The sequence below is a fragment of the Hyaena hyaena genome, unplaced genomic scaffold (genome assembly GCF_003009895.1).
Source record: "Hyaena hyaena isolate Hyena2069 unplaced genomic scaffold, ASM300989v1 scaffold_350, whole genome shotgun sequence".
In the NCBI taxonomy this organism is placed as follows: domain Eukaryota; kingdom Metazoa; phylum Chordata; class Mammalia; order Carnivora; family Hyaenidae; genus Hyaena; species Hyaena hyaena.
In genome coordinates this window covers 1,199,997-1,340,035 of record NW_024080980.1, presented here as the reverse complement: position 1 = coordinate 1,340,035, position 140,039 = coordinate 1,199,997, and the positions used below count along the sequence as shown (strand labels likewise).

The window sequence follows — 140,039 nt, the reverse complement described above, 5'->3', positions numbered from 1 at the left end:
AAAAAAAAAAAAAAAGACTGGCAGGGCTGGAGTCCAGCTCCCCTACAAATTAGCTGTATTATTTTATGTCAGTTACAAAATCTCTCTGGGCTCCAGTTTCCCTATTGATAAAACCAAGTTAGTGATAATACTTAATCCACAGGATTATAATGAGGATTAAATAAAATGATGCTTTAAAACAGAACCGTGCCTGGAATGTGGTCAATAATAAATGTTCTTCACTTCTCGTAATCCTGTATTCCCAATGAGCAGTGAGTAAATCACATTTTGGTGTATTTTATTTTATTTTTTAAAAATATTTTTATTTATTTCTAGGAGAGAGAGAGAGAGAGAGAGAGAGAGACAGCGTGGGCAGGAGAGGGTCAGAGAGAGAGGGAGACACAGACTCTGAAATAGGCTCCAGGCTCTGAGCTGGCAGTCAGCACAGAGCCTGACGCGGGGCTCGAACCCACGAACCGCGAGATCATGACCTAAGCAAAAATCAGACGCTTAACCGACTAAGCCACCCAGGCACCCCAGCATTTTGGTGTATTTTAATTACACCAGAGAGGCCATTTAGTAAGACAAGTTTTTGGCATACGAGTAAATGACTTCTTAGTCGATCTGTTTAATTTTTAAAAACAGTCCTTTTCCACAAAGGCCTTCTTGGGAACTATGACAGTCACCGTCACTAGGTGGCACCTGAGTGGCTCCAGGACAGTGGAACAAGGAGTCTTAAAGAGCATCTGACCCAGCAGCGGCTCACTAGAGAGGTTCATTTGTCCTGTAAGGAATTCACAGAATGTTTCAAAATGTATTTGCTGATATTCAAAAATCAGGAGATTTCCTATAAAAAACTGATTCCTAGCATCTGAATAAGTTGGAAGATCTGGAAAGTCCGGGCCTGCAGTGGTGCCTCCTTCAGGCTGGGCTGGTATCTGCCAGTTGAGCACAGACCCCACCTCCCCAGCCTACCTGCTTCTCTCCTGTCTTCCCCTGGCTACTCCAGACATGTGAGTTTGTCTGGACTAGTCCAGTCCTTCCCTTCTCAGATGTGGAGGCTGAAGTCCTACGGAGAAGCTGAGGGCTGGTACTGGAATCCCTACCCCCAGGCCAGGGCTCTTTTTCTTATTCCTCTTGTTTCTTTTACATTTGGCTGTTTTCAGAGAAGGACTGGAGCTAAAAACGTTCAAGCCCTACTGGGAGAACTGAAAATTGGGGCTGTGGGGCCATCGCTGAGATGATTAAAATGAGATGTGAGAACACATATAGGTCATTGGGTTCTTTTTCTTTTCTTTGTGAGAAATATCTTTATTGTATTTGGGGGAAATAATATATGTTCAAACAATGCAGACAAATACACAGAAGAGGAAAAAGATTCCCCCCAATTCCACTTTCATTTATAACTTCCATTTGTGTTTTGGTAGATATCCTTCCAGCCCTCTCCTTGTGTATTTATAGATATACTTAACACAGGCACTGGATGGGCCCAGGAAGGCCTGGGAGGGTATGGCTTTAGCATTCACATATAATCCTTCATCAGCTTCCCTCCAGCCAGTTCTACCATGTGGCCAGTTGTGAATTTCTTCAACTGTATTACAGTGCCATGCAAATTCGGCTTTCCACCTATTTGTTCACACAAACTCCCTTCCAATCAGATTGTTATTGAACTCACATATGTAGAAATTCTTTTTTTTTTTAATATTTTTTTATTTATTTCTGAGAGAGAGACAGCATGAACAGGGGAGGGTCAAAGAGAGAGGGAGATACAGACTCTGAAACAGGCTCCGGGCTCTGAGCTGGCAGTCAGCACAGAGCCCGACGCGGGGCTCGAACCCACGAACCGCGAGATCATGACCTAAGCGAAAGTCGGACGCTTAACCGACTAAGCCACCCAGGCGCCCCATCACATATGTAGAAATTCTATATGAAAATTCTAGAGCTGCCACAGTTTGAAATTTGTTTCCAATTTTCCTAAATGAGAATGTCCAAGTTGTTCTGTAAACTGTTTTTTCCACTAATAGTATTCCAGGAATATCTGTCCCTAGTTTATAAATGCAGATTTTAAAATATACATATCTCACCTTCCAGGACATCCTTAGCAACTTCATCATAAACTAATTGGTCTTTCTCTCTCTCTCTCTCTCTCTCTTTTTTAATATTTTTATTTATTTCTAGGAGAGAGAGAGAGACAGCATGAGCAGGGGAGGGTCAGAGAGAGAGGGAGACACAGACTCTGAAACAGGCTCCAGGCTCCGAGTTGGCAGTCAGCACAGAGCCCGACGCGGGGCTCGAACCCACGAACCGTGAGATCATGACCTAAGCGAAAGTCGGACGCTCAACCGAGTAAGCCACCCAGGCGCCCCATCTCTCTCTCTTTTTTAAGTAGTCTTTACCCCCAGCAAGGAGCCCAACACCACTGCATTTATGCACTTATAAATGCATTTATAAACTGCATTTATAAGCCTCAAGAGTAGGGGCGCCTGGGTGGCTCAGTCAGTCGAGCATCTGACTTTGGCTCAGGTCATGATGTCATGGTCAGTGAGTTTGAGCCCCATATCAGGGGTCATGACCCTGAGATCAGGACCTGATCAGAGATCAAGAGTTGGACACTTAAATTAACTGAGCCACCCAGGTGACCCTTAGCTAGTTGGTCTCTTAAACAGACTTTGCTCCATCTGATTGGTGACTGGAAAGATGGAGCCTACCTAACTGGAATGATAAAGTCTGTAGGATTGCTCATGGTACGCCTGAGTAGGAACAGTTAGTTTCTCAATGATTTTATTGGTCAGGTTTTGATGCAATAATGTTATACAACAAACAACCTCCAAACATCAGTGATTTATAATGACAGATATTTATTTTTCTCTCACTGGCCTGTGTGCTGCATGTGGGTTGGCCAGGCTTGCCTTGGCCTTAGATTCTAGTCTGCTCTACTTGATTCCCTTTCAGGAGCCAGGCTGACAGGGCAATGGCTACCTGCTAGAAATGCACAAGGTTAAGCCAAATTTCATAAATTCACATACAGCCTGTGGTGAGACATGACATATGTTACACCCACACACATTCTGTAGACCAAGTCCAAAGTGAGTGACATAGAGAACTGTACTTTATCTATAGTACAGTATAGTACCATGGCAAAGGTGGAAAAGGAAAAAAGAACTGTGAACAAAAAAATACCGCCTATCACAGGGACCAACCATGATGGAATACAATTTAGACTAAGACATACTCTTGTTTTCTTTATTTTTTAATGTTTTTTATTTATTTCTGAGAGAGAGAGAGACAGAGAGAGAGAGAGACAGCGTTAGCAGGGGAGGGTCAGAGAGAGAAGGAGACACAGAATCTGAAGCAGGCTCCAGGCTGAGCTAGCTGTCAGCATAGAGCCCAACGCGGGGCTCAAACCGATGAACGGTGAGATTATGACCTGAGCTGAAGTTGATGCTCAACCAACTGAGCCACCCAGGCACCCCTAGACTGAGACATACTCTTGAACCTTACTTTTTAAATGTTTGTTTATTTTTGAGAGAGAGAGTACAAGTGGAGTAGGTGCATAGAAGAGGGGGATAGAGGATCCGAAGCACGCTGACACACAGAGAGCTGGATATAAGGCTTGAACTTGCTGACCATGAGATTATGACCTGAGCTCAAGTTGGATGCTCAACTGATTGAGCCACCCAGGTGCCCCTACTCCTGAGTCTTATAAATGTAGTTTGAACCCACACTGCTTGAGAATCACAGCAGTTTTGTCTAGTATGTCCGTTAATCAAAGACCTTTTGTCATCGGAGATCCATAATGAGGGTCTTCTCTGATCATACTCACTCTGCCTTTATGTCTTATGTGCTCTATGCTAGAGGCCCCTGGGTGGCTCAGTCAGTTGGGCATCTGACTTCAGCTTAGGTCATGATCTCACGGTCGGTGAGTTTGAGCCCGTGTCGGGCTCTGTGCTGACAGCTAGAGCCTGAAGCCTGCTTTGGATTCTGTGTCTCCCTCTCTCTCTGACCCTCCTCTGCTTGCTCTCTCTCTCTCTCTCTCTCTCTCAAAAAGAAAAAAAATAAACATTAAAAAAATGTATATGCTCCATGCTCTTCTATCTACACTTCTTATGCTCGTTAGAGTTATGCTCTTGGGTTTTTAACAAAGAAAAAGATTAAACTGCCCTATCAGTTTCTGAATGTAGAGAGAAGTATCTTCTCCTTTGTCTTTCCCTGTCAAAGTTGTACTAATCAGAAAAAAATAAATTTTCCTATGAATAAAAACAAAGAGTACTGTTGCCAGGCAACTAATAAGAGCATTATTTTTATATTTGTTTTGGAAGGTATAGCATCTTGCTCCACTGTTTCCATGGAGAATCCCAATTGTCAAGATTAATTAAATGCTAGGATATTGAAATGTATGCAAAGAGGCTAGCTTAGTAAGCAATTACCTATGCTAAGGGATGACTAGGAAAAGTATTTAGATAAAACCTCTTCCCACAAATGAAGCATTATCCCCTGGCATCAAGTGACTCCAGTTAATTTTTTCATGTGTATCAACTGCTTTTCTAAAGGTATTGCAAACATATTTCATTAAAATCACAAATTAACGTGTATACCATTTCAGTATAAATCACCACTGAATGTTTAGAATGCATATGAACTGCCTCAGAATACTACAGGAAATAGATAACAAATGGTTGTAAACAAATGGTTGTGTCTCTATTTTGTTAGCATGTCGGCCATGTGCCAATTTTGAAGGGTCTTCCCAATAAATTGATTAGAGAGGATCTCCAAGATCATTCAGAAGTAAAGGAAATGGAGGGAGGGCGGAGTTGAGAGAGTGGTCCTATTAAAATATGCAAAATAGAAAAATGTGTGGTTCTGATGAAAGAACAGGCAGCCAAATGGAATGGAATAGGTAGTGATTTAAAAAAAACCCATACAATTGGGGTGCCTGGGTGGCTTAGTTGGTTAAGCATCCTGACTTTGGCTCAGGTCATGATCTCATCTTCAATGAGTTCAAGCCTCACATCAGGCTCTCTGCTATCAGCATGGAGCCTGCTTTGGGTCTTCTGTCACCCTCTTTCTCTGTCCCTCCTCTCTCCCTTCTCAAAAATAAATAAGCATTTACAAAAAAGACATACAATTGATTGTGTAATAGAAGATATACAAATAACCAATAAGTACATGCAAAGATGCTCACCATCACTGGCCATCAGGAAAATCAAAACCACAATGAGATACCAGTTCACACCCACTCGGAAGTCTATAATAAAATAAAAAAGCATGAGTATTGGCAAGGATGTGGAGAAATCATAACACTGTTGGTGGGAATGCAAATGGTGCAGCCTGTTTAGAAAACAGTTTGGTAGTTCTTCCAAAGATAAAATATAACTGCTTGACTGAGCAATTCCACTCCTGAAAGAACTGAAAGCCTATGTCCATACAAAAACTTGTACACAAATGTTCATAAAAGCATTATTCATAATAACACAAAAGTAAAAATAACCCAAATATCTATCAACTAATGAATTGATAAATAAAATGTACCATATCTATACATTGGAGTATTCTTTGGTTATAAAAAGGAATAAAGTAAATAAAGTCCTAATGCATGCTACCACATGGATGAAACTTGAAAACATTGTGCCAGTTAAAGAAGCCAGTTACCAAAAGCCACTTATTGTGTGACTCTTATAGGAAATGTCCAGAATTCAAACGTTTATAGATATAGAAAGTAGATTAGTGGTTGCCTAAGGCTGGGGTGGTTAAGAAATTAAGAGAAGTAGCTGCTAAAGGATACAGGGTTTGCTTTGTGGGTAGTGAAAATGTTCTAAAATTGTGTTGATGGCTGCACAAGTCTGTGAATATACTAAAAACCAATCAGTTGTAAACTTGAAGTATGTGATTTGTATGGCAAGTGAATTATATGTCCGTAAAGGTAGTACCAAATAGTAATTGGGAAAAGGAAGGATTTTGCTTTGGAAAATGGATTAGCAACTTGGAGATAAAATTAGCTCAGACTTTAATCAATATTAAACTTAAAATCACTTCCAAACAAGCCAGAGTTAAAGAAAAATGTTGGGGGGCCTGGTGGCTCAGCTGATTGAGTGTCTGACTCGATTTCAGCTTAGGTCATGATCCCAGGGTTGTGGGATAAAGCCCCATATTGGGCTCCATGCTGAGGAGTCTGCTTGAGATTCTCTCTATCTCTCTCTCACATCCTCTCTCTCTCTCTCTCTCTCTCTGCCCCCTCCCTTGCTCATTCTCTCCCTCTGTCTAAAAAATTAATTAATTAATCAATTAATTAAAAAGTTAAAATTAAGGGGTGCCTGGGTGGCTCAGTCGGTTGAGTGTCTGACTTCAGCTTCAGGTCATGATCTTGCAGGTCGTAATTTCAAGCCCCATGTCGGGCTCTGTGCTAACAGCTCAGAGACTGCAGCCTGCTTTGGATCCTGTGTCTCCCTCTCTCTCTCTGCCCCTCCCTGACTTGTGCTCTGTCTCTCTCACCTTCAAAAATAAACAAATATTTTAAAAAACAAAAATAAATAAATATTTTTTTAAAATTTTAAATAAAATTTAAAAAATTTTAAAACAAAAAGGTAGAAGAGGAAAACTGGATATCCACAAGCAAAAGAATGAAGTTTGGTCCTTACCTTAAGTCAAAATGGATGAAAGATCTCAGTGTAAGAGCTAAAACTATGAAACTCTTAGAAGAAAATATAGTGGAAAGGCTTCATGACAACTGGATATAACACCAGAAGCACAAGCAACAAAAGGAAAAGATAGATAAATTGGACTTCATCAAATTTAAATATTCATGCATCAAAGGACACTGTCAGCAGAGTGAAAAGGCAACCCATTGAATGAGAGAAAATATTTGTAAATCATATCTGATAGAGGATTAATATCCAGAATATATAATGATCCCTTAAAACTGAACAAAATGAAATCCTGATTTAAAAATGGGCAAAGGGGGACACCTGCGTGGTTTAGTTGGCTAAGCATGTGACTCTTGATATCAGCTCAGATCATGATTTCACACTTCCTGAGTTTGAGCCCCATATCAGGCTCTGCACTGATAGCATGGAGCCTGCTTAGATTCTCTCTTTCCCTTTCTCTGCCTCTCTCCTAACCATGCACACATGGTTAGCCCTCTCTCTCTCAAAATAAATAAATAAGCTTAAAAAAATGGGCAAAGGATTCAAATAGACATTTCTCTAAAGAAGATATATGACCAATAAGCACATGAAAAAAAGCTCAATAGCATTAATCACTGGGAAAATGCAAATGGAAACTACAATGTCATTCATACCACTTCATACCCATTAGGATGGCTATTATCTAAATGTTAAAAAAAAAAAAAACAAGTGGTGAGGATGTAGAGAAACTGGAACCCTTGTGCATTGCTGGCGCTAATGTAAAATGGCACAGCTGCTGTGGAAAACAGTATGGTGGTTCCTCAAAAAATTAATCACAGAATTATCATATGACTCAACAATTTCACTCTGCATATATCCAAGAGAACTGAAAACAGGGACTTGAACAAATATTTGTATACCCATGTTTGTAGCAGCATTATTCACAATAGCCAAAAAGTTAAAACAACCCAAATGTTCATTGACTAATGAATGGCCAAACAAAATATAGTACGTACATACCATGGAATATTATGCAGCCTGAAGAAGGAAGGAAATTCTGACACCTACTACAGCAGGGATGTAGGACACTGTGTTAATAAAAGAGCCAAACACAAAAGAACCTGAATATAATTTTTGAAATCCTAAATCCTGCTGCTGTGCTATTGCAATATTTATTACAATCATGGGTTGTTGTTTTTTTCTTCTGCAGTCAAATTCTCCTCCTGGCAAGCCGCAGACTTTTCTCTTTTATAGGACTTAAATAATGTTTAGGAGGTGAGGTCAGATAATTACCTGTTTCAAAATTGGAGTTATGTTGAATGAGACACAAGATCCCATATGCTTACTAGAAATATATGTGAACTGAAAAAACAAAGAGGAGCCCAAGAAGCTGTGTGTGAGGGTTCCTGTCCCCGAGAAATGAAAAGGAGTAGTGGCCGCATACCAGCCCTGGCAGCTGGCTGTGAATGACCAGTGCTTTTGGAAGGAAGTTGCATGAATAGAACCTCCAGCAGTCAGTTCTTCTCACTGCTAGAGCCACAAGAAAAGGGAGTCTTCTCTGGATCCTTCTTATGGGCGTCAGTAAGAGCCCGTCACCGACAGCAGCAACACAAAACATGTTGATCATTCAGGAAGAATGACTCTATGGATGACAAGTGGCACAATAGCCCAAAGCATGAATATTCATAGGGATCTGCTGACAAAGAAAAAGGAAAGGCTCAGCACCTAACAAGGTGGGACCAGAAAGAACCAGCCAACGATCTCCTCTAAAATATTCCCTGCCATATGTGACGGGTCAGATCCTGCTCTAAAGAAAAAGAAAAACTGGAGACAGGGTTCTCAGAGCCTGGAGACTGCTTCAGATTCTGTGTCTCCCTCTCTCTCTGACCCTCCCCTGCTCACACTGTGTCTCTCTCTCTCTCTCTCAGAAATTAAAAAAAAAAAAAAAAAAAGAACAAATAAGTCCACTTTGTGGGCTAACAAATACTCGGGACTAAGTGTTTTGGTGGTGGTAGTGATTTAGTTGTTGACATCACTTTCTGAGGATCAGTTTTACCATCTATTTTCCTAAAAATGAGCCGGGGTTCAGTGAGGGCAAGGGAGTTTTGAAGGGCACGGGAAAGAAGGCAGGCCAAGAGGAGGTCAGGATATGAGAGCGAGGATACAAAGATGTTCAGAGGGACATTTGGGAATAGGACCAGGAAAGAAGTCAGGAAGAAAAGGCAAGATGAGCTATGGAAAGGGTGGGGAAAAAAGTGTACCCGCAAGATTTTTGTTCAAATGGACCTGCCTTATGACCCTCACACAGCAAGAATATTATTCAAACCTTGACTTGTGTCTATTACGTTAGAATTTCCATAATGTCTAAAGTTGTATCAAATCTATAGAAAATGAATTTCTGTGTCTTTTAGCTAGACAAATATTTCAGCCCATAAATGTATTTTTTCCACTTATATAATACAAAAAAACCACAAAAAACAAAAACAAAAATCTTGTTTGACCTCATTTTTTTCCCCCTCATAAAATAAATGTGATTTTCCAAAGGTCCAGGCATCCACGATGGTCTAGAAACTGTCGCAAACCTGGATGAAAGCATAAATTGGCTTTGGATGAAAAGGATACATCTATACCAAATAGCTTAAACAATCCTGAGAAAGAGGTACAAAGTTGGAGGATTCAAACTTCCTGATTTAAAAACATAGTACAATGCTACAGTAATCAAAACAGTGTGATATTGGCATAAGGATAGACAACAGACTAAATATTTATGGCCAAGTGATTTTCAACAAAGGTGTCAAGACCATTCAGTGGGGGAAAGAATAGCCTCTGCAGACTGGGTATCCACATGCAAAAGAATGAATGTAGATTTCTATCTCACACCATATACAAAAATTAACTCCAGGGATGCCTGGGTGGCTCAGCCAGTTAAGCGTCTGACTTTGGCTCAGGTCATGATCTCGCAGTTTGTGAGTTCAGTCCCCATGTTGGGCTCTATGCTGACAGCTCAGAGCCTGGAGCCTGTGTGTGTCTCTCTCTCTTGCTGCCCTTCCCCCACTTTCTCTCAAAAATAAACATTAAAAATTTGTTTTTAAATCCTTAAAAAAGTTAACTCCAAATGGATCTATGACCTAAATGTAAGAGCTAAAACCATAAAACCCTCACAAGAAAAGAAAGGGGTAAATCTCTGTGACCTGAGATTTGACAACAGATTCTTAAATATGACACCAAAGGCACCGGCACCAGCAACAAATTAGGTAATTTGGACTTCACCAAAATAAAAAACTTCTGTGCCTCAAAGGACATTATCAAGATAATGAAAAGAAAACCTAGAGAATGGGAGGAAATATTGTGTGATAAGGGGCTAGTATTTAGAATATATGAAGAACTCTTATGATTCAAAATTAGAAAGACAAACAACCCAATTTTAAAATGGGCAAAGGACTTAGACATTTCTCCAAGAAAGATGTACAAAAAACCAAGAAACACACAAAATGATGTTCAACATCATTAGATACACATCAAAAACCATAACAAAGCACCACTTCCTATCCACGAGGATAACTATAACAAAACAACAACAAACAGAAAATAACAAGTGTCAGCAAGGATATAGAGAAATTGGAACTTTGTACTTGAACTTTGTGGTAGGAATGCAAAATAGCTCAGTCCTTGTGGAAAACGGTCCCATTCCTCAAAAACATTAAATATAGAAATTTTACTCCTAGGTATAGACCCCAAAGAATTGAAAACAGGCACTGAAACAGGTACATGAAACATGTACCCACTTATAGCAGCACTATTCGTGATAGCCAGAAAGTGGAAACAGCCCAAATGCCCATCAGCAGATGAACAGAGAAACACGTTTTAGTGCATACCCACAATGAAATATCACTCAGCCATAAAAAGAAATGGAGGCTGATACATGTTACAACATGGATGGATGACCACAACCCACTATGCTAAGTGAACGAAGCCAGATACAAATGGTCACATATTATATGATTCTATTTTTTGTAAATATCAAGAATAGATAAATTCACAGAAACAGAATGCAGATTGGTGGTTTCCAGGAACTGGGGATAGAGCATGGGGGAGAGGAGACCAGGTAGTGCACTTGGTGGACAAAAGGTTTTACTTTAGAGTGATGGAAATTTAGAGTGGTTGTGCAATATCATGAATGTACTAAATGCCACTGAATTTTTCACTTTAAAATAGTTAATTTTATATAGTGGAAATTTTACCTCAATATATATATATATATTTTAAATGTTTTATTTATTTCTAGGAGAGAGAGAGAGACAGCATGAGCAGGGGAGGGTCAGAGAGAGAGGGAGTAACAGACTCTGAAACAGGCTCCAGGCTCTGAGCTGGCAGTCAGCACAGAGCCCGACGCGGGGCTCGAACCCACGAACCGTTAGATCATGACCTGAGCGAAAGTCGGATGCTTAACCGACTAAGCCACCCGGGTGCCCCATTACCTCAATATATATTTTTAAAAAGGGAAATATCTATTACAAATCATATATTGTATATTTTATCCTGAAACGTCAGAGCCAGTGTCTGACTAAAACCTACTGACCTCAAGTATCAAAAACTCTTTTATTTCATAAACTTGATTGTCTTTTCTCCCTATGCTACTTTCAGTTCTTCCTAGGTCTCTGTGAAAGATTAAAATCGCTATGGACATAATCCAGGGAAACTGGGAGGGGAAAGAACTCTTGGTAGGGGGATTATTGACTGCTGGCCACATTATCAGTAAAATCTCTGTGATTCTATAAGTCTAATGACAAACTGAACCCCTGAATGAAGCTTTATAAGTACAACTTCATAAATAGGACATCTTTTATAGATGTAAAATTTTATATGTATAATGGTGTTCTACACTTCCTAAGACATTCTGTCAGGATGTCTATAAATTACTTTAAAATGCTGTGACCTAAGGTGTGATGTATTAGGTTGAACTGTGAAAAACTGCAGATGTTCACATTTTTGCCCTACAAATTTGACCATTTCATATGGTTAGACCTAATAACTATATGCATTAGCTTTGATCTACAACACGTGGAATGATTTAATCAGAAAGTCCACACTTAGTGAGTTTAGTTTTAGTTTTATCTATTAGATGAGCTTTTTCAGAGAAAGCTTTCATATGACCCTTTTGAAAAGGGGGGTAAAACCCCAATTTTCTCTAGATACACAAATCACCAATCTGTCAAGGTAATAAACTTAGTGACTCCTATTTTCTTTGAAATGTTCTTATGCTTTTAATTTCCAATAAAACTAATTGACTAAGCTATCAAATGGTCCATGTGATAAATTATGTTACTCTCAGAAGGGCACCCAAGTGTTAATAGTGGCTGTGGCACAGATTCATATGAGCCCCTTACAATCTTTCTTTTCTTCTTCCTTGGTAAAAGGTATTCTGATGTTTAACTTGGCACATTGGTGTCCAAATTACTAATTCAACCCCAATAGAACTATATTGTTAGAGTTCTCTTCAGATTTCCCATTTCTTCTATAGCTAATTTCAACAGTGTCTTTCTAGGAATTTTTCAATTTCATCTAGGTTACCTAATTTGTTGGATACAATTGTCCATAGAATCTCCAATACTTTTATGTCAGGTCTGTAGTAATGCCCTCTCTTTTATTCCTGATTTTAGTAATCTGAGTCTTCTCTTCTTTTCTTAGTCTAAAGAATTGTTGATTTTGTTTGTCTTTTCAAAAACCAACTTTTTTTTTTTGGAGATTTTACGTGTTATTTTTCTATTCTGTATTACACTTATTTCTGCTTTGAGTCTTATTATTTCCCTCCTTCTACATGCTTTGGGTATAATTTGCACTTCTTTTTCTAGTTTCATAAGATAGAAGGATACAAAATAGATTTGATATCTTTCCTTTTTAAAAATGTAGACACTTAGAGCTGTAAGTTTCTCTATGAGCACTGCTTTATCTGAATCATATAAGTTTTAGGATATTGTGCTTTCATTTTCATTCATCTCAAAGTATTTTCTAATTTCACTAGCAACTTCTTCTTTGACCCTTTATTTATGTTGTTTAATTTCCACATATTTGTGAATTCCACAAAAGTTCTTCTGTTGAATTTAATTTCATTACATTGTAGTTGGAGAAGACACATTGTATGACGTCAATCCTTTAAAATTTTTGAGACATGTTTTATGGCTTACCATATGTTTTATCCTGGGGAATGGTCCATGTGCACTTGAGAAGAATTTGCATACTGTTGTTGTTGGATGGGGTGTTCTATAGTTGTCTATTAGGCCTAGTTGGTTTATAGTGTTAACTCTTTTACTTTTATTTTTGACCTTAAGTCTTCTATTTTCTTGTTGATCTTCTGTCTAGTTGTTTTATGCATTATTGAAAGTCTCCAACTATTATTGTTGACTATTATTGTCTTTCTTTCCCCTTCAATTCTGTCAAGTTTTTGGTTCATTTACTTTTTGGCTATGTTGTAAGGTGACTATATCACTAGGTCTCCTTGAGGGATTGATCATTAGAAAGTGCCTTTCCTCATTTCCGGTAACAATTTTTATCTTAAAGTCCATTTTGTCTGATATGAGTATAGCCTTTGCAGCTTTCTTTTGGTTACTCATAGCATGGTATATCTTTTCCCACTCTTTTGCTTTCAACCCATTTGAGTCTTTGAATCTAAAGTGCCTCTTTCAGATACAACATAGTTGGATCCTTTTTTAAAAAAATCCATTCTGCCAATATCTGCCTTTGATTGGAGTATTTAAACCATTTATGTTTAATGAAATTACTAGTAAGATAGAATTTATATCTGCCATTTTGCTGTTTGTTTCCTATTTGTCATGTATTTTTTGTTTATTCCTCCATTATTGCCTGATCTTGCATTAAATTATTTTTTATTGGACCATTTTTATTCCCTTGTAGCTTTGTTTTAGTGTATATATATATTTTTAGTCATTTTATTAGTGGTTGCCTTGGAGACTAAAAGTAACATCTAAACTTCAAATAATCTAGTTTGTACTAGTGCAACTTAATTTCAGTAGTATAAAGAAACTTTCCTTTTGCATAAGTCCATTCCCTCCCTCCTGTCCTGTGCTATTATTGACATAGAAAGTACCTTGTTTTACATTACATGCCCAATGACCCATATTTATAAGTATTGCTTTATGCAGTTGTCTTTTAAATTAGATGGCAGGAGAAAAGGGCTTCAAACAAAAGTTACATTTGTACAGCCTTTTATATATACCTATGTGTTACCTTTATCAGTGATCTTAGTTTCTTCAAGTGGGAAGAGGGAGATGTAAGTAGGGTAAAATAAAATGCCCCAAAGTTCATTTTTCTTACCTTGATTTAGCAACTTTTCTTGGATAAATGCTTCTTGGATTAGTGCACGTCTTTGATTTATATCCAGCATTCTGAAAAATATGTTGACAATTTTTGCCTGTGTTCTCATTACTTTCATGTAGAAATGGATTTTTAGAGATATTTATTTTGCCAATCTCATTGATGTCATTGTAGTGCCTAGCTAAACATTCTGTATTTCATGTCTTTCCTGGTAACTGTTGTGACTGTGACTAAGTTTTGGCCAAAGAGTTATAAAAAGTAATGTGTGCTTCTGAGGAAACCAACTTAAAAGACAGCTGTCATGTGCCCTTTGCTCCCTTCTTATACCCTTTCTTCAATCTGCTACCTGGAATATGAAATAAGGCTAGAACCCTGGTAGCTATCTTGGACCTTGAGAATGAGGGCCACACCCTAAGAATGGTGAAGTAGAAAGCTATAAATAGTTGTGTCATGATGATTTTAGAGCCACCAGATACAGGCCACCAGGCTGTTTCTGGATATATTAGATAAATATATAACTTAGATAACTTTGTTTCAGTTGCTATTATTTTTAATATTCTTCCCCCTGATAACTGCAGCTGAAATTAATTCTGACTCCTATAGTACTTACCATTGGATGTAGGAATATTAGCTGCTTTTACTTTTTTAGAATATTCTTTGTATTATCTGGCTTTTCCTTATTAGCATTTATTATTTTATGTGAGAAAAAAGCTATTTAGATGTAAATAAATATACAGTGATATTAATGTATATGCTAAAACATATGTATATGAATTTAATACATAAATATCAGTATAAAAATATACATGTCACATTTGTCACAATCTATGTATATATATACATGGACATACACACATTTCCAACTTTTTATGTTTCGGAGTGTTGAAAATCGTCTTCTTTTATGTGGTTATATATCAGATTGATGCATTTCCAAAACGACTGGAATGCAATCACAACTAGTCAATCAAGTAAATCAACAATTCAATCCCAAGACTGTTTCAGTTGCTATGGTGGGGAGAGGTGAGGAAGAGTTAGAGCTGAGGGAGGAGATTACAGTGTGTGGGAGGGTGGATAGAGACTTGGGGAAGTCTTCCTAGTAAAATAAGGAAAACTGACACACATCAGCAAAGCAAGATCTGAAACACCCCCCCCTCCTGTTTTTTGGAGGGGGAGAACTTTAGGATCTAAAGACTAATGTTATTTCAGTGTTCATATAATCTTTACCTAGTGTTTTCCCCTGTCTTCTCGGACCACTACGTAATTAAAGCCAGGTAAGTCAGTTCTCCACCCAGAACCTTACAGAGGAGGCAGCCTGGAGTTACCCTGAAACAGAAATAGATATATGATTTAAGCTAGTGACTGCCACACTTACCTGCTGGGTAAAATATAAGAGAAAATGGTTTAAATAGGATTAGAAACAAAAGATCAGAATAAGCACTTCTTTAATTTCTTTTGAAAATAAGAATTTAAACCTCTCTCTGGAACTTTCTATCTAGTAATAGATTGACTGAGTCTTTAACGTTCTCTTGCCTAGTATTAATTTTAATCATCCAAATATACATAAATTTTAAAAATATTAAAAAGTTCAAAATTACCCCTCCTTGCCCTCCAATCCTACTCTCTAGAGCCAACTGCGGTCAATACTTTTGTTTATTCTTCTATTGGTTGCCTATTTCTAAACAATATGTTTATTACATTAATATTTGATTTATCATATTTAAAATTTTTAATATGTATTCATTTTGAGAGAAAGAGAGCATGCATGAGCCAGGGAGGGGCAGAGAAAGAGGGAGACACAGAATCCAAAGCAGGTTGCAGGCTCTGAGATGTCAGTACAGAGCCCACATGGGGCTCGAACTCACAAACCGTGGGATCATGACCTGAGCCAAAGTCGGCCACTTAGCTGACTGAGGCACCCAGGCACCTCATGATTTATTTTATTTAGATACTGTTTATCACTTTCTGAATAAGGCAGTTTCAAGTTAGAAAAATAAAACCTTTATCAGATTATTTAGTATAGAAAATGTGATGTGGCTATAAAGGGGTTGGAATTTTCATCCTCAACTGAGGGGGGTGATTTTGCCCCCACCCCACCCTGGGAACATTTGGCGATGTTCTGACAATGTCTGGAGACATGCTGTTGTCACAAGTAGGTAGAAGCTACTGGTATCTAATGGATAGAGTCTATGGATGCTGCTAATCATGGATGTAGCAGGACAGCCCCCCCCCAACAAAGAATCATCCAGCCCAAAATGTCAATAGTGTTAAGGTTGAGAAGAAACCTTAGATTAGAAGACCTGGAAAGAACCAGGGGGAGGGGGACAAAACTAAGATTAGCAACCGCAGGAAGCCACTATCACTTCCAGAGCCAGTGGGTTAGGGGAAGAAGACAGTGCTAACTAAAGCCATCCCAGGAAGCAACAAAACAGGTAGGATGGCCTTGCAGTATTGGGGAATGTTCAGAGGAAACTAAGGACATAGAGGAGAAGCAGCTACAACCCAGAGATGTTGCCCAAAGCAGAGAGAATGGGAAAGAGAAATATCCTGGCTTCTCCTTGGGAACCCTCCAATCTTTTGGCACGTCATTGGTTGAACTTAGCGGGAAGCCAGTCATTAAGGTCTGGGAAACATAGCTCACAGGAATAGTCTTTGCAGTAGGAGCCCAAGAAGGTATGAATTAGAGAGCAAATAGGCATATTCCCAGCACACATTTCCATCATGAAAGATGGCGATCAAGCTCTGATGGCCACTTCCCTCACTACCCTCCTCCTCCTCCTCTCTCTCTCTCTCACTCTCTCTCTCTCTATATATATACACACACATATATATACATAATTTATATACTCTATCACTTCCCTCAATGCCCTCCTCCTCTAAATATATATAGAGACAGAGAGGAAGAAAGAGAGAGAAAGCACACGAGGGAGAGGGAGAGAGGGAGGGAAGGACAGTTTGTTGTCACAAACTGGGTGGAGATACATCTGTATCTCTAACAATTTTTATTTAAGTTTATATTATATTTAGATCATTAAAATGTAGAAATATTGTTTACTGATTATTGTTAATCACAATGCAGTGAATAATGTTTATTCATATTATAAATCTTATTAATCAGTTATGTCTTCATTTTGTTTGGTACATTTCTTCAAATGCATTAGAAAGTCCATCCATTTCTCTTTTTCTTTTCAGTGATCTCCTTCTTGTGATCCTCTTTCCCTTAGATGTATCCTTTGAATATATCCGTCAGCTTCCATATCTTGTCCTTTTAAAGAAACTTTACCTATTCTTACTCTCTTGGTATCTGTTAATGACGTGACTGTCCCTAATAAGACAGCCACACAATAAATCATCAAATGCTTTCATCTGACCTGTCCCAGAATTAGTGGTAGTCCTGGGGTGTTTGTGCCAGTCTACAGATGGGAAACCCTGGACTTAGTAAATCAAATCCAAGTGTCTTGCCCATATTACTGTGGTAGCAGTAGACACCGTTGGTGCCCTGCCCTGATCCCCTATATTGTGCTGGTGCCCCAACGTCAGCTACTGTAAGTGTTGCTGCTAATGGCTCAAACATATGCCCTTCCCTGGAGAAGAGAACTGTTCTCAGCCAATGGGAGACTCCCAGGAGGCTATATCTTCCCTCCTGGCATAATGCAGCCAGTGACTAACTGACATGGGGATACAAAAGCCGTACCCCCTTGCCTCAAAGAGGACAACTCTGGTATCATTCACACTCCAAAACTCCCCACGGGGGATCAGGCTTAAGTTAGACTTCAACTGAAACCTCATCTTTGTTTAGCCACTTCTCCTGCTCTGTTTGCTTCCCTTACCTTCTTCCAAGTTTCTCCTGAAAGCACAACTTCAATGGGTGTCTTAAAAAAGAACCCTGCCTCAGTCTCTTCTTCTGAAAACCCAATCCAAGACAATGGTGAGCATCAGACATTTTTGGGCTTCCTAGCATGCATTCTCCCTTCCTGATAGCACCAGAGTTTCCTTCTCCCCACCCCCCACCCCCACTGTGTGCAGTCTTGATGGGAATGAGCCTAGGGACACGGTCTGCCATCATGGAAACTGCAGTGGAAGTTCCTTCCATTAGACCCTCCCTCTCATTGCTTTGATACAGCAGGCCAGGCATGAGATCTAAATTCAGCCAGTTTGACACTCTCTCCTGGGATTATGAATCTTAAGTGAGTAATACAAAGATAGAACGTCTCTTTGCGGTTCATTTATTCCATTACAGACTTCTGCTAGCCTATTTCTCCTTCTCAACCTTTCTGTGCCTTTTAGCTTCCAAAATCTTCATTCCTGCCCATTTTCAGGCTACTTGGTTAGCCTTTTGTGAGTACTCCAAATCATTCCAGTAATTTCCCTTTTGTATAAAGACTGTCATCCAGGTTCTCTTGCTTATCACCAAAAGAATCATAAATAATGTGATTATCTAACGTCTTTCGCTGAAGTGCAAGGTGAAAAAGATCTGGGAAAGGACAACTAATTCAGAAGAGGGTAGACACAGGGATTTTGAGCTTGGTGAGTAACAGCCTACCTGGACAACTCTCCTGGCTTCAGTGAAGAGGTTGGAACAAACAAAGCATTTCTCAACTAGGTAAATTATACTTTGATCCCTTGTGAGATGCTGACTTACTCTCTTTGAGAAAGTTAGTGTCTGGCTTTCAGCATCCAAATATACATACACTTCAATCTGAAACCTCCCCTCCGTTGACATTTTTCATTTTCTCATATGTTGATGCATTTTTTTTAAACATTTCTTTTTTGAGAGAGAGAGAGAGAGAGAGAGAGAGCACACACAAGCCAGTGGGGGAGGGGCAGAGAGAGGAGGGAGCAGAGGATCTGAAGTGGGCTTCATGCTGGCAGCAGTGAGCCTAATGCAGGGCCTGAACTCACAAACAGTCAGATCATGAGCTGAGCTGAAGTTGGAAGCTCAACTGACTGAGCCACCCAGGCGCCCCTCCATTTCTTCTTTTTTTTTAAATGTTTTTATTTACTTTTGAGAGAGAGAGAAAGAGAGAGAGAGCAGATGAGGGGCAGAGAGAGGAAGATACAGAATCCAAAGCAGGCTCCAGGCTCTGAGCTGATAGCACAAAGCCCGACACGGGGCTCCAACTCACCAACTGTGAGCTCATGACCCGAGCCGAAGTCAGACACTTAACTGACTGAGCCACCCAGGCGGCCTGTCCTCTTTTTCTTTTCTTCTATGTTCACACAATGATCCTCAAAATAGAACAATTCAATGGCATGAAGACAGCTGTACTCCTCAATAAAAATATCTTTTGGAGGAAAAGAGTTTTTCTTATGAGTGGAATTTTCCCCCTAAATTGTTCAGTTTTTGGATTATAGGGAAGGAAATGAGCTCAACAGAAAAACCAAAATAGACACACATAATTCCAGAAGAATATAAAGATAACCCTCTGGTCTGAGTTACCAGGCAACTGTCTCTCGGAGGATGCTGTCATTTTGATTTCATAGAATAATTGGTACTTGAATTTCTAATTCAAGAATCTTGGGGTAATAAATTTATTTTTCATGATTTAAAAAAGTATAAGCAGAAACCTCTCTCTTTCTTGGCACACATGTGTCACTATTTGGCTTCTTTCTTTCTTTCTTTCTTTCTTTCTTTCTTTCTTTCTTTCTTTCTTTCTTTCTTCTTTTACAGTTTCTTTGTTGTGTGTCTTCAAAGCAAACAGATTTTTATCTGTTTGAGATGTTTTTGTTGGGTCCTGGTGAGGGCAGGGATTAATGGAAGACCACTCAAGATACTGATTTCTAGCTGCTTCAGATTCTGATCTTATGGTCAGTAACATGTTTTATCCACAGGAAGCAAAAGAAAAAAATTGCACATAAATATCACCTAAAAGAATAGTCATGGGAAACTCAGCTTTATGCCTAGAAACAGGGTAAATAAACGATTACTGGATAAAGAGCTAGACAAAGAAGCAGGCAAATGGAGGAGTGTTTTCATTAATAGTTGGGGGGGGGGGTGGAAATCAGTCCAGTAACACAGCTGTCTGTTCAGGTACTTGTATATAAAATCTCAGAATGAGTTTTAGAAAAAAATGCATACTGATTTTCCATTTTTCTTTTGTCTGTACTGTAATATGTTACTTTTTACTCATTTTTATCATTATTAAAATCCTAATTTCTGATAGACATGAGTCTACTGCAGTGGAAGAGTCCATAGTCCCAGACTTCAAGGTGTTTACCTTCTAGAGATGGAGAGAAACAGGTCAACAACTCTTGACCTCAATGATAGAGGAGTGAAAATAGTAGGACGTGCTGTTTGTGCTATTACAGTGGCCTGCTACCTAAGGCCTTTCAAAGTTATGAAATATATTATTTGTAGTGTAAGCCTGTTGTATTTTCTCAGGGTTCTTGGCTACAGACAGTAGAAACTAACTTCACATTTTAGGAACGTAGGGGAAGGTTATCAGGGGAATCAAGTCGGTGTGGCCAGGCATGGGAAAGGTGTGGCCTCAGGGACTCCAGGGCGCTGGGCAGCAGGGATTCAGGAAGAGATCACATCCAGGAGAGTGTACTCAGTCGGTCGCTGAGGCTTACTGCAAGGAATGACCGCCAAACCATCTCCACCTCCAGGTGGCACTCACTCCAAATTCTAAACTCCAGAAGAGAGTGCCTGGGTGATCCAGAATGTTCAGGCCCTCTGCCTGTGTTGGGGCTGACCAGCGGGGCCTGCCTGGGCCCTTTGGGAAGCTGCCACTATTTTCATGAAGACCACACATGTGGGGGATTCTCTCAAAGAGTGGTCAGTGAATAGGAAAGTAAGATTCAATTCCAGAAACAAAGAAAGAAAGCCAAGTGTCCACTGCATGTATTATTTACCTCTGATCTCAAAATCTAGAAATAGTCTAGATGCAATGAAGATAATTCTTAGTTATTAGGAGAGAAGGTATCTAGGGAAGAGTGGAGGTAAAATCATCTACCTCAAACCTTTTATTTTATAGTTAAGGAAAAGTATGCCTTAGGTGACTGTCACTTTCTATTGTCATCCAGCTAGTTCTCCTGGGTCTCACTCAGGTCTTCAGATTGGACTGGAACTACACCACTGGCTTTTCTGGGCCTCCAGTGTGCAGACAGTACATCACAGTACATTTCAGCCTCTAAAATCATGGGAACCAATTCCTTATAATAAATTTATAACTTCAGATATATATATGTGTATATACATATATATATGTACACATATACACACATATCTCCTATTGATTCTGTGCCTCTGGAGGACCCTGACTAGTACAGCAGCCTTGCTTGACTTCCTTTCCTTCCCTGTCCTCCTTCATTCACTTACTAAATGTCTTTTCCTAGAAACATTTCTTTAAAAAAATCACTTCCACATCAATACACATCTCAGAGTCTACTCTAGGGCACCTAACTTTCTAGGATAATTCTCCAAATCTCCAGCTCTTCAAGGCTACTCTGGCCCCTCCCATAGGATGCCCCACATCTCCCCATGATCCAGTAACTACAGGGTTAATGCTTGATCCAGCAGGGGTCATCCTGGACCCTGCTCCTGGGCTGTGACCAGCATCTGCTCTGCATAGTCATTGCCTGGGCCATGGCAGTTGTCAAATATTTTGAATACCAACCCTGAGCCTATTTCAGTGTAAAGGTTATATGATAGAAGAACTAACTAGAGGGTCTGCTCCATTCATAAAATCTCCCAGTTTTCAGGGAGGCTTAATATACAGGAGGTCCTCCTGGCCATGTTTGAGCCACATGAGCCTTCCAGTCTGGCCATGATTGACTGGACCAGGGATTGACACCTCACCCAAACTGGGCCAATCAGGTTCTCTCCCCAGAAACTTGAAACTTGAACTGAGGGACAGAGAGCTGGTATTTTTTGGGACTGAGTCACCTTAATGACATCATAGCCCTAAGGGGAAAGTACATGAACACCTGGCTTGCCCTGTCCAGGGCTTGAATGTTTAACTCTCCCAGTAGTAGCTTTCCAATAAATTACCATTTTTGCTTACATATGCTAGAATCGCTTTCTGGTTTCTGTAACCAGAAATCTCTTAGCTAATGTCCTATAATAACATCTGGAATGAGCACTACTTGCCTGTCTTCTTTGCAGCCTTTGGCACTTAGCACGCTGCCAGCACAGGCTAGGCAGTATCCTAATAAACATTTGCTGCCTCAGTAAACAGCTCTTTGTTTATGTATTTATTTTATTATTATTTCTGTAGGAAGGAGAAGAGCTCCTTATACATATGTAAATATGTATAAATATCCAGGGTTGAAATGTAAATATCCAGGGTTGAAAATGGGAAAATTTCATCAACATGGCTTGAGTATGTGTGATCTATGGTGGAAAAACAAATATAAATGCCTCCTGCTTATCTTCACACTTTTTCTTCATCAAAGTTTCCTCCAACTAATTAGCCTATCTCATGGCTTATCTTTGTTTCCTAAATGTGACATAGTTAATATACTAATTAGAGTTAAAAAGCTTTAAGGTTAAAAATCTTTTTTTAAAGATTTAAAAAAAAATGTTTCTTTATTTTTGAGGGTAGGGACAGAGAGAGGGGCAGAGGGAATCCCAAGCAGGCTCCGTGCTGTCAGCGCAAAGCCCAACATGAGGCTCGAACCCACAAACCACAAGATTATGTTAGCTGAAGTTGGACGCTGGACCAACCAAGCCACTGAGGTGCCCCTAAGGTTAAAAATCTTAACTTGAATGTAGGAGGTCTCTGAAGTCATCATCAGGTTGATGAACATGTACCCACTGCTGCTGAAATAAACCATTTTGGCATCATCTCTGACTTCCCCAAGTCACCATTCAACCCAACTCCATTTATTTTCTTTCTTTGTTAACTTTATACATGTCCCACTACTCACTTTTGATCTCTTAAGTTAGAAATTATAGCAACTGCAGGTTAATAATTTTGCCTAAATGAAGAGAAAATGACTGTGTTTAAGACACCATCTTTTATGAACGAGAAAAGTTTAAAATGAACTAGTCCTATCCCCCTCTCTCTCTGCCCCTCCCCTGCTCACACTGTCTCTCTCTCTCTCCCAAAAATAAACAAACATTAAAATAAGTCCATAAATAAATAAATAATAAAATGAATGAGGGCTTTAAGGAAGGAGAAGTAAATTTGGGGATATAAGTTAACAGTTTAGCCATACATGGTGTTGCTACTACCCTTCCAGGGCATCTTGAGAGAGAAAACCAGAAATTTCATCTCCACAAATCAGGCTGATGTCGTCATCACTGCCAGAGAATCAGGCCAGCAAGAGGGTGTTCTCTGGCGCAAGACAACAGGTTTTGTTTGTAGTGGCTTCTGCTGAATCATCAGTAACAGTCAGACAACACACAGGTGTCAAGAGTAACAGTCAAAACAGGCAGAAACACACAGAGGGAAAAGCTGAGTTCTATCTCCTGCTTGTCAGCAGACCCAGTCTGTAGTTATTTTGAAGTCATTTAAAAAGTTCAAGCAAACAGAATAAGCCTTTAAAGGATTTGCAAGTATTGCTACTTAATCAGGAAGTCTGGGCAAGCCAGAGTTAGGAATGGAGCACATGGACCCAAAGAAAATGCTTTCATGTGTATAAGGACAAGAAAATGGACTTGAACCCATAGGAATTATGAAATGTTTTTACTTTCTGCCATGTGAGAAAGGCCTGTGACAAAGGTGTCACATTAACTTAATAATAGAAAAGTTTATGAAAGACACCTTAACATCAGAGGGTGTGACAGCTAATAAGAAAGAGGCCTTCGCATTATGATTCCACAGCATTACCTCATTCTGCCCTAGGGTGATTCAAGCATACCCATCAAAGCAGAGACACCGTCTTAACATGCGGCACACACCCACTAACAGGCCTGTTTATTAACTCTGGGCACATGAAAGCAAAGCCAAGTCCTCACCCTGAATATGGAAGAGCTGAAGACAGCAGGCTCTTGCTCACATCTCTCAGTTCCATCCTTGCAAGAGTGAGACCTGGCACCATCACTGGACAGCCTAAACATGCCGGGCATTCTGCCAGGCCATCACACACGCTGCATCACAAAATCTCCAGGACCACTCAGGAAGGCAGGTATTGCCTCCACTGTCTGTTCTACAAATGAGGAAACTGAGTTTTAGGTGAACTGACTTGCCCACGACCACCCAATAGTCCCCAAAGCCCAGGCTCTTTGCTACAAGGAAATGCCTGGAAAAACCAGGAATTGTTCTCTGCTCCTCCTGGACTGCAGGAAGATTTCCGGAGCCAGCCCCTCCCTTCCTCGCTACTTAGTAGCATTTCCTTGCTAAGTGTGGTCCCCAGATCAGCATATCAGCTTCAGTATCCTCTGGAAGCATCCTAGATCTTTCTTTCTTTCTTTCTTTTTTTAAAATGTTTTATTTATTTCTGAGAGAGAGAGAGAGACAGCGTGAGTGGGGAGGGTCAGGGGGAGAGGGAAACACAGAATCTGAAGCAGGCTCCAGGCTCTGACCTAGCCGTCAGCACAGAACCCAGTGTGGGGCTCTATCCCATGAACCGTGAGATCATGATCTGAGCCAAAGTCGGATGCTTAGCCGACTGAGCCACCCAGGCACCCCATCCTAGATCTGCAGAAACTCAGGTCTCACTCCAGACCTACTAAGCCAGGATCCACCCTCTATAAAGTTAGAGGAGAACCGATCATCATCCTCGCTGGCACTTTAATAACAGACTAATTATACGGTGGCAGAGAGCAGCTCTGAGAAACAGTGTCTGTGTCCTTCATCAGACCTTTGACTTTTAAAGTGTGTTCCTTCTACCGAAAAACAGGTGTCACTTCTACTGACCCCTTGCTGGAACAGAAACAAGTAGGTTAAAGAAGCAAGAGAAGCCTTTCAGCAGGTTTTGCTGAAGGGGCTGTGGGCAGCTGCATTCCCTGGCACCTGGGTAATACAAGGTAAGGCTAAATATTAACACCTAAGAGGATTATGGACGTTGCAGGAGGAGAGTCTCACTGGGTTAAAGGTCATTCGCTCACAAATCTCCTCAGTTCAAGGGAACCCCAGGCAGTCCTCGCAGGGGGGCCCTCACAGTTAAAGCGACCTCCGTGGGGTCTGAGTTCTGCACAGTGGTAACTAGTTATGGACACCAGGCTTAAAGGGACTTCTGTTGCATAGGGGAGAGTGGATAACTATGCCCTTTGGAGAGAACAAGGGGTTACTCGGCAGAGGATATTAGTAAGAGAGACAGAGTAAATTTTAAATAGACTCAAGAGGCTGGTGAATAAAAGTAACTCAAAATGGAAGAAGAGAGAGAAGAAACTCTTCACTCTTCGAACCATACAATAATATCTATTTTTTCACTGAGATCTTATTTATTTATTTATTTAGAGATTTAAATAACATTGGCTCCAACTTCTGGATTCTTGGAAAACTAAAGCCCTCCCAAAGGTGCCAGGTTACCAGGAGCTCATTTTCTCATGGGTCCATCATGCACAGCCTTTTTCTTAAAAATAATGAGTGTGTTTTTATTTCCCTCCTAATTTTTAGTTTATTTTTTTATGTTTATGTTTTTAAAATGTGAACATTCTATAATTCAGTCATAGCCTTTACTTCCAGGTGTCTTCTTCACTGGGACTCAATTCCCTCTTAAACAACAAATTCTTGTTCCAGAAGGCAATTAGCTTTTCTTCATTCTTTCTGTCTAGATAACATCCGAGGACAAATCCTATAGGCACAATATATGTACCCAGTGGTGACAAACAATCTGTGTGACAGTCATCACAAGAACTGCTGCCTTGGTGCCAAAAACTACCCCATGACCGGTCTGCACATCTCTCCACTGCTCAAGTCCCTTCCATGAAGCGCCATGCAGTGACTGCATCAGGCACGACACTTACTGATCTTATTCAGTGCACACAGTGATACTGCTGGTGTGGAATTATATGCTAATTCTTTTGTAGATGAGCAAAGATATGGTGGCTCCGAGAGGTTAAGAAATTAGGCCAAGGACCGGGGCGCCTGGGTGGCTTAGTCGGTTAAGCGTCCGACTTTCGCTTAGGTCATGATCTCACGGTTCGTGTGTTCGAGCCCTGCGTCGGGCTCTGTGTTGACTGCCAGCTCAGAGCCTGGAGCCTGTTTCAGTCTGTGACTCCCTCTCTCTCTGACCCTCCCCTGTTCACGCTGTCTCTCTCAGAAATAAATAAAAAAATATTAAAAAAAAAAAAGAAAAAAGAAATTAGGCCAAGGACCATAGCAATATTTTTCTAGATATGTCTCCTCAGGCAAGGGATACAAAACCAAAATAAACTGCCATTAACAAATGCCAACAGACACATGAAAAGCTGCTTGGTATCACTCAGCATCAAAGAAAGACAAATCAAAACCACATGAGATACCACCTTACACCTGTCAAAACAACTAGTATCAAAAAGACAAGAAATGACAAGCGTTGGTAAGGTGTGGAGGAAAGGGATCCTCAGGCACTGTGGTAGGAATATAATTTGGTGCAGTCACTGTGGAAGACAGTATGGAGGTTCCTCAAACAATTAAAAAAATAGAAATACCATATGATCCACTAATTCCACTACTGAGTATTGACCCAAAGAAAACAAAAGCACCAATTAAAAAAAGGTATATATACCCCTATGTTTACTGCGGCATTATTTACAATAGCCAAGATATGGAAGCCCCTCAAGTGTCCATCCATAGTTGAATGGATAAAGAAGATGTGGTACACACACATACACAGGAATATTAAAAAGAATGAAATCTTGCCATTTGTGACAACATAGTTGGACCTAGGTGAAATAAGTCAGACAGAGAAAGACAAATACTGTATGATTTCACTTATAGGTAGAACCTGAAAAACAAAGCAAATGAACAAACAAAGCAGAAACAGACTCATAAACAGAGAAAACAAACTGGTGGTTGCCAGAGGGGAGATAGATGGGAAGATGGACAAAAAGGGGTGAGGGAGGTACAGGCTTCCAATTATAAAAGGAACAAGGGGTGCGTGGGTGGCTCAGTTGGCTGAGTGTCTGACTTCGGCTCAGGTCATGATCTCACAGCTCGTGAGTTCGAGCCCCTGTGTTGGGCTCTGCTCACAGCTCAGAGCCTGGCGCCTGTCTCAGATTCTCAGATTTCCCTCTCTCTCTGCACCTCCCCTGCTTGCACTATTTCTCTTTCTCTCAAAACAAATAAACATTAAAAGATTTTTTTAAGATTAAGTCAAGAGAATGAAATATACAGAATAGGGAATATAGTCCATGATATTGCAATAGTGTGGTATGGTAGCTACCCTTGTGTGCGCATAGAATAACATACAAGAGTTCTCAAATCACTATGCTGTACACCTGAAACTAATGTAATAATGTATTTTCACTATACTTCCATAAAAATAAATACATAGGTACATAATAAACAAAATGTTATGTGGTTAATTTTGAGAATTGTACTTGCTCATACTAAGCTCCTTTGGAAGGTTTGTTTATAGATTCAACTGCCTGTAGCTCAAATATTGGTCTGTTTCCTGGATTCTAAAGATGGATGGTACATGGAATACTACATGGCAATGAGAAAGAATGAAATCTGGCCTTGTGTAGCAACTTGGATGGACCTTGAGGGTGTTATGCTGAGCGAAATAAGTCAGGCAGAGAAGGACAAATATCATATGTTTGCACGTATAGGAGGATTAGGAGGAACTTGACGGAGGAACAAGAGGGAGAAGAAGGGGTGAAATGGTGGGGGAAAGGGAGAGAGGCAAACCATGAGAGACTTGAATGCTGACAAAAACTGAGGACTGATGGATGGGGAGGGGAGGGGGGGATGGGCATGGAGGAGGGCACTTTGGGGATGAGCACTGAGTGTTATGTGGAAACTAATTTGACAATAAACTATTTGTAAATAAAAAAAAACTAAAAAAATAAAAAAAAGATTTGAGATAATGAAGACTTTCTTGACTGCATATGCAGTAAAACAATGAATCAGGAAACATAAAAAAAAAAAAAAAGATGGATGGTACAGGACTGCAGTGTTTGGGTTCACAATAGTTAACCTAAAAGCCTTTCTAAATGTAGCCTTAGAAATTGTTGAGTGGTGAATATCAAGAGCCCTTCAACCATAGAAATGTTTTCATACCTACTATTGTGTGTGAGTGTGTGTGTGGGTATTATTTGATATTTGTTACAATGCCTCTTTATTTCAAAATCCAAGAGAAGGGCTAATGCTAAAAAAACAGCAGAGTGGTAAAATAGAAAAAAATACATAATGATGATGTTGGTTTTATTTCTGTATGTATATTAATGTGATGAGTCCTAGGAGATGGGAGTAGGGGAAACTTGTCTTCTATGTCAACTTGATTTATTTTATAATTTAGAATATTAAGGAGTAATGCTCATTTGCCTTTATACTTAATGTTTACATTTAATAAATGTTTCCCTCTTCAAAATAAAAAGAAAGAAAGAAAGAAAGAAAGAAAGAAAGAAAGGAAGGAAGGAAGGAAGGAAGGAAGGAAGGAAGGAAGGAAGGAAGAAATCAGGCCAAGGAAATATAGTTAGCAAGCCAAAAAGCCAGGATTTGAATTCCATCTGACTCAATGTTAATCTGTTACATTGGTGGCCCCCAGTGACCTATGCCTCCTAGTGGAGGCATCTGTACCCAACGGAGGAATCTGGACTAAGCCTGTGACTTGCTTTAGCCTACACAGAATGCAGGTGGAGTTCTAGGCTCAAGTTCCTGGGAGCCTGGAGCTGCCACGCACGAAGGATGGCTATGCCCCAGGAGAGACCGTGTGGAGAAGGAAAAGCTCTGAGACCACATGGAGAAGCCAGACCCTAGCGGCCAGAGTTAAGCTGAAGACCCAGGCATATGATCACAATTAAACCATTCACATCAAAGCCTACCTGCTTTGCCAGGGATCCCAGCTGAGGCATCAGACATGATGGACATTATGCCCCAGGAGACGTCATGTAGAGCACAGAAGACAGGGCTTTGCCCTGTCCAAATTCCTGACCAACAGAATCGTGCAAAATGATAAAAAATGGTTATTTTAAGTCACTAAGTTTTGATTAGTTTGTTATGTAGTAAGAGCTAACCAAGACTCACCTCTGTCCTGTGGTTGAGGAGACAGAGACAGAGATGAACTCATGAAGTCCTTCAACAAGATGGAAAAATGGGTGGGGAAAGAGCAGGTAAAATGCAATTGTCTGGGTTGGAGAGAAAAAAAGACAAAGGGTATAATTATGCAGACCTCTAAGTAGGGGAAATAAGAAGTAACAAAATCTTTAGGTCACATACCTTCGCCAGGCAGCATTTCTGCCCAGAGCAATCCTCACAATAGTTAATGCAAGGAAAATAAAAAAGCAAGATTCAGAACTATCTATTTGCAACAAGAAGGTAATAGACCAAAATGTTCACAGCGGCTTTGTCTAGATAATGATACCATAAGAAAGCCTTCATAAGTTAGCTTTTTGCTCTCTTCCAGTTCTTCCATATTTTCTACAATGATTGTTTTTAATTTTTTCAAAAATTTAATGTCAGAAATAAAAGTACATGGATTTAAAAAATCTCCCAGGGGTGCTGGGTGGTCCAGTTAGTTGAGTGTCCAACTTTGGCTCAGGTCATGATCTCACAGTTTGTGAGTTCAAGCCCCGCATCCAGCTCTGTGTTGACAGCTCAGTGCCTGGAACCTACTTTGGTTTCACTGTCTCCCTCTCTTTCTGCCCCTTCCCTGCTGCCGCTCTGTCTCTCTGTCTCTCTCTCTCTCTGTCTGTCTGTGTCTCTCTCTCAAAAATAAAAAATAAACATTAAAAAAATTTTTTAATAAAAATAAAATGAAAATCTCCCCAACAGTGCCTCAGAAAAGCACTAACTATCCATCTCCATTTCGTCTCCACAAAGGCAACCCCTTTACCTATTTTTATTTTTTTAAAATAGTTTATTGTCAAGTTGGTTTCTATATAACACCCAGTGCTCATCCCCACAAGTGCCCTTGTGCTCCTCCATGCCCATCATCCCCCTTCCTCTCCCCCCAACCCCATCTGCCCTCAGTTTGTTCTCGGCATTCCAGAGTCTCTCATGGTTTGCCTCCCCCCCTCTCCCCCACTATTTTTCCCCTTCTTCTCATCCATGGTCCTACCTATTTCTATTTTTAGTACTTTGAGTGGTTAGGTCCACATCCTTAAATAAAGTGCCTATACTTCTGTTACTTGGTTTATTAACCTGAGGCAACTATTGGTCCCTGCTACAAAAGCCTTATTATTTCATTCAACAAATGTGCTAAACACCTACTATGTGCTGATACCAGTCAAGTACTGGTGATAGGGAAGAGAATAATAAAGAGAGGGTTCCTGTCCTTTTATGGCACATATTCTAGTAAAGGGAGATGGCTGATTAAAAGCAAAAAAATAATATCCAATAATAAAAAGTACTATGGAGAAAACCACATAAGGCAGTATGATTGAGCATATTTTCCAAAACTGGCCACAACATTTTCCATCTCACATGTTCATCTAGACTTACCAACTCGCTTATCAAGAGGTAGAATATGTTTTCCTTACCTTTAAATCTGGGTGGATTAGTGACGTGCTTGTAATCCATAGAACATAGTAAAAGCAATGCTGTGTAATTTTCTAGTCTAGGTCATAAAAGGTGATAAGGTTTTCCTGGTTTGCTGGAAAGCTCTTGAAGCTTTCAGTTGTCATAGAGAGTGCCCTGAAATGTGACATGCTGCGAGGAAGCTCAAACTGGCGCACAAAAAGGAACCAGGTGGAGAGGCTCTGAAACTCTAAGAGAGAGATGCCCAGATAGTCCCAAGCGTTATGATCCCTAGCCTATCCCCCTTCACCTCCATTTGACAGCTGAGTCTTGAATGGTGAGAGAACCAGCTTGCAAAGATCAGGAGGCTAAGTAGTCCAGGTAGAGGAAACAGCAAGTAAAAAAGACCTGAGCTAATGAAAGTTACAGGGGTCACCTGGTTGGCTCAGTCGGTGGCACATGCAACTCCTGATCTCTGGGTCATGAGTTCAAGCCCCATGTTGGACATAGAGCTTATTTTTAAAAAATGAAAAAGAATGAGAGTTACTGGCCGGAATCAAAAAGACAAGAAATAACAAGTGTTGGTAAAGAGGAGAAAAAAGGAATCCTCATGCAATACTGGAGAGAATGCAATGCGGTGCAGCCACTGTGGAAAACATAACGGCATTTCTTAAAAAAATTAAAAACAGAATTCACATATGATCCAGTAATCCCACTACTGGGTATTTACTCAAAGAAAATAAAAATACTAATTCAAAAAGATGTATGCTCCCCTCTGTTTGTAGCGACATTATCTACAATAGCCGAACTATGGAAAGAGCCTAAGTGTCCATCCACTGATGAATGGATAAAGAAGATGTGCTGTGTGTGTGTGTGTGTGTGTGTGTGTGTGTTCCATTAATAGTAATGGAATAGTACTCAGCCATAAAAAAGAATGAAATCTTGCCATTTGCGATGACAGGAACAGAGACAGAGAGTATAATGCTAAGTGAAATAAATCAGTCAGAAAAAGACAAATACCATATGATTTCACTTACATGTGGAATTTAGGAAACAAAACAAAGAAACAAATAAAAAAGAGACCAAAAAAACAACTCTTAACTACAGAGAAAAAAACTGGTGGTTGCCAGAGGGGGAGGTGGGGTGTAGGGGATGGGTTAAATAGGTGAAGGGGGTGGTGCCTGGGTGGCTCAGTCGGTTAAGCGTCTAACCAGCTCAGGTCATGATCTACCAGTTCATGAGTTCAAGCCCTGCATCAGGATCAGGCTCTCTGCTGTCAGCATGGAGCCTGCTTTGGATCCTCTGTCTCCCTCTCTGCCCCTCTCCTGCTCATTCTTTCTCTCTCTCTCAAAAATAAAATAAACATTAATAAGTAATAAATAGGTCAAGGGGATTAACAGTAAATTTACTGTGATGAGCAGAGTAATGTATAGAATTGTTGAATTATTATATTGTACACCTGAAACTAATATAACACTCTTACTTATACTTCCAAAAAAAAAAAAAAAAAGGAATGAGATCTACATCAAGACAAACAGAAGAATTTTCACAGCAATTTTTTCGCAAGAGCCCCAAACTGGAAACTGACGAGGATATACTCTGGTATAGCCATACAATGGAATACTGCACTGCAATACAAAGAATAAACTGATGCATGCAGCAACATAAATGAATCTCATGTTGAATAAAAGAGGACAAGCACAAGAGTATATACTTTATGTTTTCAAATATTTGAAGTTCAAGAGCAGGAAAAACTGATGAATGGTGACAGAAATCAGAAGAGGCTATTTCAAGGGGGTGTAGGTTGGATAGAAGCATGAGGGAACTTCCTGGGGGTGCTGACAATGTTCTAGATCTCAAGCTGGGTAGTTACTGCAACACACATAAAAATTCATCAAGCTGTTCACTTAAGATTAGTGCACTTCATACACACTACTGTATGTATTTTATATCTCAGTTTTTTTAAAAAAAATCAACTTCTCATGCTAGAGGGACAGAAAGCGGGTGGTGTTCATTTATTCCAGCTTCTCTACCTCTTTTTCATCGCTGGTTTCCTTTGCAAATTTAAATAATATACTTAAACCTCTGGTTTCTGTTCTATCAACTTCTGTCAATAGTTCTTGCTTCTACCAAGTAAAATGAATATATTGAGGCTACTATGCTTACTCTCCCTTCTTCTCCAGCCCCTCTTTCTCATCCCAGTCATTTTCAGCTATACTTTTCATTCCTTAGATCAATAAGAGTTACATTCTGTTCTATAACCCCCATGAAGTCTTCTGGGTTTTAAATTATTCCTAAATGTTGAAATCCAAGACACAAAGTTTACATTATTGTGATGATATACATATTGTTCCTGGTTGAGTCAAGTGGGATGGACAGAAAGACATTTTCTTGACAAGGATGTTGTCATACCCCCTTTATCATTTGAAAAAGAATATTCTTAGTATCTAAGTCAAATAAATTCTCTTTTACTTCTGTATCAGTTAGCCATTGCTGCATAATAAATCACCCCTAAACTTAGTCCTTTAAAAACAAAAATGACCTATTATTTCTTATGAGGCTGTAGGTCAGCTGAGTGGTTCTGCTCATCTGACTGGGCTTGACTGATCTTCCATGGACTCACTCCCATGGCTGTTTTTGGCTGCTGGATTAGGCTGGGACAGATTGATCTAGAATTGCCTTGGCTTTGATGACTTAGTTTCCCTCTATGTATTTCTCATATCCTTCTAACAGGTGAATCCGTGTTTGTAACTCATGGTGGTGGCAGGGCTTCAAGAGAGAGAGCTGAAAGTGTCTTTTCATGTTTCCCTCTTGGTTCAATTGCTACTGGGCTATTAGCTAAATCATGTCCTGTGACCCAGAGTTGGGGTGTTGGTAGGGAGGCTACATAAAGTGTGGATATAGGTCAGCCCTTAAATGGGCCATTAATGCAAGCCACTAAGTCTGCTACACTGACATTATCAATGCCTCAAAATTATACCACATTTTCCTTTGCTTCACTTGTATATTTATTTTCTAGTGTTTCTAATTGGTTCTTTAGTTGCTATTGAAAGAAGAAACATATGCTTTCTTTGCTACATGACTAATGTTATTGACCTTCTTATTCCTTTTTCCTATTGTGTGAAATTTATTCCATGCTTCTTAAAAACACTCTTGTAAAAGCCCACTGAGCTTTTGATCTAATGTGAACTGATTGCGTTTAGGCTGGTTAAACAGTTGATATGCTAGAGTTTCTTTTTACAGCATGTCTGAGGGAATTCCACTGTGTCATATATATCACACCTTCTTCCTGCAGAAAGGATACTTGAAAGACAAGATTTCTAAGCCTTTTCATGTCTGATAATAAGTCTGATGACTTAATCTTGTTCCTTTATCGATGCCCTGCTGTTTCTTAAGCTCCATGATGTTCTAAAGTTTCACCTTGGTACTTCAAGACTTGGTTCTTTTTAAAACACTTATTATAGCAAGAACTCAGAAGGCTCTCTCAAACCAAGGACTTAAATCTTTGTAGAAAATGTTGTCCATATTTCTTTAATAACTTTCTTCCAGGGGTTTCCAAATTCTCTCTTCAGTGACCTCCTATTACTTAGAAGTTAAATCCAATAGAGTGTTTTCTATATTTATTATCTCTTCTATTTTCCATTTCTTTGATTTTGTTCCATTTTCTAGGTGATTTCCTTTTCTCCTCCTAAGTTCTCTATTGATTTTTTTAAAACTGGCATTATGCTTCCAAAGATTTTTCTTGTGCTGTCCCCTCCACACACACACACAGTATTCTGTTCTTGTTTTATAAATGTAATAGCTTCTCAAATCTCTTTGAAGTCACTTAAGGTTTTTTTGTTTATTCGATCATGCTTTCTTCTGTGTTCTGATTTATCTCCATTCCTTCTGGGATTATTGTTCCTTTGGCTTTCTTTCTTTACTTTCTTTTTCATTATTCAAATTTTAAAAATATTTTTATAGTCCTTTGTTAACTGTACATACCTAAGAATAAGGAATGGATTTTTCAAGATAGTTGATACTGATTTCCTCAGCTAGGGTATGTATTGGTCTCTTTCTTTTGGCCTCTCCCTCAGCTGAGAGTTCTGTTTAGGTGGCCAGGGCTTATTTATGTATTAGCATATTTTCCTTTAGAACAAACAAGAAGGGAGTAGGTTTGAGGTTGTAAGATCCAAAGATCCCAGAATGAGGAAGGCTTCATTCCTAGAGCTCTCCAGGCAGTAAACTTTCTTTAGAGAGTCTATGTAGATTGTTAACAGTCTGGGTCCCAATGAATCACATCTCCTTCTGTCTCTGGCCCTTTAACAATGGCTTTGCAGCATCCCCATCAAAAGATGAAGTCTATTTCTCATCTCTTAAATCTGGTCTTGCCTGTGACTTGCTTTGGCTAATGGGAGGCAACAGAAGTAACATAATGCAAGTTCTGGAGCCTTGGTCTCAAGAGGCCTTCCAGCTTCTACCTTCCTAGTCTTAGAATGCTCCCAGCACAATGTGAGACCACCTGAGGTGGATAACTGAATGATGAGAGACCATGTGGAGAGGCACTCAGATGATAGCCATAAGGTCCTGGCCATCTTAGACTCTCCAGACCCAATAGAGCTGCCAAATGACTGCAGCTGAATACATGACTCTAGGTGAGAGCCTGGTGAACCCATAAAATTGTGAGAAATAATGATTTTTAAAAAGTTTTTCAGCCACTAAAATCAGTAGTTGTTTGTTATGCAGCCATGATAGCTGATACAGAGCTTTTAAAATTTTGTTTTTGTCTGGATTGACTGTGTTTTGCATGTGTGAGGTAGATCCAAAGTGAAAATCTAATTGGTTCAATTATTCTGAAAACATAAATTCAACTAACTTCTGTTTTCTGCTCTTCTCATTCCAGCCCTCAAACCAAACATCTTATAAGCCTTGGTAAGTCAGAGATTGCTGGCCACCTGAGCCAATAGCCATTCTCCCCTCTCTACTTAGTAACACAACTCTGATTTTACCAATGCATCCAGCTAAGACAGTATATTTCTAAGCCTTGCAGCCAAAGGCTGCCACGTGAAAAAGGATCTAAGTGGAACAGTTCTGTAGGATTTCCAGACTCCTTCAATGGAATTAACTGCTAGGCAGGGTCACTTTTTGGTCTTCTGTTCTTCCTTCTTTGTGCTGCCTGAAATGGGGATGTAATGGCTGGAGCTCTAGCTGCCACTTTGGACTAGGAGATGACTTTGAGGATGAAAGTATACGCACAAATGATAGTAGGGCTGAAGAGGAGACTGGATCTCTGATGACACAGTGGAGCTGCCCTTTAAGCTATGCACTGCCTACCTCCAGATTTCTTTTACATGATAGAGGAATAAGCTTCTCTCGTTTAAGGTACTGCTAATTACCCATGCCTCCCTCCGCACACACACACCCTGCTTTATGTATCTGAACCTAATCCTAACTATAATAATTTGGCTTCTGCTTGTCAGCCTGGGATCTTCCTCCACTGCATCCATCATCCATGTGTATCTTGGGTGCAATATCTTCCATGTCTCACCTTAATAGGTTCCATCTTTCCTCTATCTTTTTGAAAATACGGTTATAATAATGGTTTTAACATCCTTATCGCTAATTCTAACATCGGTATCCATTTGTGTCTACTCCACTAACTGAGGTTTCCCTTTTTGGGGTTTCCTATAATTAATTCTGAGAGGGCCCTATTGTGTCTTAGGTTGGGCTCCCTAGAAGCAGACAATGATATAAGGATTTGAGTTGTGAGTGATGCCAGAACCAGGAGGGGTGTAGGAAAGTGAGAAAGGGAAGGAAAGTAAACCAGTGTATGGTGTGATAAGAGCAGGTCATTCCTATGGGCATTTGGGACCCACTCCCACTGGGAACCTGGTAAGACGGCATAGAACAAAGATGTGCTCCCTAGGGGCAAGGGAACAGGGATATTTGATTTTTTTTTAATGTTTATTTATTTTTAAGAGAGAGACAGACAGAATGTGAGTGGGAAGGGACAGAGAGAGAGGGAGACACGGAATCCAAAGCAGCCTCCAGGGTCTTAGAGGTCAGCACAGAGCCTGACGAACCACACGAACCCACGAACAGAACCCACGAACCACAAGATCATGACCTGAGTCAAAGTTGGACACAACTGATTGAGCCACCCAGGTGCCCAGAGACCAGGGATATTTAAACACTGACTCCCATTGGTCATTGGTGAGGGTTGCTCCAGAAGATATTGGTCAGATAGGCCTGAGCAAGGCTCCTTTAGCCGGTGAAAGCCGTCAGGCAAAACATCTCAGGGGCTTGCAGTAGGAAGTGGTTGACATATCTGGGAATGGTACGTGCTGAGAGAATATGAGCAGGACTCTGACAATGTCTGCAAAATACCTAGAACCCCGGTCTCCATTCAGCAAACAAGGCAAGAGCTTCGCCTTCTCAAAAGTGCTCTGCCTTTCCCAGTTTGAGTTTCATTGACTTGCTCTGATTCAACAGACTATGTTTCTTCTGGTTTATTTTTGTTCCTAGGCACTTCACCAAACCTTGTGGCTCTTCCAAATGTAGGAAGAGATATTTTATCCTATTATGTATAGTCAGCTGATGGGGAAGGAGGTGCTCTTTCAGGCTCCCAAGCTCCAGAAGAACACAGCCTCCCTTGTGGCTGGCCAACCAGCTGTCTGGCCATTCCATTTTCTGTGTCATGATGTAATTTAATTTCTAAAAACAACCCAAGTCCAGAACCTGATGGCCTGGCCATGTCTGGCAAATCTTTGCAACTCAGTTTCCTTATCTGAAAAACAACAAATAGGGTGTGGGAGGAGGTTATCTCTAGGGTTCCTGCGAGCTCAGGGACTCTGATCTGTATGTTGGCAGGCCTGGCCTACAACTCCACAGCCATAGACAAATCGTATGTCACAGATTTCCACCAGGGACCGCTGGTACGATGCATCCCCTTAACCCTGTCCCCAGACTTCTGGTCTCAGTCCCTTTTAACCCTATAATCCCATACCCAAGAGTACATTCTGCTAAAATACCCAGAGGTCAAGTGGTCAGCACAAACACGTATACCACACATTCACAGAAGAATGGCCAAATGGTTTATGGCATATCCAGGTGATGGAATATAATTCAGATAACAGAAACATTTTGAAGAGTTGTCAGTGACATACAGAATCACACAGCCCATGATACACTATATGAAAAACAGACACCAAATCATATATGTAGAGGGATCCCACCGTTTCCAACATGTGATTATATTATAAAAGATATGAATTTTATTTACATGGGTTTATCTATTTTGTTTATATATTTGTAAAAGATTGAAACATGGAGTTATAGTTGATCTGTCTCTTCTTTTCATTTTACTTATTTTCTAAGTTTTTTACAATTATCAAAAGTATATATTATTTTTATGAACAAAAAGAAAAAAGTGTTTTCTCTTTTTCAGAAGAAGAATTAGAACATCTGTGAGCCTTCTTGTTTTTCTGCAAGAGCTCCAATATGGGCACTGGTAATCTGCTGGGCATCTTTAACTCCCTGGATTTCATGGTCATGGTCATCGAGGGTATTTAACACTGCCGTCTACATTGTCTACATACAGATGATGGAGTCTGATCCCCTGTTCTTTGCTGTGTCTTGCCAACGCTGCTGTCTCAGTTTTCAGCTGAGTGTCAATGGCGTCATCTTCTGCCCAGACTTGTGCTGACTCTACAGGGAGCGGGTGACCTCATTTATTGTGGGTACAGTTATAGGTTGGGAATTACAAATGGTGAAGGCTTCAATTCCAATTAGCTTTTGCTCTACAGCCTACAGCTACAGCTGGGTTTCTTGCTACTTTTCCATTAGGGCAAACAGATCCTGCAAGGCGAAAACGGGTCTTTCAAAAGACCACATTGCGTATTTTAAGTATGGAACATGCAGCTCATTTATGAATCTGACTTTGACTTCTGGGGCAGAAGCTGTCAGTGCCCTGCCCCTATGTTCTTTGCCTCTCTGGAGGACTGCCCATGTATCCCTGTTGGAGGACACTCTCTGACCTTGGAAGTGGGTGCTGTTGGTCTGCTCTAAGACAGGCCAGAAGTGTAGGAGTGCTGATACCCTGAACAGCCCTCAGACACTGAGGGATAAGAACTGGTGTATAAATATCCCAACTCTCCCTCAGTGGGACAGTTTGGAGGCACCTCCCGGCTCACTCTCAGAGAGGCCTGGGCTGATTAAGCCCCAAGTGCTGACAACAGAAATTGGCGGATTAGCATCTGTCTTATTGGCTCTCCACCCTTCCCTTTTCCCTTATTCATTCCCTCACTATGACCCTGAATAAACTACTAGCATCAAAATCCTTGCCTTGGGGTCTGTTTTAGGGGGAATCCAAACTAAGGAAAACTCACTGTGTGTACCTGACAATGCTCTGGGCCATTTGGAAAAAAAGACATCATCTTGATCGCCAAAAGCAAGGTGGCATTAAGGATATTATGTCCATCTACTGCATAGACCACAAAGCAGGAAGGTGCCCTGAATTCCTACAGTTTGAAAGTCTCTAAGTTGGCTATGTTTAGTACCAGTTAAAACTATGGATGCCAGTAAGCAGTGAACTCTTTCCTGTTATTACAAAGGAAGAACTCATTCTGGACACTGGCTGCAAAAGAAAAGACAGAACCCACTTTGTTTCCCTAAAGTGCTGAAGACATTTCCCCCTGCGGCCTGCAAGAGCTTTTAAATTACTGCGCCTTAAAAATAACATTCTTACTCCTGTATGGGTTATAGAAACTGAAATGGCGGGTTATTTCCATCCACCTCCAGAGCAGCTACTCAGGGGCTCTGAGCGTTGGGATGGATTATGCAATGACTGGTGCTATCTCCCACTGGGCAGAAAGAATCACTCTTCTGTGATGGGCTCTCGATGTAATGCAACAGGACGTTTGAGGATCTATGCAAGCAGGGAAGGGAAGGTGTAAAGAGGGACGAGAAGATTAGAAATCCTGGTTCACAACAAGGACCTGCCTGCTTGCTTTGGCGAGCCTCTTGCACTCTCCACTGGCACCGTGCTCCGCAAGGCCCTGGTCCCCTCTGCCTGGTTCTTCCTGGCTGGGAATTTTCCCATACTACACCCGGAACTGATCGCTGACCTAGACTTGACCACTGACCTGGAGTCGACCACTGGAGGTATTTGGAGAACACACAGGCTTTTGAATTGTCTATTGATAAGGAGTCAAACACTATCAGCTTTGTGGAAGAAGCCAGAGGCCACAGTTGATTCCAATTCAACTTATATGAAGAGTTTTTTGAGTGACATTTATGCTCCAGGTGTCACTGCTATTTATTATGACTGTGGAGCACCAGGCCAGAGCAGCACCTCCATGGGAAGTCCTTCTCAGAGCTTGTGTAAAATGAAACATTATTGTTTCGCCATTAGCTGTGACGATCACTCTGCTATCCATCACTGTCTAAAAAGATTCTGAACTTCTGAACAAGCCTGCCATTACACTATTGGACTGTGTGATTATGGATTGCATCACTGTAGAAAATGAGTGGACTAAGGAGAAACAGCAGGGTGGAGGGGATTGTACATAGATGGGGAGGGACAGCTCTTAACCATGTCCCATTTAATATGGGCTTGATAAATGTTCATTTGAATTGAAAAAGAAAGTCTGGATAGAACTACAGCTTTCTAAGGCCCTGAGCACATGGTGACCCAGGACTGTGCAAATTTACATGTGTCACGCCATTGAAACTATTAATAGCATCCCCTTTCACTCTCAAAAGTGCCCTGGTCTGGAATAAATTACATGGACACTCAACCTAAGAATGACAGCTCAAAGAGACAGCTGACTTATTTGGTACCATCCATATGTGTATCTGTGGGGTAACTTTTGCCCATTGCCCAACTCTGTGAGCACATCCAGAAATTTTTCATCCTTCTTATCCCTGGGACTTTATAAATGATGGGTAAATAAAGACGTTGGTTGACGGAACAAATGAATGGGAGGAGGCCCTACTTACATTGGCAATTGCAGCCTGGAATCACTGAGTTAGAATGGGAAGACCCCTTCAAACTCCTCTTAGGTGAAGAAGCTCAGTCAGAGCTATAAAGAGGCTTGGTGACTTGAAATCTCAAGGTTATTACTATTCAAAGCGTGGTCAGCACACTAGTAGAAACGGAAGTGCCTGGTAGCTTATAGAAAGGCAGAATCTCTGGTCCCACCCAAAGCTCCTATCAACGTCTGTGAAGGATTGAAGGTTTTACCCTACTTTTGAGCTAATAAATGAGTCTGTTACTCTCACGGATACTGACAGAAGACACAAGATTCCTAAGTTAGAGACAAAGGATCCTATTACTCCCACGAGAGCAAGCAGCATGAGCAACGATGCTGTTGGTTTGCACAGGTTCCACCTGCCCCTTCAAGTGCCACAGGGAAGAGGTCCAGGTGACACTGACTGTGATACTGATTGGATCACAGCCGAGGAACACTTAGCTTAGGGAACTCCCTGCTTTCAGAGTGAGCAGTAAGCAAGCCTGCTTTTTTCCTTTTGGGGGTGGGGGGATGTGGAGGGATATTACCTCACCCCTCAAGATTACTCGCTGCAAAAACAACCCTAAGACACGGCCCAGGTAACAAGGAGTCAAGGGCCTTGCATTCTTAGCACAGCCAGCAAGAACACACAGGGGCACTTGGGGCCCTGGCACTCTACTTCTCCCAACAATCTACTGAATCCAACAGTGCATTTTAACCAGATCCCTTGGTGATTTGATTGTATGTTAAAGTTTAAAAAGTGCTCCTGCAGGCCTCTTGCCCAAAGCATCTGGAGTTTACTAATCAAGCCACTCTTACAAGTGCCATCAGCCTCAGGTTGATTATCACCACTTTTAGAATTTATGGCTCTTCCTCTTTGGCCTATTGGTTACTCGTTCCCCAGTCATGTCTGGCTTCATCATACATTAAAAGTTTTTTTTAATGTTTATTTATTTTTGAGAGACTGAGTAAGAGCGTTGGAGGGTCAGAGAGAGAGGGAGACACAGAATCCAAAGCAGGCTCCAGGCTCTGAGGTGTCAGCACAGAGCCTGATGCAGGGCTCAAACTCACAAACCATGAGATCATGACCTGAGCCGAAGTTGGACGCTTAACTGACTGAGCCACCCAGGTGCCCCTGTCTGCCTTCATCATACATTTGCATCAGGACAGATCTTAAAGTATAACAGTATCAGAAGGTTGATGGGAAAAGAGTAAAAAATGGAGAAGAAAAAGTGGACCTCAAAGAGAAGTCCCAAATAAGAAATTCTTTTTCTCATATATCAGGAAGTCCAAAGGTAGGTAGTTCAAGCCAAAGATGGCAAATCCACAATACCATTAAAAACCCAGATCTCTTGCACCTTTCTGACCTTCCATCCTTGGCATTTGACTTCGGTACTCTTGATGGCAAAATGACTAATGTACCTCTAGGCAGCACATTGGTGTTCAAAGAAGTAAGCAACAAGGGCAAAATCCTCATGCCAAATGAGTCTCCCCCTTTCTATCATTAAGATAATAATTTAGCTGGAGCCCCATCCTGTCCAATTCCTATCAGCCAGGAATGGGTCACAAGGCTTGTCCTGAGTGTAAGGACGACTGGGGGACTATGTATTTCACCTGGCAGGTTGATCCTCAGGCAACATTGTGATTTTGTTAGTGAGGAAGAGAGGCCTGGAATATCAGATAGACCATTAGTAACTCATGCCGAAGAGCCCACCTAAGCACACTGGGAATGGGGAGGGAGGGTGGGTGCCTGGTCCCAAAGCTGCCCAAGGCTTATCACAGGGAGCAAAGGGAGACACTGACTTTGTTCTCATAGTCACAAGGGGCCTCGAGTTTTGTCTTTTGACCTTACACTGTGTATATAGTTGACCCTGAACTACGTGGTCTGAATGGCCCGGGTCTACTCATACAGATTATTTACAGTACTGTAAGTGTCTTTTCTAATTTTCTTATCCCCTTCTGTTCTCTAGTTTACTTTGTTGTAAGAATACAATATATAATACACATAACATATGAAATACATGTTAACCAACTGCTTATGTTATTGGTAAGGCTTCCTATCAACCATAGGCCATCAGTAGTTAGGTTTTGGGGGAGTCCAAAGTTACACATGGTTTTTTGACTGTATGGAGGGGGGAGGTGTCAGTGCCCCTAACCCTTGTGTTGTTCAAGGCTTAACTGTATATGTTAAAATGATAACTTTATTAAAAATAAACATTTAAGACAAAGAGTACATTTTTTACAATTCTCTTGTGACTTTCCTTCACACACAAAAAAATGTTGTCAGGAGTTTAAAATATAGGACTATCCCTGGTGTCTCTCATTTTCTGGCTCTGCTGCATTGACTTAATTAGTAATAATGGGCCGTTGATGGAAACATGGGCCCCTACATACAACAGAAAGAACTATCCTATGTGATCTGGAGAAGCCTGTTGGGCTAAGTAGGACAAAGGCACAGCAAGAGATGTTCAGTGTTGTAGTTTTGGTCTCTCCAATGGGTGGTGAAAGGTGGATATCCATTTTGATGGCCTTGACCCTATCCAAGGAACTGCTGTAGACATTTTCCCATGGGTGCAAAATTAAATTCCTGCTTTGGTCCAGCCAGGGTCTGTTCTCTCAGCAGGCAATAAATAATAAGCTGAATTCTGAGTCAAGTCTGACATCCAGGGTGCCCACCTTCCCCCAACAGCTCTCATCCCTCCATCTTCCTCAGCTCTTTCCTATAGGGAATTTCAGTCTGTCTGCTTGCAGGGCAGATGCTCTAAATGGAAAGTTGCTGTAGTAGGTTTAGTTACAGCAAACAGCTTTAGCTGGTTCCTGCGCACTCCAAATCCGGACACCAAAGTCACCCCTAGCCCTCAGATCCCTGTGCTGTACTCTGGTGGCATCAGCTGTTGTCCTGCAATTGTTAGAGAAAATGCCAATCATTGTAGGAATGATATTTTAAGGCTCTTCTACTCAAAGTGTGGTCCAAAGACCAGCATCATCTGGAAGCTTATTAGAAGTGCAGAATTTCCACCCTGACCTCTGAAATTCTGAATAAGAGATTGTATTTTAGCAAGATCTCTGGTGATCCAAGTTCACATTGAAATTTGAGAAGCCAGGCCTTAAATGTTAGCACCTTAAATCACAAATCATAAATCTAGCTCTCTCTGCTCATTCAGCCGACCTTATGATTATAATTTGGCTGTTGCAATGGAAATGCCTATCCCAACATCCTCTTCCTCACCTCTTTAATAATAGAATCCCAATTTTATTCGGGACAGCAATGTGCTTTCCTATTAAATTTTTTTAAATGTTTTTATTTATTTTTGAGACAGAGAGAGACAGAGCATGAGAGGGGGAGGGGCAGAGAGAGACAGGGAGACACAGAATCTGAAGCAGGCTCCAGGCTCTGAGCTGTTAGCACAGAGCCTGAAGGGGGGCTTGAACCCATGAACGTGAGATCATGACCTGAGCCGAAGTCAGAGGCTTAACCAACTGAGCCACTCAGGTGCCCCATCAATGTACTTTCCTAAAAGACACTTCCCAACTGCCCTTGCAGCTAGAGGAGGCTATGAGACCAGATTCTCACCAATGACGTATAAGTGGAAATGTTTATAGGCCTAATGGAAAATCTAAAAATCAGGTGGCATATCATTCTTTCTTCTTTCTTCTTTCCTCCTAACTGCTGCTGGCAGCCTGGCCTTCATCAGTCATCTCGGAAGATGAAGTGACGTAGACCCTGGAAGTCACAGGCTAAGGATGGCAGGATAAAAAGATAAAAGCTTATATCCAGATGATACACTGGAACAACTCTATCAGCCTGGAGTTGGATATGTGCAGACTTCCTCTGTAGGAAAGAGAAACTGGTTTAAGCCACTGTACTTTGGGATTTTCTGTTATATGTTGCTGTTATGTGTGTTATGTGTCTAGAACTTACTGACCAAAAACCAAAAAAAAAAAAAAAAAAAAAAAAAAAATGTTCAGTCCCCTCAACGGTTAAATCTCTCCTTGTAAATTAATAAAATGAGATTCTGCCTTATACACCAGCCTCTCTGAATTCTCACAATGTGACTCTGTTCCTGAGAAGTGATCTGGTGACTGTGTGTTGGGACAGAGTGCCAGTTGAGGAAGACCACCAGGGGGCCAGCTGTCCCCAGACAGCACCCCCTCTCTCTTGCCTTTCATTTTCTTCTAACCTTACTATGTACTTTTGGTGAGAAAAAGGAGAAATAAAAGGCCTAAATAATTCCAGACTGAAAAATCCACTATTCAACCTCTATGAATCAATGTATTTATAAAGTGTTTTCTAAGTTATAAAGACTTAACTGATTTTTGTAGATACCTCAATGCTCTAGACAGAACTATTGTTCTAATCTTTTTTTTTTTTTTTTTTTTTTTTAAGAGAGAGAGAGACTGAGCAGGGGAGATGGGCAGAGAGAGAAAGAGGAAAGAGAGGGAGAATCTTAAACAGGCTCTACACTGTGTGGAGCATGACATGAAGCTTGATCCCATGATCCTGGGATCATGACCTGAGCCAAAATCAAGTCAGATGCTCAACTGACTAAGCTACCCAGGTGCTCCTCTATTCTTATTATTAATCATGGAGAATTTCACTGTAATTTTGACATCTTAAATTCCAAACTACAATGATATTTGTTTTATGCTTTCTACCTTACATAGCCTTCACATAGGCAGTTGTATTTAATCTTCAATAGCTCTATAAGAAGGTATTTGATCCATCAATTTATAACTAAGGAAACTAAGACTCAGAGAAGTAATATTCCTGAGACACACAGCTAGGAAGTGGTAGTTATCTCATCAGGCTCCTTGCCACAGCACCACACTACTCTAATCCTATGCAGGGACTCACTCGCTGGGGCCAGAGGATATGTGGAGGGGATATACTAGGCAAGTGGCAGACAGTATCCTCTTTAATCACACCATATCGATTTTGCGCATTTATATACACTATATACTGGATACACTGGCTGCAAACTGGCTTATTCTTTCTTCCTGAGCTGGAAGGGGCATGAGATTATCTGCTATTACACAACTCATCCTCATTTGAAGATCCAGAGAAATGAGATCATTTATCTAAAATCTCAGGATTAGTTAGATACAGGTCTTAGACTCTTTACCTCCAGGAAAGTGAATGCTCCTCCAAAAACATCCCCATGATTCCTAGTAAATTCTGAGGAGCTCATGTTACCACAGCAATGTTTTGACCAAAATACAGAAATTTCTTTGGTGTAAAAGGTTTAATATTCAAGACGCAACTCTGATTGCTAGCTCAGTCTGGCCCAGACTTGCACTGATTAACATCAAAGTGAATCACTAGCTGTTCTGGGACATACATATTATTAATGGAATCAGTCTGCTGAGAAGCCACAGCAGCTATGGTCTTAAATCAGCACATTTGAACTACCTTGAATTTATATCTGAAAAATGCCTAAAATCAGTCACCACCTAGCTGTAGACATAAATCTTACTCTACAGAGCTGTAGACACAAAACCAGTTTCCTAGGGGCACCTGGGTGGCTCAGCCAGTTAAGCATCCGACTTTGGCTCAAGTCATGATCTCACAGTTCCTGAGTTCAAGTCGCTGTGTCGGGCTCTGTGCTGACAGCTCAGAGCCTGGAGCCTGCTTCGGATTCTGTGTCTCCCTCTCTCTCTCTGCCCCTCCCTTTTTCATGCTCTGTTTCTCTCTGTCAAAAGCAAATAAACGTTAAAGAAAAAAAAAAAGAAAGAAAGAAGATCTGGCAATCCTGGGCTTCAATTCCTAAACAGCAATAATTGTTGAGAGCTGGGTGATGTCTCCCCATCTTGGACTCATTTTCCCCCATCCTCATCATTTCCTGTAGAATACATTTCCTTTAATGAGCCCCAACAATTCTTATGAGCATTTTCTTATAATCAAGAGGAAAGTGAAATGTCTGTGTGTGTGTGTATTCTAACAAAAATAACAGAAATGGGAAAATTAAATATAGGTCATGAGGGCCATGTACTTCTTTGTGGAAGAGGAAAGAACATTGCTAAATGTTTAATGCGCAAAATGTGGCCCTGTCAAAAGAAGGCAATTTAATGTGCTGTTCTGAAGTGGGAAGAGCTGAGTGTAGAGCAAAAATACCTGCTGAAAATTTACTAATGAAAAAAATGGGGCTTAAATTTCAACAGGGGTTCTTTTTGATTGAGAATAAAATAAACAGTACTGCTGTGAACTACAGTTACATATGAAGTGAGAAAATTATACCCTACTTGCTTCATTCATTTGCCTGCCTAGTCCCTAGAGCCATTTGATTTTGAGGACTGAAGGGGAAATAACACATGAAGGATACCTAACATGGTATTAAGAATATGCAGCTCAGTGCCTGGCATGTAGCTGACTCCAAAAATGTTAGTTTCCTTTCACTTAGTTTATTTATCTTGATTGCAGAAAAGAATATTGGAATCTATTTCCAACTTTACTCTAAAGTCCAACAGTCCATGTGTATATACAATCAAGAAGACCAACAAACGGGGTCACTTCCAACAAGGTCAGGAGATCAGAGGGGCAAAGCAAAGCAGGTAGGGAGTGACTTCTTTATCAAGAAAGAAGAAAGAGATTTGAATTCCTCAGTCTGAAAAAGCAGAAGCTTGACGAGACATGATCAAAACTATGAAGTCTTAGATGGAAGGTGTAGAAAGTAAGACTGTTGTTCAGTATATATTCCCCCACCTCTTTCCCTGCCCACCTCCATGGGAAAATAGCACTTCCCCATCCCATGGATGTTAGACTTGGCCATGTGGCTTGTTTTGGCCAATGGAAGGTGGTCTCTGAAGCTTCTGACCTCCACCAGGAGAAGAGCATGGTTCAGCCTTCAGCCTCGACAATAGAATAAGCCCCATGGAGCAGATACAGAGTCTGGAACCAATTCCCATTGACCTGCAGACCCACAGCTAAAAATATGGGCTTAGTGGTGTATGCCATTGAATTTGGGAGTACCTTTTCATGCTGCCTTACTGCCGCAGAAGTTCACCACTACGGAAGGTGTATATGGTGAAGAACTTTCCTAATCCCCAAATGCCAGGACTAGGCATCTAGACATTGTTCTATGTGAGACTTCAAAAGAGAAAACATTTCTATCTGGTACCTCTTTTTCAAAGCCCCCATTCTTACTTTAGATGCCCCTTCTCTCCATTGTCCCGAACTGTTGAGTTTTAGTCATACACCATAGATATTCTCCATCTCATTATTCCCTCAAAATGACCTGTCCTTTGGGCCATGCCTTCAGTTTTGCTTTCTCTCTAATGAAATAATGAAGGCTAATAGGAGCGTCTGGGTGGCTCAGTTGGTTAAGTGCCCAACTTCAGCTCAGGTCATGATCTTGCAGTTTGTGAGTTCGAGCCCCACATTGGGCTCTGTGCTGATAGCTCAGAGCCTGGAGCCTGCTTTGGATTCTGTGTCTCCTTCTCTCTCTGTCCCTACCCTGCTTGTGCTTTGTCTCTGTTTCTCAAAAATAAATAAACATTAAAAAAATTTTTTTTAAATAACGAAGGCTAATAATAAATAGCACTTTCTATGTGTCAGGCATTGTTCTAAGTACTTGACAAAATTTAATTCATTCAATTTTCACAGCCACCCTATATGGTAAGTACTATTAAAATCTCCATTTCATAGATGAATAAACTGAGGCACACAGAAGTTAAGTAACGGTTCCAAATAACATAGAGTTAGTGAGTGGAAGAGTGAGGTTCAACTCAGGTAGTTTGCCCTTAGAATCCAAACTCTTCCCCCCTTGTCTTCTCCTCCTCCCATTGTGATGAGTTAAATGGATAAACTAATGTACACTAACATTAATTTGTTATCCAATGCTAGTTTATTACTTCCTCAGCTAATATAAGGCCATAATTCATTATATGCATAGAAGGCCCTGAGGAAATGAATCTAGTGATGGAATTTTGCCCTTATGACAGGCCATTGAGATGATTTGAGGCTGATATTTTTTTCTCCTGATCACAAACACTCTGAATGAAAGCCAAAGAATTCGTAAACTGAAAACTTGAAAGAAGAAATTTCGTGAGGGAAAGTGAATCCTGTCTTTTGACAGTGTGTGGGGAAGACACAGTGGGTCAATGCAAACCTCCTGGGAGCCTTCCCATTCTAAAAGGGGGAGGCAAGTTGGCTTAAATCCTCCTTGTGGAGGCTGGGCAGTCCTTCTCCAGAATTTCAGGCTCCACCTCCTCATGGTGGTTCGGATCCTGACTCCAGTGGTTACCGGGCAGCTTAAGCCCTATCGTCCCTGCATCATGTCTACATACGAAACACCGCTTCTTTGGAAGTTCCTGCAAAAGTATCAACGAGACCAAGCATGTGATTGTTTCATTTTTACGAAAAGCATGTTAAGACTCAGAGAAATTGGGGGGTGCCTGGCTGGCTCAGTCAGAAGACCAGGTGACTCTTCATCTTGGGGTTGTGAGTTCAAGCCCTGCATTGGATGTAGAGATTACTTAAATAAATAAACTTAAAAAAAAAAAAGGGGGGGAGGACTTGGGTGGCTCAGTCAGTTTAGCTTCTCAGGTCACGATCTCACGGTTTGTGAGTTCGAGCCCCACGTCCAGCTCTGAGCTGTTAGCACAGAGCTGGAGCTTCAGATTCTGTGTCTCCCTCTCTCTCTGCCTTTCCCCCACTCACACTCTGTATCTCTCTCTCTCAAAAATAAACATTAAAAATTAAAAAAAAAAAAAAGACACTGAGGAAAGGATCACATCACAGATTATACAGCCATCTCACTTCATGAGGCCCCAACCAGTTCTGCAGGTCACACTGTTTTCAAAAACCCTTACACCCTCTATAAGGGAGCTTTTGGTGGGCAGGCCCCCAGGTCTGGCTGCTTCTCTCAAATGAAATAGCCATAACCCATCTGTTCCTCTAGCTTTCAGCAAGTCTTTCCCCTAGAATTCTGATAAATCCAAAAATCTCTATCTCGTTACAGTAAAAAATATTAAAGAAAACAGTGAGGTAAAATAACCTGATTCCCCAACAAGAAAATCTATAAGGTCATTGGAATGAATAAAAGACTGCAGCAAAATTGGTGAACACATAATCAACAGCAGAACAACATAAAGACCAACAGCATGCCCACACATATATACATAACCTTATTATTACAGTAATAATTATGAATAATAAATGAATCAATATATATTTACAAAGATGCCAGTTAGCTTATTTGCAAAAACCATAGGGCACCTAGTGATAATTCTAACAGAAGATGCCTAATAGGACAACCTAACTATTCCTCTGAGGGACAGTGAATTAATTAATAAACTGTGGTTTATTCATACAGAATTCTATATTGCAATTAAAATAAATGATTCATTGGGGCACCTGGGTGGCTAGGTCGATTAAGTATCGGACTTCGGCTCAGGTCATGATCTCATGGTTCATGAGTTTGATCCCCGTGTCGCACTCTGTGTTGACGGCTCAGAGCCTGGAGCTTGCTCTGAGTTCTGTGTCTCCCTTTCTCTCTGTTCCTTCCTGCTGGTACTCTGTCTTTTTCTCAAAAATAAACAAACATTAACAAATTAAAATAAATAAATAAAATGAATGATTCAAACCCACCTATATGTCTACATAGCTCCATTTAGAAAATATAACACTGAGGGGGAAAAAGTGATTTGCAAAATTTACACATAGTATATAATTCATGTAAAAATACAAAACACACAAAACAATCAACTGTATGAATAGACATTCTGTATGAGAATTAAGTTCACCTATTTTTAAGACAAAAAGTAATGAAAAAGGATTGGAAAAGTACGGGAGTAGAGTGGGCTTTCTTTAAAAAATTTTAAGTGGATTGTACACCTTATATCTATACTATGTTATATGTCAAATATATTCAATGAAAGAAAATTCTAAGAGGGAAAAACGTCTGTGGTGCTATTACTTTACTTTTATATCATGTATATATTGTATTATTAATACATGCTAATAGTTTAATGGATGTATTTTATTTTTTTATATTTATATACTTGAAATATTTTATAATTAGAAATTAAAATGGAAATTTCATATGGGTTCAAGAAAGATTTCAGAAACATTGAAAAGATGCTCATCTTCTTTAAAACTTTATTTTTACTCTTACCATGTATATTTTTAAATGTCCAAACCAAAAAAGAAAGTTTTGCCCTTAGCAGGAAGTTAGAGAGACTAGCCAAATGTTGTAAAATATGAGATTAAACTCCTTGACTGAAATTTTATTACCATAGCAGATTAGATGTGTAATACTTTGCCTGTATTTTGAGACGTTTTTAGGTAGTCATGAGACAGGGCAAGTCCCTTAACATCCCAGCCCCTGAGTTTTCATACCTAGTGGCTGAACTGTGAAGTCCCTTCCAGCTTAATGTTTTTGAATCTTTGTGAAAGCCTTGACCTCAAGTCACTTGTCAGGGTGCCCTGCTCCTGTCTACAGTGAAAAGCAGCCTCTCTCTCGCTCTCTCTGTCAGCTAGAAAGAATTAAGCAGGGAAGCCTCAGAATACAGAGGGCAATGTAGAGAGGAAATCAACACCTAGACTTGGCAGATCAATTAGGACCCAGTGGGAGCCCTGAGAGGAGGGATACTGACTGAGAAGGTCAGTCCTGCAGATAAGACAATGATTCATCTGCCCCCTCTGACAAGAGCAATGGTTAGGGAACAAGAGTACTCTCTTTGTTCTTACGTGTTGGGCTATGTATATCTTACTGCCTGTTGTAAAAATTGTATGGCAATTTAAATATAAATTTAGGGGCGCCTGGGTGGCTCAGTTGGTTAAGCGTCCAACTTCGGCTCAGGTCATGATCTTAAGGTTTGTGGGTTCAAGCCCTGCATTGGGCTCTGTGCTGACAGCCAGCTCAGAGCCTAGAGCCTGTTTCAGATTCTGTGTCTCCCTCTCTCTCTGACCCTCCCCTGCTCACGCTCTCTCTCTCTCAGAAATAAATAAAAACATTTAAAAATTGTTTAAATATAAATTTAAGAGTTACATTTTTGTTTGAAATGATTATTACAGTGATATTATGGTTCTTTTTGTTTTGAGAAAAGAATCATTATTTTTAAAGATATATATTGAAATATTTATGGATGAAATGATACGTCTTGGATTACTTTAAAATAATTCAGAGATGGAGGAAGAGGGTGAGAGTCAAACTAAGACAGGCCATGCGCTGATAACTACTAAAGTTTATTGATGGGGTCCATTAAACCTCTCAATTGTGATGCATGTTTTCAATTTTCCATACTAAAAAAAGTAAAAGCCACACTAGCAAGATACAATGCTTCATGAGCTAGCTACTTTTCTCAGTTACCTATACTTGCAGAAATTCTACCGACCGTGACTTTAGTTTTTCTTTAAAGATTTTAATTTTGAGCAATCTCCACACCCGACGTGGGGCTCAAACTCACAACAGCAAGAAGAGTTGCGTGCTGAGCCAGCCAGGCACCCCTACATCCTGTGAGGTTAAGCCCACTACTGGCCTGGGAGCATTTTCCCAGTCTCTTCCCACAATATCTGGTAGGCACTGACTGGCTTGCCATACAATGACAAACTTCTAAAACAATGTTGAAGTTATTTCATGATAATGGAATTCTAATAAGTTTTTAAAGATAATTGGAATATTCATCTCTTTCAGGAAGGGAAACTATCAGCCTCCCATACTGGAGGGACCACGAAAGCATTTCTTACCAATGGAATTTAGATTTGTGAAGTACCTACAATATGTCAGATGTTGTGTGAGTACACTATTTTTTTACGTACTGAAAATTGATTTAATTAGAGGTGCATATTATTTCCATCTCAGAGGTAAGGAAGCTTGACATTGCCAAGGTCATGCTGCTCACATGTATCAGCCAGGATTCCAGTCCATAACTGGATAAATCCAAAGCCTGTGTCCTTTCCACTGCAGACCCTTAGTTTGTGGGCCAGCAGTAGATACCAACCTGGAAGCCTGTAGAGACTGCAGACTCACAGGCCCCACCCAGGCTTCCTAAACCAAAATCTGCATTTTAACAAGGCACCTTGGGAATTGGGGAACACCTAAACCATTTGAACACTGAAGAACTTTGTTCTATAAAACACCTTATAAATATATCTCAAATAAGAGTAAATATTCCTGCTAACATTTATAGAGTTCTCACTATTTGTCAGATTTTGCTTATTTATTTTTTTTGACAACTCTATTAGAGTTGAGCAAACTAAGACTTCAAAGTGTACACAACTTCAAGGTCATACAGGAAGTGGTAGACCCGAGATCAGAACTCAGATTGGTCTGTTTCTGGTCCCTGGACTATACCCCATTGCCATTTGCCTCAGTCTAAACATGGAGTCCAAACATTTTATTTCATCTAAATGATGCAAATTAGGGGTCTATATCACTCAATTTGTCATTAACATTGTTTAATCTACTACTTAGGTTTGATGGTACAGAGTCTAAAATGTCAGGCTTAGTATGATATTGCTGCTATTTAAAATTTTAAACCATGGGACGCCTGGGTGACTCCATTAAGTATGTGACTTTGGCTCAGGTCATGATTTCATGGCTACATGAGTTTAAGCCCCACATCAGGAGCTCTCAGCACAGAGCCTTCTATGGATCCTCTCTCCATCCTTCCCCCGCTAGCACTCTCACTCTCTCTCCCTCAAAAATAAACATCTTTAAAAAATAGAAATGTTATTTTTTTAATGTTTATTTATTTTTGAGAGACAGAACATGAGCGGGGGAGGGACAGAGAAAGAAGGAGGCACAGAATCCAAAGCAGGCTCCATCCAGGCTCTGAGCTGTCAGCACAGAGCTTGACCATGGGGCTCGAATTCACAAGCTATGAGGTTATGACCTGTGCCGAAGTCATCAACTGAACTACCCAGGCACCCCCAAAAAAATTAAAATTTTAAACCATGAGATCATATGGTTAATACACTTACTAGACTAGAGCTAGTTTTATATATATAAACACACATATAACACATATAGAAATATACATATACACAAAAATACATAAGCATACACACACGTAAATATATATATTTATATATATCAAGGTGCAAATTCCAGTGGGTTATCTGGCTATTCCTCATTTACCAACAGATGGACTGAAATAGAAGATGAGGTTCACTGAAATTTACTGAGGAAAGATCAGAAAGGACATTCTGCTTCTTGATTTCACTTTTACATTACTAAGCAACTCTGTTTTCCAGTAGTAAAATGTTAAGGATCATTAGACAGACTCTCCTCAAACAACTCTTTGATCTTATAGAGTGTCAAATAACTGATTCATTTTGCTTAAAAGAAATATCCCACTGAGCAACTCTTTCATCTTCTGCCATCTGGGGAAAAAAGAAACATATACAATGCTTTCATTGGTACAGAATATAATAGGTTATACTTCTAGGCTTACTTTTAGTAAAAGCACTAAAAATGTATAATTAGTTCTAGACTGAAGCAGACTAAATTGTTATGAATATACCACCTGCAGTTACAAAAGAAAGCTTATTTCTGAAAATACCAGGGAAGTTCATATTTTTCCCATTTTGTCTCATGTAGAGCACCAAAGCTGAAAAATGTAATCTTTATCACCTAATGTTTGCTGGTCTCAATTTATAAAATCAGTTACTAAATATCTTCTCCTGTAGGAAGTAGGGAGGGTGGGAGAGTGTAACATCAGAAATCTGAGAAGTGACATTAAAATCATTATAAAAAAAAAAAAAGGTACTGGATTTCAGAATATTACAGTATTTAACTACAAGGAAATGTGATCTTCCAAAAATACATGTAATAAATATCCAACTAACTATAATCAGTGAACTTTTCTTTCTTCTTCACAGTGGTAAAGAACAGATGAAAACAATGGCAACTAGCATTCTAAAAATTTTATCTATTATGTATTTTAAAATGTCTAAGTAGTTAATTACAACACTTAGATGAAGAATAAACATTCTTCTAGCCTAGAAGATAAGTCTCTGTGTTTTCCCTGTGCATTCTACTGACTGTCCATGAATGTGAATTGATTTACACTTTGTTCCCTTTCATTCATCACCCATTTTCCAGGAATGGATAGATGAGGAGCTGAGTCTGAAATGAAAAGGCAATTTTAACTATTACCTTGCCCTGGAATTTTAAAAATATTCAGGAGGTATTCCTTTTCTGTGATAAATTTCTAAACAAATGAAAATTATTTCTCTATAAAATTTAATCCTAAAGTATGCTTGTACACAAACATACACATATGTATACACAGTACTTTTTTTAAGGGATGTGGGTTTTGCTTTAGACTTAGAAATAGAGGAGATTCCCTTTCTAGTGTTTTCTATGAAGGAAAAACAAAAAGGCCAAGAGAGTCTATTTCTCCTGTCAGGAATTTATTTCCCTAACTGTTTCTTTGTTTAAGATATGAAGTTCTGTGAGGCAGACTTGAAAAAAATCATAGGTAAGTAGTAGGAGGGAGGTCAGGTCTGTAATTCAAGGGACTGGTGACTGAAAAATGAGTTAGATACCTATCATTTCATTCATTCTATGTAGATACCTAGAATGAGATAAACACGACTCAAAGAAAAGCAAAAATAAGCAACACTGGGCATCTGTTTTCCCTCTAATTGGATCCCAGGATACCCTAGTGGGAGAGTTTGTAAGCAAGGATTCTGCCCGTTCTAACATTACCATTTTGTTATTTAAACACACACAAACACACACACACACACACACACACATACAATTGAGTAATGGTTGGTGACTGTTTAATCTCTGAAGCTCTTTCCAACATTATTTTATTATTTGAGTTGCTGACAGAGTCAAACTTCAAGAGTCCACTCATCTTGCTTATTTCTTTCATTTTCTTTTTTTCATTTTGGCTTTTCAGCTGGCATTTCTATCAACTGTGATGACCAGGCTTTGGCATAGTGGGGGAAGCCAGTCTTATCTGCAAATCTGTTGAAGGCAGTCTGTGGGAGCTGGTACAACAGGAAGCAACTCAAGGGGTGAGTGCCTTGTCCCAGTTCCCAAACACAGAGGAAGGCATCCCCAACACAAAGAGGAAGTGGCTGGTATCACCTCACCTCAGCCCCACAGGAGGCTCCTTTCCCAAAATGCTTTTCTGCAGAGCTCTAGCCCCTGCCAAATGATCCTTTTTCTTGAGATAAAGAAATACTCAACTGTGGCCTTTAAGAAGCTGATGAGTGAGCAGGAGGTGATGGTCTACAGAGAAAGAAGAGAGACATGTAGCTCCTGGGTGACAGAAAGTTGGAGAAAGGAGGAGCCGTCTCTCCTCTGGGCAGTGTTCCATTTCCCACTTCCAGGCCTCAAGGCTCAGCTGAATTAGAAGCCAGACTAAAGAAGACATCTGTGATACACCTTGGGGCATCACAGTAGGATCTAAGCACTTCCTCATATAATAGCAAGGAACTATTACTGATGAACTTAAACTCCAGAGCCTCCAAGAAAAGGTAAATCTGTATTCACACAACCTGTTACAGCAAGAGAATATACATTTTAGAAAGACTTATATTAAACAATGATTAAAATATTGTAAAAGAGAGGTCCTCAAGTATTGTAGTGCAGAACTTTTTGTACCCTCTTCACACACACACACACACACACACACACACACACACATTACATCATCATCATCATCATCATCATCATCATCCTGAAACTTTAGAACCCTGGTGACAAGGAGTAAATCTTCTGATTTGCTCACACTTTCAACAAATAATAAGCAGATGTTATACCATCTTAGAAGGTAACAAGTGTTATGGTAAACAGAAGGGCAAGTAAGATAAGAATCTGAATTGGCAGGGGAAAGGGTTCAAGTTGCAGTGTTAAACAGGGAGATCAGGGTACACCTCCTCGAGAAACTGAGGCCTGAGCAGTGACTTGCAGGAGTGGGAGTTAGCTAAGTAGCTGTCTGGGGGAAGATACTGGCTTGGTTGGCTCCTTACCTCCTTCAATGCAGAGGAAACAGCTAAAGCGAAATGATAAACAATTATGTTTAAGGACAGCAGGAGGGCCGACGTGGCTAGATAAGAGAGGTCAAGGGAGGGAGTGGAGAGAAGAAGTTCAGAGAGGCAGTAGGGGGTAGATCCTTTACAACCTTGTGGGTCACTGGAAGGATGTTGGCTTTTACTCTGATTAAAATGAGGAGCTACTAATGGGGTTTTGAGTAGAGAAGTGATATGACCTGGCTTATATTTCTTTTAACTTTTTTTTTTTTTTAATGTTTATTTATTTTTGTGAGAGAGACAGAGTGCGAGCAGGGGAGGGACAGAGAGAGAGGGAGACACAGAATCCGAAACAGGTTCCAGACTCTGAGCTAGCCGTCAGCACAGGGCCCAATGTGAGGCTCAAACCCATGAACTGTGAGATCATGATCTGAGCTGAAGTCGGATGCTTAATGACTAGCCACCCAGGCATCCCCGATCTGGCTTAAACTTTTAAAGGATCCCTCTAGCTGCCATGTTGAAGAGTTTTTATAGTAATTTAGGCAAAAGATAGCTCAGCCCAAGGGGGCATCAGTAGATGGTTGATAACAAGTTTGATTGTGGGTATATTTGGGAGGTAGAGTCTATAGGATTCAGTGTGGGGTGTGAGAGAAATAGAGAAGTCAAGAATGATTGGGCAAAAAGAATTCCTACCCAATGGGAAGGCCTTGGGTTGAGGAACTTTTTCCAGGGTAGGTCAGAAGCTCAGCTTGGGGGGCACCTTGGTGGCTTAGTCAGTTAAGTGCCTGAATCTTGATTCCACCTTAGGTCATGATCTCAGAGTTAGTGAGATAGAGCCCCGAGTCAGTCTCAGAGAGGATTCTCTCTCTCCCTCTCTCTTGGCCCCTCCCCCACTTGTGCTTTTTCTCTCTCTGTCTCTCTCCCCCCACCCTCCAAAAAATAAACTTTAAAGGGATGACTTGGTGGATCAGATAGTTAAGCATCCAACTCTGGCTCAGGTCATGATCTCACGGCTCGTGGGTTCGAGCCCTGCATTGGGCTCTGTACTGACAGCTCAGAGCCTGGAGCCTGCTTCAAATTCAGTGTCTCCCTCTCTCTTTGTCCCTCCCTCCTCCCTTTCTCTCTCTCAAAAATAAATAAACATTAAAAATTCAGAAAAAAATTGCTCACCTTGGAACATGTTGAATTTGAAATGTGCTATTAGGTATCCAAGTGAAGATGTGGAATAAGCAGTTGGATGTATTAGTTTGGAGTTTCACATGCAGGCCCTGGGATAGAGAGATAAATATGGGAGTTTTTATCATACATTTGAGTATTAGGGTACATAAAGAATTAAAGTAAAGTATCATACATTTGAGACTGGATGAGGTCACCAAGACTGGAGAAGAGGAACAAAGACTTAGCCTTGCAGTCCTTCAACGTTAAGTGGTCAGGAAATGAGGAAATGGTGAAGACTGAGAAGGAGCAGCTAGTGAGGCAGGGAAAGAACAAGGAAAACATTGTGACCTAGAAGCCATGTGAAGACAGATATCCACACGGAGTGACCAACTGTATCATGTGCTACTAATGGGTTAAGAAAGACAAGGATAGAGAACTTACCACTGGATTTCACGAAAAGGAGGTTATTGTTCAGAAATATAAAAGCAGTCTTTGTGGAGTCTGAGGGGCAAAAGTCTGATTAAGGTGGGTTATAAAGGCAAGGGAAGGAGGAATGAAGACACCAAATAAAGACAACTATTTTAAAGAATTTTGCTGTTAAAGAGAAGAATGAAATGTAGCAGTAGCTGGTGAAGAAGTAGGGTTAAAAGAGATTTCTTTTCTTTCTTTTTTAAAGTTTATATATTAGAGAGAGAGAGAAAAGGAGGAACAGAGAGAGAGAGGGACACAAAGAATCCCAAGCAGGCTCTACACTGTTAGTATGGAGCCTGACTTGGGCTCTAACTTATGAACCATGAGATCATGACCTGGGCTCATATCAAGAGTCAGCTGCTTAACCGACTGAGCCACCCACGTGCACCTCTTTTCTTTCTTTTAAAATGGGAGAATGCTAATGAAATGATCCAGTGGAGATCAAAAATGATTATGTAGAGAAAGAGGGGAGAATTGTTGGATCAATGTCCTAGAGTTGAGAAGAGATGGAATCTAGTACGTAAGTGCTTTAGTGTAAGAATATGAATTATTCTTCCTATGATAATTGGCAGGAAAATTGGTACGAAAGTGCAGATAGTGGATATAGGGGTAAATGTGTTAGTGGAAATCAAGAGGCCTCCAAAGAACACATAACAAAAGATAAGGAAAAATAATGAATTGCCCAGGGGCAACATTAGGATCCAGCAGACTAGGCACCTGGATGGCTCAGCTGGTTAAGGGTCCTATTTTGGCTCAGGTCATGATCTCATGGCTTGTGAGTTCCAGACCCAAGTAGGGCTCTGTGCTGACACCTCAGAGCCTGGAGCCTTCTTTGGATTCTGTATTTCCCTCTTTGTCTGCTCCTCCCCCACTCACACTCTGTGTCTCTCTCTCTCAAAAATAAATGTTAAAAAAATTATAATCTAGCAGACAAGTGAACAGGCCTTTAAAAACCTAAGGGAAGATAATTTGAAACATAAGACTTTTATACCCAGCCAAACTATCACCAAGTGAGTCTAGACTAAATGCATTTTCAAACACAAAAGGTGTGCTGGATATCTTCCATTTGTTCCTCCAGATCCACTGTCCACCCCTCTCTACCCTTCTTTGTGCTCTGGGCAGTAGACTTGTATGGGCTGCTTCACTTGAATTCTCTCATCCTCCAGCACTTCTGGTTAAGTTTGGGCAATGTAAGACACTGGCAAGATACCAGGGGGCAGAAAGAGAGAACTCAGCACTGTGTTCTTTTACTGAAGTCACAGATTTTATTGAGCAATCCTTTCTTATAGCTGCAGCTCTTTCAGGATTCTAGTAAACATTCCTTCCTCTTTACCCTTTAGGCTTAAATCTTCCTGCTCTTGCTAGCCCCATCTCCATGCTGTTCACACCTTTGTAAACAGTTCTTCTTTAAGCTGTTATCTAGCCCTGCCTTAAGAATGCCATTTTTTCCCTGGCTAGGTCTTGACTGGATATACAGGTCTCCATATACCTTTTCTCACAAACCTAGTGGAGGGAGTTCTTATTTTCTCACAAAAATAAGAAGAGAACACAGGAATAAGGCAAAGGAATCCCCAGAATAATGGCAAGAGACTATACCAAGATGTCAGCTGTGTATTAGGTACACAGAACAACCAATTCAAATTGAAGCAGGTCAGAAGATCCATAAAGATGTAATTGAGTGAATACCTAATAAGAAGTTTTACACAACTGGGACAAGTATTTGAAACTGAATTATGTAGTTAAGAGCATAGAAATCTAAGCAAATGAAAATCCAAATATTACATGTAACAGGGACACCTGGGTGGCTTAGTCGGTTAAGCTTCCGACTTTCGCTTAGGTCATGATCTCGTGGTTCGTGGGTTCGAGCCCCGCTTCGGGCTCTGTGCTGACTGCCAGCTCAGAGCCTGCAGCCTATTTCAGTCTGTGACTCCCTCTCTCTCTGACCCTCCCCTGCTCGCGCTGTCTCTCTCTCTCCTAGAAATAAATAAAACATTAAAAAAAATAAAAACAAATATTACATGTAACAAAACATTGGGCAAGAAAGAAAAGTAATCATAGTATATAGGAGATAGCTCAGTTGTAAATACTATCCGTGTAACAAACATTCCAAGGGACTTCTTTCCTTATATTACAAAGGTTCTCTATTTTTGTTATGTAGAGATTTCTATCAGGGGTATTTAGCATGACAGCATCTAAAGTGGCCAGGACATTTATCCTAATGTAATTGACCTAACCATTTGAGAGAGTGGAAAGTCAAGATCTCGGTTTATCTACCTCCAACCTGTGGGGTAAATTACTTAATTTCACTGATTCTTTACAAAGTACAAAGATTGCAAACCATAACACATAGTGTGCCTGGTATACAGTAGGTACTCATAAACGACCACTCTTGTCAGCCATCTTAATGGGAAAATGCTGGATAGGGATATTATAAAATCAACTTTGACCTCAATGTAGGTGGGTAATTGGGCATCTAGAGGTCATGGGGCACCAGAAGCCTGACTATTATAAACTTGATACTTCTCAGGTTAAGTAAATATGATATGGAACTCTGTATACAAACAAAACTGAGGAAATAAAAAACACTCTGACAAGAAAAGGTGACTGAGGGAGTAAAATACAGAGAGTGAATCAATTCTCAGAGGGGCTAAGAGCAGTATATAGCTCTTGTTTACAGCAGTGACTTTAAAGCTGTTTCCCCCAGAAGTCCGTCCTGCTTGTTAACCATAGAAAGCCTAGGACCCCAAGACTGGGTTCTGTTCCTTTCCTAGCCATATAAACTAACTCACTTACTAACTATGAGGAGTTTTAGCTGCTGGAGTTCATTAGGCTCATCAATTCTAGCGGTTGGTCAGATACCAATGGTTTGAATGGTAAAGGAAAACATTAGTCACTAAAAATAAACATGTATCAAGCACTCAAGATTTGTCAGTCACTGTTCTAAGCCATTTTACATGAATTGACTGGTTTGATCTTCATAAAAATTCTAGGTCCTTTTATCTTCATCTTACAGATAAGGAAACTGAGACTCAGAAAGGTTAAGGAAATGGCCTATGGTTACTGATACCCTGTCTCCAAAGCCTTCTAGGCTTCTAACTGTACTGCTAATGTAGAACAAATGCAGTCTTTAGCTGTGGATTTTTTCACTATCCTAAGAGCAATGATCAGATTACATATCAGCAAGTGATCGTCAACTATGACAGCAATAATGTACAAAGAGCCAGACTGGTTTTAGCAAAGGCTCTGACGAGGTGTACCAGGACAGAGCCTTAAAACCATCAACTCTCTCTGGAGGTGGGGCTCAGACAGTCAAATAGATTTAACCTGTAAAGTTGTGATAGAAAGGGAGTTATTTTAGGGCTACTTCAGGTTCTTTTCCAGCTATGTATGCCCAGGGCAACTGTGCCTGCCGTAGTACGGGCTGAATAAACGTCTGTTGACTGGATGTATGGATGACTCACCTAGCTGCTCTTGCCAAATCTCACGCGGAGCATCTCATACGAAAAATCGAGACTATTATTAAAGCAAGCCCCGTCAATACTTTTTCCATCACGCAGCGGCTCAGGGGCTGGGAAAACCTGCTTCAGAGGTGGGGCCAAGACTGAGGAACACGGCGCCACGTGAGATTGCAAAGCAGAGAGCCCAGAAATCCGGGACGGCAGTGACTCTCCGGACACGGGCTGCACAAAGCCTCTTTTGCGGCGGGGCGGCCCGTTTCCGTCTTGGCACGGGTGAAGTGTCGGTGTAGGCGGGTGACCGCCGTTCAGTCGAAATCGGGAGTCGGCGGGGGGGCGGGACAGCAATGACAGTGCAGGAATTCCACGCTGGCTGCGGGGTTTGTAAACCCGACTGAAGAGTGGGAGGGAGCACTGCTCACCTGACACACCCCAACCGGCTATGCTGCAGCCGAGAGGTGCGGGTGGGGCGGCGGGAGGCTCCTCACTACGCTGAATTCAGTGGAACACGGGCTGCAGCACCGCCGCCTGCCCGGTCGCCCGCGCACGCGCATTCCTCCCGCGCGCCGGCCAGACTGCAGCGCACGCGCAGTGCGTCCTCCCTCGCTCATTGCGTCCCGGCAGGGCCCGCGGCCCCGCCCCCGCAGGCCCCGCCCCGCTCCCGTGTGCTGAGCGCTCCATATCCGGGTTCCCGCCGCCGCCACCGCCGCGGCTGCCGCCTAGCTCATTCAGCTTTGCCGGGAGTGGTGTGATTCCCGACCAAGATGGCGGCTGTGGGGCGAGTCGGCTCCTTCGGTTCCTCTCCGCCGGGATTAGCCTCGACTTACACGGGCGGCCCCTTGGGTAACGAGCTAACATCCGGCAACGGCGGCGCCGCAGCGGGCGACGACGAGGACGGGCAGAACCTTTGGTAACGACCCCACCCTTCCCTGGGTCCCCGCGGGCACTGCCGGCCCTGCGGACACCTCGGGATCCCGTGCCCGCCGAAACTCGGCGCCGGGCCCAGGCCACTGGTTCTCGGGCAGCCCTCGCTCAAGCGCACCGAGGCGGGGTGTCCCTCCCGCGGTGGGGTCCCGGCCCCCGGCCTCAGCGTGCGCCTTGCTCCCCGCTAGGTCCTGCATCCTCAGCGAGGTCTCCACCCGCTCGCGCTCCAAGCTCCCTGCCGGGAAGAACGTACTGCTGCTGGGTAAGTGTCCCTCGCCTCGCTCCGCCCCGCCCGTCCCCACCCCGGCCCGGGTCAGGGTCCGCCCGCCCGCTCGCTCGCTTTGTGCGAACTGCCGGGCCTGGCCCCGCCCCACCGCCGGACCTGTCGCTGACAGCTTGGGGGAGCAGGGGCACGGGGACCCTGGGCCCCGGTACCTTTGGGGACCGCCTTCCCCAGAGCCCTTCCTCCTCCCCTGCGTGTGGAGGTGGCCCTGACAGTCTCCTATGGGAAGGACAGAATGTGATATCCCAACGGAGGGATTCTAGAGGCTTGGAGTTTCCCTAGAAAATAAGGACGGTTTTTCTTTCATAACAAAAATTAGTAGCAAGAGGCTCTTTGCAAGAGCTCCAGTGCAAATGGCTTGCCATTAATATTTAATAACTGACTCTTTGTATAATTGACAGGGAAGCTAGATATTGAGACCTGGTAATCGTGATAAATGTTCCTATTTGATTCAGCTTTTCGGGTACAATGGACTCGCATTGCAGATGCCTTTTTAATGGTCACTTACAACTCTGATATTTGTAAAAGGCGGTGTAACACCTTACTAGTCCAGTCCCTTGGAGCCAAATGCTTGTAGTAAGGTGAAAGGGTCTAATGGCTCAATTCTCCTGTTCTGTATTTTCTCTTCTCTCTGGAGGTTACATGTTTTGTTTCTTTACTGATTCTGAGGATAAGCATAGAGAATATTGAGGGAGAATAAATCACTGATTCACATTTTTGCAGGCTTAGCTCCTGAGTCATTTACAGAAGACATTTCTTCATATTCTTTAAATGTGAGATATAGATGCTTGGCTTATAAAATGATGGTTAAAACTTAAAACTTTGGTATTGGTGTGTCAAGACTAGTTTTATGTACATCGAAAAACAGGAAACAAGTCAAATGCTACTTGTTAGGGCCTGCTTTTAATAGAAATGTTTAGGTGGAAACAAATTACTTATTTCTCATGAATACCACCAATGTTGAATATATGATTCTTGATGTTCTTTAAAGTTACAAGGAGCTAGCTGAAAAATTAGTTTTTACTTTGTTTTTAATGTGAATGAAGGTACCTACTGCAGATTAGCCTGGATTCAGTCACGGCTTTATAATCGTAAACAAGTTCCTGGGTATCTACAAACCTCAGTTTCTTCATCTTTAAAATGGATATTATAGAAATAATAATGCCTCCCACTTAGAGTTATGGGGAAGACTGAATGAGATAATACTTGTAAAGTGATAACAGCACAGTGACTTTTTGTGATGGATTTCTCTCAATTAGAAACTGTTTTATTAGAATTCTTTTTAAATATTGAATTAGTGTCCACATAAGTGATATTTATAGGGCAGAGATAGATTAGGGTCCAAAAGCAAAAAAAAAAAAAAAAACCCAAAAATTCCAGAAAATGTTTTAAGTTTATTAATTTAAACAAATTACTGTTAATTATAAACTGAAATGGACTTACTGTGACCTCATTGAAGTGGATTATTTTTTAATTACTTCAAGTTAAATAAGACTTCTTTTCAAATACTGTCATTCTGAGGATAAGATTCCTACACAGTGTTTTCATTTTGCAAGTTTCTCGTATTATCCGTGTGTGTTAGATACTATTGGATGATTCTGTTTGTAGTGAAACAAAATTGACAGTTTTGTTCACTTTTGATGTTCTGTATTTGTGCTGAGGTTGCACCAGGCTTTTCTTTTAACCCCTTTTTTAACCTGCCTTTGACACTGGATCAGAGTATGCAACTGAGTGTACTTAGAGGCCCTAGACACTTCTATCCTTCCATACTTAGAATAGATTAAATTTCCTGCCTTATGAGCTTAATAGTTTGTGAGGCTCCGTCTAGTATCAGTTTATAAAAGCTTGAAATTTAAAATTTTTCTTTGAGTACTATTGGGATTTTCATCAAAGTCCTTTTCAGCTTTGGAAGAGCAGATTTTTATACTGATTACATAAATAGGATTAACTTTTCAAAATACCTCTAAAGATTTCTTAAAGATATTTTACCATCACATGTTAGGCAGCATTCAGTCTGTGCTGGTGGAGGGAAGAAATATAGAAATAGAGATTGTGGCTTTCTTTGTTAGGAGTTTCAGGGTGCTAGGCAGAAAAGGATGCTTGGCCCTAATATGCGTTTCATGAATTATGGCGATCTCTGGAATTATTTCCGAAAACAACCTGCAATAGGAACACTTATCAAGGCTTATTTACTGAAATGCAAATTGCAGTTTAACCTTAGCTTGCCACGTGGTTTCTCCTCCCTGTGCCTGTGGGCCAGAAGGATCAGGAGCAGTGGTGTATACGAGTCTATGGGCCATTCTCAAAGCATTTTCATAGAAATCTTAGTTTATCTGCTCTGCCCCCCGCCCCCTTCTTTCACCACCTCCAAATCTGAGAGGTAGATACTAGCACCAATTTGTAGATGAGATCATGAATTTTAAAGACCTGTTAAGTGAGTTTTCCAAGGTCACACAGCTTTTAAGACCCTGTGTTCTGTGACTCTGGCCTGGCTTTCCAAGTTGATATTAAGTCCTTGCAAGGGAGAGAGTGCCACATATTCCTCCTACTGCATAATTTTTTAAAAAGGCTGTCTTTGAGTAAAGACACCAGTAACTGTTTTGTAAAATCCATACATTTGTTGGATTCTAGGCTGAAGCTTATTGAGGACACCACTGGGCTATGACACTTGTGTTTAAGGTGTCATTTAACGTGCCTAGACCGGACCCTTAGTGAAACCCAGAAACACTATGACATTAGTATTCAACCATTTTCTTTCTTGAAATATTTTGAGAATGAGCTTCAATGAAGTTTTTAATATTAAAGACAAAACTTCTAGTATTTTAAGTAGGATTTAACTTATAAATTGTCCCTTGAAGAACCATTTTTTCCTCTTTACCCTTTATATTTAATCAACTTTTACTACAGTGTTTGTAATTATATTTTAGTAGCTGCTTTTTAAAGGGCACTTACTCCATATCTTGATTACTTTCCTATGTTTTGTTAAGAAAACTCCCTAAGGAAAATAATAGTACCTAACATTTATAGAGCACTTATATGTACGAGCCATGGAAAAGATTGTTTACAGAATTTGATTATCCGCTTAAAGATCAAGAAACAAACAGAGCTGTTAAGTAAATTGCCATAAGGTTACACAGCCAGAATCAACATCAGGAATCTAAATAGTGTAGCCTACCTCCAGAGCCAGTATTCTTTTTTTTTTTTTAACGTTTATTTATTTTTGAGAGGTGGAGGGGGCAGAGAGAGAAGGAGACCCGGAATCTAAAGGAGGTTCCAGGCTTCCCACTGTCAGCACAGAACCTGACATGGGACTCGAACTCACACACCATGAGACCATGACCTGAGCTAAAGTCAGGCACTCAACTGACTGAGCCACTCAGGTGCCCCATACATATATATATATAATTTAATGTTTTTATTTATTTTTGAGAGACAGAGAAATAGAGTGTGAGTGGGGGAGGGGCAAAGAGAGACAGAGACTCAGAATCTGAAGCAGGCTCTAGGCTCTGAGCTGTCAGCTCACAACGTGGGGCTCAAACTCACAAACTGGGAGATCATGACCTTAGCCAAAGTCGGATGCTTAGCTTAATGGACTGAGCTACCCTGGCTCCTCCAGAGCCAGTATTAACCTATACATTGGACTGTCTCCCTAAAAGAAAAGGGAGCTTTCTTTGTAAGAAAAGTAAGATGTTAAAGGAATTTTATCTGATTCTCTGATGTATCTGTTTCACTGCGAAAAATCTCATTGATTTAGATTAAATGAATTAATTGTTTTACTGAGATACATATGTAATCTTGGCCCCCGGCACAGTGCCTGGCTTATAAATAGAACATCAATATAACTTTATGATTGGAAGCCAACATAAATTAATGAAAACTAATTGGTCCTTTGGCAAATCAGGTCTTTCTCATCTATAAATTAAAATATTTTGATTTAGTGATCTCTGAAATCTTATCTGATACACATTCTATAATTTTTTAAAATTCCAAAGCTGTGAGTTATTAAATATTTTTAAGTTTCTTTTTATTTGTGTATTTTGAGAGAGGGAGAGAGAGAGGAAAGAGCGATCACAAATGGGGGAGGAGTGGAGAGAAGGAGAGACGGAATCCCAAGTAGGCTTTGCCCCAGTGCAAATCCGGATGCGGGCCTCAAACTCACAAGCAGTGAGATGGCGACCTGAGCCAAGATCAAGAGTCAGGTCTTAACTGAGTCCACCACCCTGGCACCCCAGGTTATTAAATATTTTTTAAAAAATATTTTGAGGACTACCACAGTTGGGCTTAAATTAAAGTATTGGGGTGCCTGGCTGGCTCAATCTGTAGAATACATGACTCGATCTCCAGGTTGTAAGTTCGAGTCCCGTGGTGGATGTGGACATTACTTAAAAATAAAATCTTAAAATATTTCCTTGTAACTGTGGCTGTTTGATTCCACCCAGGGAAGCAGCCTAGAGTCTCTATTTTTCTCTGAAGGCACCCTTCCAGGATTATGTGTAGCCGACAAAACCCCACAGAATGCTGAGCAGCTTCAGGAAGTATGTTTGAAACAGTCATTCTTTTCAGGAGTAAAATAGCTTCTGTTATGCTTGATTTATTGGTGGGAAACCTCAAGATACACGGTGGAACTAGATATCCATTCAGAGAAGTAACCTTCTCTGTGTTACTGTAGTCTGTGTGAGGACTAACTTTGAAAATAATGAGATTATTCAGTCTGAAACTCTTAACTTGTGAGGAGCTGGGATTAAAGATCATCAAGGTTCCAGGACTTCTGGAAAACAGACTTTTATCAGTTGGAAGTATGTTAATGCTCTTTTCAGGAATGATTGGTCATGAGAATATGATGCAAAGAGTGGAATGTTACCACATTTTGATACTGATATAGATGATATTGCATTAGTAATTTTTAAAGAACTAACAAAATTATTTACTGCGTGTTATGTGCTAGCACTATTAAACATTGCCAAATATAACAATTTACAGTGGTCAGAGTCAGTGACCTGTTATGTGAAGGGCCAGATCATAAATAACTTAGGCTTTGCAAGCTATATGGTCTCTGTTGTAACTGCTCAGCTCTGCCTGTGTAGTGCCCAGACAGCCAAAAATAATTCATAAATAGATGAATGGGTGTGGTGATGGTTAACAAAACCTTATTTACAAAATCAGGCAGCACCAAATTTTGCCTGTGCATTGAGGTTTGTAGACCCCTGCTTTAGGGTATTATGGGCATCAATTTTGTCAGTAAGCCCAGATGCCAGCTAATAGAGGTTTCTGGCTGATGGACTGTGATGTTTGGTGCATGATACAGGCTCAGTAAGTAGATGTTGAATAAATGATGACCCGCTGTTACTTAAGTATCATTGTTATTCCAGCTAGATGTATATCTGAATGTAGGTGTAAGAGGTGTTAGGAGGAATTCATATATTTCCTCCAGCACTGAGAAGGGAGCTCGAGCACACGTGAACAAGGGCACAGCTTGAGTTAGGAAAAAGAAAGGACCCAGTAAGTGAGTGACCATGGACTGATCTTTTTAGGCTTTATTTTACTTAAAAAATCAGGGATAAAAACAGATAATCTCTTCCTTCATTTGTTTATCAGACATTATTAGAATGTGCTATGCATAAAATGCTTTGCTGAATCATTTGTGGAAAACAGACATAAATAGGACTCCATCCCTGCCCTCCAGGAGCTTATAAACTCCTTTGGGAAAAGACTCAAAGAAGTAAAATCAAATATATCAGTATGAAATAATTACTAAGTAGGTCGCTTAAGATTTTGCAGGAAAGCTGGTATCTGAGTAAAATTTTGCTAGGAAACATGGGGAAAAGAACACTATGGGCTGCAGACTGAGGAAGCATGTTACAGTAGCTGAAAGCTAGTGGAATACGCCAAGACAGCGCAGTTGATGGAACCTTACCTAGAAGCACCAGGTCTCAGACTCAGCCCTTTCTACCATTTGAAGCTGTGAGACTGTGGATAAAGTACCACCTTCTGATCTGTTAACTGAGATTTTTTTTATACTTGGATTAAAAGAACCAAAACAGGGGCACCTGGATGGCTCAGTCGGTTAAGTGTCTGATTTTTTTAAAATGTTTATTCATTTTTTAAAAGAAAGATAGAGTTTATTCATTTTGAACAAGCAAGGGAGGGACAGTGAGAGAGGGAGAGAGAGAATCCTAAGCAGGCTCTTCATTGTCTGTGAGGAGCCTGATGCAGAGCTCAGAGTCAGGAACCATGAGATCATGACCTGAGCCAACATCAAGAATCATACACTTAACCAACTGAGCCACTTAGGAGCCTGTGCCTGATTCTTGATTTCAGCTCAGGTCATGATCTCAGGTTTGTGGGATCAAGCCCCGCATGGGGGTCTGTGCTGAGTTTGGAGCCTGCTTGAGATTCTCTCCTTCTGTCCCTCCCATGCACTTGCTCTGTCTCAGATAAATAAACATTTAAAAATAAATAAAAAGAACTAAAAGAAATTATGTCTTAAAGCACTTTCTTCTCAAAATTGGAAGTTACTGTTTTATTTGAGAGAGCACTAACAGTGAGAGGGACAGAGAATCTTGGGGCTTAGTCCCATGACCCTGATCATGACCTGAGCCAAAATCAAGAAATCGATGTTCAACTGACCAAGCCACCCAGGTGCCCCTGGAAGTCACTGTTTTAAATTATAAAGTAATACCTGTTTGTTGTCCAAGCGAGAGAAAAACATTTATGAAGGTAAGAAAATGAAAATAACATGTGATCCTACCACCTGGAGATACCGTGTTCATTTTTTCTATGTGTATGTATTTGTGGGGGTTTTTTCATTTTTTAAGCATGCTCCTCACCCAGTGTAGAGCCCATCACAGGGCCTGAACTTATGACCCTGAGATTAAGACCTGAGCTGAGACCAAGAGTCAGACACTTAACCTACTGAGCCACTCAAGTGTACCTTTATATTTGTTTTTTAAACAAATAGGCTCAAACCTTATATACTGTTTTGAAAAATCAGATTTTTTAAATTACTTTATGTATTTTATGACAATAGATATAGGTTTCTCCCTTTTAGTGACTGAATAATATATTTAGCTATACCATAATTATAATTGATGAGAAGACAGATTATTATGTTTATATTTAATTTTCCACTTGCCCAGTATTATCTTTGGGATAAATGCCTAGAAGTTGAATGGCTAAGTCAAAAGTATTTACTTTTTTAGTCTTTTTTTTTTTTTTTAACTAGTCTTTGAGGAAAGTTGTGCCATTTTACCTTCACCATCAGTACATGAGAGTTCTTATTTGTCTAGCACCATTGCTAACTCTAGGGATTGTTCACTTTAATCTTTACTTATTTGGTAGATAGGTTAAACATTGGCATCTTAATTTAAAGGCAGTTTAACTATAGAATATATAGCATATTTGTTGATTAAAAACTATTACTTCAGTGTGACTTTGACCTTCTGGAGCATTGGAACTGTTAATAGCCATTGGGATTAGCATTTATTGGCTGTTGTAAATGTTTATTGAATTAAGATCAGTGGTTTTCAGTTCATGTCTAGTCAATGTGAAAGTGAAGGAAATGATAAAGGATAAATTCTATCTAAAAAATTCTTTTAATGTTTATTTTTGAGAGAGAGAGCGCGCTTGCAAGAGAGAGCGCAGGGGCGAAGGAGGGACAGAGAGCGAGGGAGACACAGAACTTGAAGTGGCCTCCAGGCTCCACACTGTCAGCACAGAGCCTGACGAGGGGCTCCAACTCCTGAACTGTGAGATCATGAGAACCTGAGCTGAAATCAAGAGTCAGATGCTTAACCGACTGAGCCATCCAGGCACCCCAAATTGTATTTTTTAATGTGAATTACTGAATGATAATACTCAAAGGTAGGGCTTTGACCCACAGATGGGATGGGAACATCATGTATTATTCCTGTTACTTGGGTGTTCTGCTTTATTATGTATCGTGCTTTTTTACAGAAGAGGGTTTTGAGCTCCAGGTCACACAGCTGAGCTAGGATTCAAGATTGGGCTTGTCTGACTTTCCACTCTACGTGTAATCCTTGACAAGTTAGAGGGATGTAGTCTTGAACAGCCATGCATAAATGCTTACTTACAACCACTGGTGCGGATGCTACAGCTGCTTAATAGCATCTCCTCCCTGGCCCCAGCTGGCAAGGGTCATCCAGATAACCTAGGGAAGGCCATGCCAAAGGTAGGAGTCCAAAAGCAGTTCCGGTGAAGACCCCTCATGGCTCTTTCACCAGAGCTTTCAGATAAAAATAGGGTGATTACATCATGCAAGGCCAAATAAAACAAATGTTAACTTCACAATGTTGGTGTCTCACTTGGATAAAGAAGGAACATGGCAGCCTAGATTTCCTTCTGTTCTGACTATCATGATGCCGTAGACCATGGTAGATCCAGTCTAGGTGTGGGGATGTGCAGCAAAGCTCTACATAGAAAGCAGGTATCAGGCATGTAAGCTTGTGCAAGGTGAGAAGAGCAAGCACAGTTTTTCGGCCTTCCATGACAACAGTAGAGGGAACTGGGAGAAATGGGAGGCAGAGGACCACTTATTTTACCTTTCGTCATTCCTGTGTATGTTGAGGGGGAAGACCAAAAGCTGCTCCAGGGACAATGGCAATGTCTGTAGTCTGTAGTGTTTAGGAGCTTTGCTAGATTCTAACCCTGACCCTTCAGGGTTAACAAACTGCTTGATCTTTCAGATTATACTATTTCCCTTTTAGGATTATCGTGTGGATTATATGAGATGATGTTTGTAAAACACTTCAAACAGTGACATGCACTAGAAGTGCTCAAGATGGCTATTATTAATGTGTTTTGAGTGCTTAAGTGTTTTGCTTTGACAGCTCATTTTCATGTGATTCATGTTTTTATGTTATCTTTAAAAACACTGTTGCTGTCTTATAAAAACTTTATTTCTGGTGTATCACTGACTAAGAAGTAACAACTGGTAATAGGCATAGAACTTTAAATCCATCACCATAAATTTTGTCCGGTTTTACTCTCCTCTATTTAGAAGATGGGAAACAAATGGAAATACTTGTCCAGGTTTACACAACTAATAATAATAATAACTAATAATAATATTGTTACAGTTAGAAATCACATCTTCTGACTCCTCCCATTTCTAAATCTGTTAATTAAATTGTCATTATAAAGTTTATGGACTTTACATCTGGTTTGGAATTAGAGATCTGTTGAGATAAAACAATATCATGAGCACATCTTTACCTGTATACTGTTTTGATGGAGTTTATGGAGATTTTCTTTTATAATCAGTTTGGTTTTCAAATTTGAGCTGAAAAGAAGTAAGAATTGATGGCCATTATTGCTTTATGCTAAAACTAAAGTTCTTTTGGGGCACCTGGCTGGCTCAGTTGACAGAGCATGCAACTCTTGATCTCGGGATTATAGGTTCAGTCCCCTCATTGGGTGTAGAGATTACTTAAAAATAAAATTTTAAGGGGTGCCTGGGTGGCTCAGTCTTTTAAGCAGCTAACTCTTGATTTTGGTTCAGATCATGATCTCACAGTTTGTGAGATCAAGCCCTCCGTGGGGCGTTGGGCTCTGCACTGACAGCAAGGAGCCTGTTTGGGATTTTCTCCCCCTCTTTGCTTCCCACCCACTTGTGCATGTGCTCTTTCTCAAAATAAATAAGCTTAAAAAAATAAAATCTTAAAAAATGAAAAAATAAAAGCTGGGTTCTTTTGGTGCTTGGATCTTATACTTGATTCACAGAGAGTGACTTTTTTGAACAGTTCTCAGACAAATAATTTTCAATACAGACTTATTTGCTGTGGGGAATTTCACTGTAATGAAGTCAACACATCTTTCTTCCTTTGGTTCATCCACTAGGACAGGGTTTGGCCTATGGACTATTTCTGTATAACCACAAGCCAGAAATAGTTTGTTATATTTGTAAAGAGATGGAAGGAGAAAAAAACAAAGATGAATATGTGATAGAGACCTTGTGTGAACTACAAAGCCTAAAATATTTGCTGTCTAGTTCTTTTTTAAAAAAAATTTTAAATTATTTTTGAGAGAGAGAAAGAGACAGAGAGCAGGCAGGGGAGGGGCAGAGAGAAGGGGAGACACAGAATTGGAAGCGGGCTCCAGGCTCAGAGCTGTTAGCCCAGAGCCTGATGTGGGGCCCGAACCCACAAACCACGAGATCATGACCTGAGCTCAAGTCTGCAGCTTAACTAACTAAGCCACCTAGGCGCCCCTGCTATCAAGTTCTGTACCTAAAAAGTTTCCCAGCACCTGGATGAGGACATGAAAATAACTCTATTAGAATATAATTTTATCTAATGAAATAATCAGTTTGCTTTAAAAAAAATCTTTCAAATATGCCCTCTTTAAGAAAATCTAATAAAAAATGCAAATTTAGATAAAATATTTAGAGAATAACTTAACATCATCACTAAAGGGCTCTTTATAGAAGGACTTTCATCTTAGTCTACTTAAACAGGAATTCTCAGTACTGTGTGAGTGTATGTTTACAGATCAGTAACGATTTGGCTGGCACACTTAAAGCCAGTATGTCTGTTTCACTGCCAGCTGAGGCCAAGGAACTGAAGATAAAGCTTCTTTACAGTTTATTCATGACAGGTAGATAAATTCTTCCAACATTTCTTGAAGTCACACAAGCCCCATTGCTCTACTTGCCGCTTTGAAGATATATTAATTGCATAGAATGAAATAATATGTAGTTATTTTTCTTTTATTTTACTGCCCAAACCATTAGGGTCTGTGTTTTTTCAAAAATAACTTGGGATTTAGTGCCTTTTGTTTCCTGAATGGTTTGGTCATGAGAGAGAATTTTTACTTTATTTATTTATTTTTCTCCATGCTCTCCATGGCGCTTTTTGGCTTTGATAACATAGGAGAATTTTAAGCTTTCATTCTAAGTGATTCTAAGAAGTGTTTATGCGATTTTAATAGTCTGTATCATTGATTCTTGTACTGTAATGCCCCTTAGTGTCATAAAAGTCACCCAAATATTCCTATATTTCTGGGGAGTTTTTTGTCTTCGGCCTTTTTATTTATGTATTTAGCATTGAATACTTTTTTTTTTTAAGTTTATTTATTTATTTTGAGAGAGGCAGAGAGGGCAGGGCAGGGGCAGAGAGGGAGAGAGAGATTCCAAGCAGGCTCTGCACTGTCAGGTCAGAGCCCGAGGCTCAAACTCACGAACTTTGAGATCATGACCTGAGCTGAAACCAAGAGTCGGATGCTTAACCGACTGAGCCACCCAGGTGCTCCTGAATACTTTTTTTAAAAATTTCACTCTTTTGATGCCCTCCCTCCATCCTTCTCCACCCCCTCCCCCCCCCAATCCCCACAACCACCATTCTGTTTTTTATATCTATGAGCTTGGGGGGTTTTGGGTTTTTTTTAATTCCATGTATAAGAGGGATTATACTGCATTTGTCTTTTTTTTTTCTGAATTATTTCACTTAGCATAATGCCTTCAAGGTCCATCTATGTTGTCACAAATGGCAAGATGTCATTTTTTTCTTATGGCTGAATAATATTGTGTGTGTGTATCTCACATCTTCTTTTATCCATTCACCCATCAATGTATACTTAGGTTGTTCTCTTATCTTTATTATAAATAATGCTGCAATGAACATGCGGGTACATGTATGTTTTCATTTTCTTTGGATAAATACCCAAGAATGGAGTTGCTGGATCATATGGTCAAAATACCAAAATTTTTAAGTTTTTGAGGAATCTCATACAATTTTCCACAGTGGCTGTACGAATTTATACTCCCACCAACAGGGCACAGGGGTTCCCTTTTCTCCACATCCTTGCCAACATCTGTTTTTCTTGTCTTTTTGATAATAGCCATTCTTTTTAAATTTTCTTTCATAGTTTATTGTCAAGTTGGTTTCCATATGACACCCAGTGCTCATCGCAACAAGTGCCCTCCTCCATGCCCATCACCCCCCCTCCCCTCTCCCCCACCCCTGTCAGCCCTCAGTTTGTGCTCAGTATTCAAGACTCTTTCATGGTTTGCCTCCTCCCTCTCCCCAACTATTTTTTCCTCTTCTCCTCCCCCATGGTCTTCTGTTAAGTTCCTCCTGCTCCACTTATAAGTGAAAACATATGGTATCTGTCCTCTGCCTGACTTATTTAGCTCAGCCTAACACCCTCAAGTTCTATCCACGTTGCTACAGATGGTGGATACTAGCCATTCTAACAGGTGTGAGGTGATATTCCATTGTGGTTTTGGTTTGCTTTTTTTTTTTTTGATGATTAGTGGTGTTGAGCATCTTTTCATGTGCCTTTTGGGTCTTCTTGGAGAAATGTCCATTCATGCCTTCTGGCCATTTTGTTAACTATATCGTTTGTTTTTTCGCTAATTGTATGAATTCTTTATGCATTTTGCATATTAACCCCTTATGAGATCTATGAATTGCAAATATTTTCTCCCATTCATTTGGTTGACTTTTTATTCTGTTGATGGTTTCCTCTGTTGTATAAAAAATTTTTACTTTGATGTAGTCCCACTTGTTTATTCTTGATTTTGTTGCTTTTGCTTTTGGAGTCAGTTTTAAAAAAATCATTGCCAAGGCCAATGTCAAGGAGCTTACTGCCTGTGTTTACTTCTAGGAACTTTATGGTTTCAGGTCTTATGTTCAAGTCTTTAACCCATTTTGAGTTAATTTCTGTATTTGGTGTAAGATAATGGTCCAGTTTCATTCTTCTGCATATGACTGTCTAATTTTTCCCAGCATCATTTATTGAGGAGACTACCCTTTACCTATTGTATATTCTTGGCTCCTTTGTCATAAATTAATTGACTTCATACACTTGGGTTTATTTCTGGGCTCTCTTTTCTGTTCCATTGGTATATCTGTCTGTTTTATGCCAATACCTTACTGTTTTAATGACTGTAGCTTATAATAGAGTTTGAAGTTGGGGAGCACGATGCCTTCAGCTTTGTTCTTCTTTCTCAAGATTCCTTTGGTTTATCCAAGGTCTTTTGTGGTTCCATACAGATTTTAGGATTGTTTGTTCTATTTTTGTGAAAAATGCCACTGGAATTTTGATAGAGATTGCATTGGATCTGTAGATTGCTTTTTTAAAGCCACACAGGCCCCATTGCCCTACTTGCTACTTTAAGGTATATTAATTGCTTGGAATGAAATATGTATATAGTTATTTTTCTTTTGTTTTATTTCACTCTTTAAACTCTTAGGCTATTTGTTTTGTTTTCTAAAAATAACTTGGAATTTAGTGACTTTAGTTTCTTAAATGGTTTGGCCAGTAAAGATGGTTTTTAGATGTCTGTCAATGCCAAATAGAGGTATTCTGAATTTTAATATTTTTTAATCCTTCTAATTGCATAATAGAATAAAGAGAAAGGGTTCATGATGGACTTTTTAATCTTGTTAAACATAGTACATCTTGGCTGTGGCAAGACAGCTGAATACTGCCATCTCCAAGGACTAGAAAGCTTTTCTAAGTTTAGTGAAGGAGGTATGTATTAGGCATTTACATGATTAATTGATCTGTTATTATTGAGAGGTAGCCACTTGAGTTTTATAGATATGAGTGGATAAATTATTTTTAATAGATTGTGGGTAAAGGCCCAGGACAAGCAATTACAGATGGGGTATAGTTATGAAAATAGAGACTATAGCTGTGATTAAGAGTCAATGAATACTGGTAAAGGCTCTTCTGACTATGCGGTGGGTGCTATTCAGTGAATGTGTACTTCTCAAATGAATATGTTGAAATCCTACCCCACAGTGTGATGGCATTAGGAGGTATGGTCTTTTATAGATGATTAGGTTGTGAGGGCAGAGGCCTCATGAATGGGGCCCTCATAAAAAAACAAAACAAAACACCAGAATGCTCTCTTACCTCTTCTGCCATGTGAGAACACAGTGAGAAGACAACTGTTTATGAACCAGGAAACAAGCCCTCACTAGAAACTAGATCTGCCAGTGCCTTGATCTTGAAATTCCTAGCCTCCAGAACTGTGAGAAATAAATTCTGTTGTTTAAAAGGCACCTAGCCTATGGTATTTTTGTTATAGCAGCCCAAAGAGACTAAGACAACATGGTTTGTGTTCTTGTTGAACAAGCAGGGACAGTGCCTGTTAAGAATGGGATAATTTCAGGGCACCTGGGTTGCTCACTCAGATAAGCAAGCATTCGACTCTTGATTTCAGCTCAGTTCATGAGATCAATCCCCTTGTCAGTGCAGAGCCTGTTTGGGATTCTCTCTTTCCCTCTCTCTCTGTCCCTACCCACCTCATGCTCCCGCTCTCTCTCTCAAAATAATACAGTTAAAAAAAAAAAAAAAAGAATAGGATAATTAAGCATCTTAAAAGCAAGGACTTTATATCCTGCTTACTGTTAAGAGAACTTGCCCAAAGAATATCTGTTGAATGAAGGGGACAGACTTGGCAGACTTACATTCTCCTGAAAGAAACCCATAAATGAGCTGACACATTACATTGATGTGTCTTTAAGTGTGCAGTGTGTTGGTGGGAGGATGAGGGAGAGGGCATAACTAGACTTGTGGAGGCAAAGAAAGCTTCCTAAAGGAAACCAAACTGACCAGAAAGATAAGCTGGGGTTCTCCCAGGTGTGAGGGAAAGGGAAGAATATTCCAGAAAGAAGCGACAGCATGTGTGGAGACAGAGTTGGGAGACTGCGTGCAGTCTGGCTCTGCATGTGGAGCCTAGCATGTGGGCTATGGGATATGGGTTGTGGGATATGGGGTATAGAGAGGGGCAGAAAAATTAGGTGGCTTTTGTAAGGAACATTAGGCCTTATTGTAAGGCAGCAGGAAGGGGTGCCAGGGTGGCTCAGTCAGTTAAGTGTCCAACTGCTCAGGTCATGATCTCGTGGTCCATGAGTTTGAGCCCTGTGTCAGGCTCTGTGCTGACGCTCAGAGTATGGAGCCTGCTTTGGATTCTCCTTCTCTCTCTGCATCTCCCCCACTCGCACTCCGTCTCTCTCTCAAAAATAAATGAACATTTAAAAAAACTTTTTTTAAAGGGTGGGAGGAAGACCCTAATTCCAAACATGTTGGAGGAATTCTGAAGTGAATATTCACATACCCAAACCTAGATTCTACCATCAACATTTAACTGTATTTGCTTTATCACATAAATGTTTCACTGCTCCACCCTTTTATTTATGCGTTACAAAGTAAGTTGCTGATATTAGTTTATTTCCGCTCTAAATACTTCAACTTTCATATGTCATTAACTAGAATACCCTGAAGGGTCTTATGAGGCAGAAATGGCATGAGGAAATTGTTTCAGGAAGATCACTCAGCTGCAGGATGGGGAATGGATTGGAGTGTGGTAAGAATTTAGTGAATGTTCACTTTTTTTTTTTAATGTTTTATTTATTTCTGAGAGAGAGACAGTGTGAGCAGGGGAGGGTCAGAGAAAGAGGGAGACACAGAATCTGAAGCAGGCTCCAGGCTCTGAGCTGTCAGCACATAGCCGACACAGGACTCGAACCCATGAACCGTGAGATCGTGACCTGAGCCAAAGTCGGATGCTTAACCGACTGAGCCACCCAGGTGCCCCAGTGTGAATGTTTACTTTTGAGTAGCATGTTTATATAGTGAGAAGAGAACCAGGCAGAGGCCAGGAGTTAAATGCCTAAAGATCTAAAAAAAGAGGGAAAAAAACTCTAACAAATAATGTGGTTAGAAGATATGTATAACAGTAGAACAAGACTACGTCTTTGTAATATCAACAGCATTTTCATAGAACTAGAATACCTCGGTCCTAAAATTTGTATGGAACCACAAAAGACCGCAGATAGCCAAAGCAATCTTGAAAAAGAAAAACAAAACTGGAGGTGCCACAATTCCTGACTTCAAGTTATATTACAAAGCTGTAGTAATCAAAACAATATGGTACTGGCACCAAAAGAGGCAAATAGATCAATGGAACAGAATAGAAAACCCAGAGATAAGCCATATAATTGTTTATATGGTCAATCTTCGAGAAAGGAGGAAAGAATATATAATGGGAAAACGACAGTGTCTTCAACAGCTGGTACTGGGAAAACCAGACAGCTATCTGCAAAAGAATGAAACTGGACCACTTTCTTACACCATGTGCAAAAATAAACTCAAAGTGGATTACAGCCCTAGAAGAGAGCACAGGCAGTAATTTCTCTAACAGTGTCTGTAGCAACATTTTTCTAGATATGTCTCCTGAGGCAAGGAAAGTAAAAGCAAAAATAAATGTAAAAAAAACCAAAACCCCCACAAACTTCTACACAGTAAAGGCCATAATCAAAAGGCAACCTATCAGATAGGAGACGATATTTGCAAATGAAGTATCTGGTATGAAGAGACATCCAAGTAGTGATGGCCATTTAGCAGTTCAGGAGAGGCTAAGGCTGGAAGGAAATCCCTGTGTCACCAGATCATAGAGGGTATGGAAGTTGTGTTCGGAGCTTCTCCTGGAATTGCATTCAGAGTGAGAAGAGAAGAAGGCTGAGGAAGGAACCCTGGAGAATACAAACACTGGGTGGGGATGGAAGAGCAGCCTGCAAGGAAGACACAGGACCAGCCACCTCAGAGGCTAAGTGGTTGAGTAGGAGAGGGTGCTGTTCCTGAAGCAGTGAGGAGAGAACCTTGTCTGATGTCTGTGTCTTCCTCCTCCTCCCTCTGCCAACTCCCAACTAAGTCTGCTTTGAGTACAGCTGTCCCCACCACTATTACCTTAGTTCAAGCCTACCTCCTTTCTTGCTAGGAGTAATAATACCAGTAATACCTAGTTACCTAGTCTCTTTATCCCTAAACTTATCAATTTTGCCCTAGAGGTCTTTCTAAAATACCTCAACACTGCCAGTGGCTCCCCATTATCTTCAGAATCAAGTGTGACCTTCTCAGCCTGTCATAAGATGCCCTTCATGATCTGGCATTCTGTACTTGTTCTCACTCTGGCTCCTTTTCCCCTCACACCCTAACATTCATTCAAACTATTTGTCCTTTGTAGAAGGACACTTCTTTGCCTCCAGGCCTCTGTATATGCTTTCCTTACTTCCTGGAATGACTAGCTGTCCATGGCTCATTAACGCTACAAGATTTGGCTGAAGTGTTACCTGCCATCTCTACAAAGCCCTTTCTGACTTCCTGGCAAGACTAGGGTATTGCCACAGGGCTGGCTTCCTGGCTGTTGCATATCTCCAGTGTAGACCTGATGACAGTGTCTTGAAATCATCCCCTATTTGTTTTCCCTCCCCAGTTTCGTGAGCCTCCTACAGGACAGTGACTTTGATATATGGATCTTTGTATTCCTAGTACTTAGTGTAGTAGATGTCTAATGGAGTGATTCCTCAGAGTGCGGTCCCAACACTGGCAGCAGAAGCGGCCCTGGTTGCTCGTTAGAAATGCAGATTCTTGGACCCCACCCCAAACTTACTGAATCAGAAACCCAGCAGGGGAGGCCCAGCAATGTGTGTTTAAGAAGCCCCCCAGGTGAGTCTGGTACATTTTTGAGAACCATTAGTCCAGTGAAATGAATTGATAAAATTCAAATTAGCAATCAATATAACACATTTTCCACTGAAATTAAAGCCAGTGTTGGGTTTAATAGCAGAAGTGTTTGTGTATTCTATTTTTTACTGGTTAACTTTATTATATCCATTTAAGCATGATGGATCATCATGGGTATAATCATTGTCATTATCACAGATACTACTATTTTCAACCCAATCTGTTATTTTAGTGGACATTTTAGTAGCACACAGCAAAAATAGTGCTGAAAAAGAAGTACTCATTTAATGACACGTTCTTTATTGCCTACTTAAGGTGACACTGATTGCTATGAAGTGTTGGAAAATAGTTCGTAAAAAGAACCAGTCTGCCCAGTTCAATTGAATATAGGACTGCCTACTCTGGGGTACTTTCCTTTGAGTTTGACAGGTCTGTGTGTCTTCTCTCTGTTCTGTCTGCATTACTTGGCCTCAGCTTGTCACCAGTAGGATTATAAACACCTGTGCAGAAGTGAGTACTGCAGTCTTGTGGCAACACTTAGATATAAAGACGGTCATTCAGAAGATCCAAGACCTATATAGTTTTTTTAAGTTTAACATGAAAACAATTTCTAAATTTTCAGAGAACTCATGAATGTTCTTCAGGAATAAGTCCTTAGATCTAAGAAATTCACATTTATAAGTACCATTAACATGATATTGCTAATAACTAGACAAGTTCACAGGTGCCTGAATGGCTCCGTTGGTTAAGCGTCCAACTTTGGCTCAGGTCATGATCTTGTGGTCCATGAGTGTGAAGCCCATCTAGGGCTCTACTGACAGCTCAGAGCCTGGAGCCTGCTTTGGATTCTGTGTCTCCCTCTCTCTCTGCCCCTCCTGCATTCACGCTCTGTTTCTCTGTCTCTCAAAAATAAATAAACATTAAAAAATTTTTTAAAAAGTAACTAAGCCCATGGGACAGAAATATGTAGAATTTAAATAGATTTATGATATTTAAAAATCCTCGCCAAAACATTGTTTTAAAGTTTATAACTTTTGTCAAGTTTAAATCATGTAATTTCTGGCTACTAATATTTGTATTAAGTCCTTTTTTTTTGTTTTTTTTTTAAATGTTTATTTGAGGGGGGGCATGCAAGCGGGGGAGGGGCAAAGAGAGAAGGAGAGGGAGAATCCCACACAGGCTCTGTGGGGTCAGTGCAGAGCCCAGCATAGGGGTCAGTCCCACGAACCATGAGATCATCATGAACCTGTGGTGAAATCAAAGGTCAGATGCTTAACCCACTGAGCCGCCCAGGCACCCTTTAAGTTGTTTATTTTAATTTCAGTATCATTAACATACAATGTTATATTAGTATCAGGTGTACCATATACTGATTCAGCAGTTTTATACTTTACTCAGTGCTTGTCATGATAAATGTTCTCTTTAATCCCCATCCCCTATTTCACCCATGCCCCACCTCCTCCCTTCTGGTAACCATCAGTTTGTTCTTTGTGATTCAGTGTCTGTTTCTTGGTTTGTCTCTGTTTTTTTCCTTTGCTTGTTTTCTTTCTTAAATTCCACATGTGAATAAAATCATGTGGTATTTGTCTTTCTCTTACTTATTTCACATAGCATTATACTCCAGCCTCCATCCTTGTTGTTGCAAATGGCAAGATTTCATTCCTTTTTATGACTGAATTGTACATACACACCACATCTTTATCCATTCATCTGTCGATGGGAACTTGAGCCCCCTCCATAATTTGTAAATAATGCTGCGGTAAACATAAGGGTGAATGTATCCCTTCGAATTAGTGTTTTTGTATTTTGGAGTAAATACTCCATAGGGTGATTACTGTTCGGTAGGGTAGTTCCATCTTAAACTTTTGAGGAACCTCCATACTGTTTTCCATAATGGCTGTGCCAGTTTGCATTCCCACCAGCAGTGCATGAGGGTTACTTTTCTATACATCCTTACCAAATATTTGCTGTTTCTTATGTTCTTCTATTAATATTTTTTTAGTCTACATTTTATTTTTGTCTGTTCTGCATTCCCTGTACCCTTGTTCTTATTCAATTTACTATCCCCACCCCTCTCGCTTATTAATATTTCTTATGAATATTTCTTTACGGTTTTGGTGAGGCTATAGCCACAATTCCCTGCCTGGTCAATTTTGATGTATCTTCCATTCTCCACGAGTGGCCCATGGGTGGTCACATGACCCAAACTGGGCTAGTTAAGAGTCTTTACCTGAGATTCTTCAGACTGAAAGCCAATAGAGAAAGTCTTTTGTTCCTTTTAGATAAACTAGGATGACATAAAAGTTGAACTTCCTGAAAAATGCCCACAGAGGAAGCCATTTGTAATGGGATAGAACCAGATTTTAAAGGAAGAGCAGAGACACCAGGACAAAGAATCCAGGAGGGGAAGTCAGCATCTTCAACTTTATAGTTACCGAGATATCTTCCATCAAGTTCCCCTTTTGGTTGAAGTTAGTTCCAGTGGAGTTTTTCACTTGACACTAAAAAGCATCCTTAAAAGAATCCATATTATAGTTTAAAAGGATTGTCCTTTTTTACAGGTGAGGATGGAGCTGGAAAAACAAGCTTAATAAGAAAAATTCAGGGGATAGAAGAGTATAAGAAAGGAAGAGGACTGGAATATTTGTACTTAAATGTTCACGATGAAGACCGAGACGGTGAGTGTCGTTTGTACGTAAACCAAGTGTCCGAGGCCTTTCTGAGGTTTGTCGCCTGCTCATGTTAGTCTTTGACTTTTCTTAGTGTGGCATCTTTTACTGGGGGTCCTGCTGTGTCCTGCCAGTTATGTGTGGACGTACTGTTATTGGCTTGGGATTGGAATTCTTATGGTGATATTTTTTTAACATCTGAAGGTATTCTAATGTGCAGACTTTAGCTTTCTTGCTATCCTTCAAGTATCTCAACTTTTCAGTTCATTTTCCCTCAAATTTTGAAGTAATAATATCCTGTGGTTGTTTTGCCAATCCCTTTTCACCTTCTCATTTTTGACACAAAAATACCATCTACTCCCCAGCTGTTTTCAATCTGATCAGCTCTTCTTTTCTTGTACACATCACTTGTGTTCTCATTTCCGTGTATAATATCTTGAATATGCACAGCTCTCTATGCTGATGGTAAGAATAGAAACATGTTATTCAGCCTGTGATTTGGGATTGAGAAATAAGAAGTACAGGCTGTTGGTGTTCTGTGTTGGCAGTTAAATTATTTTCCTGAACATTTATTAAATTATAAAATTGAACAATTTAAATTTAAATTATTAAATTGAACAATTATTAAATTGATAGCTGTGACCTAAGTAGTCGAACCTTGTCAAAGGAGACATCCTCTGTGGAGATGCCGTAAAATACCAAGTAGTATTGTTAGCTGGGTAATGGAATAACTTAATCCTGTTGCCTTGGTAATTTTCTTTTGTCTCTTGTAGATCAAACAAGATGTAACGTATGGATCTTAGATGGAGACCTGTATCACAAGGGCCTCCTCAGATTTTCACTGGATGCCATTTCTCTGAAGGACACTCTAGTTATGCTGGTTGTTGATATGTCAAAGCCTTGGACTGCTTTGGATTCTTTGCAGAAATGGGCAAGTGTTGTTAGAGAACATATTGACAAATTGAAAATTCCTCCTGAAGAAATGAAAGAAATGGAACAAAAGTGTGAGTAGTCTGGAAATAGGAATATAGATTTCAAACACCTGATGTCCTAGCTACTGTAACTGTTAGCATTTTTTTGACTTTGAATAAGGTTGAATGAAGGAAACATGATGTGACTACTGTTTTTGAAATTCAATTTGATGTGCTAGGTTTTCATGTAGTTTTAAATTGGAAACCTATACATAATGGCAGACTGCGCAGTAGAGGTGCCTTTTCTCCTTTGCCAAAGGGATGTAAATATTCATTTGGGAAGTAGATTTTCAGGATTAAAAAAAAATTTGAATCTTTTTCAACTGTTTATTTTCAGCAGTGTCATTTCTTGGTAAATAAAGCACTCTTATCAACGTTGTCAACATGAAATGTGCCCCAAAAATGTTAACAACGTAAATATAAAAATGTTAAACTGGTTTTATGATTTACAAAGTATATATTTGTACATACCCATGTAAATTGGAAGTTTTCAAATAAATTATGAAAACAAGGGTTATCTCTAACAAATTGTAAGTCACTTGTCACAGTTCTTAATTTCACTGAGAGTTATTCATTTGCCAATGTCCTTTGCTTAACAAAATATGCAGATGGAATCTGCTTCTCTTTGTTATTGTTAGCTGATTATAATTTTTAGAGGAAGATTGATAGCTTACTGGAATTTATATGCGAGGAAATAGTAGGGACTGAGGAGAATCTATGTCCTAAATTACTGAAATAGATGTCTAACTGCTTTTAATCTGTACCTCTTTTTCCCTATTGGCCATTGCCTTTGGGTCTGTTTTTCCCCCCTCAGTTTATACTATAGTAGTGGGTCTCAGTTTGTGGTCCCAGGACCAACAGCATCAGTATCAGTACAGCTGGGAGCTTGTCAGAAATACACAGTCTTGGGGCGCCGGGGTGGCTCAGTCGGTTAAGTGTCCGGCTTCGGCTCGGGGTCATGATCTCACGGTTTGTGGGTTTGAGCCCCTCGTCGGGTCTGGAGCCTGTTTCAGATTCTGTATCTCCTGCTCTCTGACCCTCCCCTGCTCATTCTGTCTCTCTCTCAGAAATAAATAAGACATTAAAAAAAAAAAAAAATTAGAAGAACACAGTCTTAGGCTCTACCCCTGACTACTGAATCAGTTACTCTGGTGCTCATGCTAAAACTTGAGAATCACTGTTAGATTTCACCCTTTGATTTGAAGGGTAGTAGCTACCAGATCTGCCAAGGTTGTGCGCATGCCCCTGGGTTCCTGGAGGAACTGCACTCAACCGCCCAAGGTTCCCTCTTCTTGACCCCATGTAAGTTTAAGAGTTTTCCTCCTTTATGATTCTATAGAGAATTCCCTATTCCCTCATGTATATTCCCTCCGTCAAGCTGGGAGCTTGTCAGAAATACACAGTCTTGGGGCGCCTGGGTAGCTCAGTCGGTTGAGCATCAAACTCTTGATTTGGGCTCAGATCATGATCCCACGGTCATGGGATTGAGCCACATGTTGGGCTCTGGGCGAGCATGGAGCCTGCTTGAGATTTTCTCTCCCTCTGCTCCTCTCCCCTGCTCTCCCCCCACCCCCTCTCTCTCTCTCAAAAATAAAAATAAAAAGAATTTTTAAAAGAATTCCTTCATATACAGTTTTAATCCTACGCTGTGAATCATTTGTTTCCAGATTTGTTATTTTGCTTTTAAACTTGGAAAGCAGCCTTATATAGAAATCCTGTATCACCGATTATTTCCTTGAGAATTCTTTAAGAGTAATCACGGAGTCAGAGTATACATTGTTAAGGCTCTTAATACAATCACGTTGACTTTTTGTTAAGTGAAGGTTTTGACAGTCTTGCAAATGAGTTCTAAAAATTTATCAGCGTTGGGAATATCGCATTAATTTTTACCAGGGTTACAGAATGAATATGGCCTAGCACCTAGGTAAGGAGACCTGAGTGAAGGTCTTTAGAGAAAGGAAAGTAATATTAGAAAGTCATCTGGATCTTTTAAATTGTGGAGCGCCCCCCCACACACATGCACACCCATTTTTTTTTTAATCCTTTCAGTGACCTCTGTGAATTAGAGAATATAGAGAGGCAAAGCTGGGTTGTGACTTGCCCAAAGTAATTTGCCCAGGCAGAACCAGCTTACATTGCACCCCACTCTTTGGAACGCACTCAGTGCTGTACTCTGCCTCCTCATAATTAATGTGAGTCTGCTGTTTCTGTTCTGTCTTTGAGACAGATTTCTCAAACCCTTTCCGTTTCTTCTCTTACACAAGACTAAATATAAACTCTCATAAAATACGTATTGAGATTATACCTGCTGAAATGAAGCAATTTCTGAACCACATATTAAGTTATTTACTTTGATTTTCAGTGATTAGAGACTTCCAAGAATATGTAGAGCCGGGAGAAGATTTTCCAGCCTCTCCTCAGAGAAGAAATACTGGGTCACAAGAAGATAAAGACGACAGTGTGGTTTTACCTCTGGGTGCGGACACACTTACACATAACTTGGGCATCCCAGTACTAGTAGTTTGCACAAAGGTTAGCCTCCTTCCTAGAGATTCTACTGGTGGCATTAACCGTGGGTGAACAACCATTTTGTTTTCCAGCTTCCTTTTGGATTTGGCACATTAGCTTTCCTAGATAATCTTTTTTAGCAAATATAAATAATAGTTTAAAATATGGAATGATAATCACATGTTGATTTTCTGATCTTAATCATAGTTCCTTTGAAAGAAAATGTTACTTCACATATTCTGTTTGTGATTGAATTTCATATTCCTAATTTCAGTTAGGCTTCATTGTAGAGTCGGTTGAGTAGAAGTAATACAGGTCAGATGATAACTTCAGTATTAATTTTTACAAAATAATGTATTTTCCACATTAAATTGTGATACACTGATATCCTAAATCAGAAGATTATGTACTTAAAATCAAATAGACTTCAACATCTACCACCACTCATTATGTAAAATTGATATGCAATTATCAAGAGCTTTTTATTTACTAAAGAGGTTCTGATAGGATTGCTGTCATCAAAATTCTGTTAATGAGTTCTGTCACTGTATACACTTTATAATCAAATTTCCTTTAAAAGTAATTTATAGTTCGAGTTCATCCTCTTCCCATTTGTTCCTAAGTAGTAGGTCTTTATTATTTGTAAGTCATGCAGTAATTAAGGAAATGATAGAATATATAAACCATTTTGAGATCTAAAAATTACTGTTTTTTGTAAAATGTAAAAATTTGCACATGTAATTGAAGGAAGGTATAGAACTTACTCATCTTTAGAATAAAAATGATTAAAATTTTTTAATCTAGTTAAGTTTTAACTTTATAAACTATGAAAATTATCAATAACAAAGGGATGGGGATAGTTAAAATAATTAAAGTCTTGTGTCTGCTTTTTAAATAGTGATTGTGGTGTAAAGTTACACACCTTTTCTGTAAAACTGTGTTTAAACTCTCGCACTAGAATGCTTTTGTGTGTGGTTTGTTTTGTTTCATTTTTTCAACAAAGAGCTGTTTGTTGGCAGATATTCTGTTTTACACCACAACATGCCTCTTATAAAAACGTCTTATATTCAAAGGAAAAATGCTAAGCTTATAGGGACCTGAATTCGTGTCAGATGAGTCATAGATTTATAAAATTCTCAAGTCAAAGGAGATTATCTACTGGATTTCTCAGACTCTAAGACAACCGTCAGTTGTATGTTAGCTTAGGAGCTTTTAAAATGTGTAGGGGGGTGGGAGGATGGGTGTCTCAGGATGGAGAAATAACGGTGGTACACCTTAACTTCAAGATTCTGGAAACTGAGATTCGGAGAGGCTAAGTGTCTTGCCTTAGGTCTAGACCCTCGTATTTCATTGAAAAACATTTTTACTAGAGGCACCTGGGTGGCTGAGTCGCTTAAGTGTCTGACTCTTGAGTTTGGCTCAGGTCATGATCTCATGGTCGTGAGATCAAGCCCCGCGTCTTCAGGCTCTGCACTGAGAGCAGACTCTGCTCTCTTCCTCTCTGTCTGCCCCTCCCTGCTCACACACACTCTCTCTCTCAAAATAAATAAACATTTTTAAATAAATAAATAAATAAATAAAAGACATCTGTTTAAAAAAATGTTTTTACTAAACAATTGTGTTTCACCAAAAGTGTCATAAGTCAGTAGTATCATAATTATAAGTATTTTTAGTAATTTGAAGTAATTACTGTGTTCTATAAAATGAACTACATTCTGTATCATGATGATGCAGAGAGATTCTTTTGTATGATGTGTACGTGCACATAGCAAAAAACTACGTATCAAATTTGACCCCAAACTAATATTAGATATAATGAGCATTATTACATGATGATTGTTAGATTTCATACCTTAAATTCAGAAAGGTTTTGGTGAAGTAATTTGGATATCATGATGTTTATTTATTTTGTAACATTTTTCTATAGCAAGCAGAATTCAGTGTTGTCTAAATGATTGTATAGGTGACAGCTCAAAAATAGCCTGCAATCCCGCACTCCCCCTTTTATTTTTGCTATTGATGAGATTGTAGTTAAGAGTGAATAAAAGAACCAGAAAAGAAATGAAAGTCAATTAAGAGTTATCAGATAAACGGGAACAAGGAAGGAAATAGGGAAAAGTACGGACTCCCTGGATATAGAGTGTTTTGTAGAACTAGAATAGATTTTAGATCTTAAAAACTTTGTCTAGTTCTTAAGTAGTTGAGTCAGCAAGTATGAGCACCCATTTGTTTGTCCTGTTGGCCTTCATTCTTTATGTAATGAAACTTTCTCTTTGGCATTTTCACCATGTTCAATATAACATGGACATTAATACTTTTTAAAGAAATAAAATTATTCCTTAGCCTTGTCTCCAACTGAAAGAATCTTAGACAGGAGTAATTGATATTCTAATACTTTGATAGTCACCATATCAGAGTGATAGTTTTGTGATATTCCCCCACCCAAAATCAAACTATTTAAATCATTGTATTTAACTTTGATTCTTTAAAGTTAATGTTTTTATTGCTTTTTTTCTTTTAATTATTTTCTCTGCAGTGTGATGCCATTAGTTTATTGGAGAAAGAACATGACTACAGAGATGAACATTTTGATTTTATTCAGTCACATATCCGGAAGTTTTGTTTACAGTGTATCCTTTTACTACATTGATTGGTGCAGTGTACCTTTCCTATTTGTTTTTTTCAGTTAATGGAATTATATTGGTAGCCTTAAGAAATTCCATAAACTTTTTTCCTCCTGCTCTGGTTAGGAATTTCATTTTAGCTCCCAAATCATTTGTATCTGGGTATTTTGAGCTATAAAAGCAAGTATTTAAATCTTTAACTTTGGTTTGCTGTGTTTTAAAGTACTGTGCTTAAGAAAAATAATAATTAGTCTTTTGTGGAAAATTCTAATGAACTGGCATTGAAGACATTGTGATTACAAAGCAGTATTCATTTATTGGGAGTAGTGATAGGGCAGGATCAATATTTAGGTTTGTGTGTTCTCATTTCTAATATGTTCAGTATGTTACCATCTCCACGTATAGCCTAAAGCACTGGTTTCTAAATCTGGCTGTGCCCAGCTCAGACTTGCCGAATTGGAACATTTCAGGGCGAGGCTGAAGAATCTGTACTTTTAAAAAGCTTTCTGAAAGATTTTGATGATCACAAGGTTAGAAAACCTATAAGGAATCTTGTCTAGATTGCGAAGATTAGAAGAGCCACTGAATCACATACATCACTAAAAGAAGGATAAAATGAATGCTTTTAAGAGAATTTGCTGTTGAAAACTTGGTCACAGCTTGAGTGCACTGAGAAGAGCTGTAAGATCTCTTGACCCTGGCACTTTTCCACTCCTTTCCTCTGAGTACTTTGTCTCTCTGTGGCCCTTTCTTTTATCGTGTCACGTAATGGTTGACTTGGGTTGAATTAAAGGGCATTTGTCTACATAAAGAGTCTTTAAAAAACAAACAAACTTTATTATTGAAGATTAGCAAATTTAGAAGAAGTAGTCTCTTTAAATATTTATTTAATGCTGTTCTTCAAAATATACATACAGAAATGTAATCAGGAGGGAGACTGTCCACTAAAATAATCACAGACCTTTAGTAAGGCCCATTGATAAAAAAAAAAAAAAAAAGAAAGAAATACAGAGGCTCCTGGGTAGCTCAGTCAGTTGAGTGTCTGACTTCGGCTCAGGTCATGATCTCACAATCCCTGGGCTCAAGCCCTACATTGGGCTCCGTGCTGACAGCTCAGAGCCTGGAGCCTGCTTTGGATTCTGTGTCTTCCTCTCTCTCTCTCTCTCTCTCTGCCCCTCCCCTGCTCATGCTCTGTCTCTCTCTCTCAAAAATAAATTAACATTAAAAAAATAGTAAAAATAAAAAAATACAAACTGAGAAATCACTTCAAGATAGGTGCATGTGTATGCATGCGTGAAGGCAACAGTTCAAAATCATTTTTAAGTTTTTAAAATGTTAATTGCAATGTAAATTTTTCAGCTATATCATAAATTGGTTCTCATGAGAAAAGATCATTAATGTAAAGTTTACACAGTTAAGCCTTTACTGAAGTTATGTTTGTTTCTGTCAAGTTTTATGATAAGCCATGTTTGGCAATACTACTTTTAGATTCATAAGCCTTGGTTCATGCACTAGAGGCTATGAATCTCCCAGTTCAGAAGTAGAGGTTTGACCATTCCCAGCATGTCCTCTTGGTCTAAGTTACCGTCTCTCTTGGGACGCAGTGGCCAGTGTTAGAGCATGGTTCTTAGCTGTGGCCATGGAATTTCTGATAGGCACTATCTTCTTCCAGTAGTCACATTACCCCGTTTTCGACAGGCCTTTCTTGATCTTCGGATCTACTGTATCATCTGGATAAAAGGTCAAAATTAGGGTCTGCTTTAATTAATATATCCTCACGAGGATGTTTTACCCCAAGTTTTGGTCACGAAATATGTTTGCTTTGAATCATTCCTGAAAGTTTCCTGGTGGTATCTATTGGTTCGTCTTTTCTCTTCAGTGTGTCTCCTGAGCTTTGTCCCTAAAGTCCTAATTCTCGGGAGCAGTGAAAACCACAAGACACACTAGTACAAACCATCGTTTTTGAAAATGCAAGCCCAACAGTTGTTGATAAGTACTATCTGTCCTTCATGAAGTTTAGAAGGGTTAAAAACCAACCAGTACCTCTTCTCTTGCTTTAAATGTAGAGGCAGTAGTAGTGTCAGTATTATTTTATTTACTTTTACTTTCTTGGCTTAAGGAGATTTTTGCCCTCCTGAATTAAGCCAATTGTGTAAAGATTGTTTTATTTGCATTTAAGCCTATGTATATTTTATACTTTAGAAATTTTTTATTTTTTTAATACTTTGGAAATTCTTGGTGCCTGGCTGGCTCAGTTAGTTGAGTATGCAACTCTTGACCTCGGGGTTGTGAGTTCAAGCCCCATGTTCATTGTGAGATTACTTAAAAATAAAAAACGAGAAAAGAAAAGAAATTCTTGACTACCCTATAATGTACTTTTGGGAATTATTTTTGAAACTAACTTACATATAAATGGAAATGTTCAACTGAGAACACAATTTTATGGTACATGGAATTTGTTCAGAACTTTCTTTAATGGTATTATTCAGATGGTGCTGCGCTTATTTACACTTCAGTAAAAGAAAACAAAAATATAGATTTAGTATATAAATATATCGTTCAGAAACTGTATGGATTTCCCTATAAGATTCCTGCTGTTGTTGTGGAAAAAGATGCAGTATTTATGTAAGTATGCTCTTAAATGTATTATTTTATTGTGTATTATTGCTACAGTTTGATGGTGAATCCTCATTTTCACTTTTGAGGTGAAACCAATAGACCTTTCCATGATGAGTAGATGAGAATTTGTTCCTAGATTATTTTATTTATAACCCGCCTTGATTTATTTTTTTGCCTTTTAGATTTACTGCTGGCTTGAGCCCTTTTTGGAAGGTCTTTCTATTATATATAGCTAAACTGTTGAGTGCATATACCCATATATTTACTTACTCTTTGATTGGTTTTGAAACATAAAGGACCCAGTGTATAATGCAGAAATGCCTTTAAAAAAGTTCTGTGAATATACTGAGAGATAATAATTAACCAGACCCCTCCTCCCCAAAAAGAGAAAAAAAACCTGCATTTTTAAAATCAGGAAGATAGAGAAACTTTTTAAGTAAAAATTAGTAAACTGTAACTTGAGCATTGTAATAAAAAGCTGATTAATTTTTCATAATTGGTCAGATTTGTTCTCTTTAATATGATTATGGATTTAATGAAGGAGTGACTATATAAATGCTTGAGATTTATCATGTGCGTTTCTTTCCAGTCCAGCAGGGTGGGATAATGATAAGAAAATAGGAATATTACATGAAAATTTTCAAACATTAAAAGCAGAAGATAATTTTGAAGACATTATAACCAAACCACCTGTCCGAAAGGTAACGGTTTTAGTATAAAGTCTCAATACTTAGCCTTTTAAACTGAAAGGGGGAGTCCATAATTTTAAGATTATAGGTAGAAAGATAAGTGGGTCCTTTCCTATCAATGAGGTTTCTAAGTATAATTTGGGCATTTCTGATGTTCAGTTCAAAATAAAGATCTGTGTTATCAAAACATAAATCAGCAATTCAGCTGGAGTATTAGAAAATATTAGTGCAGGTTCTGCATTCTAATGGAAATCATGGATTGGTGTGAGTGAGTGTATGGATCTTGAAGAGTTTGAATAGGTTGATGCTGTGAGCCCCCAACCTTGAACTCAGCTAGAAGTCCAGAAAACATTGGTAGGATAACTTTATTAGCTTCTATTTGTTGAAGCGGATCTGAGATCTTCTCCGTAGCCATTAGTTAGCTGTGTTAGCCCACAGCTGTCCGGGAGTTTCTGGCTTATTCTTAACAGTTACCTACCTGTAACTATTAAATCTGCTTCCATAAAGTACTCTTCTTTCATATGTTTTGATTTCATGTGAAGCAATATGTGATGTTCTACACTTAGATATTACAGATATTTCTGAAAAGTATAAAAACAGCTGTTTACTAACAGTATTTCTCAGTGATGTAATTGGACATGCTTCAGGAAGAATAATTTTGACAACATATAATAAGATTCTTTCTTAAAAATCCAAACACTAGTATCAAGCATCTGTTTTCTGTTTGTGGGTAATTAGAAATAAGAAAAGTAATGATAAATGAAAAATCAGTTGGCATGGTATTTGGTTTGGATGTCTATTAAAAGAAATGCACACATCAAGAAGGAAAAGAACAACAGTTTTTCCCATTCTCTGACCAAAAGAATTTTCCTATTAGTTGTCTTTTATTCATCCCACAAATGCTGACTGGGCCACTGTTCAGGCACTAGGTGCTAAATGGGAGGGTGATGCAAAAGTAAATCCATGTACCTGTCATTTCTCAAGTGCTGATAAGTCCTGTGGCAGTAAAACCAAGTAAGGGGAGAGTGAGTGAGAGCAGTGGGGTGGGGAAGTCTGCAGTTGTAAGAACAGTAGGGAATGGCTCTGATAAGACGGGAGAATGCTGTGTGCAAAGGGAGCAGAAAGTGCACTTGCCCTGAAGCAGGAATGGGTAAGGAGGGCAGAGAGTCTGGAAAAGAGTGAAGAGGAGGGCCGGAGTGGTAGGAGATGGAGAGGAGAGTTAACGTCTTGTAGGATCTCATTTGGTTGGAGTCAGGACTTTGCATTTCATTCTGAGTGGGATGGAAAGCAATTTGGGGTGGGGATGGGGGGAGTGTTAAGCAGAGGAGTGATGTAATCTGCTTAACCTTTTAAAAGAATCACTCTGCTGGGTAGAAAATAGATGATGGCATGCATGCATTATATAGATATAGTAGAAGCAGGAGATATTTGCTGCTGCTTTTTGCCCAATTATTCAGCAGGTAGAAGAGTCACTATGTTTTTGTTTCAGAGAAACCAGGGGCAAAATGCTTTTCACTCAGCTGGGATATTAGTGACCCTCTTAAAACACCGAAGTATTGGTTAACATATTTTATGAGCATGATTGATATACCTGTGACTCTAAGCATGATTGATATACCTCAGTACAGTAGCTACTAGTCACATACGACCTTTAAATACATATTAAGTAAAACTAAATAAAATTAAACTTTCAGAACTTCCGTCACAGCCATATTAGCTACAGGTGACTGGTGGCTACATTGGACAGCAGACACAGGGACACTCCTACTATTGCAGATGGTTACTGGACAGGTCTGCTGTAGTGCTTGGGCAGGGCAGCTCACTGTTATAAATATAGGTATTGTTTATATTGAATTTTAAAAACTAGTCTAATCTAGAGAATGTGTTATTAATGGTTTTAGCATAATATATTAGACTCACTCATTTATGCATTGCTCATTTCAGTTTGTACATGAGAAGGAAATTGTGGCAGAAGATGACCAAGTGTTTCTTATGAAGCTGCAGGTATGAAATTATATCAGAAGCAGATTTATATGGTTGATGGGTAAACTGTTCATACATATGTGTGTGTGTGTGTGTATATATATATATATATTTTTTTTTTTAGTACAGTGATACTTGCTGAGTATCTAACCTAGAACTCTTTTGTGTTTTTTAGTCCCTTTTAGCAAAGCAACCACCAACCGCAGCTGGAAGGCCTGTGGTCAGTATTAACAGATTCGGATGAAATTACTAAAGTGCAATACATTATTGGTTTAGCTCCTTTTTTCTTCATCAGATACATGTCTTGTAAGGGTGTACTTTGATAGAATCTTGACTTAAGATTTCTCCTGGAATTTGTGAAATTCTTAAGGATAAACTGTACTCCTTTTTAGAATATTTAAATCATAAAGAACTGTTTTGCAGTGTTTGTCATGCACCTGTTACTGTGTGGACCCCTTCCTATGTGTTGTTTTATAAATTGTCCCCACCGCTGTCAGCCCCATTTTGCAGGTGGGGAAATGGAGGCTTTGGAGGATGTTACAGCTTACCTGAGACTTTACAGCTAGTAGGATGCAAGTCCAGATTGGAATCCAGATCCGACCCCTAAGCCTCTGCTCGTAACCACACCCCATTACTGAATATATTCTTTTTCCACTGAAGGGGAATTTGTGTTCTAGAATGTGATAGGTCTCTGATATTTTCTGATTCTAAGGGCACAGTTGCTAAACATTTTTGGCAATGACTTGCTGTGTAAAAGTACCAGTAGAGCAGATGGGGGACAGTTAAAAAGTAATTTTATTCTATAATAATAACTTTTGTGAAGTTGGAAGTTTCAGGTTTTTATAATTATGGCTTTCCTAATCTTTACATAGGACACCTCTCCAAGAGTCCCAGGAGGCTCCCCTCGAACACCAAATCGATCTGTGTCATCCAATGTTGCCAGCGTGTCGCCCATCCCTGCTGGGTCCAAAAAGATCGATCCAAACATGAAAGGTACATTTCTCTCTCTTCTGGCAGAAAGCAACACAGTGTCTTCTACACTCAAAAGAAATCTACCTAGATTCCAGCCTTCTCCAGTTGTAACTGTTTTCATTTTTGTGCAATAGCTTCTATGTCGATACAATCTCATAGTCATTCAGACCGCAAACCATTTTTAGGATAGCCTTAATCTATCCTATCAGGTAAGCTCTGTGACGGTTTTGTGTTACATTTAATTCTTCTAGCATAGGTCATTGAAGAAATTCATTATGTTAATAGGTTATCCGCAGTTAACATAAAAAACTGTATGCCTGAAAGTTATCTCAATAGGAGTAATTGCCACAAGTGGGATTAGTAGGTCAGAGTTTGTACATTTTTGTGCCTTTTGATAATGATTTTCAAATGGCTTATTTCCATGTCATCAACGTGGAGTATTGCAATTTTGCCACAACCTAATCAGCATTCTTTAAATACTAGTAAGAGCTTTCCCCCTAGTATTTCCTTTCTATTTATATTTCTCTTCTGTGGATTATTTCTTGTTATCCTGTACTCACTTACCTGTTGGAACTTCTACTGGTTTTCATACAAGATTAGGTAGCTTTTTTAATACTTGAGGCAAATATTTCTCAGTAGTTACATTTTTGAAGAACCTTTTTGAAAAAGGAGGTACAGTAGCATCTAACATCTGTTTTAAATGATTTTGGGTTTATTAATAATCTAATTTTTTAATTGCTATCTTATACTCTTGTTTTACTCGTATTTTGTTTTTATATGAATAGATTAGAGGTGAATTACCCAGACTCAAAAGAACAAAGTAGACTTGAATTTGGAACACATTAACGTATTAATTGCTTTTTGTGTGTGATTATTGTAATAAAAATTTGTAGAAGAATCTAATGTTTTGAGTGAAATTTTTTTGGTTTGTTTTGTAATAGCTGGAGCTACCAGTGAAGGTGTCCTGGCAAATTTCTTCAATAGCTTGCTGAGTAAAAAGACTGGTTCTCCAGGAGGCCCTGGGGTTGGCAGTGGGAGCCCTGGAGGTGGGGCTGCAGGTGGAGGCAGTGCTTTACCACCATCCGCCAAAAAATCAGGTATAGTTACTGAGAACTTGTAGTTTTTAATAGCTTTATTGAGGTATAATTTATATACCATGAGGTTTACTCCTTTGAAGTGTACAATTCAGTAGTTATGGTATATTTACAGAGTTGTGCACACTGTCATCATAATCTAATTTTAAAACATTCTAATCTTCCGAAAAAGAAACCTGCCTGTTTGCCGTAACTTCTTTTGTCCCCCACCACCCCCAGTGCTAGGCAACACTGATCTGCTTTCTGTCTCTGTGGGTTTCCCTATCTGGAGATTTCATACAAATGGAATCATATAGTATGTATCTTGTTTATAGTATGTATCTTGTTTAATGTTTTCAATAACGTTTTCAAGGCCCGTCCATACTGTAGCAGATAACCTTATTGCATTTCTTTTTATTGCTGAGTAAAATTCCATTGTGCAGATATGCCACATTTTATATGTCCACTCATCAGTTGATGGACATTGGATTGTTTCCATTTTTTGGCCATTATAAATAGTACCACTGTGAACATGGGTTTTGACACATGTCTGACAAATGACATGTTTTCATCTCTTTGGGTATATACCCGGAAGTGGAATTATTGGGTCATAGGGTCACTCTGTTTAGGTGTTTGAAGAACTACCAAAGTGTTTGTAAAATGCTGCACCATTTTATATTTCCAGCAGTGGGGAATGAGGGTCCTAATTCCTCCACATCCTCTACAACATTTGTTACTGTCCATCTTTGTGATTAGAGCCATCCTAGTGGCTGTGAAGTCATATCTCATTGTCGTTTCGATTTGCATATCCTTCGTGGCTAATGATGTTGAGAATCTTTTCATGTGTTTATTGACCATTTGTAGATCTTCTTTGGAGAAATGTCTGTTCAAATCCCTTGCCCATTTTTTTTTTTAAGCTGTTCCTTTTTTAGTTTTTTTAATGTTTTATTTATTTCTGAGAGAGAGAGAGAGAGAGAGATAGCAAGACAGCATGAGCAGGGGAGGGTCAGAGAGAGAGGAAGATACAGAATCTGAAACAGGTTCCAGGCTCTGAGCTAGCTGTCAGCACAGACCCCGACATGGGCTCCCACGAACGGGAGACCATGACCTGAGCCGAAGTCGGACGCTTAACTTACTGAGCCACCCAGGCGCCCCATCCCTTGCCTATTTTTAACTTGGGTTATTTGTCTTTTTATATTTGAGTTTTAAGTGTTGTTTTTATGTTCTGTCTACCAGACCCGTACCAGGTACGGGATTTGCAAGATTTCTCTCGTATCGTGTTGCTTGTCCTTTTACTTCTCAGTGGTGTGATGTTCTATGAAGCATGAAAGTTTTTTTTTTTATTTTTATTTATTTATTTATTTATTTATTTATTTATTTATTTATTTATTTTTACAAATAGTTTATTGTCAAATTAGTTTCTACATAACACTCAGTGCTCATCCCCAAAGTGCCCTCCTTCATGCCCATCCCCCCCTCCCCCCCACATCCATCAGTCCTCAGTTTTTGTCAGCATTCAAGAGTCTCTCATGGTTTGCCTCTCTCCCTTTCCCCCACCATTTCCGCCCTTCTTCTCCCCCTTGTTCCTCCGTCAAGTTCCTCCTAATCCTCCTATACGTGCAAACATATGATATTTGTCCTTCTCTGCCTGACTTATTTCGCTCAGCATAACACCCTCAAGGTCCATCCATGTTGCTACACATGGCCAGATTTCATTGTTTCTCATTGCCATGTAGTATTCCATGGTATAGATAAACCACATCTTCTTGATCCATTCATCTGTTGATGGACACTTAGGCTCTTTCCATGTTTTAGCTATTGTGGAGAGTGCTGCTATGAACATTGGGGTACATGTGCTCCTATGCCTCAGCATTTCTGTATCCCTTGGGTAAATTCCTAGCAGTGCTATTGCTGGGTCATAAGGGAGTTCTATTGTTAGTTTCCTGAGGAACCTCCACACTGTTTTCCAGAGGGGCTGTACCAGTTTACATTCCCACCAACAGTGCAGGAGGGTGCCCGTTTCTCCACATCCTCGCCAGCATCTAGAGTTCTCTGATTTGCTCATTTTAGCCACTCTGACTGGCGTGAGGTGGTATCTCAGTGTGGTTTTGATTTGTATTTCCCTGATGAGGAGGGATGCTGAGCATCGTTTCATGTGTCTGTTGGCCATCTGGATGTCCTCTTTGGAGAAGTGTCTGTTCATGTCTTCTGCCCATTTCTTCACTGGGTTGTTTGTTTTTCGGGCGTGGAGTTTGGTGAGTTCCTTATAGATTCTGGATATTAACCCTTTATCTGATATGTCATTTGCACCTATCTTTTCCCATTCCGTTGGTTGCCTATTAATTTTCTGGGTTGTTTCCTTTGCTGTGCAGAAGCTTTTAATCTTGATGAGGTCCCAACAGTTTATTTTTCCTCTCGATTCCCTTGCTTTTGGGGATGTGTCAAGTAAGAAGTTGCTGCGGTGGAGGTCAAGGAGGTTGTTTCCTGTGAAGCATGAAAGTTTTTTAATTGTGATGAAGTCCAGTTTATTTTTCTTTTGTTGCTTGTGCAACTGCTCTTTAAACATTTTTTAGGGGCACTTGGATGGCTCCGTCAGTTAAGCAACCGACTCTTGACCTCAGCTCAGGTCATGTCTGGTGGTTTGCGAGATGGAGCCCCCACATCGGGCTCCGGGCTGATGGCACAGGGCCTGCTTGGGATTCTCTGTCCCTCGTCCCCTGCCTCTCCCCTGCACATGCACTCTTTCTCTCTCTTTCAAAAGAAACAAACATTTAAAAAAAAAAAACAGACTTTTTAACCCATCTTTTAATCCCATCTTTTAATCCTTTAACCCTTTTAATCCCATCTTCTTGCCACCCTTTCCACAAATACCATTGTACAGCTCCTGTTTTTGGAACCTTTTACTGGGTATGAACTAAATTCCTTCCTGGTTTTTCCCACTTCCAGTGTAAATGATTGAGCTTTCTTAAGACTGCTAATTTAGTTACCACTCATTCATCTTCTTTCTACATTCCAAAATTTTGTTGCTATTTCCTATTTTACTGTTCTTACTGTCCTGTGCCTTTTTAAAAAATGTTTTTATGAGATTAAATGATAGGTACTAGTTTTACTTGCATTTGGTACCAGACCCTATAATGTAAAATGAAGGGATTTAGAGGTGCCTAGGTGGCTCTCTCAGTTAAGCATCTGAATTTTTTTTTTTTAATTTATTTATTTATTTTGAGAGAGAGCCACACAGACATAGTGAGAGAGCATGAGCAGGGGAAGGGCACAGAGACAGAGAGAGAGAGAATCCCAAGCAGGCAGTACACTGTCAGCACAGAGCCTGATGCAGGCCTCAAACCCACATACCTGCTTGGGACCCTCTCTCTGCCTCTCTCTGCCTCTCTCTGTCTCAAAATAAGTAAATAAACTTAAAAAAAATTTTTTAATAAATAATATAAATTTTAATACATTTTTAAATAAGTAACATGAGGTGATTTTTTTTTTTGAGGGGACTTATTTTCTTTTTTTTTTAATTAAAAAAATTTTTTTTTAATGTTTTATTTATTTCTGAGAGAGAGACAGCATGAGCAGGAGAGGGTCAGAATCAGAAGCAGGCTCCAGGCTCTGAGCTAGCTGTCAGCCCGACACGGGGCTCGAACCCACGAACGGTGAGATCATGCTCTGAGCCGAAGTCGGACGCTTAACTGACTGAGCCACCCAGGCGCCCCTGAGGGGACTTATTTTTAAATTAAGAATGTTTATATCACTTAGTATATTGGAAAAAGTTAATGAAACCCTTGCCAGTCTTTAAATGAAGAGACATTGGTGTAAAAGGTACTTCTGTTTCTATCTAAATCTTGTTTCTTGTCTTTCAATGTAGGCCAGAAGCCTGTCCTCTCGGATGTTCATGCGGAACTAGACAGAATTGCACGCAAACCAGTTACAGTTTCCCCTACAACACCTACATCTCCTACAGAAGGAGAAGCTTCTTGAAGATACCAAATAAAGCCATTTATTCAGTTTTCTGGGATAATGTAAACTTGCCTCTGCCTTCTCCTTCAAAAGTGGAATTAGGGAACTGGAGTGCTTTTCAGATGGACTAAATTTTTTTTTTTCTTTTTTTTTGTGGTTGCCCATTTTTATAAAAGAAAGCTGTACAGAAGAAAAATTACACTATGTAGGATTGCTGTTTACATTGCCACTTTGCATAAGAAATAATTTTGGATTTTGAAAAACTCAAAATTTATAGATCTGAAATACAGCCATGTGACCATACTCTAAAGGCTATTTAAAACATAGGAGGGTTTAGGAAAAGGCAGAAAATAATATGCTTTGGGCATTTGACTGACTTGGAAGTCCAAACTTATTTTAGTTAAGACTATTAAAATCACTTGAAAAATTATGTGTTAGTTTTGCTGGAAAAGAGAAAATGATCAATTGTCAGATTTTCCACGCCAAAGTAAATACACCACCACACATGGAATATGCTGAGAAAACTGTCAGATAGCATTTTACACGCTAGTCATTGTCTCGATTCATGATCCTGTAAGTTGTCATCAAACTAGGATTTTGAATATTGGCCAGGATTCATTCTTTAACTGAGAAGAAAGAAAGCACACTGCCTAAATGCATAAAAGAAAAATGCAGAGGTTATTAAAGTGTAAAGAGGTAACCATCTTTGGATTTGTCTATATCTGTATCGATACGTAGATATAGATATATATATGGCTCTGCCTTAATATGCCCCTTTTTTGTTTGTGACTTTCAACTGTAATCAGTTAATAAAGTATTTATTCTCTGCATTCAGGTTCAAATAACTTGTTGTATTCTCTTATATATAATTTGTATTTATCAGACCATGAGTAAGATTCATTAGTATTTTAAGGTATTTGACTTAATAGGATTATTAAGCATTCTGATCTTTGTAAGAGACAAGTGACTATATAAGATTCATTATCCTGTAAGTTTCCTTAAGTTGGGAGTTTACCTTGATCCACACATCTTCCCCACAAGCATGTCTTGAACTACAGAATCTTATGTCAGCATTTCTGGTAGATAAAAATATAGCCTTTTATCATTAGTTATTGGGCAGAAACTGTTTTAAAAGCTTGGCGAATGCACTAACATAGCTCCTCTCTTACAGGTGAGAACACTTGTTGTTAGTAGTTCCACCTGAATTTTCAATACTGTTTTTAAATGCTTGTTTTAGAACCTTCATAAGAACAATGTGACTTCTTACTGAAGTTCAACTAAAGAACCCATGTACATTTAACTTACTGAATCATTACCACTAACTGGGAAAAAATGGCTACTGCCCTTAAATTGGCCTTCATTATGACTTTAAAATATACATCCCAAAGTTTTTTTTCAGCAAAAATGTTTGAGGACAATATCCCTACTATCTAACATAATCCTTTCATTAGGACTTTAATCTTTACTTTCAAATTGTATTTGGCTCCTAATAGTTGAATATAAATGTTACAGTTACATGAGAGGGTAATGATTTGTTTCAAGGTGGGAAAAACTTAGGTTGGTCATGGGCACAGAAAAACTAATTTGTAAAAACATTTTGTTTTGAGGAAATGTGAGATGAAAAACGCCAGTAATAGAATCTTTAGTTCTGTAGTCATGGTGTTATAAAAGAGCGATTTTTCTAAGCCAGTACTTGAAGTAAGTGAAGCTAATGACAGAACAAAAACTGCTGCCTGTGCATCGTGTCTGCTGTGTTTGCATGTTTAGACCAACTCATTTTTCTCTGACATTGGAGATGTACTAGAACATCCTTGGAATTAATTGAGTCATTGTCTGAAATAACTGTAATTGTTCACTTTATATGCTATTCAGTTTAATCTAAAACCTTGTGTTGCCGTGTTTAAACCTTAAACCAATTTTTGTCCCTATTTTTTGCAAGGAAATTTGTTTTTAAACTACTTAATTTTCTGTTGTTTGTTTCTAAGCACTTTTTATTGAAGTATACAGTACAGAAAAGTGTGCAAATTCAGGTTATATGGTTTGAAATACCTCTGATCAGCACCACGATCAAGAAAGACATTACTGGCATCGTCTGTGCTTCCTGTGTGCCCCCTCATTAGTACCCCTACCTGGCAAGTGACCACTATCCCAACTTCCACAGCCGTAGATAAGTTTTATTTATTTATACTCTTTATGTAAGTGGAATCTTAGAGTGTATATTCTTTCGGTACAAGGCTTCTTTCAGTATTAGTTCTGTGGCACATCAACAAATACATGTAGCAATAATTATCCATTCTCATTGCACCATAATATTCTATCGTGCGAATACACTATCGTTTATCCATTATGCTGTTGATGGAGGTGTATCAGTTTCCTATTGCAGCTGTAACAAGTTACCAAAATTTTGTGGCTTGAAACACTGCAAATTTAGTATTTTACCATTCTGGGGGTCCGAAGTTCAAAATCAGTCTTACTGGGCTGAAGTTAAGGGGTTAGCAGGGCTGGTTTCTTTTGGAGGCTCCAAAGAGCATCTGTTTCCTTCCTTTCTAGCTTCTAGAGGCTACTTGCATTCCTTGGGTTCCTGGTCCCTTCATCCTCAAGGCATAGCATCTTCAACTCGGTGCTTCCATCACGTCGCTTCTTGCCCTGAACCTGCTACGTCCCTCTTGCCAGCATCCATGTGATTATCTGGGGATTTATCCTTCTTAGTGTTCCATCAACATTTTGTCTCTGTGGTTTAGTGTGTTGACATTACTTTGGGGGAAATTCTTAGTCATTATTGCTTCAAAGATTTACTTTGTTCCTTTCTTCTGTATTATGTGTATGTTACATCTTTGTAGCCTTACAGTTAATAGGATATTCTATTCCACCACCACCTCTCTTCCACCCTCCCCCTACCCCCGCAACTCTGGTCTTTCGTCTAATAGCTTTTTAGTTTCGGAAGATTCTGTTAACATATACTGTCACTCAGAGATTTTTTTCCTTGGTCATGTCCTGTCAACTAATTAGCCCAATGAAAGCATTCTTCATTTCTGTTAGTTTAGTTTTTGTTTTTGTTTTTGTTTTTTTCATCTCTAGCGTTTCTTTTTGGTTCTTTCTTAGAATTTCCATCTTTCTACTTATATTACCCATCTGTTCTTACATGTTGCCTACTTTTTCTTTTAGGGCCTTAGCATATTAATCATAGTTGTTTTCAAATCATGGCCTGATAATTCTTCTTCTTTGCCATATCTGAATCTGTTTCTGATGCTCTGCTCTGTCTCTTCAAACTACTTTTTGCCTTTTACTATGCCTTATAATTTTCTGTTGATAGCCGGACATGAGGTACTGGGTAAAAAGAACTCCAGTGAATAGACAGTTAATAATGTGGTGGTAAGGTTTGGGGAGAGGGGAAGCATTCTCTAGTCCTATGATTAGGTCTCAGTGAGCCTGTGCCCCTGGGCTGGGAAGTTCACAAGTGCTTCTCAGTCTCCATCTCCACCTGCAAACCTACCCCTTAGGTGGGACCGGATGGCTGGATGGGGAACACCAGGGGATTTTTCTCTGATTTTTTTTCCCTTTGAGATCCTGATAGAGCTCCTGGAGGTAAAACTTACAGAAGTGGGGGGATTCCCTATGACCAGGGATTTTTAGCTCACAGACTTGTCTACTCTGAGCCACCAGCAGCTTGTCAACTATAGTTCAGGCTTTCCTAGCCCAGTGCTGTCTCCCTCAGAGGTTTCTGCTTGGGAATTTCTGTTTAAGCAAGTTGTCGTTCTGTGTCTGCTCAACAGTCTCTCCAATTTGGGGGACAGGGATTGGCCCTGGGACCTCACTTCTCTGGCAAATCTAAAGAGTTGCTGAATTTTCAGTTCAGTATTTTGCTTGTTAGAGTGGAGAGATGACTTCCAAACTCCTTACTTGCTGTCTTGGAAACTGGAAGTCTGATTCCCCCTCTCAAAATCCTAATCACATCTGCAGAATCCCTTTGCCTAATAAGGCAGCATTCACAGGTCCCAGGGATTAGGATATGAACATCTTTGTAGGACCATCATCAAGCCTACCTACAGGATGATTGGGTGGCTTTCAGTTTTTCATTTGCTATTATGAATTGCGCTATTATGAACACTCTCAAATGTGTCTTGCGGAAAGTAAGTCCTCATTTCTGCTGAGTAGATGCATAGATGTGGATTGCTGGGTCCATAGGCTATGTGTATATTCAGCTTTAGTAGATAATGCTAAACAATTTTTCCAAAACGGTTCTCAGAATTTCCATTCCTGGGGTGCCTAGCTGGCTCAGTCGGTAGAGCATGCCTTGATCCCTGGGTTGTGAGTTTAAGCCCCACATTGGGTGTAGAGATTACTTAAAATTAAATCTTAAAAAAAAAAATCCATTCCTGGAAGAAAATATTTGCAGATTATATGTCTAAAGAGTCTAGTATTCAGATGATGTAAAGAATTCTTACAACTCAATAGTAAGACCAGTAACCTAATGTTAAAATGGCCAAAGGAGGGGCGCCTGGGTGGCTCAGTTGGTTGAGCGTCGGACTTTGGCTCAGGTCATGATCTCACGGTTTATGGGTTCCAGCCCCACGTCGGGCTCTGTGCTGACAGCCAGCTCAGAGCCTGGAGCCTGCTTCAGATTCTGTGTCTCCCTCTCTCTCTGACCCTCCCCTGCTTACTGTGTCTCTGCCTCTCTCAGAAATAAAGAAAACATTTAAAAAAATGGCCAAAGGATTTGAATAGACATTTCTCTGAAAAAGATACACAAATGACAAGCACAAGAAGATGCTTCTCATTAGCAGGTGGGGAAATGCAGATCAAGACCACAATGAGGTACCACTTAACAGCCAAAACAAAACAGGAGTGTTGGTGAAGAGGTGGAGAAATTAGAACCTCCATACTTTGCTGGTGGGAATGTAAAATGTAAAACAGCAGCCACTTTGGGAAACAGTGTGGCGGCTCCTGCTAAGATTGAACATAGTTACCATATGACCCAGCAGTGCCCCTCCTGGATATATACCCCACAGACTGAGACCATATGGCATCACAGAAACTTGTATGCAAATGGTCAGAGCAGCATTACTCATAATAGCCCCATCACGCAACAACCCAAACATCTACCAACAGACAAATGGAGAGACAAAATGTGGCATATCCTACAATGGAATATTTTTCAGCTTATAAAAAGGAACGAAGTTTTGATACATGACACAACATGGGTAAACCTTGAGAACATACTGTTAAAGGGCTTTCCCAAGCCAGTCTCAAAAAGTCACGATATAGATTCCATTTGCATTAAATGTCCAGAATAGGCAGATCCATTGGGACAGAAAGTAAATGAGTGGTCTGTCATTCATTTTAGACATTCTGGCAAGTATACAGTAGGATCTCGTGATGGTTTTAATTGTACTTCCTTGATAACTAATGCATGTTTTATGTTTATTGGCCATATATATACCCTCTTTTGTAAAGTAACGCTTTAAGAATTTTAAGAGCCTTGCCCTTTTTCTTTTTTGGGGGGGAGGGAGAAGGGAGAAAGATGAGGGGGAAACTATCTGACTTTTTCTTATTGACTTATTCTTTACCTATTCAGGATGCTTGTTCTTGTCAGATATGTGTTGTAAATATCTTCTTCCATTTTGTGGTTTGCCTTTTCTCTCTGTTAGCCTCCCTCTCTAGTATCTTTTGATGAGTAGGAGTTACTGATTTTAATGTTCCATCTGTCAGCTTTTCTTTATGGCTCTTGCTTTTATGATCTGTTTTAAAGAGATCCCTGCCTGACTTCAAGGTGATATTCTATAATTTTTTTTCTAAAAGATTTATTGTTTTACTTTTTTACAATCCTAGGATTGATTTCTATGCATGGTATGAAGTAGGGGACAAGATTTTTTTTTTTTTTTAAACTGTGGGTATTCACTTAATTCAGTACCATTGTTGGGAGACTTATCCTTCTTCACTGTAGCCCCCCGTGGTCATAATTTGACTGTCCATCTGTGTATACTTCTGTTTCTGGGTGTTTTCTTCTATTTGCCAGTTTGCCTAGACTGTACCAATACTACAGTCTCAATTTCTATCCTTTATCTGGTAACCTAAGTCCTCAAGTGCTGTTTCTCTGTAAGATTGTTTTTGCTATTCTTGACGCTTTGCATATCCATTTACTGGCCCATTGCCACACACACACACACACACACACACACACACACACACACACAAATCCTGCATTTTGATTGAGATTGCCTTGAATTTATAGATCAATTTGGGGATAACTGTCGTCTTTAAAACATCGACCAAACTATACACAGAAGTATCCTTCCACTTACAAAGATTTTCTTCAATTTCTTCTAGCAATATTTGTATTTTTCAGTGTATCATCTTGCACCTCCTGTTGGTAGATTAATGTTTCCACTGAATTTTTTTTATGCTATCGTACATGGCATCCTTTTGAAATTTCACTTTATTTGTTGCTGGTGTTTAGAACTACATATTTTTCATATTATCCAGAAACCTTATTCAAATTCCTTTATTAATGTAATAGTTCACGTGTAATTTATTTTGTATTTTTCTACATAGAATTGTGTCATCTGAAAATTATGAGTCTTACTCCTTTTTAATGTTGTCTTGCTTTATGACACCGGTGCACCAGTATGGAATACTGTTGAACCAATGAGAGGAAGCATCTTATCTTATTCCCCATCTCAGAGTGAAAGCTTTTAATATTCCACTATTAAGTATATTTACTGCATGCTTTTTGTAGATACTCTATCAAAGAAAGAAAGTTCTCTTCTTTCCTACTTACTTTATATCATGAGTTTTATCATGAGTGAGTGTTGAATTTTATAAAATGGTTTTTTCTTTATTGAGATAATCATCTTTTTCTGTTAATGGTACTATTTACATTACCTTTTAAAAGTATTAAGCCAACTTTGTATTCCTGAAATAAATTTAACTTGATCCTGATGTATTAGTTTTATTATGTTGCTGGATTTGGTTTGCTAACATTTTATTAGGATTTTGTATTCTGCACCTGAGAAAGATTGGCCTGTAATTTTCATTTCCCATCATGTTTTTGTCAGTTTCTGATATCAAGATTATGTTGACCTCATAAATCAAGTTGGAAAGCATTCTCTTTCTGTATTCTTTGTAAAGACTTTGTGAAAGATTGGTGTCATACTGGTCAATTTTGTTCCTCAAAACTATGAGACATCAATTTACAAGGCCCTTTGTGGAACTTAACAATAGCCCAAATGGAAATATCCATTATAGGTTTCTTATTTGGGCTTCATTTTTTAGAAAAATTACTTTTTCAGTTTGCAAAATGCCAGAATATGGGACTTCCTCCTTCATGTAACACCTTTTTACTGTCCTTACCACATAGTTGTTCTCTATGCTGAAATAGGAGTATAGTCAGTGATGGCAGGGAATTCTTGCTGAATGTGGAGGACTTATCCTGTGATCATAATTATTTTAGGGAATTTTAGGAAAACATGTCATGCGTACATACAATAAAAAATACATGACAAAATGTGAAGAAGTACATGGAATTCAAGAATATTTTTCAAGATATTTCTCAATCAGATAACTAGAGAATAGATGGAAATAGTTACAACGAAAGTTGTTACTACCCATTTTCTGAAACTGTAGCTATAGAGGGAGGGAGGGAGAGCAGGAAATATGCACATGTATATAGACACATTTATGTATGTATTTGGGGCAGAGTAGTACCTTGATCCCACCGTATCACCAAAATCTTTGTAGAACTAGTCTTCTAATTCTGTCTTCTCTTGGGTTAAGATTTTTTTCTAGGGGCGCATGGGTAGCTCAGTTGGTTAAGCATACGACTCAGAGGGTCATGATCTCGCAGTTCATGGGTTCAAGCCCTGTATTGGGCTCTGTGCTGACAGCTTGGAGCCTGGAGCCTGCTTCAGATTCTGTCTCCCTCCCTCTCTGCCCCTCCCTTGCTCATGCTCTGTCACTGTCTCTCCCTCTCTCAAAATAAATAAACACTAAAATTCTAATAACCACAATTCTCAAAATTTTTAGTTACAAGACTCCTTTAGACTTATACTTTAAAAGGAGACCCCAGAGAATTATCAGTAATGTGGGTCATATTAAAAATAATGAGTCATATTTATCTATATTTACCCTATGATAAAAGCTGAAAAATTTTTAAATACTTATGAATACTAGTAAACCTATTACATGTGAAGTAACTTTTTTATAGAAAATAATTTTGACAGAAAAAAATGCACCAAAAAGACTATCATTGTTTTACATTGTTATAAATCTCTTTAATGTCTAGCTTAATACAAGACACCTGGATTCTAATACCTACTGTATTACATCTGATGTGATATGTTTTTTGATTGAATTCTATGAAGAAAATGCAGCCTCACAGATATAGAAGTGGAAAAGATAGAAGTAATTTAATAGCTCTTCCAGATAATTATGAATTTTCTTTTTGTTTCTAAAACTCAACAAGTCTTAAGTTTTTTGAAGGTTAATTGCAGTGTGGAATGCATTGATCTATCTGGCACTTTGAATGGATTTCCCCCCATGTGATTTTATAACATTGTTCATTGGTCTTCTAGAAATTTCCAGTTCACAGAGTTACAGAGTTCTTCCAGGTATTGACATATCTTATAAAATATCAAATATCTTTAATACTCTTACTGCTCTCATTAGAAAAGTTTAAGTGATGGAAAACTGTCAGGCTCAGTGACGGATGTATGTTTTCCAAAATTCTTATTTTTTTCTGGAACGTTCAAATGTTACCAAGGCAACGAATACTATCAGTTACATCCCTTGCACTGACAGGCTCACTTCATTCATTTTTGGGAAAATACCTGCTAAATACTAAAGTCTGAAAAACCAGTTGGCCTGTAAGTAGTTCTGTCAAGTATATAAATATGGTAAAATAGAGTGGCTAGTGCAGTGTATAACTATTCAGTAGACAAAGCCTTTTCCTTGACATACCACTATACTTCAGTATACAGCAGGAGTAAGGTATGTACCCTTTCCTCATACAGAATTTAAATAGGACTGGTACTAAATGGTTACAATTTAATCAAATAATAATTTTCACGTCTTCATCAAGGGAATTCTTAAGCAAAATTGGTGTTCCTCCCCCACACCCGTAGTGGTGAAGAATACAATGACGACAAGTTCAATTTGATGCTACTACCTTGCTTCGTGTTGGAATGCCAGTAGTTTTATTCCACCAGCAGGGCAAACAAGAGTTCACACAGTGAGAAAGGCAAATGACCTTTCCGTATTCTTGTGAGAATAGTTTCGACCTCAAAGAACCCTTGCAAAGGTCTGAAGGTCCTCTGATCACCCTGAGAACTGCTGTTACAATCCAATGGCCACATTACCCCTTGGATTCTGCCCCATGTTGACTTAGAACTTAAAACAAGGCTTTGATTCAGAAATATTGGTTGGCATACTGTAGAATATGACTCTTACAAGCATTTTCTGTTAAAATATTTCCTGTCTGTAATACTGCAACTTTGCAATAGTTAGCTGAGTTAGTCTTGCATTGTTCTGTGTTTTGTGTGCCTGCACTCCGCTCTCCCCAAGTTTCGCTCAGACTTAAGTACTATCTAGATGGCAGGTGATGGCTATATCTTTTGTTGCTCTTCCAACACTTGATATTTGGAGCACACTGTTAACCTGCAGGGAAGAGACTGACTTCAGCCCTGCTTCGCAAGATGTCTAAGCATCTGGGCCACCACTTCCGCGGGAATCTAAATGTGCAAGGCTCGCAGTGCCAAGACACTGGAACACAGTAGAAGGAGCCAGAAGAGCTGGGCTACCCCGTTGACTAATCACATGACTGTAGAAGAGTCATTTGCTGTCCTGTAGCCTTAGTTTCATCATCTGGGTCATGGCGGGGACAACGTGCTCAGGTGTAGAGTCACAAGTGAGGATAAACGAGATGGAGGTTGTGGAGGTGCTTTATAGATCATGAAGTGTAATGTGAATTTAAGTTTCTGTAGCCACAAGGGAAGGAATTTTAACTTACATAAACTTCTTAAAGTACTGGTCCCATGCATAAATTATTCAAGCAAGCATTTTTAGATACTACCCTAAATGTATTAGTGTAATTAGACCATTTCTGAAAAGTCGACTACCTTGTATGTTTATTTCTACCAAAAAAAGCCATACACACACACACACACACACACACACACACACACACACACAGTATTAGATCAACTGCTAGCTATTTGTAAAGATGAAATTAGATCCATGCCTGACATCAGTTACAAGAATAAACTCCAAATTACATATCAGACATAAGTATAAAATATGAAATAATACAAGTACTAAAAGAAAATATAAAATTCTTTTGTGTCTGAGTGGGAAAAGACTTTCTAACTTTAACTCAACTCACATGTAAGAAAAAATTTTAATTCAAGTACGTAAAAATGATTGAAGAAAACATGACAACAAAAAGCACCATAAGCAAAGCCAAAAGGCAGATAAAATGTAGAGAGAAAATATTTATAATTTATCACAGATAAAGGGCTAATATTTCTGATACATGAAGAACTCTTTAAAGAAAATTTTTTTAAATGTTTGTTTATTTTTGAGAGAGAGAGAGAGAGAAACAGAGAGTGAGAGCGGGGCGGGGGGGGAGGGGGGCAGAGAGAGAGGAGACACAAAATCTGAAGCAGGCTCCAGGCTCTCAGCTGTCAGCACAGAACCCGATGTGGGGCTCGAACTCACAAACTGTGAGATCATGACCTGAGCCAAAGCCAGATGCTCAACCAACTGTGCCACCCAGGTGCGCCATATAAAGAACTCTTAAAATAGATGTGAGAGAATGAAAATCCCCCTAGAGTATAAATAGGCAAAAGGCACAAACAGACAAGTAAAAGAGAACATAAAAATAGCCCTTGAACATATGTAAATCTGTTTAACTTTCCTCAGGAAGAAATGGAAATCAAAACTACACTGAAATATTACTCCTCCCTATTTGAAAAAAAAAATTCAAAAGCTTGACAGCACTTTGCTGGAGAGGTGATGCAGAAATAGGTGTATTCATGCACTGCTCCCGGGAGTGCAAAACAATATAACCTCTTGAGTGAGGGATATTCGTAGTATCTAATGAAACTGTACACTCAAACTCAGCAATCACATACCTAGGCACTTAACCCTAAATGTTCATAGCTGACAGTACAAAAATACTCACACAGTTATTCATTGTAGCATTATTTTTTTTTAATTGCAAAGTATTGGAAACAACCAGAATGCCTGTACATAGGAAATTGGATGAATAAACTATGGTACAGCCACACAATGGAGTACTATGCAGTTATTTTTGAAAAATGATGAAGCCGATTTCCATGAACTGATATGGAACAACTTCCAGGATAATATCCGTCTCTTTCCACTGAAGAAACACTGGTAACATAACCAGAAACAATCACAGTTTGTTACCTTCAGAGGGAGGTGGGGTAGGAATGAGATGGAAGGGATAAAGACTTAGCAACGCTCCTCTAAGTGTACTTTTTTGTATGTTTTTCCTTTGAGGTTTTTGTTAATGTTTCACATTTGCAAAGAATAAACTTTAATCAACAACGAGGAAAAAATCCTAAGACGGTTTTCCGTCCGTCATCTTTAATGACACCATGAGGCATGCTTTTGCGTTAAGGGTTGTCTTGTGATGACAGGGACTTCCTATAAGCCAAATCCCAAACTGGACCCCACCTTCTCTTTTCCCCAAGCAATCAGAAGCTTCTGCATTTCTTCATCACATCTCTCACCCAACTAATCAAACTGTCCTATACTAAAATACCCAACTGATAATGAGAGCAAGGAGGCGAAGTGATCCACAGGTTTTTACACCCCCCTTCCCAGACTCTACTGAGAAACTAGTTGTTTGCAAAGGGGAGAAACCCTGGACCAAAAAGCACTATTAGCATTCCTTTGCTCTTGCAGCCCTCTGCTGGTATAAATGAAATGTGGAGATGGCTTATCTTCTCTATTCTAGTTTTGTCGGGAGAGGGGCTTTATAAGCTATTACCCCTAGAAGATCTCTTCCACCTTACCTTTGCATATCTGGCGTCTTCATCCACTGTGGGGTGTTTGGAAATGTTGGCAAGGAAAACATAAGATTTTTTCTTTGCCTTCCATGACACTAGTTCCTGTGTTCTCCCCCTGTCTAAACACTCCTCTATTTCTCTGCCTCCTCCTTACCTTCTCTCCCCCTCCTTCCAGAGTTCTAGTCTAAATCCTCTTCTTTTTATAGTTGATTCACTTTGACATTTGTATGCTTCTCTCTCTTCTGTGGGTGCCTCCCAAATGACTTCTCTCTTCCAGTGCTCCAGATCCCTATTGGAAACGATTTACCAGGAACTCCACTTGATGCCCTCCGGCATTAAAATCTCTGTCCTAACCTGAGTTCTTCATCTTCCTTTGGTTAAGACAAGTGATCTGAAACCTGGAAATGAGGCCAAAGGATTATTGAGTGCCCTTTAAATGCCATATTTCATACTAGAGTAGTGGTTCTCAGAGTGTGATCTTGGAACAGCAGCATCAGCATCACTGGGAACTTCATAGAAATACACATTCTTGGGTTCTGCTCAAGATCTACCAAGTCAAAAACCATGGAGGTGGAGCTCAAAAGTCTGTGGTTTGACAAGCCCTCCAGGTGATGATGATGATGATTCAAGTTCGAGAAATACTGAACTGGAATGGGGCCAGCAAGCCATGAGCCAAATCCAGCCCAGTGCCTGTTCTCATAAAGTTTTATGGGAATATAGCTGCATTATGGCACTTAGTTATGTATCATTTATGGCTACTTTCACTCTTCAACAGCAGAATTGAGTGGTTGCGACAGAGACTTACATGTGCCTCATAACCTGAAAAACCTACTATCTGGCCCTTTACAGAAAAAGGGTCATTGTTGGTCTAAGGAAAGATAATTTTATGTGACTTACTATTTATTATTGAGTCTGTCTCAGAGTCTGTGAAGTTAGGTATTCATTATAGAAGACTGATAAGCTAAGGCTACCTGGGTGGCTCAGTCGGTTAAGCATCGACTTCAGCTCAGGTCATGATTTCACAGTTTGTGAGTTCCAACCCCACTTCAGGTGAGCTCAAGTCCCACTCTGGACTCTGCACTCTCCCTCTCTCTCTGTCTCTGCACCTCATGGGATTCTATCTCTATCCCTTGCTCACTTGCAAACTCTCTCTCTCAAAAATAAAGGATAAAAAGAGAAGATTGATAAGCTACAAGTGATTTTTGTCTGGTAGGGATGAAAATGATTTCCTTCTGCTAGAGTTAATCACAAAGGCAACAATTTTATTGTATGCTTATCGAATGTTAGCCAGTTTGGGGTCTAACTTAGCAACATGTTCTAGCATTTTTTCCCCTTTCACTGTATATGTATGTGTATGCACACACACACACATACACACACACACACATTTTTTAACTTGAGAGAGAGTGTGTAGGGGAGAGGGTCATAGGGAGAGAGAGAGAGAGAGAGAGAGAGAGAGAGAGAGAATCTTAAGCAGGCTCCATGATCAGCACAGAGCCCAACACTGGGCTCAATCCCATGGCCCAGGGATCATGACCTGAACCGAAACTAAGAGTCTGATGCTCACCCCATTGAGCCACCCAGGCACCCCTAACTGTATATTTTTAAACACTGTATACATATGTACACATATGTACATATATCTATATATAGGCACATACCAAGGTCTTACATATCCTCCTCTGAAACCTTTTACATTCTCCTAATTACTAATAAATTTTTGAAGCATGCTTGTATGAGAGTCATCTTTTTAACTCTGAAATTTATACTTTGACACTTAACAAGAGTTAATTATTCCTTAGGTTCTCTGTCTCTGTCATTACCCTGAAGTTTCTTAGTTACATGGGCTTGAAACCCTAGCACCTGTTTCAATTCCTCCTTCTTCTTCAAACAAATCAGTCTCCAAATCTCACTGGTTTTACCTCCCACAGCTTCTCTTCAAGCCAGCCCCTCTCCTCTATTTCCGTGATTACTATCTGAGTTTAATCCCCTGTTCCCTCTTTCCTGAACTTTAACAGTAGCCGCTACGTGGCTCTTTGTAACCTATCCAGTGTACATAAGGCTGCCAGAAAAAGATCCACAAGGAAGAGCTCTGGTCATTTCACTTCTTAACTCAAACCCCTTGGGTGGTTCCTCAGTGCTCAACTAATAAAAGGAAAGCCCCAGGTCTTTAGCCTGATTTAAAAAAAAAAATTTTTTTTTATAGCTTATTTTTGAGACAGAGAGACAGAGCATGAGCAGGGGAGGGGTAGAGAGAAAGGAAGACACAGAATCTGAAACAGGATCCAGGCTCAGAGCTGTCAGCACAGAACCTGATGCGGGGCTCAAACCCACAAACCATGAGATCATGACCTGAGCCCAAGTCGGACGCTTAACCGACTGAGCCACCCAGGAGCCCCTCTTTAGCCTGATTTTTAAGGCCCTCCAAAATTTGACTCCAAGGTTGGTCTCCCTTAACTAGTCTTTGTCCTTCCTCCCTTCCATTCTCTGTGACTGTGTGCACCCCTTTGCCTTCTTTCCCATTGCTTCTCTGCCTCCAATACCTTTTGTCCTGTTTCTGCATGTCCAAATATAAGTATTCTTTTTTTTTTTTGTTTTGTTTTTGTTTTTGTTTTTTTGGGGGTTTTTTTGAGAGAGAGAGAGAGACAGAATCCCAAGCAGGCTTCACACTGTCAGCGCAGAGCCTGATTGGGGCTCAAACTCATGAACTGTGAGATCATGACTGGAGTTGAAATCCAGAGTCAGTTGCTTAACCAACTGAGTCACCTAGGTGCCCCCCAAATGTAAGCGTTAACCTCCAGCTTGAAGCTCCACCAAGCTGATCCTTTCAGCCACAAGTGATTTCTCTCTGCTCTGAATTCCCAGCACACTTAATTTGTTTCTCTTTTATGGCCCATATCACTGTTTTATGACATGGTCCTTTAATGGACGTTTCTGTGGCCTCGTTGTAGGACTTAATCTAAGGCCCAACTTTGTTTACACAGTATTGCCTAACTGCTAATATAGATAAGAGGGACAGTGAACGTTTTTGAGTAAGGGCTGCTGAAAAATCAAAATCTCAGCTGAAAAAAGCAGCACCAAATTATTTTTTGAATGTCTAAAATCTCACCAAACTATACTTTCCCAACCACCTCTTTTTGTGAATGTTTCCTAATTCTTCATTTTAGAAAAATGTTAACTATTTAATATGAAAGGAGAAAAATGAATAGTCTTCAAAATTGAAATGAGTCTCTCTTTTTTTCTCTTTGGTGTATCTTTTCTCCATAAATAAGATTTCTCAGTTCAGTGTGGCAAGTCTCAGCGTTGAACTATTCAGTGTTGCTTATTCCTGAACAAACATGACAGTTTTCCATGTGGATGTGCCCATCAAATGGGCTCCCTAACACAGGCGTTTGTTCATGAAGCCCTAAACTCTTTAGTTGGTCTTTTATGAAGAAAATATAAATGATGCACACATTTGATTTGGGCAGCCCCAATCAATCAGGACAAAGGAAGTTACGGTACATTTGCTGTCTTCTACCTAATGTCTTTCATTCTTATCACATTATCCCTTGACACATTCTCACCAGTATCCCTTGAAGAACTTGTTACGAAAGTATATTTCCAAGACCCACCCAAGTTCAGAAATTTGGGGGGTAGATCTCCAAGAATCTTATTTTTGGTTAACCTCCCAGATGATTCTTGTGCATCCGAAGCTTGTGACTCACAGACTAAATTCTGATCCTTTTCTAAATTCAGAGAGAAGCAGAGGCACCTTAGAGCATTCCCCAAGTGCACCTTAAATAGACCGTGAGGGTTGAGAGAATCTGTCCATCTTCTTTCCCTGCTCAAAGTTTTTCTTTTAGGTTTATATATTCATTTTGAGAGACAGAGGACAAGTAGGGGGAAAGGCAAAGAGGAAAGGAGAGAGAGAAAAATCCCAGACGGGCTTTGCACTGTCAGTGTAGAACCCGATGAGGAGCTCAGTCCCATCAACTGCGAGATCATGACCTGGGCCAAAATCAAGATTCGGCCACTTAACCAACTATGCCACCCAGGTGCCCCTAAGTTATTGTTTTGTTTTGTTTTTCATATAACTTGCCCTAAATATTTTATTTTGAAAATGTCCAAACACATAGAAAAGTTGAATTAAAAAGACAGTGGACACCCATTGACTACACCACCACCATGTTACTGCAGTGGCTTTATCACACGTCTATCCTTTTATCCATCGCTCTGCTCATCAGCCTGTCTTATTTTTCTGGATGAATTTCAAAGTAAATTTCAGACATGGATAGTGTCTAATTTGGGATGATGGTGACTTGAAGAATAACAGGGCAGTGAGTCCTTGTAGTCCTGGTGAAAACACAGTGGCCTCACTTGCTTGAACAGGATTGGTGGCTGCTTGGTCCTAGCAGGACACTTAGAATGCATTAAATCAAAGACAGAAGGGCAGTTTTGGGCTGGCTGGACACAGCCCCCGCAGAGTAGTATCTACTTGTCTCTATTCGTTTGAATAGGAGCTTTTGTTCTACAACAGGAAGAAGAAGGGGAGGTTTGGGGCCACAGAGAAGAGTAGATTAAATATGGAAGTAGATGGCAGCAGTGACCTCTCTCCTCTTCTATGGGTTTTGAGGCCCTACCAGAGACATGAGTTAGGGGCAGAGGTTTGCTGGGTTCTTGGTTAGCAACATGGTTGTGAGTCTGACTGCGTAGGCCTGCATTCCAGCTACCCCAGGCTGTTTGAGCTTGGATATATTCCACTCCTTGGCCTCAGTTTGCTAATCTGTAAAGTGGAAGTAATGATACTACCTACATTATACTGTTGAGAAAATGTGTGCCTGTCACGTAACTCCATCAACTTCAGTTGCTGAACTATAATTACATTCCTTGATGAGTTTCTTTAAGTTCACACGAAATTAAAATATAGGACTGTTGGAGCTGGTGAACAAGGAAGAGACAAGTAATCTCAGAGATTTTGACAAGTTAAGCCTAAAAGAATATTAGAGGGTTGCAGGAAGCAGAAATCCCAAAAAGTCCTTTCAGACAATCCATTGCATTCAAAATGAAACCTAATTTCTTTCCTTGCTCTGCAAGGCCCCTCCATTATGCCGCCTCTGCCTACATATCCAGCTGTATCTCCTCTCCTCCCTTACTCTCTCTCTCTCTCTCTCTCTCGGTCCTCAGAACAAACTGTTCTCTTAACAATAAACTCCCCAGATATTTGGAAGTCTGATGAATGGATAAGGCCGAGGGAGGCAGGGGCGGGGCGGGGCGGGGCGGGGCCAGAGCGGAGGCGGGGCGGGGCGGGGCGGGGTGGGGCGGAAGCGTGGGCGGAGGCCCAGGAAGTGACGGCCCTGCCGGTGGTCTTTGGGAGTCGGTGAAGTTCGCGGCGCCACCTGCGCGGTCACCGCGTTCCTGGGCGATGGAGAATGGAGCGGTGTACAGCCCCACGACGGAGGAGAACCCAGGCCCTGCCAGGGGCGCCCGGAGCGGCCTCGCCGCCTACTTCTCTCTAGGCCGGCTTCGGTTGCATCGGCGCTTGTTTAAAGTCTTGCAGCTGGTGAGTCCGCGGCCGGGGTGGGCGAGCCTGGCCGGGGCAGGGGACGGTCTGACCCCGGGGCCGCCGGCCCGCGGGGCTTGCGAGGCTGCCGAATTGCTTCTCCTCAATCTGGTTGTTCAGGAAGGGGCGGTTTCCACACCCCCAGTTCCTTCTCTCTCTGCTGGAAAGGGGGGGTGGTGGTGTTACTTCCCGCCGCCGGGCGGCCTCTCAGCCCCGGTTTCTCCCCGACTGGGTCCCCGATGACGAACTAGTGCCCCGGAGCATGTTACGCTGCTCCAGGAAATGCGTCGGAAAACCCAAGTCAGCCGCTTAGCCTTCTCTCACTCCATCATCTGTTGCGACCTTCGTCTCTTCTCCCAGCTGTTACTCTGCAATATCTCCCGGAGTGCCTGTATTTAGACTGCCAAATGCTTTGTGTTTATCTGTCTCTGGTTCTTGCGGTTTTCCTGGTAGAAGCCCATGGGGGCAGTTTAATTTGTTGAACAGAGTCTTCCGTTACTCCTCACGGTATTGAGTAGTATTCAGCCAGTCGTCTCCCCGATGTTTTATATTGACTGGAAAAGAATTACTTCTGAAGGAGCGACACAAAGTGAAAGGGACAGCTTGTATTCGTGGGCAGGTAGCAAAAGTAGGGCATGGTATACATACCTCTCCCTCAGTTTCACGGAGTTTCCGTTTCCTTTAGGCAGTAAAAGTGCCTTAACTTAGTAGTGAAAATATCAAAACACCTTTGAATTTTAATTCGAATTACATACTGACATCTCAAGTTCTCTTTTAACCAAGATGACCACTTTCTGGAAGGGGAAAAATCAGACTGCCTAGAATGTTTGTAAGTTGGTTTTGTTTTGTTTAATCGTCTCAAGTAAAAATAGCCGGTTGGTTTCCTTAGGAAGAACTTAAATTCTTAGAATTCTGATAACCAGAACTTACATTCTTGGAACTCAGATGGCCTATTTTTATTAAAGAGAAAAATAGCTGTCAGAAAACCAGTGCCACTTATTACTCATCAAACGAGTACATCTGGGAATAATTTGGAAATCACTTGGAGGCAGGTGACAGTGTGGCTCTGGAACCCAAGAGGTCTGGCTCGCTCTCTCTCCAGCTTCCTTTTAGGTAGTTCCACATTGGAAACCTTTCAGTTCTTAGCAGGCATCAGGGGCTCCCTCTTGCCATTGTTCTTTTGTATCAGCGTTCCTTCTACCCAGAAGTGCTTCTTTCTGTTCTTTTGTCAGTTCTAACATGACTTTTAGATATCAGCTGTGTTCCTCTGCAGTAGAGCCAAAATGTTTGTGCATTAATAGTAGAACTCTTTAGAACAGAAAAGAATTAGTATTCATCTGAAATAGTCTTGCTGCTCTACACACATCATCAATGTGTGTCAATATTGGTGTCCTGCCTATTAAATCTCCTATTCTCAGTTCTGTTTTTCCTTTCTGATCAGAAATGGCAAAGCTACAGTAAAATTTCTCATTACTTTATTTATACTTTAATAAACTGCAGTTCCATAGCCCCAGAAAAGAATACAACCAGAAATTTTGGTGATAGACTTTTTACTGGGATGTGGAGAAGAGGGGCAGATGAATTTGCCTCGCAAAAGGTGGTAGACTATTCCTGCTTGTTCTCCATCATACCATAAGGAGAAAGAGGGAAAGAATAAAAACTAATGTCTCTTTTGAAATCCATTCGCAGGCATGTTTCAGGTACGGTGGGTTGGGTTCCAGACTGCCACAATAAAGTGAAGATCGAGTCTAATTAATTTTCAGGTTTTCCACCGCATATAAAAGTTAGGTTTACGCTATACTATTGAGTAGTCTATTGAGTGTTCAATAGCATTATGTCTAAAAAATATGCATACCTTAATTTAAAATATTTTATTGCCAAAAAATTCTTTAAAAAATTTTTTTAAAAATATTTTTTATTTATTTTTGAGAGAGAGTACAAGCAGGGGAGAGGGAGATACAGAATCTGAAGGAGGCTCCAGGCTCTGAGGTAGCTGTCAGCAGAGAGCCCGATGTAGGGCTCGAACCCGCGAACCATGAGATCATGACCTGGGCCAAAGTCGGACACTTAACCGGCTGAGCCACCCAGGTGCCCCTATCACCAAAAAATTCTATTATCTGAGCTTTCAGTGAGTTACTGATCACTGGTCACCATAGTAAATATAATAATAATGAAAATGTTTGATACATTGCAAGAATTACCACAGTGTGACACAGAGACCTGAAGTGAGCAAATGCTGTTGGAAAAACGTTATCAGTAGATTTGCTTGACTCCCTGTTGTCACAAACCTTCAATTTGAAAAATGCAGTATCTGCCAAGTGCAGTAAAAGCGAAGTGCAATAAAATGAGGTATGCATTTATTTATTTATGGGGAACTTGTAATGTTATAAGAGTGCTTTCTCTTTTTTCTTTTAAATCTTTGTTTTTTTTTTAATGTTTTATTTTATTTTATTTTTTTATTTTATTCATTTCTAGGAGAGAGAGAGAGAGAGAGAGAGAGAGAGAGAGAGACAGCGTGAGCAGGGGAGGGTCAGAGAGAGAAGGAGTCACAGACCGAAACAGGCTCCAGGCTCTGAGCCGGCAGTCAGCACAGAGCCCGACGCGGGGCTCGAACCCACAAACCGCGAGATCATGACCTAAGCGAAAGTCGGACGCTTAACCAACTAAGCCACCCAGGCGCCCCATAATCTTTATTTGTTTTTGAGAGTGAGCGTGTGAGCTAGGAGGGGCAGAGTGTGCTGACAACTTGACCCTGATGCAGGGCTCCAACTCACGAACCTTGAGCTCATGACCTGAGCTTAAGTCAGACGCTCAACCGACTGAGCCACCCCGGCACCCCAAAAATGCTTTCTTTAATATAGATTTAAAAAATATTTCATTATTACTTTCTATTTTGATTGTTGTCTTTTAGTTCCTGCTTTGTTTCAATAATGCCCTTTATCTTTTCACAATAGTATATTATAGGAGTTATGCAGAAAGTCCCAAGGAAGTTATATATGAAATAAAACTCCTCTAGCCTGAGGCAACAGGCAGAGTTTTCTTTGCTAAAGCAAAAACACATTCTTAAAAGCCACATTCTGCCTTTAGGTTATTTTCTCTAGATAACTTATTTTTTATTTATTTTATTATTTTTTTAAGTGTATTTACTTATTTTGAGAGAGAGTGCATGCAAGCAGGGGAGGGGCAGAGAGAAAGAGAGAGAATCCCAAGTAGGCTCCAGACTGTCAGTGCAGCGCCCAACTCTGGGCTCAATCTTATGAACTCTGAGATCATGACCCAGGCTGAAATCAAGAGTCAGATGCTTAACTGACAGAGCCACTCAGGCGCCCCTAGATAACTTACTTTTTTTTTTTTTTAATTAAGTAGATTTGTAGAGCTTAGATAAGGAAACTACTGTTTCCTTGGAGCACCCTATAATCGGAAAAGGAGGTGCTTTAACAAAGGACCTGGAAGTCCTGTGACGTTTTATCCAAAATGTGGTACATTTCAGTGTTTGGGTATGTTATTTTAGACCCCCAAATCTCACCAGGTTCTGAAAACCCCAGAAGAGAAAGGACTCTTTCTCTAAAACTTAAAAATCAGACTCTGCATACTTAGGATATTCCTAGAGTTCAAGGAGACTGAATTGGATCCTCCGAGGTTCTTTTCACTGTGTTAGGTTTTTACAGATCTCAGGCGCGCGGTGGGGTGGGGTGCTGGTACAGAGCTGAACACCGTAAAGGGGTAGAAAAGTGGAGCCTACAGACAGAAGGAGAGGTTAAAGATAAAAGAGCATGACTAGCTCTTGAGTTACATAACTTTTGGAATTACATAGCTATGTCTGCTACCATTCATGTAAAACCTTTGTTTTGTCAAAGGCTTGATCAGAACATAAGCATCCCTTACCTACCCTCTGCCCTTCCAGAGCTAAAAAAAGAAATAAAGGCTCAGCTGGGAATGCAGTGTAAGGAGTCATTGCAGTCCTAAATTTATGCACTTTATTTATCAGTTAATTTTAATCCTTAGATTGGTCCTTATGCTAATATGTGTGTGTGTGAAGTTTTTGTTGTTATTTTTGAGGTTTGTTTTTGTCCTAAGGAGAACATTGACATTGGGCCACCTAACTCCTTGCTTGTAAGCGGGTGCAAGGATCTAAATCTGTGCGGTATTCTCTCTGCAACAAGCTGACATTGTGTTCAGGGTACCAGTTGAATGTCCTGATAGCTGCACAGTACGGTGATTATAGTGACTCTTTAGGCAAGCAGTTTGACTTAGAATTCACCAGGGATTTAAGTTTATCAAATTATAAGATAATGTTACACTCTGTAGGTGCCAAGAAACAAATCACCTAGAGGCAGTTCATCTTATAATGGTGTCCTTTTCACCATTAAATGTGAAAAGTGGTCTGTACTAATTGAAGTGCTCTATTTTTACCTTGAGGAAGGTCCATAGTGTCAGCAAATTATATCTTTGAACCTTTGTGAGAGCCAATATTTGCCTAAGTCAGGGGAGGCTTAGCGTAACTTCAGGCTGACAGGTTTGTTTACTTGGACCTTAACTATGACTACAGGTTTTTAGCAGCAAGGTCATTAATTCACAAGTTAATATAGTTTTGTAGTTGGAGCCTTAGAATAAATGACAAACACTAAAAAGTTCTTTTTAGGGTGCCTGGGTGGCTCAGTCAGTTGAGCGTCTGATTCTTCGTGTCGGCTCAGGTCGTGATCCCAAGGTCATGAGATCGAGCCCCCGTCGAGCTCGGTGATGAGCATGGAGCCTGCTTGAGATTCTTTCTCTCTCCCTCTGCTCCCCTTCCCTGCTCATGCTTTCTTTCTCTCTCTCTCTCTCTCTCAAAATTAAAAAAGGAAAAGTTCTTTTTATGAGAAATGCTTTAGTTGTAGACTGTTAAATGAAAGAGACTTAGTGTTTAATAACGACTGTTAATTTTTAAGGAAGACTGAAGTTTTAGAAAGGGTAGTGAAACTGAAATGGAGAGAGACCCAGAGTTAGTCATTATTTGAATGTTTAAATCACCAGAACTGCGTGTAAGCCGTGTTTTAGTCACTAAGATTTCCCAAATGTGTTGACGCTAGCACATTGGTTATAATGTAACATTTAGCAGCAAAAAGGGAAATGCAAAAAACTCTGGTTGTAACTTTGAAAATCCAGTCTTAACGGGAAAGCCTACACAGATATACACAGCTGTCAAGTGAACCTAATAAACAGTGTTTTATTGGCAGGGTGGGGTGGGGGTGGAGGCCAGGAAAAAGCACAGAGTGGGAGTCAGGAGACCTGGATTTTTGGCTGTGCTTGGCCAGCATGGGACCTGACCTGGCCAAGATTCATTCCATCACCTGTAGACACAAGGATGGGAGACTGTGCCTGTCCAGCTCCAAAAGCTTGGCAATTCCAGTATTCTATTTGGGTAAAATGGTATGTCATTAGAAGCAGTTGCACTGGGCATACTGTTGTTCGGTACTTAGCATAGTAGTCATTAAGCAGGATTTAACGTGAGGTCTTCATGCTACTGAGTAAAACTGTTTACCAGAAAATAATAATGGAGCCTTTCAACTTACTTTTAACATTCATCATTCTTTCCTTACCCAATTCAGTGACCTTAACCTCTTTTCTTATCCTTAACTGCTTTGGTACTTAATGCTGGTGACTACCCATTTCTTGAAATTATTACTTCCCTTAGCTTTCACATTAAGTTTTTTTCTCTTTTACTACAAAACGTGCTTGCTTACCAAAAAACAGACATAAATGAGAAAAGATGATTAAAATAAAATAAGCCACACTTTACCACCACCTCCTTCACTGTCTATGAATGATTTGGAGTATGTTTACTTGCTCATTTTTTTGTTACAGTTTTTTTTTTTTAATGTTTATTTGAGAGAGAGAGAGAGAGAGAGAGAGAGAGAGAGAGAGCATGTGTGTGAGGTTGGAAGAGGGGCAGAGAGGGGGAGAAAGAGAATTCCAGACAGGCTGTCTGCCCAGAACCGGATGTGGAGCTCGACCTTGGGAACCGTGAGATCATGACCTGAGCCGAAATTGAGAGTCTGCTGCTTAACCAACTAAGCCACCTAGCTGCCCCTTTGGGTTTTTTTTTTTTAGGTTTGTTTGTTTATTTTGAGAGAGAGAGAGTGTGGGTGTGCAAGCGGGGGAGGGTCAGAGAGCAGGAGAGAGAGGGAGAATCACAAGCAGGCTCTACGCTGTCAGCACAGAGCTGGACACTGGGCTCAATCTCAGGGTTCATGAGATCATGACCTGAGCTGAAATCCAGAGTTAAATGCTTTACTGACCGAGCCACCCAGGTGCCCCCATTTACTTGTTTATTAAGGAGTTTTCCTAATAAGTGTTAGGACTTCCTGTGACTTGTTTGTCAGGTGCTAGTTTCTCTTTTCTTTCCTGCTCCTGAGCTGTGATATTCTTTCACGCCCCACCCAGTCCTCTGTGCCTCCTGTCTTCTAACCAGATAAACCAGGCAGGCCATCCCTGTTGCTTTCATCCAGAAGTACATACTCCCTGGCCAGATCGTCCCTAAACATTTTTATCATCACTCCCCACCCACTGAGGTCAGTCGCCTTATTTCTGTGGGGCTCACCATGCAAATTCTTGCCTTCATGAATCTGTTCTTTTCCACCCCCCCACCTGGAATGTCCTCTACCTATCTAGATCGTATGTGCCTCTGGGCCCTGCTTTGAGTTTCACCTTTCCACTTATCCTTCTCTCGCCACAATTAGTTCAGGTGGATTTAAGCATTTTCCTGAGATTTCCCGAATTTCCAGATAATGGATGTTCAGTTATGAGGCATATTGTTTTCTTATACACTGATCTTGTTGCTCTGTCATTACGTGTTCCTGTACATACTACAGTGTCGGGGCAGTAATACTCAAATACAGTTTTTCAAGAAGTTTTTTAAATTGAGGTATAATTGACCTGTCTTAGTTTCAGGTGTATAGCATAAAGGTACTGTATAGTGCTGTGGGAGATTCTATAGGAAGGTTAAGGGCATCGGACGGAGATGTGGAGTCAGGAGAAAACGTCATGCTGAATACGGTTTGTGGTGCTGATTTCTCAGCCTTGAACTGGGAATAGGAGCTGGTAAATGCCCGAACTTGGTACCGTAACCCTTAGTCTCTCAGGATATCCGTTGCAGAATCTGCCTTTTACTACCCCTCTGAGGCTCCCGGTCCGTGAGACGGACTCCTGTGAGTGAGTGTGGAGCAGGACTTGTCATGGGCATGCTGCTGCGAGCCGGGCTGGACCCTGCCACGGCCCCGCAGAGAACAGACCACCGGTCCGGAGCTCCGTAGAAAAGATTTTACTGTCCTGCAGCCCACAGGGACAGAGCGTTCCTGATAACCCAGTCATTGTAAGAAGAATGGTTCATGATCGGCTATTCTGACACCCTGGTTAGAGTTTTAGGCTGAGATCTTCTCACAGTTGATTGACTTTGATACACCGAGGTATATTTTGCAAGTTTCTCATAGAGAAACTCTGAAACGTTGGGTAAGATTTAACATAGAGGCAAGAATAAAGCAAACGGAATATTAGACATTTAGTATTTTCTTATACTGTAGTCATCTAAAAACTCATCCTGTAATTATAATTTCAGGCGATCAGGGAGGTACCTTTACACAGTGGCTTTCTGGGACTTGTCTTGGCCCAGTGATTGGGAGTGCCTTTCCTGACCTCTCTGAAGGAGGCTGTTTGGGATCTGCTAGACTATTTATTTTATGTCTCACTAACTTGTAGGAAATCATAGCAGTAAGATCTGTTTTTGTCCTTCCGTAGATTGTTTTCAGAATTTTGTTGGAGGGGGGAAATCCCTTAGAGGCCTTCATACCAAGTTAGGTTTGACCTTTTTCTTTTTAACTTTTTATTTTGAAATAATTACAGATTCACAGGAACTTGTGAAGCAAAATGTACAGGGAGGTCCTCTGTACTGTGTGTGTGTGTGTGTGTGTGTGTGTGTACATTTCTCTGCAGTTTATCACATGTGTAGCTTCCTAGAGTCACTACCACAACTGTTCCAGACACTGTGCTGTCACCCTCATGCTACCGCTTGACAGCCACACCTTTCCTCTCTCCCCTGGCCACCACGGATTAGTTCTCCAGCTGTAATTTGTTATTTGAAGAACGTTATATAAGTGGAACCCTGTAGCAGGTAACCCTTGAGTTTTGGAATTTTTTTCACTTTGCATAATTTGCAGATTCATCTAAGTTGTTGTCTGTCTGAAGTTTGTTCCTTTTTATTGCTCGGCAGCATTCCATGTGGGTCATTCCTTAGTGGTGGGAGGACATCTGGATGGTTCCCAGTTTCCAGAACTGTTACTAATAAAACTTAGGAACATTCATGTATTGATATTTGCCCAAGCATGAGTTTTCATTTCTCCTGGAGAAGGTAGGAATGCAGTTGCTGGGTCATATGGCTGTCACTGCCCAAGCATGAGTTTTCATTTCTCCTGGAGAAGGTAGGAATGCAGTTGCTGGGTCATATGGCTGTCGCCTGTTTAGTTTTTAAGAAACTGGTCACCTGTGTCCCAGAGTGGCTGGGCCACTGATTACTTCTTGATGGCAACATGTTGTAGGGTAGCATTTTTATACTGTGCAGTGAAATGTACCTGCTGCTTTTGGTAGCACTCTTGGTGCCATTAATATACCCAGTTGCTTCTCCTGGCCTGAGGGGCAAAATGGCATTTCCCGATAGGCTTTGGTTTAGGTCACCAGTCATCTCGATGGGCTTAATGCCCAAAGGAACGCATCTCGCTTTTGCCCCTTAATGCCCCTAGCTTCACAAAACCCACACAAACCTGCCCCAGTGAACCTCTCTTCTTTCTCTTCTTTCCTATTTCCAGAGTTAGCCCCAAACCTGAGCCCTGACTCCTCCTGTAGAGAGCCTCCTTTCTTCCTCATCCTGAGCCCCCCCCATCTTACTGGTTTCTGCCTATTTAAACATGCTCAGTTCTCTCCCATCTTGAAATTCCCATCCCTTCGCCCTCATCCACTACTATCTGGCCACTCTTCCCAAGCTACACCTCGTGACTGCTGGCTCTGTCTCACTGCGCGATACCGTAATCTTAGCCTCCCTGCCTGACTTGGCTGTGGTGGGCTTGCTGATGTCACCAGAGCTGTGCTGTAGCTCAATATGATGTAAGTGTTTCAGTGTTGTTCTTACCTGACCTTTAAGTAGCATTCGTCATTCTTGATTACTTTCTCTCGGTAGAAATCCTTTTTTCTTGTCCTACTGTCTCCTTGGACTGCTGTTCCTAATTGTCCTTTGCTGGTGTCTCCTCCACCTCTGCACAGCCCTTAAATCTTGGGGTTGCTCTGAGTTCTGCACCGAACTAGCTCTTCTCATTCTGGGTGACCTCACTGGCTGAGGCCCACGCCTTCATCTCCGCCTCAGACCTCTCCCCTGGGCTGCAGACCTGTACACCCTTTTGCCTCCTACATACCTTCCTTCACTTTCCCACAAACCCCTCATACCCGGCATATTTAAAACTTAATGTATTAACTCCCCAGTACCCTTTCCTCTTTAAAAAACAAAACAAAACAAAACAAAACCCAACTCTTCTCTCTGCAGGGAGGCACCAATGCTGTATATACGTACAACAGCGGCAGTGCTTGCATTTAATTGAGTTGCCGAGTTAACCAGAGTGAACCATTGTCCGTTCAGGGCACAGCATTCTGACCCATGCCTGTCTGGCACTCCCAAGCACACTTGAGGCCCCTCTTGAGCACTCTTTATTTTTTTTTTTAAACTAATGAATGAATTAATTATTTAATTTATATCCAAGTTAGTTAGCATACAGTGTGACAACGATCTCAGGCCCTCTTGAGCACGCTTGCCTCTGCCATTCATTGACTTGTGTTTTTCACACTACTACTAATTACACTTTTTATCATCAGGCATTGAATTAAATATCACACAGACTAAAACTGAGTGTGAAAAGGAATTCTTTCCTGTGAAAACTAAATTGAATGCTTTGGCAAGTCCAAAAAATAAATTACTCAAGTATTTGCTGGGGAATTAAGTTAGAGCGAGGCACCTGTTGTCAAAGACTAGTAAAACTCGTCCAACTCTAGAAGGATTCTGCACTCTGCTTCTCAGGTGTCCAAGGTCTTGCTCCGCTTCACCTAAACGTTAGTCTGGAAGTCGTAGTTATGGACGATGAAAGTGATGAATGCAGAAAACATGATGTGGAATTCCAGGCAGGAGTCTCAAACTCCGGGAAAAGCCCTATTTCAAAAGATCGGTGAATAAATGGGCCTTTTCATTTTAAGTTGGCATATTCAACTATGTTATCTTATTTCTTTATTTCTTTATTTTTAATGTTAATTTTTGAGAGAGAGAGAAAGAGTGCGAGTGGGAGAGGGGCAGAGAGAGAGGGAGACACAGAATCTGAGAACTGCGAGATCATGACCTGAGCCCCCAGGCCTTCTCTTCTACTCTGTTTAGATTCTTCCTGATAAGGGCTTCTGCTGCATGTTGCAATGATTTCAGGAGCTGTTCTCCATGGTGCTACCTGGTGACCATCTTCCCTTGATTGCCCACATCAGTTTCCCAACTGGATGTCTGCCCCAGGATTTGCCCTTCCCCCAGTCCCCACTCCATGTTACAGCCAGTGAGCACTACCAAACGCATAGACCTGATTGTGTTGCCCATTTGCTTTAAAACCCTTAAAATCCAGAGTTTTACACTAGTGAAAGAGGACATTTAGGTCTAGCCTCTGCTTACCTCTCTAGGCTCATTTAATCATTTTCGTGCATCATCCCCTTCCTTCACACAGGATACTTTAAGCATGCAGACTCAACTCGCTGTTATGGTTCAGTGGGGCGGGGGTGAGGGGAGTAATATATGTGCATGGGTGCCAGGGGCTCGCCCCTCCAAGCCTTTCTGTGTACTGCTTCCCTGCCTCGAGCTTCTTTCCCTGTCGTTCACTCCTGAAGCTGACCCTCCTGTCCTTCGGGAACCCTTTCCTGACCCCCAAATTGAGGGCCTCTCCTGTGCTCTTTGATAGCAACACGCTGTATTTCGCCCACTCTGGCCTTTAGCACTTGGTAGTTAATTATTTGTGTCCTTGGATTCCCTCTGAGGCACCTGGCCCGTCGGTTCTGCGAGGATCGGCTGCACTTAGTAACCGTGTTTGCCCCAGTCTCCACTTCACAGGCAGTTGCGTGAATAGATGTGTTCTCTGGATACCGTAGTTTGTCTGGAAAACACCTAGGTAAAACGCTTCGTGTCTTTTGTAGTTGCTGTCCCTGCTGGCCTTCATCTGCGAGGAAGTCGTGTCACAGTGCACCTTGTGTGGAGGACTTTACTTCTTTGAGTTCGTGAGCTGCAGTGCCTTTCTTCTGAGCCTCCTCATTCTGATCGTGTACTGCACTCCAGTTTATGACAGAGTGGACGCGGTCAAAGTCAAGTCATCGGTAAGCAGGGAGACATACCCCCCCTCTGTGAAGAGAGTGGCTGTTTGGAGTCCTGTGTCGTCGTATTATTCAAACTAGGAATGCTTGCACAGCTCAGCAGCGCGAGAAGACACTACCCGTTGTTCCGGCCCTGCTCCTCAGCAGCTCCACTTTCCCTGCCAAATGTGGGGGAACCGGGAAAGTGGGGTGAGGAGAGCAACAGGCACTGCCAGTGGTTTACAGTTATTGGTGGTTTACCCTCATTCACATTAGGCGTTTTTTAAAAACTAGGATTTTTGTCACTTTTGATTTCTCACATTTTGGTGTGTCACTCATGGGCTCTGCAATTTTTTTGTCATACTTGTTCTGTGCCAGGCATTAGGCTAAGATGCGAGAGCGAAGAACTATTGTGACGTATTTCTGGAACTTTTAAAATGAAACACCACACAGGGGCATCTGGGTGGCTGAGTTGGTTAAGCATCCGACTCTTTATTTCAGCTCAAGTTATGATCTCAGGGTTGTAAGATCGAGCCCCATCTCGGGCTTCCCAATGGACATGGAGCCTGCTTGGGATTCTCTAGCTCTCTCCCTGCCCCTTCCTGCCATGTGTGTGTTCATTCTCTCAAAAAGAATAACAATAATAATAAAATAAGCAAATAATAAATAATAATAAAATAAATAATAAAAATAAAATAAATAATAAATAATAAAATGTTTTAAAATCAAACACATAATTCTACCTATGGTTTTGATTCTCATCACGAAGAAAGTTGTCTATAAGTGGATTAAGGAGGCATTTGTTGAATTCGTTCAGAAATTTCCCTTTTAACAGAAGCACACCTAGGAATTCGATTTTCACAAAATCAGTGATATATAACTTTCTAAAGATGGTCTGGTGGCCCATGTTTTTATTTGAGTACAGTGTGGATTTGTGAGATGACACATGAGATGATTCACACATTTATTGCATTTAAGGAAGAAAGAATTGGGCAGTTTACTTCTTCAGTAGTAAACAGTAGTGGTTTGTGAGGAATTGTACATGTCAGGGTCGACATATGAAAGAACTTACATCTCTCAGGGAAAAGATAAAAACAAGGGTAAGTTTTTAACTATTAAGAATAAGGGATAGGGGTGCCTGGCTGGCTCAGTCAGTAGAGCGTGCAACTCTTGATCTTGAGGTTGTGGGTTCAAGCGCCACGTTGAGTGTAGGGATTACTTAAAAAAAAAAAAAATCTTAAAAAAAAAACCAGACAGGGGATAACAAGATAAATACAAAGCAGTAAAATTCTATTATTGTTTTAAATTAATGAGAAGTAAATATTGGGCCATGTATCAATATACAACTAAGATATTGACTTTTATCTGTATTCTCTTTTGAATTACACTTTTAAATTTTGTGCTGTAAGAACTGTTACCTTCTTTTATTTTATTTTTTTTTTATTTTTTAAAATTTTTTTAAATGTTTTTATTTATTTCCAGGAGAGAGAGACAGCGTGAGCAGGGGAGGGTCAGAGAGAGAGGGAGTCACAGACTGAAACAGGCTCCAGGCTCTGAGCTGGCAGTCAGCACAGAGCCCGACGCGGGGCCCGAACCCACGAACCGCGAGATCATGACCTAAGCGAAAGTCGGACGCTTAACCGACTAAGCCACCCAGGCGCCCCTGTTACCTTCTTTTAAAAGAATTATTTTAAGTTTAAAAATTAAAAAACAAAACATTGATACCACAATCGCTTATTTTATTTTTTAAAATTAGATTTCTTACTGAAATTTTCATGTTATAAACCCGGTACCACAATAATTTAAAAAAATAGCTTCGCCTAGTAATGCATCATGAGATGAAGGTGCAGAGAAAGACCCGAGAGGTTTTGGTAACTACATTTGTAACCTCTGTAAATTCTTCCTCTCTGCAGACAGGTATGCAATAAGATTTTTGGATAAGTGAAGAGTATACACTTCTATCTGAGCTGATTGATTTGTAGTTCCCATGTATGAATTTACGTTTTAAACATTAAAGGTTGAAATTATTTTTTCATTTTTCAATCTCTCTGCATCAAAACAGTACTATCCATAAAAATATTTTCAGAAATGTTTAAACTTTACTGCCACATCTGTGGTCTTTAAGAACCTTGATCTTTTTGACCAGCAACAATATAGCAATATTTTCCAGTTTTAATGCTCTAACTAAACAAAAGGTAAAACATTGATTATATCAAATGAGCATTTAAAAGTTCTTCGAGAGTAAGTGCTGATCTTAAAATGCTAGGGGGTGGGACAAGAAAGAAATCAGTCATTTCATCCAAAAACAGCCTTTGTAAATATTTTTTCAAAAAAATGATAAATATTTTATTTCTTTTGGGTCTTTTGTGTCTATTGGTGAGTAAGAGTTATAATTATAAATATTGCATTTTTCACCTAGCACTGTAAGGACTTCATGTTTGTTTGAAAGGTTTAAAAATTACTTTTACTCTCGACCTATTAATGGACTTAAATACTTTTTTAACGTCAGAGGTTTTCTATTTTGAGTGTGTGGTGGTGGTGGGGGGGTGCTGTCTAGGGAGGAGGGGGGATGGATAAACTTTTTAAAGGGAGACTCTCTTCTGTTCTGTGCCTTCGTAGCTCAGATTCTATCAAGAGTAATAGCCAACACTTAGCGGACATTTCCTTTGTGCCTGGTACTGATGGCTTACGCACTTTCCACAGATTGACTCAAATCTCTAGAATCACATATGAAGACACTGTTAATTTTGCAGTTGAAGAAACTAAAGCACGCAGATATTAAGTGAGAAATTCAAAGTTATATACCAGGAAATAGTGTAACTAGGATTTGAACCCAGGTGGTCTGGTTCTAGAGCCCATATTTATAGAATGCTAAATTATTCTGTCTCAAAATGGGTGTCCTTTTTTTAAAAAAAACTTTTTTAATGTTTTTTTTTTTTTTTTTGAGAGAGAGATAGAGCATGAGCAGGGGAGGATCAGAGAGAGACACACAGATTCCGAAGACAGGCTGCAGGCTCTGAGCTGGCTGTCAGCACAGAGCCCGATGCGGGGCTCAAACCTACAAACCGTGAGATCATGACCTGAGCTGAAGTTGGACGCTTAACTGACTGAGCCACCCAGGCACCCCCTAATGGGTGTCCTTTTTAGTGCCTCCTTGAATGAAGTCCAAACATTAGTAAATGTACTTTTATATTTGTATGTCGCAAATTAGAAATAATATTCAAAGGAGCAGGAAAAACAAAATATTATAGAAAAACACCTCTTTTAGAAGAAAAAGAAAATCTCTTCAATTTTTTATAAATGTAAGTAAACAGTTGACAGTATAGGAATTCTGTGTTGGGTAGTTTTATTGACACTGATGTTGATCCTAGATATTAGGATCACATTTCAAGAAACTCTGGAAGTATCAGACTTACAACCCTTAGCAATGGCTATCATTTTACCAGTTTCTTCTCTGAATCGAGTGTGCACGTCAAGCACTGTGTGTAATAGGCATCTGAGAGGGAGCCTGACAACATAATGCCTGGGAGAGCCCTTGGGACCCCATGGAGAACTTCACGTCGTGAGCTGCATTATGATGAGATATGGAAGCTTTTATAGAGCACATAAGCTCATCATACAAGCTCATTTTGGGCTGCTTACTTGGAACGATTGAAAGCAATATGTTATTCCAGAAGGCTTAAGTGTCTAAAAACATACTATTGGCATAATTTTATTTAGTTAATGACGGGTGGTTCATCTGATCCTCTCTTTCCCAGAGTGCTTTCAAGGCACTGAAGTACTCTCCGAGAGGCCATCTTAGCATAGAATACTGATCTTCCTCGACTTACGACGGGGTTACATCCCTTAAAAGTCATCGTAAGTTGAAAATACTGTTAAGTCGAAAGTGCGTCTAATACACTTAGCCCCCTGAACATCATCGCTTAGTGTGCTCAGAACACTAAAATTAGCCTGCACTTGGGCAGAATCATCTCCCACAAAGCCTATTTGATAATAATGTGTTGACTCATGTCATTGAATACTACACCGAAAGTGACAAGCGCAATGGCCGTGTGGATACAGAAGGGCTGTCAGCGGACTAGTGGTTCGCCCTTGTGATCAGGGGCAGATCCGGAGCCGCTGCCACCGCCCAGCAAAACGAAGGACGATCGTCCCACACAGTGCCAGCCCAGGGAGGAGCCAGGCCTACAGTTCCAGCACAGTTTATACTGAATACGTACTGTTTTTGCACCATCTTAAAGCTAAAAATCATAAGCAGAGCCATTGTAAGTCAGGGCCCATGTATACTTTGAAAGGGAGGACAAATTTTTTTGTTCTTGTTTTTGTTTTAGTTTCGCTGGAAGTAAGATGGCATTTAATAAATGGCTTTGGAAATTGTAATACGTCCTAGAGAAAAAGACACACACATACACACGTGACCTTTTGGGGACCTGTTTTATTGAAAGATTATCTTGTGACATACTCTTAAGTATGCCCCGTCCAAAGTGTGGATAGCGTTCCACACTAATTAGGGGATACCAGACTTACAGAAAAGTTCGAAGCTGAAGCATGTCAGTGTGGGTTGCATGGAAAAGCTGTGTAAGAACCAAAAACCTTTGCTTCGATGAACCTAACCCTACTGTGTTCTTTGTGCACGTGTGTAGGATTTCTATATTACCCTGGGAACAGGCTGTGTGTTTTTGTTGGCATCCATCATTTTCGTTTCCACACATGACAGGACCCCAGCTGAGACGGCCGCCACTGTGAGTACCTTGTTTTTTGAACCCTTTGCCTATTTTTGTTGCCTTAGAAAATATGGAACTTGGAAAGTACCAAAAGCTTACACAATAGGGGAGCACTGTTTGTCTCTTATTTTTCAGTGTAATTTTGAATGGAGGCCCTAAGAGCAAATAAGTATGATAAATAGCTTTAGCAACCTAGAACCTGTCTTTAGAATTTGACTGAGTTTGGTTCATAGAAACCCGTTCACTCCAGATATGAATGTGTTACTGCTAATGGAAGAGGTAGAAATGACTTTGTTATCTTACTTCCTTATCTTATTTTCTACTTTGCAGTTCAGCAAAAACACACATACGTGCCAGGTATAAAGTTGCCACACTGGATGTAGTGAATACACAGGAGAAGCGACCGAAAGGTTCAGCCTGATAGAGGAGATCAATAAGGAAATGTTGTTATCTGAAATCCTTGGGTGTGGGGCAGGGTTTTGTTTTTGTTTTTGTTTTTTGAATTCAGAATATTCTGGATTCTAGAAAGGCAGTACTGCACATTTACTGTACTGTACTGCATGGCACCTTCAGAGGGCCTGGGGCACACCCTGTAATCCAACATATTAGTATTTCTGAAGTATGACTATTCACAGTAAAGGGGATAAAGGCTGCAAGTAGTTCTGCCTGGTGTCACTTTTGAGCCAAGTAAATGACGAAAACGTTTGAGTTTCTGTAGCTTTTTGGATTTCATAATTACAAATCAGGGGTCTTGTTGTGGATATGTGAACGTGAGCAACGGACACTACCAAATCCTCTGTCATCTGGATTCCAATGATTACTTTGTTCATAACAAAACTGAAGTTACAGTTAATTGAGTTGTAAGCTAATAGATCTTTACTTATAATTCTAGAAAACTCAGAAGGAGTTCAGAGACTTGTAGGTTATATCTCCCTGGTCATGTGAGCAGTTTGTTAGCACACGTCAGAACAAAACAGAAATTAAATCAGTGCTGAACCTTGACTCATTCCAGCAGCAAGTCATATTTATGCATGGGTACATGAACCAATCAGTACATGAAGAGGAAAATCTAAGTTTTAATAGACCCTTATGGTTCATTTCAGTTTACATACATATTTCTATTGCAGAGGAGTATGATAATGGTGATAGTAAAATGTTTTAAGGTATAGAAATCTATTACTATAAAATTCTTGAGGAAGTGAAGTAGATTTGAGGAAAGTTGAGTTGAAGAGGGGAAAAAAAAGCATGACATAAAATTCCAAGTTGTTGAAACAAAGCTTATTTGTATAATTAGGTGACGTGTTAGACCATTACAGTATTTAGATTTCATTGGATATATTTAAGAGTGATAGTTTAAAAACTCAGTATTATAATAATAATACAAATAAATAAAAACTCAGTATTTATAATATACTGGAAATAATATACTTTTGCAACTTATTATGAAAAAACTTACAGACTTGAATGAGTGAGGGAGTCCGTTAAAAAAAGAAAGGGTGCCCAGATGGCTCAGTTGGTTGAGCGTCCAGCTTCAGCTCAGGTCATGATCTGACTGTATGTGAGTTCGAGCCCCGGGTCAGTCTCTGTGCTGACAACTCAGAGCCTGGAGCCTGCTTCAGATTCTGTGTCTTCCTCTCTCTCTGCCTTTCTCCAGCTTGCACTCTATCTCTCTCTCTCAAAAATAAATAAATGTTAAAAACAAATTAAGGGGCGCCTGGGTGGCTTAGTCGGTTAAGCGTCTGACTTTCGCTTAGGTCATATCTTGCGGTTCGTGGGTTTGAGCCCCGCATCGGGCTCTGTGTTGACTGCCAGCTCAGAGCCTGGAGCCCGTTTCAGTCTGTGACGCCCTCTCTCTCTGACCCTCCCCTGCTCACGCTGTCTCTCTCTCTCTCTCTCTCTCTCCTAGAAATAAAAACATTAAAAAAAAATTAAAAAAAATTAAAATAAAATTAAAATAAAATAAAGAAGAAGAAATTGTGAAGTATGTGAGCAAAGATGGGGAATCTCATTTGTTTGGATGCTGTGGCACAGAGGGCCCTATGTGGACTAGAACCCTCAAGGGGTCAAGGGTGGCCTCACAGACACAGTGACCTCTGGTCTGTCCGTAAAGCCTGTAATATGTTTGCCAAATGAGGTGAGAGATGCCGTCAAGTCAAAACGAAGACTCCAGAGGGGAGAAGTGACTGGGGGTTAGAGATGTGGGATTGAGAGTTAAAGTTAGGGTGCATATGTTGGGGTTGTTAAGGTGAATTAAAGAATTAGGAGTGCAGTTTGTTTTATAGTGAAATGAGGCCGAATGCATATTCTTGAGGGTGGAGGGGTTGGGTGTGAAGAGTCAAGAGATTGGAGCTAGAACAAAATATTAAAATCAAGAACAAACTGATAGGGGTGCCTACGTGGCTCAGTCAGTTAAACGTCTGACTCTTAATTTCAGCTCAGGTCATGATCTCACAGTTGTGAGATTGAACATCAGGCTATGTGCTGATAGGGTGGAGCATGCTTAGAATTCTCTCTCCCTCTCTCTCTCTCTGCTCTGCCCTGGCTATTGCTCTCTCCCAAAATAAATAAACATTAAAAATTTTTAAAAAAGAACAAACTGATGGTTACCAGATGGGTAAACAGGTGATGGAGATTAAAGAGAGCACTTGTTGAAATGAGCACTGGGTGATGTATGGAACTATTGAATCACTGTATCATATAACTGAAGCTAACATTACACTGTATGTTAGTGTAACTGGAAAACTTAAGTAAAAACTAAAAAAAAAGAACAATAAAATAAAAATCATGGAGATCGTTGTTAGAGGTGGAAGGGACTTTCGCCATTACCTACATCAATTTTCTCTTTTTACAAAGCAGTTCTTTGGCCCCTATTTCTTTAAGGGTGAAGATTTCTTCTTAACAGAATTCTCAGAATGCTTGGTCATACGTTAGAGGAGTACAATGAGGAAGTGATTTAAGGAAGAGGAAGTAGGTAGCGGTGTCACGTTGCTGTGTCATTACAGTGTGACAATTAACTGGAAATTGTTTTTTAGGTAATTTAACCTGAAAGTATCTTCAAAATAGAATTTCTGTTTTGATGGTGATCACTTTGCCATTTTCACTCCCGACTCGCGTATTTTTCTTCTCTCACCTGTGGGTCAGTCTAACCATTGCTAATAATCCTGTGTTGTATATCATTTTATAGGATTTTGTTTTTCACCTGTTAACCTCAGTCTCACAGGTTGGCACCCCACCCATCCACATGCACACATAAGGCAGGGCCTTTCTGTTTTGTGAACTTCAGCGAGTTGCCATTACTCTAGAATTTTTTTGTAGCTTCTAGTTTTGTGATGACCTTAAAAGGCCTTTCATTACTGAGGTTGAGAATACTGTATCTCAGAGCTAAGTAGGAACTGTGAGATTATATTTCAAAATTCATCCTGTAACCTTTGCCCTTTCTTCTCCCCAGGTGTTTGGGTTTCTGGCAAGCTTTATGTTCCTGTCCGACTTTGCCAGTATGTTCTGGGAGAAACAGCAGGAGTCCCAGACGAGAAAACCTGAGGCTGCCAGGAGGACAGAGGCCCTCACTGAACCACTTAATGCATAAGGACCTAGGGAATAGGTGTGACATAAGGTATCAAGTGCGTCATGCCTGAACCCCGGCAGAAGCTCTTGTAGAATTTGTGTAATTATTAAACCACTTCTTTGGGGAGCAAGGAGAAGGGTGGGAAGGCACTTTTATTAATAGTGGATTCTGTGTCAGTCGCCACAAATTAGGCCAGAGAATTTTTTGGTTCAAAAAAATTTTTTTTAAATAACGGTAAAAACTTCCGTCAAATGAAATGGTTTTGTTTTTGTTTTGGAGGACAGTTGTTTCTTTAAATCACATAGCTCAACTGATGATATTTTATTCTCTCATCATTACTAGGCCTAGCTTTCAAATTAGGCTGTAGAGCCAGCATGATTAAATTCATCCATTTAGAAATTGTTTTGTTTTCAAATGTATTTGCTTAGTAGGAGGGCTTTTTTTTTTTTGATGACCAGATAAAATTAATGTATATTTAAGAGATCACTATTTAAAATATTGGTCTAGAATATAATACCCAAGCTTTACTGTATCTCACTCAGCCTTAAAATTATATTGTAACATTTTAGGATAATTGTTATTAACTCTTTCTGAGACCTCTTCCAGCCTAATAGTAACTATATGGGAGGCGTTGTTATTTTATACGTATAAAAGAAACATCACGAATGCTATGTTTATACTGCACTTTGTTGTCAATAAGCGAGAAAAAAGGATTTTTATATAATATAACACATAGAAAAATGGAAGAAACTCTCATGGCTAAGTAAGGACCAAAGATAAAAAAAGATACACTTCTTGCACAATACAGTGATTATTAAAAACGGGCTTCAACCGCTTACCACTGTCTGAAAAGTTTTAAGTTCATACTAGGAGCTAGAAGTTGGTCTGTTTCCCTCTTGGTATATTGCTGTTTCTACTGAAGTTAATTCAGCTCTGAAGGTCCTGATCAGTGTTTTCTTTGAAGCCTACCCTCTTTTTAAAACCCTAGCCTTTGATTTTATTATTTATTTGAGCTTCTCCCTTTTCTCTTTATCCACATGATCCATCCACTGCTTCATAATCTGGCAGAACTGAGCCCCTGACTCCGACTTTCATGCGATAGCCCTTGTCTTTACGTAGTCCCAACTCTGGGGCCTTTGAACATAGAGTGTGTAGCAGGATCGTGGGGGTTCTTGTTCCCACATTGGCGATTACTCTGACTTCTCCTTGGGGGAGACCTTCTTAAGAAAGAGAGTATCTAGCATATCCTGCCCAGGTTAACACCAGGGATGGTGTGAGTGGGGCAGTGAAGCCATTCTCTATTCCAGGCATTCCACTTCAGACCAGTTCTGATAGTTTGGAAGAATGGTCTCTTGCTGGCAGGCTGTCTCTGAGCCAGCCAGCCAGGGCACTTGGGGTAGGTCCTTTCTGACCAAGTGGTTCGCAGAATAGACTTTTCTTGGCTTCCTCTTAGATTTTTGACCCAGGACTCTGGTGTTAAGTCAATGAGCCCATGCGTCACGTACTTCAGGGCTTCGGTGGAAGTCTTCCAGGTGAGGTGGGCTGGGTTTTCTATCTGAAAGAGTGGAGTCATGTTTCCAGTGAGACCATCTAATGCCCCTATCCTTTTTGTCTCATTTGTGTGTGTGGATGTGGCAAATGTGGTTGTCAGAATTCATCATTAGGGCCTGACACAGCTCTCTTGCTCTCTTACTGACTCAGGACTGTATCCATTTGTACCCAAGTTTGGATGGTAGTGCCCATGGTGCTGTCACCACTACCCACTTGGGGGATAACGAACCAGATCACAGATGCTGTGTTTACTGGGTATACTATCCACGAGAGGAGAACTAGCCTGAGTCTTGGGTCCAAGAATAAAGAGTGGTTAGAAGATAACTAGCTTATGGTTGGCAAGTTCTGGAATTTCACATATAAGTGTACCACTGTCATTTTAAGTAACATCTGGACCCAGCTGGGTTTCACAGCAAACCTATTTGGGCTACCTCAGGGTCCCTGCGTGTACATGGGCTTAGTTGAGTCTGGTGGATGTGTCCCAGCCGGCCTCCTACATACAGCAAGCATGTTGGCATCGAGCCTCAGTGCTGCCTGGTCTGAGGCTGGGCTTCCTTCCATCTGGTTTATTGGTTCAGAAGTGGGCCTCTTAGCTGCTACTTAATCCTTCCCTTTGCAGAGAATGTCCTTTGGGTCATTCTAGAACTTCTCTTCATACTGTTTTCTATGGGACTCATGACTGATTGGCCTCCGTCTTCTGTTGTCAAAGGAATTTGAGTAAAAAGACCATGTGGTGAATAAAAAGCTCAAGGAAAACTTGGGACCAAAACCCCTTTTATGTCCAAAAAAGGGCAAACTCAGTAAACTGAAATTTCTCATCATTTTTTATTAGTAGCCGTGTTAGATTTAATCTGTTATATTTTATACAAATAAACTGTTTAAAATGGTTCTTAAAGATTTTAAGGGAAAATGTACACAGTATAAGAATTTTATAACCGCTGTACTTAAATTATGTTCTGCTTGGGGATTGGGAAATGTATTTTTACATTGTTCATAGCCAATTGCTTTTGTATTTATCAATTTAAATCCTGTGGGGTCTTTTTTTTTTTG

General features: G+C 40.1%; 2 protein-coding genes, 1 long non-coding RNA gene and 1 pseudogene across 3 annotated transcripts in view; 2 read left to right on the top strand and 2 right to left on the bottom strand.

The window, feature by feature from the left end:
• Window positions 1–25,494: 25,494 nt before the first annotated feature.
• On the bottom strand, window positions 25,495–25,769 carry LOC120243627 (annotated as a pseudogene).
• A 16,900-nt stretch (window positions 25,770–42,669) lies between these two features.
• Window positions 42,670–61,953, bottom strand: LOC120243616. Its single transcript, XR_005531359.1, has 3 exons — window positions 61,432–61,953; window positions 57,512–57,609; window positions 42,670–43,309 (listed from the first exon to the last, which is right to left on the bottom strand). It is a non-coding gene; the product is annotated as an uncharacterized LOC120243616 (long non-coding RNA).
• A 151-nt stretch (window positions 61,954–62,104) lies between these two features.
• On the top strand, window positions 62,105–102,153 carry DYNC1LI1 (dynein cytoplasmic 1 light intermediate chain 1). Its single transcript, XM_039249837.1, has 13 exons — window positions 62,105–62,335; window positions 62,538–62,611; window positions 82,687–82,803; window positions 83,568–83,798; window positions 86,128–86,297; window positions 88,810–88,903; window positions 91,387–91,522; window positions 92,106–92,217; window positions 94,150–94,209; window positions 94,364–94,408; window positions 95,061–95,181; window positions 96,102–96,257; window positions 100,099–102,153. Exons 1-13 carry the CDS (start codon window positions 62,190–62,192, stop codon window positions 100,209–100,211), a joined length of 1,575 nt encoding a protein of 524 aa, XP_039105768.1. The 5' UTR covers window positions 62,105–62,189; the 3' UTR covers window positions 100,212–102,153.
• Window positions 102,154–117,547: 15,394 nt separating this feature from the next.
• The window catches only part of CMTM6 (CKLF like MARVEL transmembrane domain containing 6), a 22,550-nt gene continuing 58 nt past the window's right edge, over window positions 117,548–140,039 (top strand). The window contains exons 1-4 of the mRNA XM_039249827.1: window positions 117,548–117,761; window positions 128,997–129,173; window positions 133,793–133,891; window positions 137,322–140,039. The exon at window positions 137,322–140,039 is cut by the window's right edge and continues 58 nt beyond it. Of these exons, the coding sequence (XP_039105758.1) occupies window positions 117,624–117,761; window positions 128,997–129,173; window positions 133,793–133,891; window positions 137,322–137,459 (552 nt within the window). The 5' untranslated portion in view covers window positions 117,548–117,623 and the 3' untranslated portion in view covers window positions 137,460–140,039. The remainder of the gene's footprint in view (window positions 117,762–128,996; window positions 129,174–133,792; window positions 133,892–137,321) is intronic.

Coding starts and splice junctions, on each gene's coding strand:
- DYNC1LI1 (XM_039249837.1), top strand. CDS start 62,190: ATGGCGGCTGTGGGGCGAGTCGGCTCCTTCGGTTCCTCTCCGCCGGGA. Junction 62,336..62,537: donor GAGGACGGGCAGAACCTTTG/GTAACGACCCCA, acceptor GCTCCCCGCTAG/GTCCTGCATCCTCAGCGAGG. Junction 88,904..91,386: donor CCGGAAGTTTTGTTTACAGT/GTATCCTTTTAC, acceptor GGTATTATTCAG/ATGGTGCTGCGCTTATTTAC.